The sequence below is a fragment of the Pholcus phalangioides genome, unplaced genomic scaffold, assembly GCF_987345545.1.
Source record: "Pholcus phalangioides strain wild (caught in Gottingen) unplaced genomic scaffold, Ppha-v1.0 ptg000010l_1, whole genome shotgun sequence".
NCBI lineage: Eukaryota > Metazoa > Arthropoda > Arachnida > Araneae > Pholcidae > Pholcus > Pholcus phalangioides.
The window spans coordinates 43,551,240-43,693,636 of NW_028301603.1; the positions used below are offsets into that span (position 1 = coordinate 43,551,240).

Sequence of the window (142,397 nt, forward strand, 5' to 3'; positions counted from 1 at the left end):
GGAGCCACCTCTATAAATCTTTGCTAACTTTTTCCGACGCAACTCTGCCTCTTTTGAGGTAACGGAAGTAAGGTGCTTTGCATCAGTCCAGGGTTGTGGCGGTTCTATCTATCTACTTGCACACGCTTTTTGTCACTCACTGACCTCGTCCCTCGCTCTGTAGGTCACTCGTTTGGCCATTCACGGGCTTGATCACGCTCTAAGTCACTTTTTTGCTCACGCAGGCTCTTTCAAATTCTCTAGATCACTCTTTTCGCCACTCACTGAGATAGTCCCTTGCTGTCCGAACAGAGGCAGATTTATCGAGGGTTATATAAATTTCTCCGCCATTCTTCCATTCTTCTAATTTTCTTGACTACTCATTCCTGAAATCTGCCGCCTCCTCTGAACTTGCCGCCCTGGGTCAAAACCCGCTAAGCTCTCCTGTAAATACGCCACTTTCGACACGCGTTCACTATCGTCAGTAACGCTCATCAGCTCAGGATAGAGCTCTTGAGACCCCACGGTGGCTCATCCGCCATACTTGTGCGATGTCCGACGTCAGAAGTATTGCTGTAGTCAATAGCCTATGCTTCTTTTTTTTAATGATCACACGTCACTGAACAGAAAACTGCAGGAATCTCCAAACCCCACCTTGTAAGGTTGAACGTGAAATGACTCCAATGTTAATCCAGGGCAGTGTTTCCAACCTGTGGTCCATGGACCTCCGTGAGTACTTTGTATGGGGGTTCGAGATCACATTCTCATTTTTTGCTACCATTGTATGAATTACACATTATATGCTTTGAAATTTTAATTTCTTCAATTTTGTATGGTATTCAAAATTCATTGTATTTTTATAATTTACATTTTATGGAAGGGCGGTGAAATGGAGTGGGTCCGTGGCATCAAAAAGGTTGAGAAACACTGATGGGTATGGTCCTTTCTCTCACAGTCGTACACCTCGCAGTGCGACGTCATAGTAGAAACTAGGTAGTTGATGACAGGGCCGCAACTAGGGTCCAGGTTCGATGCAGCCTGGGTTTCGTTTCCCGGTGGAGAGAACAATACTTTTTCCCAAGTTCACTTCGGCATATATCCAGATAGCGTATTGATTTCATGTATCTTGGTCGAGCAAAAATCCTCATCCATCTCTATTTCCGCCACCTGGAGGCGATTAGCTGAAGTTAAGAGAGTCTGCAATGCCTCTACTCAGCAAGGCACGCTACTGTGCGTGTTTTAAGGGGGAAAAAAAGATCGTCCCTCTGTGGTATAATGGTCAGTGTGCAAGAGGTCCGGCAGGGTCCGATTCCCGGTGGAAAAAATGACACTTCGTTCCCCCAAATTCACCTCGGCATAATATCCGTATAGCTTATTAATTTCATGTGTCTTTGGCACATCATCACCATCCGTCTCTAATTCCAGAGTTGATGAAAGAAATAATTCTCCAGACAATCAATTCGAAGTTAATGAAGAAAACACAATTCCGGAATTGATTGAAAATTAATGAAAGAAATATTTCCGGCTTCCATAACAATTCAGAATTTATGAATTGGATTGGATTTTGGGTTTATTGGCGCAAGGACCAATTTGGTCAAACTGCGCCAAAACAAATATAAAAATTAAAAAAATGTCCTTTTGTCATGTCAAAACAAAAACTGTGCATGATAAAAAAGCAACGTGAAACATAAAACAATGACATGAATTGTAAAAACTATAATTTGTCATAAAAACCAATGGCTTTGATGAATTTAAAAATGCGAGATGCATCGCAATGGTCAGATAAAATGTCACGAAGTGAGAGATGACTCTGACCAAAAGCGGTCGTAAAATGATGACGATGATGTGAACAAGTAAAAGCATGAGCAATGGTAAATGGACTTTGACAATGAGGGCACTGCGGTTGACTCTCTCGTAGTAAAAGATACGATTGTGTGATGCGACTGTGTCCTATGCGTAACCGGGCAAGCAGAACTTCCTCCTTTCGGTTAGTTCTGCAGCTCGAACGCCAGTGGTCAAGTGTGGGCTTGATGGCATGAAGTTTATTATTAGTTTGATTGTTCCAATGATCCTGCCAGCGGCGATGCATCATTTCCCGGAGGATTGAGAAGTGGTCACTGGCAGGTACCAGAAGGCTATTATCAATGTTAGTTGTTGTTGTTGTTCGAGCTGCGTTGTCTGCTTTTTCGTTGTCCGGTATTCCTACATGACTTGGTACCCAGTAAAATTTTACTGTGGTACCGTGATGAATGAGGTGATGCAGCTCATGAAAAATGGCATGAATGAATGGATGAATGTGAAAAGTGAAGGAACACAGTGCTTGCAATGCGCTGAGAGAGTCGCTATAAATGATGCATCGTCGGTGGCGTTTGCGTCGTATATGACGTAGAGCCTGAAGGATTGCGTACAGTTCTGCCGAATAAATAGAGAATGTGTCGTGAAGTTTGAAAGATGTCTCCTCACAGCAGATGTAGGCACAACCGACATGGCCAGGGCTCTTGGAGCCATCGGTATATATGGGGAAGTACCTATTGTACCTACCCCTGTGCCTGAAGAATATCTGTCGATATATAACATCTGTGGTGGCTCTGGGGTATAACGATAATGAAAGAGAGACATCTGGTAGAGACTGCTTGGCAACTGGCACCACACGACTGATGTCTATTTGTATTTCTTCTACAAGTGCCCTCATACGAAGACCGTAAGATGGAACACATGAAGGTCGAGCAGCAAAAAGTCTATGAAATGACGGATTAAAAATGACACGATGAAGTGGATGACCTGGTAAAGACTTCATTTTGATATAATATTTCAAAGAAAGTTGTTGGCGTCTTGATGTCAGTGATGGCTCGTTGCATTCGACATAGAGGCTTTCCATGGGAGAAGTTCGGAAAGCTCCAGAGCAAATGCGGAGAGCGAGATGATGAATTGGGTCGAGCACACTCAGATAGCTCCGAGGGGCTGACCCGTATACAATGGAACCGTAGTCGAGCTTTGATCGTATTAGAGCTTTATATAAGTGGAGGAGCGACTTACGGTCTGCTCCCCATGATGTAGAACAGATGACCTTCAAGAGGTTCATCGTCTTCATGCAACGAGCTCTCAACTGTGAAATATGAGGTTTAAATGTAAGTTTCTTGTCAAATGTAATGCCGAGGAATTTTGTGTTCTCTACAATAGGTATTTGACTATTATTTAAAAATAATTGTGGGTCATCATGAATCTCACGACGCCGGCAAAAATGCACAGCGACGGTTTCAGAATTTATGAAGGAAATGATTGATAAAAATTTCAGATTAAATGAAAGAATTATCTTCAGAACTAATGGGAAAAATATAGTCTCAGAATTAATAAACATTTTTTTTAAAAATTTCTTCCCATAAAAATTTTATGAAGGAAGGGATAATTCCAGAATTTCGGTGAAAGCCTCTAGTATGGGTGTTTCCCCGGTTTGCGGAAAATTCCCCACCAACAATTCACCGCCATCCAATTTATCGACAGAAAATTCACAGACAACAGTTCAACACGAGTCAGTAAGCCAGTAAGTGAGCGAGAAATGACTGAGTGAGTGAGCAAACTAGTGAGCGGGCGACCTAGAGATAGATTAAGTGAGTGAGTGGGTGACCTAGAGATAGATTAAGTGAGTGAGTGGGTGACCTTGTGAATGAGTGTCATGATGAGCGACCCAGTATTAGACTGAGGGGATCTGGCGAGTGAGCAAGTGACACAATGAGTGACTTGGTGAGTAAGTGCATGACCTGGTAAGTGAGCAAACGATTGAAATTGAGCGACCTAGTTAGTAAGTAAGCGAGTGAGAGTGAGCGACAGAATATATGACCAGGTGATTGAGTATATAACAGAGTGAGAAACCCAGTGAGTTGATGATAGAATGAGTGACCTAGAGATCAAGTGAGTGACCGGCCTACTGAGAGAGTGATAGAAGATAGAGTGACAGTGAGCGACATCGAGGTAGTGGCCTATGAAGTGAGTGACCGGCCTACCGATAGAGTAATCGAATGACAGTGAGTGACATCGAGTCAGGGGCCTATGAAGTGAATGGCCTAGTGAGTGTGTGATATAATGATTATTAGTGATTGACTGAGTGACCTTGTGAGTGAGTGAGAGAGAGCGAGCTAGCGTAGTGACAGGCCGGTTTCACTCGTTCATTCTCGCGTATTGACTCACGCGTTCACTTGCTCACTCGATCATTCATTCACTCATGTCGAACTGATATGGATGAATTTTCCCAGCGATGTATTTTCCTGGAGATGAATTGTTGTCGGTGAATTTTCCGGGCACGCTCTCTCCCCCCGTTTAGTTTTAGGCCACCGATCACTTCTTCGATTCATATAACACGCATTCACATCATTGAGTTATCCACTATAAAATCCAGCCATTTAATAACTTTGTTTTCCTTCACTTTATCAAATTATCGAAACCAAATGTTTCAAGGGTTTCCTCGAAAACCCATAAAAATAAAACCAATAATGATAATACTCGATGCGCCTCCATAATACATTCATTTATTTATTTCTCACTTGATAAAACACTGTGACTTCCCTTCATGTTATGATTATTACTTGAAGGATAAGGTTCTTTTTTTGTGCGTTTGTGTAAAATAAACATAGTGTTCAGCTTATCATCGCTTAATTCACTCTCAGCTTCAAGTGTGTAAGAAGGGCCTTGTGCTTGCGAGAGATGACAAAGAGTCTGGGCGCTATTATCAGTCTCTGGGTCGGGTCCACCACGCGCGATTCGCTGCCCAGATTAGCGGTTTTATCAGCTTAGTAAGCAAGCGCGGGGCAGTCTCTCGAGCGAGTTGTGTTTTGTTCAGTGGCGTCGTGGACCGCCACTGTCCGGTTCCGCACTGGTTTGTTCCAGATGAACCGCCCTTTTAAATGAAAAAGAGATAGATGATACACGTGATCTAGTTTCTGTCACTGTAGCAGTTATGGTGTCGATCATCACCCAAAGGTCAATCCCGGTGATCGTGATTGTGGTTAGACACCAATAAAACTGTCGGTGATTTTTCTTAAATCGCCGATAAGAACCCCGTTCGATAATGAATTTTCAAATGGGAATCCGTACTTTTATGATGTCGAACATGAGTGATGACGTGATCGATCCCTTGTCGACAGCTTGTCTGGACACATACACACACACATCAAAATATCAGGGTTCATTGCTGTTATCTCCTTATTAATTTCTTTTTTTAGAGATGCCTTCATTCGCATAATTATTATTTCTCCAGGTTGGAAATTAGATGGTGATAATTTATCTCGAGATTCCAAGTTCCACTGAACCCACCTTAATCAGTTGTAATCCGATCGCAACGGTGAGGTTCTCTCTCTCTCTTGAAGCACCTCGTTATTTTTATCTTGAATTATAGGTCGGAAGTGTGTTGGGTGTCACAGGTCTTTGAGCTGTTGAGGGCCACCAAACTCGAGCTGTCAAGAGGGATCATCAATCTCGTGATGTGAAAGGTCGCGTAACTTCTTTTGTGTGTGAGATGCGAGAGGCTCACCTTAAAACTTCTGAGCCATCTAAAGGGAATTTTACCTTCGATGCAGGAGGCGCGAATGCCTATATGTCAGTGGTTCTCAAATTTTTTTCACCTGCGGCTTCCTAGAATTGTATGGTAGATATTTTCACACACACACACACACTCAAAGAACCACTCAAAAGAATAAATAGGCCCACAAATCAATGTCTCCAGCTCGTCGCGACGTCTCTAGGAGCCGCGACGCACACTTTGAGAAACACTGCAAAATTTATATAGGAACCATGACTGAAGTGGACATGGAAAGCGCTTGTATAACCTTGAAATGATGTTTCGGCTCGTTGTAATTTGGCATTTGAACGTGCTCATTGCTCTTTCGATATTTGATTCAATATATGATTTGGCAACTTAATATACACTCATGTCCATAAATTAAGGACAATGCCAGCTCCGGCAAATAAAGGTTCAGAAACAAAACAAACGTTACTTATTCATAAAGCCCATTTATTAAACAAAAGATAAAGAACAAAAACGATGGTGCATGTATGATACCATTCATAAAAACTACGATTTTTGCTCCCTGGAGCAATTGTAAAAAATATCTCCTTTACAAAAACTTACTATTACATGGTTGGTATGATGGTTAATACATTGTATGTCTCCCATGCGATGAAATACAGTCCGTACAACGCCTAGGCATGCTGAGTATCAAATTATCGATCTGATCTTGGAGAAGATCACTCCACTCAGCAAGCAATGCTCTCCGAAGTTCTGGTACACATGTAGGAGGTGGTTGACGGGCTGCAACTCATCGGCCAAACACGTCCCACACATGCTCTATCGGATTCAAGTCAGGTGAGAATGCTGGCCATTCCATACGGGTTATATCCTCAGATTCAAGGCATTCGTTTACGATGTTTGCTCGGTGAGGACGGGCGTTGTCATCCATAAACACAAATTCTGCGCCCATGGCACCCCTAAACAAACGTACATGTTGTTCCAGAATGATGTCCCGATAAATTTGGGCTTTCATGGTTCCGGTTTGAACATGCAGATCTATTCTGGAACCCAGTATAATTCCACTCCAAACGAGCAATGCTGCACCACCGTAACGGTGTCGTTCAATGATGTTGTCTTGGTGGTAACGGGTACCTGGCGTTCTGCATATGAAAGCCCGACGTGAATCAGACTGCAAGCTAAACCTGGACTCGTCGGAAAACATCACACAAGCCCACTGTGACGATGTCCACATTGCATGTTCTCTACTCCAGGCTAATCGCTGCCGACAGTGAATTGCCGTGAGCGGAACACATCTGACAGGCCTGCGAGCATATAGACCAATATCTCCCAAATGTCTGTACACGGTTTGCCTTGAAACTGTGGTACCCGTGGCTGCAGATAGTTGACGAGACAGGTCGGATGCTGTGCTCCGTCTGCTTCTTTTGGCAGTTACTGCCAAATACTGGTCTTCATTCGGCGTTGTAACTCGGGGGCGACCTGTACTGTATCGTCTACTGACATTTCCGTTATCTTGGAATCGTTGCCAAAGCCTAGAGATGGCACTTTGGGCAATTCCAAGTTCCTCGGATACTTCCATCTGAGTACGCCCACATTCCAGGTGGCCGATAATTCTACCACGTAAAAAATCATCCACATGCGTCCTCTGTGTCATAACTATTCGCTTATGGCACTGAGCGCCTTACAGAACTCTTGTGAACAATTTCACTTCTTTGCCACCATTCCTTATATACCCCCCCTCTTACACTCTCGTCATTTGACGTACTATTGGCATCATCTGGTGGCTTCCTGAAATTTGCATATCATTCTTGCAGATGTGTGTGATAATTCTACAGGTGAAATTTTTACTTTAGATTTCGATTTCCGTGTGATTCTGAATTATCCTTAATTTATGGACATGAGTGTATATATATATATACAGAATGATTCAGAAAAATATAGCCAAACTGTGAAATAGAAATTCAGGCATACCATAACAATTAAACACCACATAGAAGCATAGGTGTGCAAACGCCATCCGGAGTCACACTTTTAAAGCAATCCTGAACTTAGCAAGCATGAAGTTGCAATTCTGACAACATAAACGCGTTAGGAGGGTCACACATACACTCAGAACACTCATTCCGGCATGTACCGATTTGTTAGAAATTCCGCATGGAGTCTATGCTTGCTACTACTACAGTCGAATCTCGTTTTAACGAATACCGTTATAGCGAAAAATCTCGTTTTAACGAACACTTTTCTAATCCCTCAGATAAGTGTACATAGGAACAATGCAAAAACTCGGAATTCGTTTATAGCGAAATTCTGTTATAACGAAATGATTTCTCCGGTCTCTTGGAGTTCGTTATAACGGGATTCGATTGTACTTAACCGTTCATTAAACTCGTGCACATTCATGTGCGGAATTTGGGGCCGTTCAAGTATTACGTCATCAGCGATGTGGGGGAGGGGGTTTCCGATGTGCTGACTTTTGATGACAAGGGGAGAAGGAGGGGATTTGGATAATGCTTACGTCATCAACCACCCTTTATGAAAATATGAGTTAGGATTCAGAGCGGCAGAGCTGATGACGAAATTTTGCTGACGAGGGGGGAGGGGTCAAAAATGGCTAAAAATCTGCTTACGTAATACTTGAACGGCCCCTTTCTAACGAATCGGTGCATGCCGGAATGTGTGTTCTGAGTGTATGTGTGATCCTTAACGTGTTTATGTTGTCAGAATTGCAATTTTGTGCTTGCTGAGTTCGGGATTGCTTTAAAAGTGTGTGACGCAAGAACTCTCAGTAGCAACTCCGGATGGCGTTTGTGCACTTATGTTCCTATGTGATTTTGGATTTTTATCGCATGCCTGAATCGCCCTTTCAGTTTGGCGATATTTTTCTGAATCACCCTGTATAATTTATGTTTATACCTCCAAATCGATGGTTTCCAACCTTTCATGCTTCACGTACCGCTTTGGAAATGCGTAAGAGAAGTGCGTGGGCGCCATTAGAAATGCTTGAAAGGCATGTGTTACGCTTCCGGAGAAAACATGGGAATCACTAAATATGCATGGGAAGCAAGCGTTCCCGCTTGAAATGCTTAGTTGAGATGTGAATCCCTAGAAATGTGTGAGAAACGTGTGTTTTTTTCTTGAAATGACGGAGCTGCGTATCCTTGGAAATTCGTAGGAGCGTGCGTGTATTCCCGCTTGAAATGCGTAGTGGGCTTGCGAATCCCTAGAAATGTGTGAGGAACGCGTTTTGTTCCTCTTGAAATGAGGGAGCTGTGTATTCCCTGGAAATTCATAGGGAGCATGTGTTTCCGCTTGAAATGCGTAGTAGGCTTACGAATCCCTAGAAATGTGAAGAACACGTTTTGTTTCCCCTTGAAATGAGGGAGCTGTGTATTCCCTGGAAATTCATAGGGAGCGTGTGCTTCCGCTTGAAATGCGTAGTAGGCTTGCGAATATCCCTAGAAATGTGTGAGGAACACGTTTTGATCCCCCTGAAATGAGGGAGCTGTGTATTCCCTGGAAATTCATAGGGAGCATGTGTTTCCGCTTGAAATGCGTAGTAGGCTTACGAATCCCTAGAAATGAGATGAACACGTTTTGTTTCCCCTTGAAATGAGGGAGCTGTGTATTCCCTGGAAATTCATAGGGAGCGTGTGCTTCCGCTTGAAATGCGTAGTAGGCTTGCGAATATCCCTAGAAATGTGTGAGGAACACGATTTTTCCCCTTTGAAATGAGGGAGCTGTGTATTCCCTGGAAATTCATAGGGAGCGTGCGTTTCCGCTTGAAATGCGTAGTAAGCTTGCGAATTCCTAGAATTTCGTTGAAGACGTGTGTACTCTCCTGGTGTATTATGCCGTATCAGCCACAATCGTCAGTCTGTTACTGCGGTTGCTATCGTCAAATCACTATGCATTAAACAGGAAACCCCTGCTTTAGTTTACAGACAAAAATCCTGGGTGGGTGACCCCTAGTACCCGTAGGCTTGCGCTCTAGCCCTCTTGACTCAATGATGAGAACGATCCACGAAAGGTTAATTGACTTAAAATGTGTCTTAAGGGATAAGCGATGTTCTGAAAAGAAAGGGTCCCGATTATTTCTGAGTATGCACACAGTGGCTTTGGGCACCTGTCGCTTACCCCTTTAGAGATACGGCGTCTCTTATCTTATCTGCCTTCAAAGGTTCTGCTGGTAAACAAGGCAAAACCGGAGAGAAGTGGATGCAACGCATCTCTCGTGATGTTGGTCATGAACCATGAGATGTTTTCATCGAAGCTGCACCAAAACATAAGCGTTATCGAGTGAAACCGAAACTAAATTATACAATGTTTTCAATTTTGTATTAGTATTAAAGTCTGACCTCGGTACAACGAGGTGACTTGATAACGAGTGAGTAATTTTCAGTTTTTGCAGCCGGTGACTTTTATGAATTGACGTTCTGAATGATAGACGTTATACCAACTTCTAACTATATAAATGCATTACAGAGGTCCAACTTTGACCTTCTAGGGTGGAAGCTACGACTGGGGTCAAAGATGTTTGGTTATTTGGTGAATATTATTTTTTTTACATATTTTAATTAAGAGGGGGACCCTTAAAGCCTGGTACCCTCGTCTTCAGCCCTATTTACCCAGATGGAAATCACTTTCAGAATATATTCACAACATACTCAGATACTTTACTTCTATAGCTTCTAACTGAATAATACGCATTTTCGAACTACTTCAACCAATAACTTAACAATTTCCGTGGCTCACAGCAGGAATCACTAAAACCAAAATGTCACTATTTTTTTAAATAATGTAGGCTTTTCCCCGATTTTTTTAGCAAGGAGGGGGGGGGGGGATTTCCCATTGAAAAATCATCTTCACAAAATATCTGGACTTGACCAATGGTAAAATAAGAGGCTTTCAAAAGGCGAGATATCTCGTCAATGCCTCTGAGATGGTTAAGGTAGAATATGCGCCATCTATCAGAAAGAAAATATTTACTTTGAATTTTTTAATGTGGGTTTAGTCAAGGAAGAATAAACTTCTTAACAAAGTTGATTAAAAAACCAATTAGTTTTACAGATTTTCGCATTTTTACTTTTTAAAGAGGTAATTTTGTATATGATATATAAAATGAGTGTTGAGAGAGAGAGCACTTATGTTGAGGATACAAAACCGGAACACAAGGTCTTCATTATTCCCGACCTACATTGAGCTTTGAATTATTAAGCATCTAAAAAAGAAGATGGCACCTGGTCAGGACACCATTACTAACAATACACTGAAGAACCTACTTAATAATATGGTTTAGTATCTTGTTACGGTCTTCAATTAACTTCTCCGTTTGAACCATTTCCCGGAGAGCTGGAAATTAGCCAATATTTAGGTACTCCGAAAATTTGGGCAAGACCTTCACTGCCCTCAGAATTAGTGCTCAATCTCACTTCTTAGCTCGCTGGGGAAGTTGTTTAAGAGAATTGTGGCTGCCCGGATTCATAAATATACTGAAGATCACAACATTATTGGTCCAGAACAACACGTCTTCCGCAGCAAGCACTCGACCACAACCCAACTGCTTCGATTCGTTGAATGCATTTAGGAAGCAAAAATTTATAAAGACACTGCGACAGTAGCCTTTTTCGATCTACAAAAAGCATTTGATAAAGTTTGGCATGAAGGAGCTTCTGCACAAGATGATTCTCACATGAATTCTCGACTCGCGTTCCTTCTGACTACAGATAAATGACACAACATCAAATTCTAGACCTGTTTGCTATTCGATTGCTCAAGAAAGTGTGCTGGGTCCTATTCTGCACAACTTCCACGTGAATGATTTTCCGTTTGCCCCTAAAGGCATTACAGCTCTTCACGCTCATGATAGTGGCCCTCTGCTGTACGGATAGGAAGCCATGGAAAGCTCTTTCAAACTTATAAGAGCTAGTGGACTGGTCGAGCGCGATGGTGCGTCAGAGCCCGTGTTGAGTTAAATGCTGCCAAGACAGTATTCATGTGGTTTACTAATAAGATTGATCTACCATTCAATGCTCACATTATGGTTCAAATCGCATCCATCTACCCTGCCACGCACGCAAAACATCTCGGTATTGTAGTGGATAAGAAGTTCAGTTTCTCCCGGCAATATAATGAAGCCATTCGAAAGGCAACTGTGGCCTCATCCGTGTTTGGATGATGCTACAAACATTCCATCTTATCAATACGTAAGGGGCCGTTCAAGTATTACGTAAGCAAATTTTTAGTCATTTTTGACCCCCCCCCCCCCCTTGTCAGCAAAATCTCGTCATCAGCTCTGCCTTTCTGAATCCTAACTCATATTTTCATAAAGGGTGGTTGCTAACGTAAACATTGTACAACCCCCCCCCCTCCCCCTTGTCATCAAAAGTCAGCAAATCGGAAACCCCCCCCCCCCATCGATGATGACGTAATACTTGAACGGCCCCTAATACACTCATCCTTTATCAGATGGTCATCAGGCCGGTGTTGACTGTACGCTGCTCCTGTGTGGCTGTTTGCTCGACGTCCGAACGTAATCGCATTGAACAGGATTTCAGAATAAAATTCTCAGACGATACATTGGTCTTCCTTGGTCCCCAGGGAATTATTTTCTTGGTACTTTCGCAAGATAGTAGCTCTGTACATGAAAATTAGAGAGGGGGACGACGAACTTATGTACAGGGGATGGATTTCGGGCTCTTTCCCTTATCTCAACCGTGTCGATTAACACTATTGTACGGTTGCTTGGATGGCGCAATAACCACACGAATCGCGAAGCGCAGAGATGATGGGAATAAATTTTTTTTTATGTTAGAAAGAGACGAAAGGGTCAAGGTTACAAACGGGTCCATTTTATGGCCGACGGGACCTTGAAAAACACGGAAATTTATTTATTTTTTTTTCCCGAACGAGACACGTTGCGCAACCACGCGCCGAACCTTTTAATCAGGCCTATACTCGAGAGCGAAACAGAGCACGTGGAAAATTCAGCAGCCGCGTGGAATAAGTTCAGCTGAACCTCTTTTTTTTTTTTTTTGTTCAGCTTTCAGCCAAACATCATCATGTCTGACGAATTTATACGTCATCTACTGACTTGGTAGTATTATAATTGGGCTTTTTCTGAGAAAAAAAATACCCTTTATTTTTGTAATATCTTCTTATCGGTTTCTGTAGTCATACTTTTGGCTTAGAAAGAGAAGAAAAATCAGGTCTTTAAATCATTCACCAGGTCTTATCTTCAAAGATTTATATTTTATTTTTGGCAATTAAAGAATTAATTTTTTGCTTATTATTCAATGAATTGTTTTTTATTTTTTTTCGATTCCTTTCGTACCTACGAATTCTATTAACGTTTCAAAGTTATAATTAATCTTATTTTTGGATAGTTATTAATTACTAGGGCTCGGATTTCCATGATTTTGCATGTTTCGCTCTATTCTCACGCGATAGAGCATTTTTTCATGATTTTTCATGAATTTTTGGAAATTTTGGATTTGCAGAATTTAACCCCATTGCGATCAGGGACGTAATGTTGCGTCCAAATGTCAGCGAAATAAATTTGAGCCAGCTGACTGTGTCTGCAATATATTTTTTTTGTCATCGCGAAGCTTTATTGTAACGCTATGAAACAAAGTTGTGTGTGTGTTTTCCCACTCTGTTCTCCTGAGCTTCCCCCCCCTCGTTCTTCACGGCATCCCGTCCCCCATATAATGTATCTTTCTCAGAACTAATCCTTCTATTATATTCTGTACATGGAAGTGAGAAAGAGAACACTTAGGTGAAGGTGAAAAGCAAGAAGTACCATACACATCTGTTATCTCTCTGTAACTCTCTAATCCTATTATCTATTGTCTGTACTATACCTCCCCACCCTTATCACTTTTATTTCTTTTTTTCTCTTCCTTACTTTTTTAACGTGCGAACAAAGTACCATATTTATCACCTGTACGTTTAATGCAGAAAAATCGTTTGAATTTATCGCCAACAGCTTGTGCGCGAAGGGATTAATGCGAATTTTATATATATATATGTATATATATATATATATATATATTTATTTATTTTTTAAACTTTATTTTTCATATTACAGCAGAACTATGAACAGGGATTTTTTTGCCCAAGCTCATCACTCTTCACTTGTTTAATTTCGCACGTTGACAAATGTTCGACCATAATTAGCAATAATTGACAATTTCACTTAACTCTCGCATCGTTTTGGTCAATGATTGGCGATATTAGCATCACTTGGCAATTTAATTTGTGCTTTTACCATCATTTCCGGCAATGATTGGCGATTTCCCGTAACTTCCTCGAGAAAATATGGTCAGCCTAGTTATGAAGGCATATTTCAAGTTTTTACTGCATATTTTATGTTTTTTAGGACATAAATGCATATTTATGTCGGCTTGAGAGTTTTGTATTATATAAATACAAATACAACGCCACAACAGGTAAAATGCCCAACGAGGTGGCTGAGAAAAAGATGCCCATAAAAATATGGATGCCATATATTTCAAAAACACAGCAACCCTATTAAAAATGCAATTAACAAAAATTGTAAACAATATATACACGTGATAGAATATTATACAACGCCCATAAAGAATACTTATGGTTGTCTTATTCTAAGAATGGATAGCTTCTCGATTTACCCCAACATGTTTATCGTAATTTTTTTTGAACGTGTCAATTGTGTTACAATTTACTACCTCCGGGGGTAAGCTACTCCATTTGTTAACAACCCTATTAGAGAAAAATTCCCTGCGACACCATAACCTTGCATTTTCCCTCAACAATCGATACTGGTGTCCCCCTTGTAAAAGCAGTCGATTTGCGGTGTACTAAAAGTTCATGGTCCATTCTCTCCATCCCATTGAAAATTTTGAACACTTCGATCATATCTCCTCGACACCTGCGTTCATCCAATGTGAACATATTCAAAAAATGAAGTCTTTCTTCATAACTCAAGCCCTGTGTGCCAATAAGGACACGTGTAGCTCTTCTCTGCACCCCTTCAACCAAGTCTATATCCCTCTGTAGGTATGGTCTCCAAAACCTTACAGCATAGTCCAGTCCAGGACGAACTAAGTCTCGAAAAAGCGGAAGAATGACTTTAGGAGAACGCGAAGAGACCTTTCTGAAAATGAGACTGAGCATTCTATTCGATTTTTTGACCACCGCTGAAGAATGTTCAGAAAACCTAAGTCGCTCGTCAATGAGAATTTCCAAATCGGTGACCCTAGTTGCATCCGGGATGGTGACACCATTCAACTCGTAAGAAAACCGTGGGTTGTTCGAACCAAAATGAGTGACCATGCACTTATCAACGCTAAACGTCCTGCTCCATTCATTTGCCCATGCTGTTTAAGTTGGTCTGGAGCAACTTCCTATCGCTTTGATTCCCGATTACCCCCATTAGCTTCACATCTGCGAATTTGCTAGTAATTCCATCGATACCCTGATCGAGTTTGTCGATAAAAAGTGAAAAAAGTATGGGGCCAAGGACACTTCCCTGAGGAACTCCACTTGTGACGTCTGTCCAACCAGAGAATTCCCCGTTCACCATAACTCGTTGCGACCTATCTCTTAACCACGATTCTATCCAATTCAGCAAGTTGCCCCCAATTCCAATCTCGTGCAAACGCTTCAACAGTTTACCATGTTAGACCCGATCGAATGCCTTCTGGAAATCAAGGCAAACAACATCTACATTTTTGCTCTTACCCAAAGCCTTAGTCACGTGATCATAGAAGCAAAAGAGGCTAGTTACACATGACTTCCCCTTCCTGAACCCATGCTGATTATCCGACTATGCATTATTCTCGTCTATGCACTTCACAAACTGCCTTTTGATGATAATTTCCAAAATTTTCTAGAGGGAGCTTATAATAGGTTAATATTAACCTATTATATAAAGTACACTGGCTTCCAAAAGTTAAGCACACGATGGCCTAGACGTATAACGACGCCACTTTGATGGCCTAGACGTATAACATAACGGCACCACTTTGATGGCCTAGAGCCCTAGACGTATAACATAACGACGTCACTTTAATCTTGCAACTCTGGATGGAATGGTTAGTGGAACACAGATACGTGGCACTCGGGCGTACAGTCCGTCCCTTCAAGAGGAGCCTTCGGCGCACTGTACTGGCAAATATTGTCTCACCATGTAACGCTGCAACCATGGATGTAACAGTTGGCAGTCCTACCAAGATTTCCGGGGGCCCACGACTAAAAGGGAGGGTTCCGTGGCAGGACACCAAAATTTCTGGGGACCCCCGACTGAAATCATTTGGGTACCGCTGGTCTAACCTAGGCCTTGCATTAAAAAAAGAAATCTCATTGGACGAGACAAACTAATTTATTCACCCATTCTAAGAAAAATTAATTCAAACATTCGATCGAGGTCTCGGGAGACTCGTGGAGCACCTCCACCCACTTCCCAGTCACTATTATAATAACGGATCGCTTAACGTCATTTAAAAGTCTTTCTACGCATTACTCACACACGTGGAGCCATTTTTGCTTTTTATATTTAGTAAAAAAAAAGGCAAAAACTCACTGAGAAAAGCTTCTTGATCAGCATCAAATGGCGTCAGTTATCCTCTGAATTATCGCGATCAAGTCGTCGACGATAAGAAGAACATTAGTAAAGGAAATCGTAACGTTAATTACGTTTATCTCGATCATATTCTGTTCTTACTTTTCTTATTGTTTCTTACAATTTTCTTGTTTTATTTCTTCAAACCACAGAGTTTCAGACATTTTTTTTTTCTCGTTTAAATAAATCGAAGACACGTCGTGAATGAGAAAGAGGCAATCCTTGAAGGCCACGAGGAAATCCCGCCATTTAAAAATCTCATTTCTTTTTTGACTGTTCACTGTATTTTATTGTTTCTTTCTTGTGAAAGATCTGGACATTCTAGACATGCTTGGATTCCTTGGAATTCGGATTGCATCAGCAGAAAAGTCATATTGGAGACGAAACATACTGGAATAGTATAGCGCACGGGTACATAACCCCCGGCCTGCGGGTCGAATTCGGGCCACCAAGTGTTTTCATCCGGCCCCTGAAAGGTACTCCGGTAGGGAAGTATCAATCCACACAACACGATAAACGCCTAGGCTTCATAAACATACGAGAAATCGGCTACAACCAATTATGGCCAAAAAAAATTGCCAAATGCAAATGAAGTTGCCAATTACACTCAAAACACATTGTCATATGCTAGTAAAATTAACAGTTACAGCAAAAATGTTGTTAAAGGTTAGTAAAGTTGCTACCTATCGCTAAAATTGCTGGAAAATCGCCAATCGTAGAAAATGATGGGTATTGCAAGCCAAAGTGCAATTCGCCAAAAAATCGTATGTTTTTGGCAAATACGAGGGATGAATACATTTATTTGACTATAATTGATTGTGATAGAGTCGTAATTATCTTTATACAGTTTATAAGTCATAAAAATAATCTTAATTCTTGTTTCGCTTAAGGCTTGTTGAAAGTAAGGGATGAAACGGGACATTTCATAAAAAAAATTGGGACGGCCAAAATTACGGGAATATTCCGTAAAATACTGGTCACATATGATAAATCTTTATATTTTGGCTTCCCTTCACGTACAAGCTTTTGGCAACAAATTTGGATGTCGACGAATCGGTGATTAATCTGGTAACCCTGTGCCCTAAACTAACCGCACGTTAGGAAAAAGAAAAAAAGAAGAAACAAAAAAAATAGAAAAATAATAGAAAAACAGAGTATAAAAGATAAGCAGATAAGAGAGAGTATATACAGTAGATTTCTCTTCTCACCATCACCCTACGTGTTCTCTTTTGCGCTTACATGGTACAGGACTCCTACTGGAAAAATTATAAAAAGTAGGAGGAAGGAGGGCCGTAGGCCCCCCCCCTATCAAACAACATAACCACAATAAAAAAAATCACTAAACATTTTATCTGTTGTTATTTTTAAAAATTATTGTTATTTTCATAGCACTATTTCAGTATCCTATAATATTGTCTAGAACCAAAGCAAATGACTTGGTGAGATAAACATTTTTGGGCCCAAATAGCGTACAATACCAGCAACCACAGATAACTCTTTTTTTGTTTCTCCTCACAATATACAGGGTGCAGGGCCGGATCTAGGGGGAAACGGGGGGCAACTGCCCCTGTCATCAAAACTTAGGGGCTGCAATTTTAGGTGGGAACAAAGAGCACCGTGATATAAAATTATCGAATTTTGAATTTGTGGGGAGTGGCAAAATAATGTTTGCTCCGGACGGCAAAAATCCTAGTTACGGCCTTGACAGGGTGTCCTGTAAATTCTAATCCGTCCGTCGTAGAGGTATGATTCTAGTTTAAAAAATGCTCAAAAAGCGTTCAAAAGTTACCCTGTACCAGTTTTAAGATTGAGAATACAGTGTGTCACAAAATGGAAAAAAAAATCTAAATTTTTATATTATCCCCTTGTTCTCTAACTTCCAATTAGAAAGTTGTTGCCCTGTTTTTTTTCGTTTTTTTTGGGCCCCCACAAAAAACCATGTTTTTAATTGCAATGTTTACTGAGATATTTTAGTTCAAAAAAGTTGGGAAATAGCAGCGAAAAAAAAAAACTAACGGCAACGCTTCTTTCTCTCATTTATGCTGTCTTTTCATAACTTTTCTCCGATTTTTGAATTCGAATATCTCTGTGCAGTTGAAAACAGAGGCTCTCTTTTGTTGGACTCAGAAAAGACAAGACATAAATTTCCTAATTGGAAGTTAGAGGATGGGGGGACCGTATAAGAATTTAATTTTTTTTGGACACACTGTATTTTCACTCTTGAAACTGGTACAATTGAACATATTAATTTTGAGCATTTCTTTAAAATTGAAACCATACCTCTACGCCAAACTATTGATGAGATATAGGCCGCATTAGCACTCACAAGACACCCTGTATATTACATTAATTGTTTTCGATGAGTCTTCTAAAGTACAGAGAGAGAGGGAGGGTCTGTCAACTCTCTCCCTCGATGCACAGCAAATTACGAAGACACGTTAGTAGAAGATCATTTTAAGAATGATGCTGCTTCGAGACCACTTCCAAAACTACGGGGCAAAATGCTTAAATTATTAACAAAGCGTAACCATGCGTAAAATATTAACAAAGTCCAATGTAAACAAGTCGAGATGAACTGAATGGTTTTACTGAATCGTCCATTCATTTTTAAAGGGATTTGTTTACATTTTACTGTTCAATGCAGGTGTCACAGTTTTTTGATAAATGAATTACTTTTATTTCTATCTCTTTGCAGAGCAATGTAAGCATTGTTTGTGCCATTGTAGCCGCCTGGCAGTCGAGTGGTTAGGGAACTAGCTTCTCACTGTGCAGGTCTGGGTTCGAATCCCGGTTTGGGCATGGATATTTACTAATACTAACAAACACCCTGGACGGATCATGCTGATCCCTTGGGAATACGTGAGGATTACGTTATTATTATTATGACGTGGTAAATAAACTAGAATAAAATCTTGAAAGTAGGGCATTTTGCGTAGGACAAGTGGGAGCCCTGCATGTATATATATTACTAGGGGGGGCCCTGCCACCAACCCCCCCCCCCCACTTCTCTTCCCAACATATCTTGTTTATTTCGTCCCACTTCATCAGCGTGCTATGGAAAGGGGGAAAGGGACGTGTGAAAGCACCAGCCTACTGAAGAAGCGAATTTTAATGAAAATAATAATAAAGCAACAAAAAACAAATGAGATTCATCAAGTATCCCCAGAAAACTTCCCCATGGGGGTCCCCAGATTCAATTCGCTGAATTTCAGTGGGGCCCCACGCTGGATATATCTGGGCTACCGATGTGTTGCAAATTTTACAATGTTAAACCACAAAAATCAATGAGATACATCCAGGGGCACCGAATTACAACCTGCCACCATTTCCATGGAGCCCTGACCTGGAAGCTTGTCGGACACCCCCCCTGTGAGAATTTTTCATTCTTATCAATTTTACAACGAATAGAATCCCCACATCCAGTAGCGGGGACACAATACGCAGATTTTTAGTGGGGCCCCAGACTGGCTATATCTCGGGCTTCGGCTGTTGCAAATTCTACAACAGAAAAGAATGAGATTCATCCAGGGCCTCCAAAATCAAACCTGTAAACATGGGGCCCCCGACTTGGAAGCTTGTCGGTCATCCCCCGGTGCAAGTGCTATGAAAAATTTTCATTTGTATTCGTTTTACCAACAAATAAAATCCAGGGCCCCCAAAATGAAACCTGTAAACATGGGGGGCCCCCGACTTGGAAGCTTGTCGGTCATCCCCCGGAGCGAGTGCCATGAAAAATTTTCCATTTGTATTCGTTTTACCAACGAATAAAATCCAGGGCCGCCAAGCAATTACCCGGGACACCAATTCGCATACTTTTGGTGGGGCCCGAGACTGGCTTTATCTCGGGCTTCCGCTGTTGCAAATTGAAACCTGTAAACATGGGGCCCCCGACTTGGAAGCTTGTCGGTCATCCCCCGGTGTGAGTGCCATGAAAAATTTTCATTTGTAGTCGTTTTGCCAACAAATAAAATCCAGGGCCCCCAAAATGAAACCTGTAAACATGGGGCCCCCGACTTGTAAGCTTGTCGGTCATCCCCCGGTGCGAGTGCCATGAAAAATTTTCATTTGTATTCGTTTTACAAACGAATAAAATCCAGGGCCTCCAAAATCAAACCTGTAAACATGGGGACCCCCGACTTGGAAGTTTGTCGGTCATCCCCCGGTGTGAGTGCCATGAAAAATTTTCATTTGTATTTGTTTTACCAACGAATAACATCCAGGGCCCCCCAACCAATTACCCGGGACACAAATTCGCATACTTTTGGTGGGGCCCGAGACTGGCTTTATCTCGGGCTTCCGCTGTTGCAAATTGAAACCTGTAAACATGGGGGCCCCCGACTTGGAAGTTTGTCGGTCATCCCCCGGTGTGAGTGCCATGAAAAATTTTCATTTGTATTTGTTTTACCAACGAATAACATCCAGGGCCCCCCAACCAATTACCCGGGACACAAATTCGCATACTTTTGGTGGGGCCCGAGACTGGCTTTATCTCGGGCTTCCGCTGTTGCAAATTGAAACCTGTAAACATGGGGGCCCCCGACTTGGAAGCTTGTCGGTCATCCCCCGGTGTGAGTGCCATGAAAAATTTTCATTTGTATTTGTTTTACCAACGAATAAAATCCAGGGCCTCCAACCAATTACCCGGGACACCAATTCGCATACTTTTGGTGGGGCCCCAGACTGGATATATCTTTTGCTTCCGCTATCGCAAATTTTTCAACGTTAAAGCAGCGAGAAAACAATGATATCCATCAAGGGCTCCTGGAAATGAAAACTTTTTACTTATACGTGAAATCTCCCCCGGGTACCCCGACCCTGTGTTGGGAGCACTGCTGGTGTGTGTATATTATACATATACATACCTCTCGGCATGGAACCCCCCCCCCCCCACAAGAGCAGGGCTGACAGGGGCCACAACGATTCTTATCACTTTTTGATTTTTCACACTATAAATTAATCACAGAGGGGCCCCTGTAAAGCTGGTTTGGGGGCTCGAAATCTAAATTCCAGCCTAAGGGCTCTGCTGTAGGATGTAGGATCCTCTCGGTACATGCACATAACATGGTCCCGATGGGTCAAATGGGTCCCAATATGTGCTAGAGTTAAATGAATACTTGACCCAAAATCGTAACCGACTTCCGTAACACAAAAACGTAACAGATTTCCGTCACTCAAAAACTTCACCCACTTCCGTCACTCGGTTGCTTAGCAACAGGCCCTTTTCGAGTTTGTGATTTTATATTATAGAGTAGATATGGGGGGTGGGGGTGGAACGATCACCAACAGGAGTAAAAGAAAAACACGGGGAGGGAGAAAAACAACTTCGATTCATAGGGCTACGATAAAGCTTCGCGATGGTGAGGAAAGAAAACAAAAAAAGTTAGACTGAATTTATTCCACTTGTGTTTGGACGAAATATTTCGTCCGTGATCATATAGGGGTTAAACTTGAAGTTTCTGGCCCTCGAACTGCAGAAATGCCGCATATCTGGCCCAGGGACTGAAAAAAAAGTTGTGCCTCCCCCTCCCCCAATCTGGGCATTCTAGACATTCCTAGGTTTCTTGGGATTCGGATTGCATCACCCGAATAGTAATGTAACGGACACTAGCACGTTACAGACAAGAAACATCTTTTCGTAATCGAAATGTTTTCGAACCCAATGTACTGTAAATTGTGACTCGCCGATGTATGAAACAATATTAATTGGGAAAATTACATAAAAAATGTTTTAATTGGAAATTATCTTTAGGTTTTGCCCAAATCGGTTCAAATTGTTCAAAATTGAGAGAGAAAATTTATAATTATGCAATAGTTTGTATTTTTCCCGTTAGGGGACTACTTTAAAATCACGTTAGGAGATTGCCCGTCAATTTTTATCCTCCGGCTCATGAAAAGTATGAGTATGAAAACGATGGCGATATTTTCATGATAAAAATATGAGAAATCTGGATCCATTTGCCTAAAATGGCCAATTATCGCCAAAAAAAATTGACAAATTAGAGCCGAAAAAATTGTCAAAAGTAAGTGGAAACATTACTGACGGCGGCAGCAATCAACTAATAGCTCGCGAATGACATAGGACACCAGATGTTGACAATGCAGATAATGGACTGTGTCATTCACGAGCTATTAGTTGATCAATGTCGCCGTCCATGTACAAGGAGCCATTAAACGTATACATAAGCTCCAAGGAAGAAATATTTTGTCTGTTTCCATAGCTTAGGGGTAGAGCACTCGTCCGGCAAATGAGAGACCGGGGTTCGAGTCCCCGTGAGGACAGAGTTGAATTTCGTTTCTAAAATCATCATCGTCTTCAAATACAATCGTTCGAGGAATCTCCTATTAACAAGTGGAGAGGACATATTTCTCTACAATATAGGCATCTTACGCATTCCACGCAATACGGAAATATCCTAGAAATTCCACAGTAGACGCCCAAACATCCTACACATTCCAAGGGATACGAGAGCGACCCACACATTATAATTCACTACACAAGCATTCTAAGCTTTAAAAGGGATACACAAGCATCCTAAGCACGCAAGCGCACTACGAATGATGCGAATATATACTCAAACACCCTAAACTTTTTAAAGTATACGTAATTATTCTACGCATTTCAGGGGATAGACCAGCACCCTACGTAATTTTTAAGGGCGCAAGCAAGGATCCTACACATTTCAAGGGATACACAAAGCATCCTAAAAATTTCAGTGGATGTGTAAACCTCCTGCACTTTCCACGGGATACCAGCATCCTATACATTTCAAGGAATGCACAAGCATCTCCCACTCATTCCAAGGGATGCGCACAACCTTCCGAGAAATACGGAAGCGTCCTACGCATTTCAATAGGTACGGAAGGCACCGTACGCAAATGCTCACACGTACATCGGTCTAAAGCCCGTTACACACTACTCTGACGTGGCGTGGTCCCACGTGTTCCCGTGCGTCACAGAATTTCCATCAGTCAGAATTCCCAACTTCTCTGACGTGACGTGGGGAGCATGTAACATCAAAGTAGCGTGTAGTGGCCTTTAGTCGGTGGTTTCCAACCTTTAGGTGCCTAGGAGCGTACGTGCGGTTCTTCACGAGAGCTGCGAGCACCAAAAAATTACTACTTCCCGGGCACAACAACACATCATCGTGATCACGGGCACCGGTTCCTTCGAGAGACCACTGCCGTAGACGATCTGGGAGATTGGGTGCCCGGACAATGAACAATCCTTGTCTTTTGTTTCCCCCCCCCCCCCAACTCCCTCATTTGACGCAATTACGCAGCATCGATAACGCTAATGAAGTATTTACGGCCAAAAAATGAAATAAATCCACGTGTTATCATTAAAAAAACGCAAACAGCGAGTTATAACTTCGACTCATTGAAATGATTGTTGACCTCTAAAAGGGTTAACGAAAAAAAAAAAAGATGAAAATGGCCTTTTTTTTGCTGAATAATGGCGAAGGATTAATGGTCATTCGATGATGGCTGCGGTCAATTCACGAGGTTCAAACACGTGAGGCTATCTATGGGAACTGTCATGGTTTCGAAAAACTGCCGATACACAGCGTACATACTCACGGATGTATCGGCAGTTTTTCGAAACGCATGGCGGGGGGGAGGGGCTGACAGGGCTCCTGTGGCCCGAGGCAGTTACCATTACTTTTTGTTTTTTCAAACTATAAATTTACTATACAACGGTTAGTAAAATGTCTGGCTCGGGGAGGGGGCTCCTAAGATTCCAGCCTAGAAGACCCGTTCCAGGATGTGGAGGTCATGTGCTCAACCCATGGTTCGCGGAACAAATTTTGGCCCTCGGAGTTATCTGATGTGTTCCGCGGTACGTTTTCAGATCACTCAAGTGGCTCGTGGTACATTTGCCGATCATTTGGTTGCGCGGTGCGTTACCAGATCATTTGAGGTACACTCGCAGCACGCTTGAAGCTCACTTAAGCGACCCGAAACACATTAATCGTTCACTAAACTGGCCCGCGTCATTTTTATTGATGACTTAAGTGTGTCTTGATCACATTTACAGGTCACTAAAGTGGCTCGGAGTGCAAGTAGAGATGATTTAAATCTCCTGTGGCACATCTTGTGATCACTTAAGTGGCCCACGGCACACTTCATGTTCACTCGAGTGACTCTCGGGATACTTACGGATCACTTTAGACATTCGTTTAGATCGCTTTTTGCCGCGACACATTTACAATTCACTTCAGCGGGCCGCGGCATATATTATGGATCACTTAAGTGGCTCGAGACACATTTCTAGACCATTTAAGTGACCCGAAGCGCATTTACAGATCACTTATATTGCCCGCGGCACATTTCCGGATCATTCGAGCGATCCGCAGCACACTTTCAGATCACCCGAGTGACGTGAGACATTTTCACGGATCACCCGAGTGACTTGAAGCAAATTTCCTGATAACTCCAGTGGCACGCGACACGTATCCAAACCAATGAAGTGGCCGGCACTCCCCGAAAGGTTGAGCACCCTTGATATACAGGTCGATTCTGACCGCATGGTACAAACTCTGAGGAGGTGATGTGAGATACTAAAACAAATAATTTTTATGTGACACGTTTAGTCTCATGATCGGAAGGGTTGGGGGCTCTTAACCTTTTGTGACCCACCGACCCCTTTATCCGTTTAGATGTGAATGCCACGGACATCTTCGCATACTGATATTCATTTACACAATAGTGTAAAAACACAATAAGTAAATTGTTATCTCATTCTAGCTCACGAACCCTCTGAAAACTCTCCAAGGACCCCAAAAAACATTGAATTCTAGTTACGAACTCCTCCTGTAGACAGAGTTCCTAGAAATATCTCTGTAGACGCCTTAGTTCTGGAGACCTATTTATGCACCATGGAAACAAATTAATGCATTTTATTTACCGATAGAGGGCAATGTTTGACTTGGCAATGCTTAAAATATGCTTCATTGATGAAACGTTCATCGTGGTAACCTTAAGAGCCGGATCACTAGGGGATACCGAAGTCTCTTACGACTCATAGGACACTCGGTATCCAGAGAATTGAACACGCATATTTCTATGGAGCTCCTCACGCGAGGATATTGGCATATTGGCGACGAAATATCCGACGCGACGGAGTCACTGGCGACTTGGCGTGATAGTCGAAAGAAATATTTGTAGCGCACGACTCCATAGTATTTCTTCGTGTTTTCGTCGATCTAGGCCAGTGTTTCCCAAAGTGGGCGATGGAATGGTCCAAGGGGGCGATAGAACCTACTGATTTAACATAGGATCCTATGGGTTTACGTGAGTTCGGGGACGATGAGAGGAAAAAATTTCTGATGAAGGGGGCGATGGAACAAAAAGTTTGGGAGACTATGATTTAGGTTGTACTATCGGGTGACAACGCGTTGAATTTAACTTGTATTTTAAAAGAAATGTCAACCCCCCCACTGATGCTGACCCCTATAATGTTCCTCGACTGGAATGCTTGTAATATAAACATAGGTCACGTGCGTGGGAGGATATATAGCGAAAACCCCATACCCCCCTCCATGATATAAGCACAGTTATATTATTTTCTCTTGGTACGGTAACAACGTGGTTTGCTATAATCGAAATTAAGCTCTTCTCCATCTTATAGAACTACCACTCCCTCAAAAATGGATATTTGCAACGCGTGTGTGTGTGCGCGTGCGTGTGAATTTGACTAGCCTTAGGGGCCATTCAAGTATTACGTAAGCAGATTTTTAGCCTTTATTGACCCCCCCCCCCCCGTCAGCAGCTTGGAATATTTCATATCTTCAAAAAAGGGGTGGTTGATGACGTAAGCAACCTTCAAACCCCCCCCCCCCCCCTTGTCATCAAAAGTCAACAAATCCGAAACTCCCTCCCTCGATGCTGACGTAATACTTGAATGACCCCTTATGGATTATTAGCAGTCACTCATCCGGACTCACAGGCAAACTTTATACGTAGGATCTTCAGAGATGGGTCAAACAAATTCACTTACAGTCAAGGATTCTTGAGAAATTTGGCGACTACTGTAGTTGGCAACTTTATTCGCCATTGACAATTTTTTGGCTAAAATTAACAACTTTACTTCCCTTCAGCAATTTTTTTTTTCTGGCTATAATAAGTAACTTCAATTTTCCTTGAAAAATTTTTTTGACTTCAATTAGCAACTTTACTTCGAATTGATTGTTTTTTCAGCTGAAATTGACAACTTTCCCTTGATAGTATTTTTCGGCTATAATTATCGCCTACTTTACTTTCCTTTGACAATTTTTCCGGCTATAATTGGCAAACACTTACTAAAATTTAACAATTTATTTGGCTATAATTAGCAACATTATTTCCCTTCAGCAATTTATTATGTCTGTAATTAGTAACTCTACTTTCCCTTGACAATTATTTTGGTTATAATCAGCAACTTTTTCTCCCTTTGACAATTTTTTTGGCTATAATTAGCAACATTATTTCCCTTCAGCAATTTATTATGTCTGTAATTAGTAACTCTACTTTCCCTTGACAATTATTTTAGTTATAATCAGCAACTTTACCTCCCTTTGACAATTTTGTTGGATATAATTATCATTATATCTATTCACTTTTTTTTTGGACAATTTTTCTAGATATAATTGGCAAACACTTACTAAAATTTAACAATTTATTTGGCTATAATTAGCAACATTATTTCCCTTCAGCAATTTATTATGTCTGTAATTAGTAACTCTACTTTCCCTTGACAATTATTTTGGTTATAATCAGCAACTTTTTCTCCCTTTGACAATTTTTTTGGCTATAATTAGCAACATTATTTCCCTTCAGCAATTTATTATGTCTGTAATTAGTAACTCTACTTTCCCTTGACAATTATTTTGGTTATAATCAGCAACTTTTTCTCCCTTTGACAATTTTTTTGGCTATAATTAGCAACATTATTTCCCTTCAGCAATTTATTATGTCTGTAATTAGTAACTCTACTTTCCCTTGACAATTATTTTAGTTATAATCAGCAACTTTACCTCCCTTTGACAATTTTGTTGGATATAATTATCATTTATCTCACTTTTTTTTTGGACAATTTTTCTAGATATAATTGGCAAACACTTACTAAAATTTAACAATTTATTTGGCTATAATTAGCAACATTATTTCCCTTCAGCAATTTATTATGTCTGTAATTAGTAACTCTACTTTCCCTTGACAATTATTTTAGTTATAATCAGCAACTTTACCTCCCTTTGACAATTTTGTTGGATATAATTATCATTTATCTCACTTTTTTTTTGGACAATTTTTCTAGATATAATTGGCAAACACTTACTAAAATTTAACAATTTATTTGGCTATAATTAGCAACATTATTTCCCTTCAGCAATTTATTATGTCTGTAATTAGTAACTCTACTTTCCCTTGACAATTATTTTGGTTATAATCAGCAACTTTTTCTCCCTTTGACAATTTTTTTGGCTATAATTAGCAACATTATTTCCCTTCAGCAATTTATTATGTCTGTAATTAGTAACTCTACTTTCCCTTGACAATTATTTTAGTTATAATCAGCAACTTTACCTCCCTTTGACAATTTTGTTGGATATAATTATCATTTATCTCACTTTTTTTTTGGACAATTTTTCTAGATATAATTGGCAAACACTTACTAAAATTTAACAATTTATTTGGCTATAATTAGCAACATTATTTCCCTTCAGCAATTTATTATGTCTGTAATTAGTAACTCTACTTTCCCTTGACAATTATTTTGGTTATAATCAGCAACTTTTTCTCCCTTTGACAATTTTTTTGGCTATAATTAGCAACATTATTTCCCTTCAGCAATTTATTATGTCTGTAATTAGTAACTCTACTTTCCCTTGACAATTATTTTAGTTATAATCAGCAACTTTACCTCCCTTTGACAATTTTGTTGGATATAATTATCATTTATCTCACTTTTTTTTTGGACAATTTTTCTAGATATAATTGGCAAACACTTACTAAAATTTAACAATTTATTTGGCTATAATTAGCAACATTATTTCCCTTCAGCAATTTATTATGTCTGTAATTAGTAACTCTACTTTCCCTTGACAATTATTTTGGTTATAATCAGCAACTTTTTCTCCCTTTGACAATTTTTTTGGCTATAATTAGCAACATTATTTCCCTTCAGCAATTTATTATGTCTGTAATTAGTAACTCTACTTTCCCTTGACAATTATTTTAGTTATAATCAGCAACTTTACCTCCCTTTGACAATTTTGTTGGATATAATTATCATTATATCTATTCACTTTTTTTTTGGACAATTTTTCTAGATATAATTGGCAAACACTTACTAAAATTTAACAATTTATTTGGCTATAATTAGCAACATTATTTCCCTTCAGCAATTTATTATGTCTGTAATTAGTAACTCTACTTTCCCTTGACAATTATTTTGGTTATAATCAGCAACTTTACCTTCCTTTGACAATTTTTTTATCTATAATTATCATTTACCTCACTTTTTTTTGGACAATGTTTCCGGCTATAATTATTATCTACTTTACTTCCCTTTGACAATTTATTCCGGCTATAACTGACAATCTTACTAGTATTGGACAATTTCTTTGGCTATAATTAGCAACTTCACTTTCCCCCCCCTTGAAAATGTCTTCGGTTATGACTAACAACTTTACTTAAATTTGACAATTTCTTTGGGCGATGGGAAAATACGGGCGCACATCCCAGTATCCCGCCCGTATTTTCATATGAAGGAAAGTCATCTTCTTAGTACTAATAGTTTTTTCGCAGTCCTAATGAAGTCAGCCCCTTGGCGGACTGCATTGGGCCCGCGAGCGGGATGCTGAACACGAAACGAGTTCTTCCCTACAAAAAAAAAAACCGCACACATCCTTTATCTAATTTGTGTGTATTTACATTTCATTAACAAGTTTTTCGTTAACAAGATAATTCTCAGAATTCACACACCATTTTGTTTTTTTTTTCCAGTTCTGTATTATCACATGATAATCATAATCGGGATTGAAACGTCTAAAAAAAACTTGTTGTTTTAAGGACAGCATTATCTCACAAGTGAAAACATGATGCAACATTACAGTCAACACAAAATGTCCAACCAATCAACACTTAATCGGATATTTAACCTCTAAACTAAAAAAAGAAAACCCCGTGTAATTTACTTTGTGTACACACTAACGTACACACGAATGCAAAAAAAAAAAGCGGTGTAGATATAAATAATAAATAAATATGGAAGAGCAAAAGCCAATTATTATAATAAATAGAAAATCTAGCCTAGTCTGCTATGTTCCGGTTTGGACGAGCGCCGCCAGTTTCGGTTTCGTCTTCGAGGTGGCGCTGCTATCGCCAGCGTATAAGGGACGCCGCTCTAGCGTCGGCAAGGGTAAAAGTGAACAAGACGTCTATCGAGCCTGTCACGTCTCAGCGCTGTTGGTTTTCATTAATTTCTTGTTTTGAGTTTTTTTAATTAATTCTTCGGTAGGTTCAATTTTTTTTTTGTCGGTCAAGAGCGGTCGGTGGTCATGCCGAGCGGTAAATCGGCGATGGCTAGCAGCTTGTCCAGCGAATTTGTGAGGTTCCGCAAGGGCGGCAAACAGCTCAGGAAAATTCTTACAGAGACTAAAAACGTGCACGAGTGCATCAAGCGAGAGGGATGCTTCAGCAAAGGTAAATCTCACTCATTATTTCACGAAATTCATGTTAATTTTAAATAATTCAGTTGAAGTTTTCTTTGCGATACCCCCGTTTGAATGTTTTCTTTCAAGGGAACCGATATTTTTGAAATCGATGAAATGTTTAATGAATTTATTTCATGAATGTAATTTTTTTTTCCGGTAATTGGTTTCATGAAATTTCTATTGTTAAAATCTATTTCGAGAAATTTCGGTTATTGATAAAATCGGTTTCATGAAATTTCTTTAATTATGTCGCTGATATGAAATTTTTAGTAACTGGCTTGAGTAAATCGGTTTGTGAAATTTTTTCAGTAAAATTGGCTAAATGAGTTTCATGAACTTTTTATTTCATGAAATTTTTGGCACATGTTTCCTCTTGAAATTGATCAAATCGTCCCAAGAAATTTTTCATTAATTCGAATTCTAAATTTATTGAAATCGGTTTTCGCGAATAATTTCATTTCATGAAATTTTTGGTTTTGTTGAAATCGGGCGAAATTCGCGTATGATATTGGTAAAAATCGCGACATTTTTGGTAATTGGTTTCACGAAATTTTTTTTTTTTGTATTCGAAATTGAACTCGGTTTGCATGAAACTTTCGGTAATTGGTGATGCATGTGTTTCATGAATCTTTTTCCATGCTATTAGAATTTTCCCGTAAAATTGCTAAAATTGGTTAGTGAAATTTTTGGAAAATGATAGACTCGATTTCATGAATTTTTTTTCCATGCAATTGATGAAATCGGTTACATAAAACTCTTGGTAGGTAATTGATGAAATTGGTTTCATATAAAAATTTTTGTATTCGAAATCGGTAAAATCACTTTGCTTTCAATGAAAATGAGTAAAATCATTTTTTCATTATTTCTATTAAAAATTGGTGAAGTGTGTTTCATTAAAAGTTCAGTAATTGAAATTGAAAAAATAGGGTTTCACATGAAACTTTTTGGATATTTAAAAAATCGGTTTCGTGACATTTTTCCCTTAAAATTGGTGGAATCGGTGGAAAGTAGGAAAATACTGAATCAAATTGGTGGCCCGCGGCACATTTACAGATCACTTGAGTGGCCCGAGACACATTTTAACGTCAATGAAGTGGCCCGCACTCTCCTAAATGTTGAGCACCCCCTTGGGCTAAAGTAATTTTAAAAAACGTATCTCTGCGTAATATTTTTAGTTAGTAATCGCGTTCGTTTGTTTGTCGCAAATGTCCGATTACGAGTACGTAGGTGATCGTCCAAGCTCAATAACAGTTATCGTTTGTTAGTAGAATAGATAATTCAGTAAATATTATCGATTCTGGTGCGGATAAACATGAGGTCATGTTGAGCGTACATGCGGTCCCCTGTGATGTGTTGCCGAGAAATCTCGTAGAGCTTCGCGATACTATGCGTGAGGCAAGAAAAGTGTTAAGCAAATAGAATTCCAGGAATTTTCCGCCGATAGTGCTGGGCTTTTCTAGAAATTGGAAGGGTCATCTTAGCGTGGACCCATCCAGATCTGTGGGACCCCCCCCCCTTCCGCCTTGATGATGAGATCTGGTACTATGATTTTCGAGGAGCAGAGAGCATGTAAATTTTTAAGATGGTTCTAGGCAGGCCCCATCATTTTAACTTTTCCCGGGGGGAGGGGTGCAAAGAACACCACGGTGGCCCCTCCAGTATTTTTTTTTGGGGGGGAACCAAAAGAAATTGTGTGGATATGTGAGTGAAGTTTTCTCAGACATGATCACCCCCCCCCCCCCCAAACGTAGGCAAAGACTATTCTTGCTACATACTACTACTTAACTGTACATATTGTTTCTAGAGCTCCTTAAAGCTTTGATATTGCTTCCAGGGATCCCTTGAGCATTCGTATTACTTTCGGAGTTTCCCGAAATCTTGATAGGGCTTTCAGGTCCCCCGGAGCACTGATATCACTTCAAACGGCTCCAAGAACACGGGTATCCTCTAGACCAGTGATTCCCAACGTGAGCGTTAACACCCCCTTGCGAGCGATGGAAAGTTCCAGGGGGCGGTAGAAGCTACGGGTATAACATAGGATCTTATAGGTTAGATTGCGATGGGAGAAAACAATTTCTGGAGAAGGGGCGATGGGACAAAGAGTTGGGAAACTATGCCTCAGACCAGCGGTTCTCAACCGGTGCTTCGCGGAGCGCTTGGGGCTCCGTGTGCACTTCCCAGGGGCTCCGCGGCCACTCGAGAATAATAAAATAAATCAATAAATTTGATAAACAAACAAAAAAAGAGGCCTAAAGGGTATCGCCATATAAATAATGCAGTACTAAAAAGGCCTCCGCCATAGAAAGTATTCACTGAAAAGGCGAGTCAGAAAAGGTTGAGAACCGCTGCTCTAGACCATACATGCTCAACCCATCACCCGGGGCGGAAATTTGGCCCTCGGATTTATCTGATGTACCCCTTTAAACCTAATTTTGTGAAAATGAACTAAGCGGCACAGTTCCAGATCACTTAAGGAACCCACAGCACTTTTCCTACACATGTATTCCTGCTTCCAGAGTTGATTTGCATTGACGGATATTACTCAGTGGGTTCTTCTACAGAAAAGGTTCTCAACCTTTAGAAGCCCGCTTGATGACTTTTTTTTGAGTGAAAGGCTCGGTTATATACTCATGACTAATGAAATTTAATGAGGAAAAATTAAACAGTAAATCACTCACACCACCCGGTTTGACTGATTTCAGGGCCGCGGCCTGTCGGTTGAGAAGCACTGCTCTAAGTGAAAAGGTTAAGCATTTATATACGGGCCCAGATACGCACCAGCTTCCACCGACTGTACGGTAGGTCTAGATTTCTGAATCCTGGGATTTTCATGGAAAAGATGGCTCTTTTCGAAATTAGCGTCAGAGCCAAATGCAGGGCCGCAGCTAGAACACCCCCCCCCCGTTTCCCTCGCTGGCGCAGACCTATATTTTGTCTTTTCCCCCCATAAATGTTGAAGGACCGGTCCTTTAAGATAAATAATGGACTGAAGCGGCCTGGGCAACAAACACACCCACACATGCTAGTGCCCCTTAGCACCTACAGTCAAGGCCACAAACTGATTCGAATGCATAAAATCGCGATTGAAAATCTGGTACAGCGTCCAGAGCCTGGCAGGCAAAGGATCCATTCATTTGCATTAGTTTTAGTATGTAGACTCTATGATGAATATTTCGCGACTCATTGCATCATTTCACACTGGTTCGATTCCAGGCCTGACCGTTTTTACAATTTTGCGTCATACATTCGAAAAAAAATATCATTATTCCCTCCTCGTATCAAAAGGAGCGTTTTTCTGCTGAGAAAGCGCGGGCAAATTTCGGGCCGTATCAGCAAATATCCGCTGATAATCGCGGCCCTTACGATTCCAGAAACCTCGCGATTATTACGGAGAAGAAAAGACTTATTACTGCAACAAATTCCAAACTTTCGCTGTTTTTTCTTAAATTTTTCGATTCGGTTTGCGGGACATTCCCGTAATTTTTGCTGTCCCCACTTTTTAATAAAACGTCCCGTTTTATCATTTCGTTTCAGTCAACCCTTAGTTGAATTTTTGAAATCAAGAATTGACTGTCTTTATGACGTGGAATCTCATAATTATCATAATATAAGTGAGAAATCATAATTACAGTCGAATACATAATTTTCGTTTCACATTTTTGGTGAATTACTTTTCACTTGTAACTACCATTTTTCGCCAACTTTACTAGCCTTCGACAATGATTTTGACTGAATGAAATGAACGAACGCCACAACTCTGCCACCAGACCTAACCCGTTACCGAGACGCCTTCCAGCCTAGCTTCGTGGCAGAAAAAACCGCAGCTTTGGGCGCAAACGTTTGGGGCCTGCTAAAGATTCCAGCCTAAGAGCCCTGCTCCAGCATGTGGGGGGGGGGGGTTGCATGGGTCTACTTTACTCATAAAATTTTTCTTCAACATCAAATCGCTCAAAAAAATAGAGGGGGTGGGCCTCTGATGGGGGGGGGGAAGCGCACCAGAAAACAATATAGACAAAAGAAAGGCCATGGGTGAAAAAAATGTTAAGGAGCACTGTCCTATACAACCATGGTGCTGCTATCCGTCATGTATAAACGGGAAGAAAAACAATACTTTCATTCCTCGGAAATGTTCGATGCACTCCGGAAATAAGAGTTTGAAGAGGTGCGTGAGGATTTATGTAAAGTGTGGTGCTGCCATTTATTCATAAATCATAGAAGGCGCGGTAGCCCAGGTTGATGAGGTACTCGCCTAAAGTACCAAAGAATGTTTAGAGATGTCGTGAGTTCATTACCTGGCTCGTCCTTGTCAAAAATTCCTGACACGGGTACAACAAAAACGGTGACATGACCGCAGAAAAAGATTGGTACCGCAGCGTTAGCGCGCCAACCTCTCGGTGAGTAAAAAAAGCTGCCGTTTGGAATCGGCAATAAATTGCAGGTCCCGGTCTGATTAAACCTCATATGCAGAAGTGGTGCGACAAAAATGGTCAAATGATCGTGGCAGAGTGGAACATAATGATTTTGGCTTTTTTCTCTTTGAAAGCGAACGCAACTCGGGTCTATCGCCATCTATGGGCAATTTACTACCTAGTGAGTTGTGTCGGAAGTGTAAGTACCTAACAGTCTGAGTGCGTATATTGTGTTTTCTGATTTTTCAGTGCTGCCATCTATGCTTCAGGAGTGAAGTGTAATGACTGAATATTGGTACCGTTGTAGGCCTGTTGCTCTCTGTGACGAGACTTTTTTGACGGGTAGATCGGCTCGCATTCGCGCCTTGAAGTTGGGAACCGCAGGAAACCAACCTCAGCCGACCACCGCCGTGGCGCCGGTGGGGTTCGAACCTGGGAAATCGCGATGCGAATCCGTCACTATGACCACTCGACCATCACAGCGGCGAACGATTTTGGCTGTAATTGGCGACTTCGCTTGCCTTTGTTTATCATAATTATTCCCTGTAATTGGACTTGTTATTCTGTTATACAAATTTATATTGATATATATACATATTAAATAAAATTCCGGATGCACCCATCTTTCGGGAACGCTTCGATATCTCCTTGAGATGGGAAGCGGGCTGTGTCCGGTCCTTCAATGTTCAATGCCTTTGAAAAAATTTTTTTGGCTGTAGAGCTGGCGTTGTTACTCGCCTTTGACAACTTTTTTTTTTGGCTTCAACTAGCAACTTCACTTGTGCCTTTGGCAATTTTTTCCGCAGAATGAATAAACGTTAGGACTAACTTGCGAAGCTGGGCTGGAAGTCCAGTGGCAATTTTTTTTTTTTCGGCCGTTACTGGCAACTTCAAAAAATTGCCGTAGGCAAGTAAAGTTGTTCATTTCAGACAAAATCATTATCAAAGGCTTTAATTGTCTTCGACAAGTGCCTATGGCACTTTTTTTTTTTGTTTGACTGTCACACAAATACAACGCCACAACAGGCAAAATTCCCAACGAGGTGGCTGATAAAAAGATGCCCATAAAAATATCCGCAACTTACTTGATTTTGACAATTTCTTTGACTGAAACTGTCAATTTTACTAGCGTTTTTCATTTTTTTTCAGCTTTAAATGACTTTACTTGCCTTTGATAATAGTTCTGTCGAAATCAACACTCCGTATTTTTTATGAAATAAATATGGTCAGCCTTGGTATTTATCGTGCTGTAGTTATCGATACATTTCTATCGGAACAACTTTCGCTATCCAGATGGAACCCCTTGACAGGCGGGAGGTTTTTTGAACATCACCCCCGTGTTACACCAATAAATTCCGCAATTTTGATTGTCTTTAAAATTTTTCGATCGTCGGGCTTTTTCAATGCGAGTTTTTGTAATATTATATCGATAGATTCGGCTCCTAATGAATTAAATCTTCCCTATTTATCAAGGGCAGGAGTTTGTTTATCGAGTCACAGAAACTAATTAAGTTCCGACCGGAGAGAAGTTTTAATTAGTTTTGTCGATACAAGGACGTGCACACGCTATCGGTTTCAATGTCAAACTAGACATAACACCTTGTCGGGTTTTGTTTTGTTTTTACTCACGCTCGTGAACCATTTTGAGTTTTCTTTCATGAGGTTCATGACCGCCATTTTCAGTCCCTATTTTCAACGGGGCTCGAACTTGTTTAAACGAGGCCTAATCTATTTAATCATTGGTTTCGGATGATATCGATTAAGAGTGCAATTAAGTCTTTGGTTTAAACCTGGGGCCCCCGAGAAAAAAAAACTAATTTTCTCGAGTGTTACATTGGAACGTAAATGTCAGTCAACTATAATTTGCTTTAATCGGCATAGCGGAAATCTCTAAACCAGGGGTGCGCAACCTCCGGACCGTGGGGTCAAGCCGAGAAGAGCAGACGTGTTCCGGGATCTGGCCGGGACACAGTAGAAGGCTTACTAGACCCACCAGGCCGAGAGTGGAGATGTTAAAAAACAAAAACCGCAAAATTCGATCACTTTTGTAGATACGCTGTAACAATATAAATATCATGCTTCATACATTTAGATACTCGTAGGGACACTTCCCTGTGAGAACTTGAGCTCCCTAAATTGAGTTTCAATGAAATTTATGGCAATAATATTTTCAAAATAATTTTTTTAGATTAACTTGAAAGTTAAAAACCGGGTATTTGGGGCTCTAGGCTAAAAGCTCTGTTGACTAAGGAAATTTAATAGGGCTGTCAATTGGCAGTATTTCCATTACGGGCCGGCTAATTGCCTAAGCCCGCCCAAAAAATATAAGTTTTAATCATTTCCGCTCATCATAACTAATGTTAATAGAAACTAGCAGCGTCATCTGTTGAGGTCATTTATCAATTGCATTGTATAATTGTAGGAAATATTAAAATTATGTTTTTGGTCTATAAAGTACGTGAATACTAATAATTTCATCATAAATAATTATTTAAGAAAAAATTCTGAGGCTCTGCCTTGAAAATATTAGTTGATGCACCGTTTCATTAAATTTTGATGTTTTATTTTGATTTTGATAAATTATTTATACTATTCCTAAATTGTTCACATCGAATATCGCGAGAGTCTGATTTGAACAAGGGACTTCGCTATTCTCTTTGGAATCAAAAGCTTGTGAAGCCTACGGTAGGCCCAGAAGCGTATTTACGATGGGGGGGGGGGGGCACGCGGCAAGTTTAAGAAATTAGTCTTTGATTAGTAAGAAGAAGGATTAAAGAAGGGCGGCAAATTTCGTACAGCTCATAGCCGGTAAAACTATAAATTCGCCTCTGTGGTTGAGCGAGGGACCAGGTCAGTGAATGACCTATAGAGTTTGCAAGCGTATGAGTGATCAAAAGAGTGACATATAGAGCAGGAGAACCATATCGATGAATGACCAGAAAAGTAACCCAGAGAGCTTGCAATCCTGTGAGCGACCTATAGAACAAGCGACCCAATCAATGGGTGACCGAAAGATTTTATAACCATGATCTAGAGCAGTGGTTCTGTTCTCAACCGGTGCACTCTCCACGGGTTCCGCGGCCACTCGAGGAAAATATTAAAACAAAAACAGTAAATTTCAAAAAATATATATATAAATATTAAATAAAAATCAGTAACTGATGAATGAATAAAAAATAGGCCCCGCCATAGATAGAACTTTTTCCACCAAAAATCGAGTCAAAAAAGGTTGAGAACCGCTGACCAAGAGCATGTGCAAGACCAAAAGAGTGAGGGACCTCCTCCTAACCAGAACATAGCCCGCCGCTCTCTCTGAACGAAGAGAGGGCGCACACACTCGGAGTGTGAGGGTGGTCAGTGAGTGATCGGAAGAGTGACCACGAAAATGTGCAAGCATGTCAGTGAGTGAAAGAGTGACTTGAAGGCGGCTTATAAGCTGGCTATAACCACGGGCAATTCAATGTGTTGAGTCGGCCTTGCTATAGCTCGGTGGCAAATTCGTGTAATGATTGGTCGAAAAAGAATTGGACTAGAATGTGGAACAAGGTGGCAAATTTCGTGCAGTCCCACGACGGAAGGATTTTAAATCTGCGTCTGGGTATACCCTACTTAGGCTGACCATATTTCCTCGACAAAAATACGGGATGTGGAGTCTCCAAAATGGGAAATGAAGCACTATAAAGCAAATCGCCGTGAATTAAAAATTGTTGCGAACGAAACGTTCAACACGACAAAAATGTGAGATAAAAAGATAATTTTTTTTTATTGAAATAAAAAGATGAAAATTATGTCGGGGGTCGTTAAAAACGTGACATTTTCATGTAAAAATTCGATGGTTAAAAATTACTCGAAAATAATGGAATGTCCCGGAAAATATGGAACGTATGGTCACCCTAACCCTGCTAAGCAGCTGTTTTTAATCAATGAGACACTCGCCAACCAAGAAAAAAAACTAAACATTCCAAGAATAGTGTTACCTTACCGTTAGCTCATGAAATATTTCTCGAAAAGTCCTTGCAGAAGAACCCTCTCCAGTTCAAGTCACGTTTTTACCGTACCAAATCAACGTTGTATCGTATTTCGAGAACAGGCCCGGTCAGTCTTTGAGGTCGAATCAAGCCCCGTTTTCAATTGTTTCTTTTTATTCATATTATAACAGGAGATTGGAAACCAAAACCTCTATTCGGACACCCACAACTAATTCGGACAAAAGAACCTGAACAACTCGAGGCCTACCCTATATGTAAAGTACAGGGTTGATTGACCTGGTGGATAAAGGAAAGACTAGTGTGTAGATATATATATTGTACTGACCACCACCGACTCCACACGAATGGCCGGATAGCTTAACCAGCCGGCCTACATATGTAATTTAGGCCTTTTTATTTATCGAAGGATCACTAGCTATTATATGGAAAGCTAATTTGCAAGTCAAGGATTCCTTCGAGAGGTTGTTTTTTTTTTGTGTATGTTTTACCCCAAAAATCCGGTTTTTTCACCAAAAATTCACACCGAAATTAAGGCGCATGTTTTTGTTCTGGTTGACATTTTTTTCGAAATATTACACAATATTGTCTTTGTTATGTAGATATCGAGGGGTTTTTTGGATTTCTCTATGGGATGTGATTTTTGGATGGCTTTTAGTACTTATTTCAGCTAATGAGAATGACCCGTGGGAAAATTCTACTGGGTCTTGAAGTTCAATGACCAGATCACTCGGATGCTAGTTGACCATAATTAATACATGTTCGACCCAAAGGCCTGCAGGTCAAATGTGGCCCTTGGGGCCATCTGATGTTGACCGCGGCCAAAAAGGTAATTTTGTAAAAATGATGTAGAGCCACATTTATGGATCACTTAAGGAACCCGTGGTACGATTCCACAAACACTTCAGTGGCCGCGGCACATTTTTAGAGCACTTAAGTGATCTACGACTGCGCAGCGAGTCACCTATGAGAACGCGACATATTTACAGATCACTTGAGTGATCCCCCCCCCCCGCAAATTCTGCAGCCGGGCCCTTGCACTGATCTATGCCGGGCTCCCTATAATTGAATTTATAGTGTGAAAGAACAAAAAAAGGGTAATATTCGCCCCGGGGCTAGAGCCTTGTCAGCCCTGCCCTTATCAGGGCCATACCCCTGATCACTTGAGCGGCCAGCTGTACATCTTCAGATCACTTACGTGGCTAGCGGCATATTTACATGGTGATTAAATAGGTGACTCGCAGCACGGTCCAAAGCCCTGAAGTGCCCCCGTACTTTTGAAAAGGTGGAGCCCCCCTTTGGACTATAGGCTTGTTTCCATGACCGAGAACAAGCAAAACAGATTCCCAGAGTGTTTCAAATGACAGCTTTATGATTGTCTAGATTTAGCCATCGCAGACAGAAAGGCAGACCCTTTAGAAGTTTCCCACATTGAAATCCGGTTGAGGTTGGCGTCTTTGACTCTTGGCACGTGCGGCGATTTCTTGTGTCACCGGCGATAAGTGAGATGTCATTTTATTTTTCTAGTTGAAATCGTTCGTTAACCCTGATTGGACAGCGGCCAATTGATCGTTCATTTGAAAGTAGACTCAGAAATTATACGGCAAGCACTTCAACCTTTTTCCCTCGTCAAGCCGAAAATGCCTGCTTCACAGAAGCACCCAAAGGTGCTCAATGTCCGTGCCCGGTTTTGTCCCCGAGATCCGATTCTCTGATTAAACCTCATTCAAGGATTAACATCATATTGATTTAAGTATGGGTGTAAATCTCAGAGTTGCGCTGCATGTGGGTGTTCTTGTGATAGGCACAGGCGTAGGTTCTCACGAATTAAGAGGATTGATTGAAAGACACCTGTTGTATGAGCAGTGGTTTTTCAACCAAGGGTGCGAGAAAAAATCTTTAATGTTGTATCATGGAATATTTTTCATGTGATGAAGTCGTCGATTCCATGTGAATTGGTTACTCGAGGGGTTAAAGAATTCGAATCGATGGTCACGTTGGTCAAGTAGAAAGGGTCAAGAATCCCTGTCCTTGGACCGCGAGATATTCTGTAGGACGGGTGCGCAACCTTTTCAGTCCACAGGCGAGATATGCGGTAATTTCGTCGTTCGCGGGCCAGACATTGTATATATATATATAGGGTGACTACATGACCAGTATTTTACGGGATGTTCCCATAATTTTGACCGTTCCAAACTTTCCGTGAAATGTCCAGTTTTTCTTATTTTCAACGAGGCTTACACGAATTTTTAAAATGAAGGATGGAGACATAATTAACGACGAGTGCGAATGAATTACAGGTGATGAAAATAAAAATCCATTAAGGCATCCGTAGTATCTCTGTTCAAGGCGAAATCTGGGTTACTGATGGCGTCCCCCCCCCCACCCCATTTTGCTATGAATATCCTAGATGAATCTAGAAACCACCTGTCACTTTTTGTCATCAATACCCACACATAGATCTCAGAACATCTGTCGCGTATCGGTGCACCCTATAGAAGCATCTGATGCTTTTTGCCATCAATATACACGGATGAGTTTAAAAACACTCGTCTCGTTTTGCCATCAATAATACGCAGATTAATCTAAAAACACCTGTCGCGTGTTTAATCATCAGCTGAATGTAAAACACTTTACGTATTCTGCCATCAATATCCACAAATGAATGAAAAAGAAATGTCGCATTATGCGATTAATATCCTAGATGAATTTAAAAATGCCTATCGGCATTAACATCCTTAGAAACATCTGACGCATTTTCCCATGAATATATTCAGTTTACTCGAGAAAAAAATGGCGCATTTTGCCATCAGTAACCTAGATGAATCTGAAAACACCTGTTGCGTATTGGCACTAATATCCTTAGAAACATCTGGCGCATTTTGCCATCAATATACACAGATAAATCAAGGAAAAATGTTGCATTTTGCCACGAATACACTAAATGAATGTAAAAACACCTTTTTTTCACTAATGTCCACAGATAAATCTGACATCTGTCGCGGATTGACATTCATATCCCTACAAACAACCGACGCATTTTGTTATCAATATGCACAGATTAAAATTTGGTCAGAAATGTGTGTGATCAGCCTTTTATGACATACTTTTCTACCGAAACACCGTTCGCGGATGGAACCCCTTGGCGGGCCGGAAATTGTACACCCCTGGTCAAGAGCGTCCATAAAATCACCTTTCGTATGTGAACACGTGATTCCACCAATCGGAAACTCGGACCTCTCCTACGATATTAATGAAAACAATATTTATATGACTCGTTTCGACGGGTGTGCATCGATTCCAGGCCATGAAAATAAAAAAAAAATCTATTACGGCTTCCGTATCTGTTCAAGGCGAATTCTGGGTTACTGGCTGCGTGTGATTTCTCCCCCCTCCTCCCCAAAACAAAAGGCTCTAATCCATCATTCCGAAAATAAAATGAAGGAAGCGTATAAATAGCTGTTGTTGAATACATTATTTGGTCACTACGAGGAAAAGAAAGAGAGAAAACGTTCTTTATTTTTCCTCAATGGTGGCGCTCCCCATTTGTTGTGTATCAGGCAGTAAATCTTGTATCTACACATTCAAGGTGGCTCGTCCCGTACGGAAGGTAATAGTAGTGATAATAATAATAAACATGAAAAATTAGTCATCTTTTTCTCTGCGCGGAAGCGAGTTCTCACTCGTTGACCCCTTAATTTGCATAAATAGTGTTTAGTCGGGTAATTAATTGACTTTTTTTTATTTGTCCGATTTCTTTTCCTTATATTTGCAAGTCCATGGGATATAGGGATGCGAAATGGCAGTGGCCTTGTGTCTGATGGCCTGCCTTGCTATCAGTCAACGCGACACGTCGCCACTTTCTTTTTGAATGTCGGCAGGTGACAATGTTTTTTTTTTCCTCCTTGCTAGTAATCAATGCTGAAGACATTTCTAGTGTCTAATCGAATCACAAGCGCGAATCCAGAGGTGAGCTGATGGGGGCGATCGCCAGTCCTAAGTGCCACAATGGAAAATAACAATTCTGTCCCGTAAAATACAGGACATGTAATGGTCGTGCGTGCGATGAACACTCGCACTAATTAATCCTGGATCGAGTGCGTGTTTTGTGGATCCTACACCCCTTTAGAAGGGCTATTCCAGAGACCTAGTCAGCGACCAAATGAATAAGTGATCGAGTGAGTTGGTGATAAAGTGAACGAGCAATTGAGTTAGTGACAAAATGAATGAGTGACCACGTAAGCGAGTGACAGTAAAACGAGCTAGCGAGCTGGTCAATGCTCATTCGCTAGTTCACTAACTGTTGAATTTTGCGGACATACATCTTGGTACTTCGAGGAATGACCAACTGCGATTGCAATGAACCCCTAATCTTTGAATGATCACATTTCAGTGATTCAATATGTTTTTAACCCCCCAAAGCACTAGTGTTTCAAACTTTTTATTAGTGTTTGTTTTGAAAATTCATTCATTGATAGTTTTTTTTTTTTTTTTTGCTAAAATGGCTCCCTCTCCGAAAACGACAAACAAAAATTATTTTTCGATCTTGTTTATAATCGGGTGTAAAAACTGTTATGCTTTTATATCGTTCAATACGCAACAAAATTCGAAGCTAAATCGAGATACGGTTGATTCGAGATCTGATCATCTTCGAAGACGTCTTTCATCTTATTGCCCGATAACCCCCTTTCCAGCCTCCCCTTTCTCCACTGGTCAGTTTCCGGTCATAACAAGTCTCCAACTTCAAACTATAAACATGCGTACATCTATATTTTTTTTGCTTATAGTAGTGCGTGAGTTGCAGATATATATCGGTGTTCTCGGCGCTGTTTTTCTGAACGACGTGGCGATTCTGCACCGACAACCGATTCATTTGAATAAGACTAACGTTGTTTATACTTGTCTGAATTTATGGCACAATACGAAAAATAACTCACTTATTCATTATCCAGAATATATTCCAACTTGAAAAAATTCTAATTCACCTTTACACTAATGATAAAAACGAAATTGAAAACGCCTCAATACAAGATGTTCACAAAAACTGAAAGAAAATGAGGTTCGGCAGTAAATATTCAGACATAGGATCACACTCCGTCTAGGAAAGGTGGTCATTAATTGAAGAATAGGGTTGGGAGAGGGATAAGCTTCCAAACTAAACCAACGAACCTCCAACCTATCGCTGTAGAATAAAACACTTGGTCCGTCCCCACTACAGTTCATCTAGCAGCAGCACAAAAACCACTGCACTCTTAAACATTCACAGAAAAATCTAAAAACATTTGACTTTCCGGCACTAACAGAAACGTCTAAAAAACCTAATTTTACCATCAGTAATCACAGATATATCTAAAAATACCTGAAGTGTCTTGACGATCGAATTCACAGAAGGAAAAAAAAAACACCTGTTGCCTTTCGGAACTAATATTTGCAAGCACTAGACATATTCTGACATCGATCCAAAAACAGCGATCGCTTTTAGCCATCAATATCCATAGATGAAATCGAAGAAAACACCCGCCGCGTATCGTCACTAATATTCAGAAACATCTAACGTGTTTTGCCATCGATATCCCCCAGATGAATCTTAAAACATCTATCGCTTTTTGTCATCAATACCCACAGATAAATCTAGAAACACCTGTCGTATATCGGCACTAATTATATCCCCAGAAACATCTGACGCATTTTGCTACATCAATGCACACAGATGAGTGTAAATACACTCGTCGCGTTTTGTCATCAATCTGCACAAATTAATCTGAAAACACCTGACGCATTTTGCCATCAATATACCCCAGATGAATCTAAAAACACCTGACGAATTTTGCCATCAATATCCCCAGATGAATCTAAAAACACCTGACGCATTTTGCCATCAATATCCCCAGATGAATCTAAAAACACTTGTTGAGTATTGGCACTAATATTTCTAAAAGCATCTGTGTGTCTAGCTTTGTCATCAATATTTACTGACAAACCTAAAAACACCTAACGTGTTTTGGCAATGATGTTCACAGAAGAAAAAAAGAAAGCACCTATGATCTTCCATCATTAAATATCTACATCCACACACAGACATCGGCACCAATCCTTTTGAGAAAAAAATTAAATATTTAAAACTCATTTCTCATCAGTAATAATCACAGGATGTTGTTAAACATTTGACACTTTGCACAGAACAAAATTCACAACAAAAAAACCCTGGTACGTTTCGGCAATGAATCAAATATTTGGCCAAATAAAAAAATATATTTATTTGCATTCTTTTCTCATTCACTTTTCGCAACAGTGCCGCCTAGGAGGGCAGGAATGCTTCAGGTCTTTTTTTTTTTGGTTTTTCTGTGAATATTTGTCTTTTGGAGTGTGCCCTTAGTGCCTGTAGCCACAGAATTGATTTTGACAGCCATAACTAATGTTGGATCCTCAGCTCTGTGCACAAGCAGGACAGTCAAAAGTGTAAATTACCTTGACGTAAAAGGACGTTTTTCAGATATCTTCAATGGAGGGTTTTCTACATCGAGATTGTTGGTTCATAGTCCAACGACCTATCCGGTCATTTCTCGAATTCGCAATTTCCTGATTACATTCGTACTATGCGTTGGGTTAGAGCATGTGACTGTTACAGAACCCTCAAGATTCGATACCGTATCGAATGGACCCAACGGGCCTCTAGGGAAGACGAGGGGTGAGGCCTTTTTCCGGGAACCAAAATTCTCGTAGGTCGTTTCCCAACCATTCTTCTTCCCTACAATGAATTCACATATCTTCCATTGTCAGTTTCAGAACTTTGACACCCGCACGTTTCCTTACCTTCGGCTTTTTTTTTTTTCAACCTTCACCCACAACTGCGACTAGTCGAGAACCCAGACGTGAGACATCCTTCAAACGAGATAAAAAAAAAAGAAAGCCATTGCTCGGAATCCTGTCAGGAACCGAATCTTTGATCTTCAATCTTACTCGATGTCATTCAAGATTACCGACGGACGGAATCAGAACACGTATGTCTTCATAGGAGAGGGGGAGAAGATGGCACAACTGTGTGTGACATGCCAACATCAATTTCATCAAGGCAGAAAGAAAAACGTTTTTCTTGGGTTCTTGTAGAGAAATTTTTTCGCAATAGATATCGTTGCTCATTAACGATGATTTTTGAACGATATAATCTAGGTCTGTTTGCGGCTTATTGATCGATTTTTCTTGATTCCGGTATCGAATTACATTGATGCATCGCTCTTAATGGCATTGAGTGGACTTTGACTCCCCGAATCTATACGCGTGACCAGAAAATCACATGCCAATAGTGATGGGTTATCCCTTTTTCCCCGTCCGATTGGACAACCGAATAAAATGAATAGGCATTTCCTAATTGACTGCGTATGGTGTGAATCAGCGTTCTTCAGTCGTTAGTCCGCGTACCGGCGCCGGTCCGTGGGGATTTTCTGCCTATCCGCAAAACAATTTGCCCAATCTATATTGCTGCTATATAATTTTTCAGATTTAAAAAATTCAAATATGTACTGTCTCTATTTTGGTTTTTGTCGTTAGCCGGTCTGAAAATTTTCATGTTTATTTTCTTTTTACCGGTCCGCAAATTATTTTTCATACTTATTCGTTTTTGATCGTAGCCCGCAAATTCTCTTTTCTATTTATCTGTTGCTGGTCCGCAAATTATTTCCCTTATTCTCTTTATCTTTTGCTGGCTCATAAGTTATTCCTATTATTTTTTGCCTGTCTGCAAACAGTGCCGTCTTAACGCATGGGCAGAATCAGGCACGGCCCGGGGGCGGGGGAACCTCAGAGAAGGTCTCACAAAAATGAGAACTAGTTGAAATTTTTGAGAATTGGCCTAGCAGGGCCTCAGAATAACCACTTGGCCCGGGGGCACCATAATTCTATTGGCCCTGTCCGCAAATTGTTTTTCCTATCTATTTTTTGCCTGTCCGAATGTTTATTCATACTATTTTGTTTAGGAGTTCGCAATTTTTTTAATGTTATTTTTCGCCAGCAGAGACATAACATGAAAGTAAAGTTCAAGCATTTACCATCTTCAATACAAAATATGGAAGATAGATGATGACAGCACCAGAGTAAGATCACGCGAATCAAGAACAACTCTAACGCAAGTACGTACACACATACTCAGATACACACACATTCCTTCATATACCGCTTCGTTAGAAATTCCGCAGGAGAATGTGTACGAGGTGCATGTGCGGTTAAGCAGTTTTTTGCCGGTCCGCAAATTATTCCTCTTATCTTTCACTAGTCCGCATTCTGTTCATCTTATTTACCTTTAGTCAGTTCGCAAATTATTTTTTCCGCTTCTCCACTTATTCCTCCCATTTACGTCTGTCCAGTCCGCAAATTATTTTTCCTATTCGTGTATTTTTTTCTGTCCCGGAAATTATTTTTTGTTAATTAATCTTCCACCGGTCCATTTTGTTTTTTGTTGCTCATCCAATCAAGCCAAATCATTTTTTCTCGTTTCTGCCGGTCCGCGAAGTTCTTTTACTATCTTCGCAGGTTTGATTGAAAGAGGTTGAACGCTGGTCTAAATTGATTGAAAAGCCATACAGGGCGGAACTTTATTCCCCTAGATGGCAGGATTCCATCACGTATCCATACCATACTCGTCGACGACTTCTTTTTAAATTGATGATCTCTCGAAAAAATGATACGTCCGTCCCGAAGATTGACGTTTTAACTCGATGATTGCATTCGTTTAAGGAGTGGTGGTGGCTCTCGTTTAGACAATTAGCCGATCAGTCTTGGTTTTGGACAAGGATTTTGGGCGTATTTTTCAGACATTCGTGTTTCGATTCCAAGGGCCTCGCAGTGTGGCGTTTGTCTGCGTTGAGGGCATTATGTCCGGAAAGGCCATTCAACCTGTTCTCGCCCACATTGTTCATGTTAGGGGCAAATTTGTCACCACGTTGATGGAGATTTGATCTCGGTGGCTTTTGTGTGTGTGTGTGTTTGCGGGATCTCCTCGCGATCGATCTTCATCTTTCGATCGCGGTGAAATCCTACAAAAACTGATCGATATCCTCCCAAATTTCTTGCGTTCTGTTTTTATAACGTGGGAAGATAACAAGGGGAAACTGCTGGTGCATTTACATATGCATGTATGCGATTTCATATCCATCATCTCACGTGCTTGTTATCTGTCAGTTTTGTGAAACTGAAAAAAAAATTTGCAAGCTCTACCTTCTTGAAAATAATATAACCAGTTTCTTATTTCTGGGCAGGGTCATAGCATCTCTGTGATCTCTCTCTGGGACACCTTTGTCGCTCTTGTTTGGGATTTTTCGACCTAGAATTTCAATGAGTTTTCGAGTCCTCATCGTAACCTCAGCTGAGAATATAATAAAGTTGATTTTGCCAACTACTCGTCTCTAAAAATCCAGCTGCTGCTACCAATCTCTTGTTTTGTCAGTCTAATGCTGATAGTGAGATGCTATGTGCCTGAATGATTTCGCCTTTGCATAGACCGATATGTGTCATACTTCCTGGGGCATCGCACCTATTTGGTCATGGTAAGCACACACTGGGTTGGAATTAGACTTTACCTAACTATTTGCATTAACTGTCACTGTTGATGTCATAAGTAAGAAACCAAACGACTTTTTTTTCTCAAAATACACGCAAATAGGCATCAAACGGCTGTTTCGAGGTTAATATAGCTTCGTCTTCAGTGGAAAAGGTCTGTTATAGAGCGCAGACCACTCGCTTGAACAAAACACGTGGCTGATAGAAGCTGACGCGTGGTGATCACGGTGTCCCTAGCTTTGACCACCAATGCTGAAGTAGTCGCTAACTTTGGCCATCAATGACTACGTTGCCGCTAACTTTTGAACATCACTATCGACGTATTTGTTGCATTGGGCCGTCGCTGCTTGACGTGGTCGATTTGACCATCACTGTTTGACATGGTCGATTTGACCATCACTGTTTGACATGGTCGATTTGACCATCACTGTTTGACATGGTCGCTAACTTCGATCGTCACTATTGACGTAGTCTATAACACTGACTGTCACTGCTGAGGAGGAAGCTTTGCAGTTCGATCCCATATGAACCTTTAGGTATTGAGGCAGAGTTGTCTAATTCCATAGGCAGAAGCGATAATCTCACAATGAAATTAATCGATGGAAGCCATTAGTCTCACCTATTATCTGCCAGAGGTACAGGCCAATTAAATATCGCTTTTTTCCCGCTTGATTTACGATCCGAGGCCGGTCACAAACGTCAAATATCAATTCCGGAATCGGAAACATCGAACAGACGTAACGGTAGACTTATTTGCATGCAAATTGTTCCTATTAAAAGATCCAAGAAATGTATTCTAAAAAAAATCCGTTCAATTGGTTCTCTATACAAAACGACTAAAATATTCCTTCCGAATCATTCATTGCAACCCAGAACCACATAAATATCCATTTCCCCCATTATTCCACTCGGTAGCTGGTGTCCATTAAGATTTTATTTTTTTAAAGCCAAATAAAGAACATCGGCCATTGCACCAAACGCGAAATAAAGAAAAGAGACAATTTCTCCAAAGGAAGAAAAGATGTTAATAACCGGCCAGTGTCCAAATCAAGACCTTCAAAAGCTTTTTTCGAACCGTGTTGTAATATATTTAAAAACACTGCACTGACCTAAAAACAAAAAATAAAATCGACCCTTTTTTTGCAACTCTGTTACCAATGTGAAGTGTTTTAAATATCTCTCAGCATGTGGTCGCTGCAATCGCTCAGTCACTAAATCTTACTAGTCAATATCATTTCTGAAGCGAAAAAAAAACGAGGGCCGTACATTAGAATGAGAGATAAATTAACCCTGTCACCGCCGCGCTCGTACAACATGTTTGTCCCTTGAACCCGTTTGTTGTTAGAAAGAGGGGGGGAGTTGAACCCGCCCCTGTGGTGAAGAAAGGGTTAACATTGGGTAAAAACTGCCTTTCTTACCATTAGTCGCCACGAAGTCTCGACTTTTTTGCATACGTGAAAAAAGAGGGACTTGAGAAAAGCTCATTTAAGAATTGAGCAAACTAAATCTTTCACTAATTCGTTTAGAGTGCATTTCAGCAGTGTTACAAGAAAGAAACAATGTGTTTTTTGCCTCTCTCTCTGCTGCCGAGTGATTGAGAAACTCTGTGAGTGAGTCCTCAACCTAGAAAAACTGTCAGTCAACAAAAGTCCATGACCTCCGGGATAGAAAATTGACATGGCACGTTGTTTTTCCCTACGCGCATAAATTAATTTCTATTTCTTTTCCCCCCTTTTTAAATGAAATCTGGACGTTGCTTTTTTGTTAGGACGTGAATATGATGGATGCCGTTTCACTGACTGAATTTTAAATTATTTCACTCTAGTTGGAATGTGGGGAATTTTTCTTTTTCTAAAGTATTTTAATGTTTGGTTTGATCTGAAAATTCGACTGGAATCGAGAGCGTCTTCGCCATTTTGATTTCGTATTTCCGCTTCCGGTCTTCTGGGCGGGTTGTTAAGAGGACTAGGGATGGGGGAAGTTTACTTTCAATGTGTGCAAGTGTTTTGTAACACTGTTTTGCGGTGTCTCCAGCTCTGTCCCTCGTTTTTCCACTCTCACTAGTTCCATTCCCTGCACTGCCTCTGATCTGTCCTGCATTTTCTCACTCTGTGTACTAGTTCATTTTCCCTTTTTACTTTATTTTTTTAGCATTGCCTCTACTTCACATTTTGCGCTTTATCTTTTCGCTCTGTCTTCCATTTTCATTCTTTCTGGCCTGTCCCTGTTCCGCGTTCTTTCCGGCTCTATTCCGGTTTCGCATTTTGCATTCTTGCTAGCTATGCCCCTCGATTCTACAATTTTTCACTATCTCCAACTCTGTAACAGTTCTCGTTTTGCATTCTGTAGGTCCCTGTTTCTCGTTTTGCATTTTTTTTTCTGCCCCTGTCGTCCCTATTCTGTAATTTGGATCCTCTCTCTGTTCCTGTTTTTCACTCTGCACATCTTTCTTGTACTCGGGTTCTGTTTCTTTTTTGTAGCACTGTATCTACATGTATCCAGTTTAACGTTTAAACCTTGTCTTGTTACCTCCAGACTAACCATGGCCCCCCGCTCTGTCCCCCTAAAAATATATACTTGTCTTGTTACCCGTTTTACACCCTCTGTCGGGCTCTGCTGTCCCCCTCCCAGCTCTCAGGTGCTGTTCTCCGTTTTGCACACTCCGGCTCTGTTCCTCTTTCTGCATTCTCTGCCGAGCTTTGTTTCCCGATTTACACGATCTGCCCAGTCCCTATTGGCCACTTTGCCAAACTCTCGCCTTGTTTTTCCTTGTGAATTCTCTGAGACTGTCGCTGCTTCCTGTTTGGAGCTCTTTTCCTGTCCCTCCCCTTGAATTTTTCTTACTACAGCATGGCCCCTATTTTGCACTCTCTCTCTCGGGTTTTTTCTATCTTCATTTTTACTCTTAGGTCTTAGCTCCATTTATGCTCCCCATTTTATATTCTCTCTAGCTGTATCCCTATTATTCGCCTTCTACGCAGTTTACCTTTATTCTCACTTCTCGTCTTGAACTCTGAGGTACCTATCTGCAGTGGCGGATTAAAGTCGGTCGAGGACCCGGGCGCAAAAGAAAATATTGGGCTCTTGAATTAGAAGAAAGCGTGAAGTTTGTGTTTGTCGGGGCTCGGTGCGCCCACCATTAAATCCACCTCTGCCTATCTGTCCTTTCTCTTCCTGTCAAGCTAAAGCTATCCAACTTTGTCCATAGTCGTGGTCCTGAAGCTCTCTGAAAAGATCTACCTTTCCTTCTCATCTTGTTCCCTTCGAATCTAGCTTTATTCCCTCGGTACAGTCTTCACGGAAATAACTTCGTTACCGAATGATTTTGAAGTAAAATTTTTGTTCCGTTAATGCTTCTATAAATCATCAAGCTGTAAGTTCGTCGTTTGCTTCCGTATCTATCAGTCCAATAGAACTTGAAAGATAGGAAAATATCATGGCCTCGTAAGAAACAATAGGCAATAACTTGAGGTTATTGCATCGATTTCAGATTCACGCGCAAGGAGAAGTTTACACTTAATCCACTTAGTAACTTGCATCCAGATTAAACAACCCTTTAGATAAAATCCAAATAAATAAAGTGTAAAACACTCAAGTTTTTTCTACCGCTCCATTTCATCGCGCTCATTTCTCTTCTGCCTGGAAAAAATTTGTTAAATTTATTTATTCTTTAAATTTGCGGATTGCTTGCACCAATTCCGAAATCTATCTTCAACTCGTTATTTTAAATCGTTGTATCCGAGATAAAACATGGAAAGGATTGATTTCTTCACTTGAGAATCTATTATCTCTTAAACTGAAAGGGCGAAAAGGACCAGATTAAATCGAGAAGCTTCTACCTTCAAACTCCATGACGTCACGTTTTTAACCCCTTGGCTGATGGGTGGCAGCAGTGATTCATCATACGTCACACGGGAGATAAGTTATGAGTGGCCCCACCCCTAGCACGTGGCTAGTGCTGACTCCTTAAGATGATAAGCCACAGAATATTTTTCGAGCTTGTTAAAGAGAAGTCCATAGTCATCAGAGTTCAACTCTGCGTGTGATGTTTTTGATTGTTTTTTTTCAATGTCTAACCTTGAAATTTGATTGTGCTTATCCCAATTTACTCATTTATGTCTGGGGGGCACCTTGTTCGCAGCCGGCACCTTGACTAAAATAATGGCTATGACTGAAATAACCCCCAAGACGTTTAGTCTAAAAATTTGGCTCGTACTGCTACGTAAAGTATATTCCGCACGTTGTATCAGTTGCATGTAAAATGACAGTTGGCTCACTATGGCTCGTATGATGGCACGATTGGCCTATTTATCCTGCCTTCGAATGAGAACTTTCTTGTGCGGAAATGACAAGACTCTAATCTACTGTCAGTTTACCGGTTGTATCGTAACCACTGTTTACACCGTTAGCGAGAGGTAAATGGATGCGTGTGGTAATAACACCAATATATAACATGTTGGTAACGTTATAACAACCAGTAGAGAGCGAACGGATCGTTGTTCTCTCATTTGTATGCATCGTATAAAAATGTTATTTTTTGGGCTCAACCAGCGATGGCCCAGTTCATCCGAAAACCCATTTGTCATCGTGTAATACACACACAAAAAAAACCCGAATTGACGCCGTGGGCGTTTATAACAATAAAAAATACAGAAATTTTCCTTGTATATTTTCGGTATTTTGACTAAGATAATGATTGGTAGAACGATACTCTGATTACTCGAGATTTCCCCCTCCCCTCAAGCCATTCACTGACGTCAAAACAGTCATCCAACTGATCTTTTAGGCCCGTGGCATTCACCCGGATGCCGTATGGTCCCTCTTATGGCACTGGAATATTTTAAGGGGGCCAACGGAGAAAATAAAATGGAAGAGGGCCCTACATGAGAAGATGGTATTGTATTATCTCCGAGGGTAAGCATACAAATATGTTTAATAAACTACCATATACATTGCTGGATCAAATTCCAGCTATGTATGGGCTTCCTGAACATCATTTTTCCCGTACACCAACGATGTTGAGACAGCCCGGCATAAACCTCAACAAGAGAGGAACGCACTGAACTCTTGCTCGCGGTAGGCGTGAACGGAGGGAAGGGGAGCATACGTTCGCCCCTCAAATGCATTATAAGCATACGGAAAGGTGGAGGTGGGAAAACACACCTTCGGTGATCCCTTCTCTCCCCCCTCCCCCCCATTCGAAGATCTGGTATACGCTTATGGGCGCGAATCCAGAGTGATATGCATGGCGGGGGGGGGGGGGATTTATTGCGTAGGTACATTGGATCGTCCCGACAGACCAGTGTTTCTCACGTAAATTCGTCTTTTGGGGGAGGAGTGCTCCCCCTCGCTCACCTCTGAATTTCGTGTAGCCTAGGGCTCGATAAATTCATTTAATTGAGAAGGGTTTTCTTCCTGGATGAGAATTAGGGCCTTGGATAAGACAGGTGGGAGGGGGTACGAGAAGAAAACATGGTTCCTAAAGGGGCTAAAAAAGGTGAAGAAACGCGTGTTGTAGGTTATCTTCATTATTAACGAGGAAAAGACGACCCATGGTCTGTGGTCATAATGTCGAGTCTGTTTAGGACTATTTAAGACGGAATATTGTTTCTCAAAGTGTGTGTGTCAAGAGCGTCGCTTCGAGCCATTCTACGTTCGATATCATCAGTAGGAATCAATGTACCCGACTATTTGCACAGTTATGGACCTACGGGTATGTGGCCATAACGGCAAGCAACTTCAGGATTAAGGTAAGACACCGTGGGACCATAAGGGCAAGGGACCCGCTATTTTGAGGGTAAATTTAAACAACCGCCAGTGTACGACCATATTGGCAAGCGATTCGCGGTTTTTTGAGGGCAAAGGTAAGACAGTCACAGATATTTTACGATTTTCTTTGGGTAATAGCAAGGGAGGTATTGATGGCAAAGATAAGACACAGCCATGGATATATGACCAAAAGGGCAAGGAACCCGTGAGTTTTTTTCATTAAGACAGCCGCTGGAATAAGAATAACGTCAAGGGACCCCCTCGGGTTATTGAGGGCTAATGTTAGACATTCACGGTTACCTGATCATAAGGCAATAGTTTTCAATCAGGGACCAATTGGGGGTAGAGGTTCCTATAAAGAGGGTCGGTGAGCTTGGTAGAAAAAGGCAACTCATTTTACGTAATAGACTGAATATAATTCGAGACGGAGTCTGGATCACAATTTCCAAAACAATCAGTGCCACAAGGTCAAATGACCCACGGGATATTGAGAGCTAAAGAAAAACATGGCGTTTGAACTCTAGGCTAAGGCAAGAGACCAACAAGTAAATGAAGGCGTATATATAGGATCATTATTCAAGGGAACCGAGGGTAAATTAAGGAAAGCGTTGAAAAGTAAATTATTTATGGGACAAGGTGGCCGCGGGTCGCAAAATTTTGACAGCCATTGCATTCGATATTGTGTGCGATCTTCGTAATATTCATTAAAATTTCTCGTAAATACTATCAACGTCACGCATATGCGTATGCAGAATTTCTCGGGGGGGAGGGGGGTTTCTCTGCAAAATAACACTATGATCTTGGCTCAAGGGGGAGGGGTTAGAAACCCAAATCCCCCCCCCTTGCGCACGCCAATGACGTCACGCGGATGTTTGCTTCCTTTCGGGTGCCATGGAGCCTAGCGGATCCAATGAAAAATTCACGTAAGCTTGTTTTCGACCGTATTTCAGATCATTTTAAGCGTATTTCGGAAAGCGTAAACACATTCGCAACGTACTATCGTATTTCGCGTATATTATAATAGGCTACTTAAGAGCTTGGTAGTTATGCAATGCGCGTCAATGTGTGTGTGTGGAAAAGATCTCTGCTAAATACCTGTAATTATAATCACCGATAATTTGACGTATAATTCGCAGTTTAATCGAGCATTTATAATCGGAAACAACTCCCGTATTATAATGTGACGTGCCGTGAATATTATTCGAGTGACTATGACGTCAATTGTTGCGTCACGTACCAGCCATAATATGGTGGATCTTGTTTTTTCTGAAGGACGTCTCGGGGCCCCGTCGCCGAATCTCGCCACATTTTTTTTTCTCGTCTTTGAAAATTTCTCCTGGGCGCCGGCGCCACGAGTTCTTAAATTATTTTTTTTTTTGTGCGGTGAATATCCCAGTATCGAGAATTAATAATCTGTTTATTACATCGTAAAAAAAACGTGAGAAAAGAGTTTTAATTCACCCCGTAATCTAGCCTGTGTGGACCCCATTGCACAACTGGCTATCTATCTACCCGGTGCATACGTGTTTGGTATGCGTATGATGTGCGTATGTATGTTTTATGAGTTCTTGTTGCTATGGTGGATGAAGATTCTCCGACGTTTTATGTTGTCTCGACATTTGACATGTTCTACGCACTTGTATTAAATTTACTTATTTTGGAAACATCCCCGGGTGAGTTCACGCGCACTGGAACATGGTCGATGTACGCACTGTATTGAGATATCGGTATTTGAAAATATAACGTGATTGAATCGATTTATCGAAGATTCACCACTGGATAATTCACTGTCGGAAAGTTCACCGACAATTCGCAGCCGAGAAATTCGTTGACAATTTACATCCGGAAAATTAACCGACAACAATTTACCGATGGAAAATTCACCGACAATAGTTCGGTACCATCAGCAAATCAGTGAATGTATGAGCAAGTGACTGACTGACTGAATGAGTTGGTAAATGAGCTAGTGAGTCAGTAACCGTATGAGTGACTGACCGTATGAATGGCCGAGTGAGCCACTAAGTAAGCGACCGAGTGAGTGGATGTGGCTCACCAGACCACTCACTCATTTGCTATCTCACCAACTTCTTGACTCGATTAATCATTCGATTGCTCAGTAGCTCGTTCACTTGCTCACTCACTCCCTCACTGCCGATGAATATTCAATGGTGAATTTGAACATCAGAACATCACTTTGCCCGGGGGAGGGGGGGGGGTCCCTGATTCTGAGATGGCCCTGAATAGAAGAACCTTCAGAAGAGGAAAGTTCGCTGGATCCTATCCCAGGGTCCCGAAGACCGACATTGTAAAGTTATTGTTCGTTATAAATTTGCCGAAAAGGAAGGAAGTCTCCTAGTTTTATGAAAGTCCTGGATAAGGAAGGGACCATTCATTCATTCAAATCGAGCGCAACTCCGGTCTATCGCCATGGGGAATTTACTACCGATTGATTTGTACAGGAAGTATGTGCGTATAGGTACCTAACAGTCTGAGTGCGTATCTAGTATAGTGTTTTGAATTTTCAGCGCTGCCACCATCTATGAGGGAAGTGTAATGATTGGATATTTATGCTGTTGTTGGCGTGAGAAATTGGCTCGCATTTGCGCCGAAAAGTTCAGAACCACAGAAAACCAACTCAAACCGACCACAACTGTGGTGCCAGTGGGGTTCGAACCTGGGACCACGCGATGCGAGCTTTCACTATGACACTCGACCACCTAAGGGGCCAGATAAGATGGGGGGGGGGGCCACAAGAAAAAAAAAGTGGTCCGAAGGGGTTCCTCCATGAACGAAATAAAAGGTCAAGTTGTGTAACTGATCTGCTCTAATAAACAATTTTTTTTTCAAAAAAAGAACATTTTTGAAGAATTTTCTTGTTTGCCAGACCGTACAAAATAAGGGCAAATCTCAAAGATGGTAAATTGCCATTAAAAATTCTCAGCCAAAATCACGGTAAAACAGGAATAATACAATTCCTTGGTAATTTAAATGGCTTTCAATGCTTGGAATATACGAATTTTCAACTTTAAATACATATAGAAATGTAATGTAATACTAAATTCACAAAAATGTTTTTAGTCTTTTTAGTTTTTAATTAATTTAATTTTAGCATTAGTTTTTTTGTTGTTGCGAATTAGATTTTATTATACCTAATTAAATGAATTCAGGTAAGACAAATACATCTTTTATATTGCCGCTAGATGGCTCTGTTCAATCAAGTAATTACCAATGTAATTTCTCGAATTTGGTTTTGGTACGTGGATAAGAAGCTCTCTCATATTTTATGGACCTCCATTTTCAAAATCGTAGATTTGGTCTAAGCCAGTGATTCCCAACGTGGGCGTTAAGGCCCCCGGGGGGGGGGGGGCGGTAGAAGCTACGAGTACAGCGTAGGATTCTATAAGTTAGATTGCGTTGGGGGGGCGCTGGGAGAAAAAAATTTCTGAAGAAGGGGGCGATGGGACAAAAAAGGTTAGGTTAGTGTATTAGCTAATGTTTTTAGACCGTATTAGATGGCGATTATAAACGATTAGAACTGATAAAGCTCCTTTTCATAAGAAATCGTCCAGCCCCTGGTGGATAACTTTCTTGCAATTCTGTGTATTATGCGGCGAAGCTATAATACAGGATTATGAAATATTCTTTATACTTATGAACAGAGCCTGGAAGTTCAGGCAAAATGCCATAAAGGCCTATATTTGCATGTTTTTGAATGTTTCAAGTAAAAATTCCCTTTTTTAAATTTTCCCTGCCATGAATTCTTTTTCATAATTGTGTTTTTATCTGCGAATATTAGTCTCTGCCCACCGAAAACCGATATGAATCTGGCATAAAATTGAACTTGATGACTAAACAACGGAAGTTGAGGCAAAAATGCCATTTGAATGCTTTTATTTTTTGCCTATTCTCAAACTTTTTTGTGAAAATGCCTTTTTTTTTAATTTTTCCTGCCATAAATGCTTATTTTCACATAGTTTTGGATTTATTCGTGAATTTGAAAGGGCATATTTTGTCGAACTTTGATATTTTGAGCACTGAGAACTTCAAAAGAATTGATCTTTTTTTTAAAAAAAATCTCCAACTATATACAGTATACTATATAGCCATGTCATGAAACTTTTACGAATTTCTAGAAAATATTAGATGCATTGTTTTTTGAAGTTCTGGTCACGTAAACCCTATGCGTATACTCACAATTTCCAGTACGCCAGTTCCAATTTCTAGTCACGAGTTCATTTAAGGAATAGACGAAAAATTAAGAGCTTTAGCGTTGTCACATTTTCTGTAAGTTTCGTAACACTCGGTTGAAAACTTCCCTTTTGTTAAGCAAATAATGTGCGATGATAATTAAAATTTTTAGAAGAAAAATTCACTTTGTGTTTGCAAAAATACGCGCAAATTTCATGAAAACACAAATATTGTAAAAAGCAGGTAAAACATTTTGTCGCAGTTACAAATCATTTGCAACTTTTAGTGATACAGGCTTGATCTTTTTCTCTTATTTAAGGGGGTTGGTGCACGCAAATTTTCCAAAAAAATTTTTCCATTTTGGAAAAAATTCTGAAGAGGGCGATGGAACAAAAAGTTTGGAAAACTATGTTCTAGAACATTGTTCAAGCTTTTTGCAGTTGCAGACCGCGGGATGACAAATGAAAGGAAAATTTGTAGGCGGGGAAACAATTTTCGGGCCGGCAAAAAAACGAATAAAATTAGAGAAATTATTTTCCCCCTTTTAACCAACTCCATAAATTATAATTTGTAGGCAGGCAAAAAGGGGGGAAATTTTGCGGATTAGGAAAAAATAAATGAATAGGCGAAATAAATAAATGGGGAAATAATGTGCGACCGACAAAAAATGAATAAATTGGAGAAATAATTTGTAGATAGAGGGAAAAAAAACGAGAGGAACAATTGGTAGAAAGGAGTGGGGGGGGGGAGATAATTTACGGACCGAAAAAAAATAGAAACAATATGCGGACAGGCAAAAAAGAGCGGGAAATTATTTGCAGACCGGCAGACAATTTTGCTGACATCATCTTTGGTGATGTGTTTATGATCACAATTTCCCACATTTATTTCCAATATGGTCATTCCCATCGTAATGAAGTTTTGCGATCAACTTCATATATATATATATATATATATATATATATATCGTATCCGATTTATGTTTTTTTCGTATTTTAATGTCTGGAAAGGTCAACCTCGATTATAGTGACACGTCGGTTATAAAGGCAAAATTTTGCAGAATCTTCGATGTCGTTATAACCGAATATGACCAAAAAACGAACAGAAATAGCACTAGGAAAAAATCTTGTCTCGTGTTGGAAACAGTTGAAAATAGAAACCACGTGGAAAATGTGTCGAAAAACATTTATCACCAATAGATGACGCAACTAAATTTCAAAACACCAAAAATTTAAATTAATTTCATTAATTTTTTTTTTTTTTGGATGACTGACCGTCCCTGACATTTGACCGAAGTGAGTTTTCAGTCACATTTATATTACAAAAAGAAATCAAAATTTTCAATTCCAAAAATAAAATCCCCATATCTTTGAAAACACCCAAGGCTCTCAAAATAATATTTCCAAGAAAATTAAAAATTTAAATATTAAAAGAACATTCAACATCCGAAACGAATATATAATTTGATTCGAGAGAAAAAAAAAACCAATATAAATAGCAATTTTCCGATTAGAGGCCGCAAACGAAGGCCACCGGTCAAGAATATGATTAGAAATTTCAATACTTTCGGGTGTATTTCGATTGTTTAATTTCCTAAAGCGAAATTTGGAGGCCGTAGAAATTCCATGAATAATCAAAATTACGGGACAGTAACGGGAAAGACTTAATAATATTAAGGAAGATTCCTCGCGCAACATGTAAGAGATGATTTTTTTCATGACCATGACCCGTTTTTTCAAGGGTCATGGGTTAATCTAAGGGATACGTAGAGAGAAAACAGAACCGAATCTATCTCTCTCAGCTGGTGAAAACCAGATTGAACTGCTTTTTTCTCTCTCTCTTATAACGATAGGTAAAGACGGCGGCTCGATGGCGGCTGGCCCTGAGGTGATTTGAAGTTGTTCACTTCTGGATTCCCAAAGTATTAAAAAAAAAAATAATCGCAGCAATAACACTGTGTTTGGACAAGGAAACGAGGCGAGACACCTTTTCGATAGCGGAGAAAACACCCCGTGAAATGAATGGTGTCATTCAAAGAAGGTGGAGCGAAATTATTAACATCTTAAAACTTAATAATCGTATACGAAAGAATATAACCATAAATTATCATCATAAAATCGACGCCTGTGTTTTTAATTGGGAATGATTACAGCGAGAGAGAGAGAGAGAGACGTTGACGTGTTTATGGAGAGGTTAATAGTGTGTATTCGTTTTTTTATGACGTGAATATACGTCAATACATCGTAATCGTATTTCAGCCCCACGGACAGAAAATCAAGCGTCTTAATGACTTCTAGACCAGTGTTCTTCAACTAGTGGTTCGCGGACCGATGCCGGCCCGTTGGAAATTTCTACCGGTTCGCGAGAAATTTCGACTAATCCATATAAATGCTAGATAGTATATTATGTAATGAATCTAAAATTGTCTCTACGTTTATTTATTTTTTCTCATTTTAATTGGAAAATTTTTAATCGTTTACAAAAAATGCATTGCTCGATATCGCATCAACGCATGATAAAATAGCGTAACATTAATGTAGTTGAATAAAAATTGATTTAAAAAAAAATTAACCAATCCGTTTCGATCTTCAATCATTTCACCTGCGATTGCAGTTTAAACACTGCAATTACTAAACTTAAAAATTTTCATTCCATCAAATAATGGTTTGAACCCACATTCCGTGGCGGGTCGTTCAGAGGGTATGTCAAAAAATATTCGACAGTGGCGGAAAAAAATTTACTGATAATAGAACATTGAGGGCCGCAACTAGGGGGCTACAAGCGGGTCTGGTGTCCCGGGCGCCGGACTGGGGGAGGCGCAAATTTCACTCTGTAACTTCTCCTTCAACATTATGGGTGCGCCAAAATGCGTGCTGGTCCCGGTTGACTAAGCATCTAGTTGTGGCCCTGAGAACATTATTTGCGATGCCCACAGCGTGGGTATCTTACTCAACCTCTCGGTGAGAGTATGGAAAGGAATGCCGTTCGGAATCGGCAATAAATTGTACGCCCTCGTGTGCAGAAAAACCGTGGTGCGAAAAAAAAAAATTTCAAATATTTTTGCAGTACAAGAGAGTAGTTGTGCAAACGTCGTCTGCAAGTATTTGGGGTAAGCAAGCCGCATATGATGGGAGGGTTGTCAAACTTTCCGTGCATTTTTGGGAGTAAAGACACCTACCAAACAATGTTAGGATTGTCACTTTAGGCTAGTGCTCACCTGAGGACCTTAGGTGGCCATCAATTCCACTGGAATTTGATCTGAATCATTAGTTCCATTCGAATTTGACACCATAATTTGCATCATAGCAAAATTTTGGCAATATAGCGACCAGTGTTTTGACAACTCCAGCGGATCCCCCTTCATCAATTTCTTTCAAACTCGTTGGATTCCGTGGACCACATATTGGAAACAGCTGTTCTAGGGATTCAACCGTTTTGTATATATATAGAGACATTCGGAGGGAGAAGGGGGGTGCGCTAAGCAGGATATAGTCTCATGGGAAGCAAATTCAAGGAATGGGTGTTTTTTTTAAAACGAAAGCAACGGGCGACCAAAACCATAAATCCACCACCCCTAACGAAGATCTAGGGCAGTGTTTCCGAAAGTGGGCAATATCGCACCCTGGTGGGTGATGGAATGGTTCAGGAGGGGCGATAAAAGCTACGGGTATAACGTTAGGTATGGGTTCGCTTGAGTTGGGGGTGAGATGAGAGAAAAAAAAATGTCTGAAGAAGGTGGCGATGTTTTTGAACAAAAAGTTTGGGAAACTGATCCTAGAGAGGATGGGGATGCTAAATAAGCCGCTTACCCATTTGCAGGTTGTAACCCACGATCAACTTCCATTATAAAATGTCCATGTAACAACGCCCATTTTTAAACAAGCTCCCAACTATCACCAGACAATGACCAATTAATTACGTTTTGATAACTCCATATCAAATTAATATAAAAATTTAAATCGATTCAATCTTTTATCTACACATAGGGCAGGATGTTATCTTAATTAAAAACCTGATCGTCCATTTAAAAATAAGAACCGCATCAATGTTAATAATGTCACGTATTTGGTCATTAACATAAACACTGTGACAGTTCGCGACGACTTTTTCAAGAAGACCGTTAATGGCATTGACTCCATTAAAAAGTAAAGTAACAATTTTTAATGCAAATTAATTAAAGCTGCTTTTTTTTACTATTTTAGAGGACGCCCATGTTGAGAACAAGGAAGAGCAGCTTTTTCGGGCCATTTTTTTTTAGTATTAGGCTGTAACTGTATTTTTTTTTTCGTTTAGCACTCTAATTACAGGTATTTTTAACAGGTTTGAGTTTCAACGCGGTTATTAGTTTTCTATTTAATAACCTTCCCGCGAGCGCGACAAAAAGAAAATAGTTTTCCTTAGCCCGTGGCCCTTGAGGGCTATTATTCTGTAATGAATGAACAACGGGATCGTATTATTGGCCTCTTTTTATTCTATTTCTCATTAATCGGCGACAATTTCTCGTTTCGACAGCCTTTACTTTCAAGAATTCCTCTCGGGGGTTTTTTTTCTTTCGATGATAATTAACATTTTCACGGTTCTTTTGGAAAGAGAAATTTCGATTAATCTGATCGATTGGAAATACAGTGCACGCCGCTTATTGAAATCACTTTTGTCTTGACAATTTTGATTTCATTAAGTGGTGGATTTTTATAACTGGTGAATCAAAAGCTAAAATTTTCAAAATGTATACACCATAGGTTCTCAACCGTAACAATAAGATCAACTTTGCGACCCATGGGACTTTTGTTTTTCGAAATTAGAGAAACCAGTGACGCAATAAGTGTACTTATAACCGACTGTAAGTGGATTTGTACGATTCGTCTAGGAAGCCCCTGTGAATCAAGTTTGGGTGGTGACCTCGTAGGTCAAGAATCCCCGACTCTATTAGTGGATTTATGACCCATCTCGGAAGCCCTTACGTTTCTTTGTGTCCGGACCTGTAGCTTAACAATCCTGTAGGTTAACCGGACCTGTAGCTTAACAATCCTGTAGGTTAACCGGACCTGTAGCTTAACAGATATTTTGAAATCTAATTTCAGGCCATGTTTCCCTGATGCATAAAGCAGTCGTTCTCAAACTTTTGTCACCCGCGGCTCCCCAGAATAGTTTGATAGAGATTTTCACTTTAAAATAGCTGCTTCTAAGCATAAATAGGCACACAAATCTTAAGATCCGCCGCGACGCACACTTTGAGAAACACTGGCTTAAAGAGTTGTGATGCCACTCCATGGTGCCGTGAAAGCTCCCGAAGATCGGATAGATCAGGGGTTTCTTGAACCCATTGCCGAAATAACTCAAAATTCACATAATTTCTATTACTCGGGTATTATCCAAATTTTATTTCATAATTAGTGAATTTTTTTTTCACTATTAATGAAAAAAAAATGGAAGAAATTTCGGTATATATATTTAAAAAATAGCCAAAAATATTTTCACAATTGGTCAAAGTAAACGATTTCATAATAAATAACTTGTATCGTTAGTATAAATTTTCATTTCAGAATCAATCAAAAATTCATATCTAATGAAAAGTGATTTCAGAATAAAAATTGATATTAAATGATTTACAAATTAATGAAAATTCGCATTTTATGAAAGAAATGGTTCCAGAATAAATTAATATTATAAAATTTCTTCAAAATTTAGGAATAGAATTTCGGAATTAATAAAAATTCACATTTAATGAAAAGGATTTCAGAATCGCTGTAAATTCTTATTTAAATGGAAGAGATGATTTCGGAATTTGGAATTTCATATTAATGCAGGAAATGATTTGAAAATTCATATTTAGTAAAATCTTTTTGGAATCGATGGGAATTCATATTAAATGAAAGATTCATAAATTCATATTAAATAAGGTCCAAATTAAAAAATATTGATATTTGATGAGCACTTTCAGAATCTAATGAAAGTTCCTATAAAATTTAAGAATTAATGAAAATTAATTTTAAAAAAGAAGTGATTTTTTAGAATATCAGAAATTCATTTTCAATCGAAATAGATAATTTCAGGATGAATAAAAGTCCTTAATAATCTGGAGCTCCCTGTTCGTTTCGGGGTCCCGTTGACTCACTCGTTTGGACACCACTGTAAATTGCATTAAGTATCAATTATGAACAATATCTAAGGCCGAGATTACACTATGAAAGTTTCATAAAAGTTCATTTATAAAACTTGAAAAATTCAACCAATAAGCTGATCGATTACATTCGAGCAAATGCAACCGATCTGTTTACTGGTGGTATTTTTCAAGTTTTACAAAACTTATAGTGTAACCCTGGCCTGAGAGACCCCTGGGTTTTTCTGACAGACTCTAGATGTTTGAAAGCCCCTGAAGTAAATTTTAGGGACTCCCCTGGATTAAAAAAACCCAATCGATTATATTCTCAGGCCAGGATTACAATATAAAATTTTGATAAAAGTTATTTTATCGAACTCAAAAAATTCAACCAATAAGCGCATCGCTGGAACGTAATCGATGCCCACGTATTGGTTCCATTTTTGAAGTTTTATAGCAGAACTTTTCTAAAACTTTTATTTTTTATTTAAAGTTTGATAAATATCTTTTATCAAACTTTTACACTGTAATACCGACCTTGTACGCCATTTTCCGATCGAAATAATTCGATGCATATTCTCAGTTTTGAATTCGTTTTTTCGTATTAGATTCATGTTTAACATTGTATTCGATGGATACAAAAAAGCAATTACATGGCACGATAGGGGGTTCCAATCACGTTATAACAAAAACAAAAAAATCCATGATTCGAGAAAACATTGCCCTCGACATGGCAAACATTGGTTTATCTCGAAGCCCATTGCGAAACGTGATTTTTTAAAAAATGATGATGGCGTCTAATTTGGCGAAATCAACCTCCCGTAGAGTCCTATTTGTTTAGTTTTGATGGTTTGGTCTTGTGTGTGTTGTTGCTTTGGCTCGAAACTTGCCCAAAGTGAAAGGGGTCAAGCAACTCACTCTCTCTCGGGATGTTGAAACCCGTGTCAATACGCATGCGCCGTGAACCATATGCAAATTTCTTTTACCTCTTTTTCCATTCACGTATTTCAAACTTGTATGAATTGCAAACGATATTGTGTTCCGTTTATAACTGACTATTAAGCAGACGTTCCCAAGAGTTTTACTTCATGTGGGCACCCTTGAGAACGCGAAACCCCTACTGGATCTTGGGTACCCTAAAATGCCGTGGCAAAACGCGCAGTAGTTGGGAATAAAAACCGTGTTGCTTTGTTATAATTCATACTTGCGGTAACCTAGAACAGTGTTCCGTTTATAATCGACTTTTAAGGTAGGGATTCCCAAGTTTTTTACGTCTGTGAAACCCTGGAGAGAATCTGTCTTGTGACACCCCTGTGCTGTATTTTGGGTATCCTAAATTGGCGCGGCGAAAACCACATCGGTTGGAAATCACAGTCGTATTGCTTTGTTTTAATTTATACTTGTAATAACTAGAGCTGTGGTTCTCGCCCGGAGTCCATGTGGTCCTGGGATATCCTAAGGCGGCCGTGTGTAAAAATGTATATAGTACAAACGCACGTTAAGCACATACAGTCGAATCCCGTTTTAACGAATACCGCTATAGCGAAAATCTCGTTTTAACAAACACTTTTCTAATCCCCCAAATAAGTTTACATAGGAATAATGCTAAAACCTGGGATTTCTTTACAACGAAATCTCGTTATAACGAAGTGATTACTCCGGTCTCTTGGAGTTCATTATAACGGGATCCGACTCGTATATACGTCGTGACATCGAATTCGCAGGACCACCCCCCCCCCCCTCGTTGTCATTAATCTTATAGATCCCTAAGATGGAAATCCTGCCGAGATTATAAAGTTATTTTGCCGGAAAAAACGTAACCTTTCCCCCCCCGAGAAAATTCTGCGCACGCTTATGGCTGTCGTCATCAATCCTTTAGATCCCCAAGATGACGTGGACCCAAGAAATTTAGGCAATTTCCTAACTAAAAATTATTATTTTCGAAAATTTTTTGTCTACTATTACCGTAAACAGCGTTCAATTGATAAAAAAAATTGATAGAAATTGATAATTATATGTATTTCAATTGAGCAGTTTGTTATAAAAGTCTACCGGTTACAGTTTATTCAGTTCCTTTGATGTATCTGAACACTGTAATTATGTATACTCGCGCACAATAATGGCTGTAATTATAATTATTGAAGCATTTTTCCCTCCCAGAAACTTTCAGCCGGACCAGCCGTTATGCAATAAAATACAAACTACAGTGTTATCGTGATTATGATCCTCACAATCACTATTATTACGCTCCACCGTCGATTAGTGTTGCTTTCGTTTCATTCACTCAACAGATAGCGCTGCGAAATTTTCAATTTTTTCCCCCAACTCTTCTAAAATGTCTTTATGGGACCTCGACAGCGTGCAGAAACTCTTCGACTTACGAACATTTTTGAATTACGAACCGAAATATCTGGCACACTTCGTGAAAATTAGATCGACCTTCCCCTGACTTTAAAGAAATAATGTTTTAATCAGAATTTTTTCCCTATTTACCCATTTTTCGTTCCAGGACCGCGCTTTTTTTTTTAAATACATGCGATTCCCCCACCTGAGGAATTTCGTAATAAAACGTCACTGGAACGGAAACAAAAGTGACAAAAAATTTATCGTTATATCCGAGGTGGTTGCTTTTCATCTACGTTATAAGCATGGGTGCCGAAATATAACATTGAGGTGGCTAAAAGTTACCGGTTGCCCCCGGAAATCACGGGACTCGAACCCCCGGGGAATTTGCGTTGCAGAGGTGTATTTACGGGGGGAGGGGGAGAATTAGCAGGCTATAACCCAGGGTGGCAAGTTCGGCGGGGCAGCGAATTTGAGTTAAGAAAATTAGTTTAGACTGGGAGAAAGGTGATAATTTCTATAACAGCCCACCATGCGGTAAAAACCATTAATACGCGTCAGTGAGTGACAAAACGAGTGACCTACGAAGTTACGAAAATGGAAGTAACTAAAATCGAGGAAGCCAGTTCGGTTGAGCGATTTAAAAAAAAAAAAAGATCTAGTGTTTGCGAGTGAGTGACCAAGAGTGCGAAGGGAACAGGTCGGTGATTGGTCAAAATACCGTTCAATGAAGTGTACAGGCATGGAGTAATGAAAAGGGGGAAAAAAACCTAGTGTTTGAGCATGGAAGAGTGACCAAGAACGCGAGGAAACCGGTCAGTGAGTGCCAAAACAGTGACCTAGAGAGGGAGATACGATGTCGGTGAGTGACCAAAAAAGTTATTTAGAGTGTTCAAACGTGCGAATGGCCAAAACAGTGTGCGAGCATGTTAATGGTCAAAAGAGTGACAGAGATAAAGGCGTATTTACTGGAAGCTTAGGGTGAAAAATTTGAAGAATGAGTGATCAAGAAAACTAGACAAGAATGGTAAAAGTGAGGCAAGATTTCTGTAGCTCATACATTGTATATTCATTAATTATTCGGAGGGGGGGGCGGTGGCTCAAACATCCTCAGCTACAGGTCCTGGCGTCTATGGTTAAAAGCGAGGTTCATTAACATTATTCTCAGTCTGAATCCGTCGGGGTCGCCAATTACTGACGTTATAGGTGTAGTTACAACCGAGGTCGTTATGATTTTGGCTGCATTTGGTATCTCAAAAACTCTGTATATAGGCATATATCACACGTTGGCGATGAAAAACATTTATGGTGCCTACCGGAACGTCGTACCTCAGCACATCGGATGTGCAGGGTTTGCAGGATGTGCACATCTGTTTTGTCCAGGGGTCTCCAGCCAGTTCGCAAATTATCCGGCCAAATCCCGAATCATCTCTGTAAATCTGGCTGGCCAAGCCGCTCGGCCATTTCGCGAATTGACTGCACTTCGGGCTTTAAACATACACTATGACCGTTATACAATTCGGTAATAAATCAAACTGTTGGAGGCGGAGTTTTCACACACACACGCCAAATATTCAAATTAACGCTTCAAACAAGAAGGAAAAAAATGAAATCCATTAGATGTTAATCGGGTGTCGGGCAATTTGAAGAGGAAGCCGCGAGATATAAACGCGCATTCACTAGCATGTTAATTACGCATTCGTGATTCGTCCTTCCAAGGTCGGATCGGTTTTGACTTCGATTATTTCCGATCCTTTTTCGCGAAAAAGTCTCCGAACCGCCGGGGAAAATTCAGACGCACTTTTGGATCCAGTTTCATCCGGATCCACAAAATATTCGCGTTATTTCTTTTTTGGTTCTTGAAAGTTAAATTGGTCTTTCTCTCAATCTATCTTGATTGATTGAGTTATTGAACGGAAGATGGCGCTTTCATTTTTTTTTTTATACTACACCTTTTACTGTATTATACTGTGATAACGGCGGTGGTGGCGCCTAATGGCGTTTGATATTTCGCATAGTTAAATAACTAAGAAAAAATTGTGTTGACGTAGGTCTTTTGTATTTGTTATTTATTAGCCTCGACGGCGACTCGATGACTGGTTATTATTATTATTTCTTTGCGGTATTGACTGTTACGTTATATTCATCGAATGTGAGTTAATGGATGGCGGTCTCTCATTGGTCGTTGTTGGGGAAAACATTTTAATATACAAGGTCGATTTTTAATTTATAGGTTAAATATTTGCCTTTTTTTGCTGGTATATAAGAGCAATTTTATTTGTGTTTCGTCATCTTCCCGTGCGTATGTTTGAAACTAGAGATGTTTTTTTAGAATGAAAATGGCGCCACGAGATGCGGAATTTTCTTTATATTTGTTTTGATAAGTCTTGCGAAACGTTGTTTACGTAATAAAATTGCTATTTTTTTTAACGGGTAATTTTTGTGAAATGTAATTTTAAATAACCGTGTACGCGCGCAAAAATTTAACGCGCGAATTATTGTCGATATGACGCTTAGCTAAGGTGTCCCAGAAATCTTTTGAAACTGGGACAGTTCGGTTTTGTGCTAATTCATGCATTTCCCCGATAAAGTGCTTTCAGGACTCCTATTTGTTTCGGTTTTAAATTCGCGTGATCAGGGAATAAAATCAAATTATTTTTCAATATTTATACGCGGAATTTCTAATGGACTGTCATCATCACCGCCGCAAGTTGGGACGGAATGCTTAGGTTTCGCATCGTAACGGTATACAGAGCGACAACTTGGTATTCTAACTACGGACTGTGCACTTACCGGACACGGTGCAAAAAAGGAGTGCCAGCGGTTTTCTTTGGATCAATTACAATCAATGTTCGAAGATCATCAATAAACACTGATTGATCTCTTCTGAATTGAGATTCAATCGACTTCGAAGTATGTGAGACAAATCAAAATAGTTGGCGACTCGAATCATGTATCGATTTTTTTTCCCCATATTAGATTCGGTTAATCGAGTTGGATTAATTCCGGCACTGTCTACAGCATAGTTTTCCAACTTGTTTTGTCCTATCGCCCCCCAACGCAATTTAACCCATAGGATCCTATGTTATATCCGTAGCTTCTACCACCCCACCTGGAGCTTTCCATCGCCCCCAAGGAGGCGTTAACGCCCACGTTGGGAATCGCTGGTCTACAGCATACATGCCTAACTCGTGGCCCTCAGATTCAGCACCACCTCAAACCTAATTTTGTATTTTAAAAAATGCAAAACTAAGCGGCACATTTCTAGATCACTTAAGCGGCCCGCGGTGCAGTTCCACATCACTGGAGGGATCCACGGTACAGTTCCAGATCACTCAAGCAGTTAGCGACACACTTGCGAATCATTTAAATAAAGTGCGGCTCATTTTCGGATTTAAGTTGTCCCTCGATGTAGATATCGTCACTGGCTTTCTGTATCGCTTAATGTTACCCGTGGCAGAGTTCTGGATCATTTAAGCGGCCCGCGGCACATTTGGAATCACGTAAGTGACCTGCGGTGCAGTTCCAGGTAACTCAAATGGTCACGCGTTACGTCTCAAACCAATGAAGTGACCTGCAGTCTACTGAAGGTTGAGCACCCTTGGTCTACAGCTCAGTGCCCCAATAAACAACCAACATGAGTCAACTAAAAAAAAATAATGGCTTGAATCACGTTAAATACACCAAGACTTATATTGTATGTTACTGCCAAAGCCCGAAGTGTGGCCATTTCACGAATTGGCCAAAGTCCGAATTGCAGAAATGATTTTGACTTTGGCCGGCCATTCGTGAAGTGGCCGGAGATCCCTAGCCAAAGCTGTCGTCGTGTGACGAGAGAAAAAAAAGTGAAATAAATATATAATAAAATAATTTTGTTATCGGACTTTGGCCAGGGATCACCGGCCACTTCGCGAACTGACCGGGTCAATATTTAACGAAATTGCCTAATTCGCGAAATAGCCGGCCCCATCGCAAATTGGCCAATTTCCGGCTTTGACAGCAACGTATACATATATAAATCGAATGAATTCCACAGGAGCCGAACATCAGATACACTCGGTATCTTTGAAACAAAGAAGTCAGTCATCTGCCAAATTTCGATGATGGACGGATCTTGTTCAAGGATGTGCATCACGTCCGCACAATTGGCGTGTCCTTTTATTTTACCTCCCGTTCACAAAAGCGCGAACTGCGCACATTATTTATGGCACTTCAAGTGATGGCAGTTGTAGCGATTTATATCTACCGGTTTTTCCCATACATGCGGCGGATGACATCCAATAATAGTCTCTGATCCTGTATCGGGTTACTTTGTTCGCAAAATCAGATTCCGGTACATGCTCTTTCTGGCTTGTGTTGGGTCTTCCCACCCTCTGAATCTTCAGGTGTGGCTCAGCGTGACACTTGCTTCCTTCACCGATTCAGAAAAAAACTATTCGTTTTCTTTTCTGTTTCTCAGACATTAGTATTCGTCTGAAGTATCACCGGTGAACATTCATCTTTTAACACACGCTACTACGGCTGGAAGGGCTCCAAAACCCTAAATAGACGGGCTTAATATTTGCTATTTTGGAAATAGATTCGATACAGATTTTACGAGCAAATCACCATTTCGCTATGGATTCTCTTATAGATTTATCGAGCAATACATAATTTGTCATGGGTTTAGATATAGATTTTGCGAGCAACAAAAATTTTGGCACAGATTCCGTTATAGAAATGGCGAGTAATAAGTATTTTGGCGCGGAATTTCCTTATAGGTTTATCGAGCAATAAAAAAAAAATTATGAATTCTATCAGATTTTGCAATAAAAATTTTTAATTGAATTCCGTTATAGTTTTGTCGAGCTCTAAACATTTTGGCATGTGTTCCGTTGTTGGTTTTTCGACGTATAAATATTTTGCTATGGATTCCGATATAGATTTAGCGAGCTAAAGGATTTTGGCACGGATTCCGTTATGGAAATGGCGAGCTATAATAAAAATATTGGCATGAATTCCGTTATAGATTTATCGAGCAATAGAAAATTTATCATGAATTCTGATAGATTTCGCGAGCTATAAACATTTTGTTGCAGATACCGCGTTATAGATTTTTCGATTATCAAACATTTCGGCATGGATTCCGTTGTAGGTTTCTGCAGCTGTAAAAATCTTGCAATGGATTCCACTTTAGATAACTGGAGCAACAAAAATCTCGGCATGGATTCAGTTACAGATTTTGCGAGCGACAACACTTTTGGCGGGGGATTCCTTTTTAATTTTGCGAGCCATAACAAGTTTTATATGGATTCTAACCTACAATTCTTAAACAATCAATTTCAATTTTCTTGTACGTGGACAAACGATCTCAACCTTGGATTCCAAGATGAATTTTCGCGATTGTCATGTAACTCCAAAACAGATTTTGCGATCGAAAAACAATTTTGCCAATCTATCAGACACTCTAAATCTAAATACATAATGTCAAATATCTAGTAAAAAAACCCCGCTGCAGTAGTAAATGAGGACACAGATAATCACACGATGTCACCGAACAGATGATGGAATCATGAAACTTTGATCGGTTCGTACAAGTAGTATCGATTAATCGTTTGAAAAATCTATTCTTATGTTGCGATTTTTTTTCGTTCACAACACACAATCGGGGTTTTGAACTGGACGTAAACAAAAATGGCCGGTGATTATTTTCCTAGAAGAAATGTTATCGGTAATGAAGCCAAGAAGGAAATGGACACAGAGAAATATACTTAATCTCGATCTTTTTTCTTTGGACAAAGGTCAGTTATTGATTTCCCGATTGGCGAGAACCCGACCTCCTTCCTCGTCGATCCAGACCGATCCGGTATTTGACGGAACTTTATTTTCTTTCGAATAATCGTTGCTGGGATCGCGGACATAATTACCATCACAAAGAAAAAACCCCAAGAAGAGCCCAAGGGCAATACCATGCTAAATCAATGGCTTATATCGCTGTTATCGTGGTATCTTATCGACGACTTTGGCCTGAGATAACGCTTTAGTTATCTTGCTGGAAGACCAAATGTGGTCAGTTGACTTCAAGCATGTCCTGTAGATAGTCACGATCCATCAAATGGAGAATTCCCGTCGAAAAATCACTTCACAGTGAATTAAAGTGGAGCAAATCAGGCGTGGATCCGGAACTAAAGATACGATGACCATATGTCCCGTATTTTAAGGTATAATTATGACAATGTCCCATAGATTTCGCCATGGATTCCGGTACAGATATCACACCGACAAGAACAATATTTTCATCCACTCGTCATGGATGGGGGGGAACATTTTTTTTTTCATTGCGGTCCTAGGTTCTTGAAGGAGATCCGCGCTTGTAATGAATGGCCAAATACTTTCGGTCATCGCAGCGTTTCTTTTGAAATCGACCAGCGAGGTCAATGATGTAATATACAAAAACGATCTTCGAGAGAAGTAATATGCCAAGCTATTCACAGAGAAAAAAAGATGTTTTTTTGATAATTACTATTCAATGGTGCTCTTTCTCGGTCTGGATTTACGAGGTGACGGTAACATGGAAACGTGATTGGGATGGTGTATAATAAAATTATTTTCCCTTCACATTTTAAAAAAGGCTTGGAACATCCTTCTTCCCTCGCCCTCCAGAGAATTATTTACCGGGCTTATGGCCAGGTATATGAGAGATAAGTTCCAAAGTCCAGAAGGGAAAAGAAACAAAACAAGAACCGCTCTGATCCGGATCCCACTGCCGTAATGAGAGATACATTTCAAATGCGACGGTTTTTTTTTCAGTTCATTGCACTTCGTTGTTTTTTTTTAGCCCGAGTTACGCACATATCATGGAGATCGTGTCGAGATTCCAGATGAAAAAGAGGCGCGTGAATTAGAAATTCTGTTAGTAAAGGTATCCTCCTATAATGTGGACAGAACGATTCCAATGCGGCATTTAGATTCGATCCCGAGGATGGATCAGAGTTGCCCTTAGGGCAGTGTTTCTCAAAACTTTTGCGGCTCCCTTGTCTCCTCATGGTTCTTGTGCGGTTCCCCAGATTAGTTTCGTAGATATTTTCCCACATAAAAGAACCACTCCAAAGCGTAAATAGGCTCAAAAATCAATATCTCCATCTCGCCGCGACGCTGCTTTAGGGTATGTATGTATGCTACAGGTGCCGTCGCGAGCGGACACTGCGTTTTCGGGGGGGGGGGGGGCAGCCCTGCACTTACAATAAAAATTTCATTTATTCTGAATTTCTTTTAATTCCTGGGATTATTTCTTCCATTTACTCTGAATTTTGATGGGTGCTGAGAATTATTTCTTTCATTTATTCTCGATTTTCATGAATTATGGAATTATCTATTCAATTATTTTTTTCTTATTTTCGGTTCATCGATTTTGAATTTTCTCATTAGCCCTCATACAATTTCCTTCATTAGGTCCCAATTTTAATTGGTTTTAGCATTATTATATGAATATTTTTCAGCATTCCTGTATACTTTATAAGGGGGTCATTCAAGTATTACGTCAGCATCGATGGAGGGGGGGGGGGGGTTCCGATTTGCTGACTTTTGATGACAAGGAGGGAGGGGGGGTTGAATGATGCTTACGTCATCAACCTCCCCTTATGAAGATATGAAATGTTCTTAAATGGCATCTTATTCGGTTCGCCAAAAACGGAAAAAAAAACCCCTTTCCGATAGTTATTGGGCACCTGAACTAAAATTTTCCCTATTGATAATTCCCCTACACAGCCACTTTAGTGATCTCTAAATGTTTCACGGATCCTTCAAGTGCTCTGGAACTGTCACGTATCATTCAAGTGATCCGTAATAATGCCACAGATCACTTAAGTAATCTGGGAATGTTCCGCTGGTAACTTGAGTGATGTAGAGCCGCTTAAGTGCTCTAAACCTGTGCCACATGTCACTCAAGGGATCGCGAAATGTACCACGGCTCGTTTAAGTGTTCTGGAACTGGGTCGGGTTACTTAAGTGATCTTTGAGGCCACCTTCAGTGATCAGAAAATGTGCCACGGGTCATTTAAGCGATTTGTAAATGTGCCACTTAGCTCATTTTTACAAAATCAGGTTTTAGGGCAAGCCACATAAGGTAACCTTCAGGGCCACGTTTGGTCTGCAGGTCAAGGGTTTACCATATATGGCTTATATGGCGGGTCGCAATGAATTTCTTAAGAGAAATTTTGAGTTCTTACCCTTCAAATAGCATTGAAATTAACAGAAATTCATTATAATAACATATAAAGGTATTTTCTTTTGAAATTTTGATTTTTTTTTTTTTGCATTAAAAAAATTTCTTCGTCTGGGGGGGGAGGGGGCCCACGTGCCCCCATATGCCCCCTCCCGCGTACGTTTCTGATTTCACCAATATGCGTTAGGAGGTAGGGGGCCAGTGCTAACAATTTTTCCAGCGGGGGGCGGGAGGGGGTCAATTTTGCAGACATTTGCTGACAGGGGGGGGGGGGGGAGGGTAAAAAACGGCAAAAATTTTGCTGACTTAATACTTGAACGTCCCCACATGTATGAAGTGTGTGTTGGTTGCCGATTTCCCTCTCCCGCAAAATATAGGAGGTCGGGGCTAATAAGTGGCCCTCGAAATTACTCGGGCTGCTCTTGCCCACGTGTAGCCCTGGGATGGATTTAAAAGAATTCGCGATATATCTCACTTAACCCCCTTTCCCTTCGATAAAAAGGAAAAAAAGCCATTGTCGGTCGACAACCCTTTTTTTCACACGTCATTTCCGTGTATTTATTGAATTACATGATTTGTGTGTGATGTCATTGATTCGATATCTTGCTAAACATTCTTGTCATGGAAGATAGATGCATGCCTCTCATCGCCTCTGTCCCGAGGGTTCAATATTCGCATTTAAAATGCAAAAAAAAAAAAAGTAATCATTTTAATAATCAGTTAAATAATTGCCATTAGATAAAAATGGCACAGTTCCATATCTCCTTGTATATGTAATTAATTATTCCCCAAACAATTCAAGGGACCGTAGACTCATTTCGGAATCGGAATTTTGGTGATACAGATTCTCACTTGGAGGATGTACGACATGCATATGCTCAACCCAAAGGCGTACGAAGCCCCCCCCCCCTTTTCCAAAGCAACGGAAAATTAGAAAAAAAAAATTGAAATATCAGTGAAAAAACTAAAATATTATGGAAAACGCCTTTCTATATGCTTTTTTAACTCATTTCTGTTAATTTAAATGCTTTTTGAAGGGTAGCAACAAAAAATTTTTGTGCCCCTCTCCTCCTCCTTGTGCCCTCTCCAAAGGTTGATCTCGCTTATATGCTCCTGGCTCAACCCATGTCCCGCGGCGTGGTGGCACCACGCCCGGTCCCACGCACTTACAGTAACAATTTCTTTCATTTAATCGGAATTTTCATCAATTATTTCAGCAGCAGTTATTCTGAATTTTCATTACTTAAAAACTGGCAGATATCGCTAAAATTTCTGAAAAATTTTTCAGTTATCGCTAAAAGTGCTTGAAAATTGCCAGTAATCGCAAAAGGTGCTAGAAAATCGCTTAAAAAATTGCCAGTGATCGCGGGAAGTGTTCAAAAATTGCCAGATTTCACTGAAATTGATTAAAAATTTCCAGTTACAGCTGAATGTGCTTAACAACTGCCAATAAAAAATTTTCAAAAATTTCCAGTTAATGTGGAAAGTTCTCGAAAATTGGCAATGGCAAGGAAGTACAGCTGGTGCAAATCTGATGTGGATTAGAATATATCTCACGGGGAAAACGTTTCCCTGAACATGGATATGGTTTGTAACAACTGTTGAGAATTGTGAACGACCCCTGAAATCGCTATCGATACTATATCTTCAGCGTCCAAACTGCAATACGAGACTGAAGAAGGGTAAAGTATGTTGCGTAATACCGCGATGTAGATTTTTTTTTTCTCCTGTTCATGACAGGACGGAATGAAACATTTCCAGAGGGTCAAGTGCGGTTATCAAAATAGTAGCTGGACTTACAACCTCTGCCGTGTGTCAGCCATTTGTGTCTTACGTAATGGCCATAGTATCACTACGCAGTTAATAATTTTTACCTCGTTGATGACGGCATAAACACGGTGATAACGATGAGCCGTGGATTAATAATTATCATTTTCTGTTTTGGCTTCGTGTAAGAGGATTGTGGTCAGATCTCACTTATCTGATAACTACATGACATGACAGCGTTTGTTCTAGCTTTCTTTTTAATCGATTCTTGGACATCGTAACGTAGATGGGAATCGAACCTGGTTCTTCAACCCTTCGAAATGTACGCGTATTTTTTACTGGATTGTTATCGTTGACCAATAGAAGCTCTCATCGGAAGTCCAATTTGCGTATCCTCCATGAGGAAATGTCAACATCAGAGCTGTCGGAAATTATTTTCAGTTGGATAATGGCACATTATCGAAACATGAAGCTGAATGAACGAACATGAAGCAACATAGTGTCCTTAAATTGCCGGAACCCGTTCGGAAAATGAACGTTAATCGATAGAAATGCACCGTCTGCTGCATTTGTTGCTTGGAAAATACTTGAAATTTTCGGACATAATTTCAAAATTAGTTACGAAGTTGATAAAAATTCAGTGGTGTTTGTTGTAAACTCGGCAACAGCGCCATCTTCTATCGTATTTTATAACTAATTTAGAATTTCTGTTTGAGCTCGATTCATGCCACCCTGACTGGTGTTTTCGCGGGGGGGTTTTTTTTTTGGGAATTCTATCCAGAGACGAAATTTTGTTTCAAATCGTTAATACAGAGTGGGCAAAAAGTCCGCAGAAACTTTGAAAATTCATAAAAACCGAAAAAATAACCGATATAAAACGGTGTGCAGGGTTAACATCGCTTGGTCACGGGAATTTTTTTAAGACAGGAAAAAAAATAACTGAAACATCCGATAGGTGACGCTGACGTAATAAAGTGTAAAAATCGGGGCATTCCTTTAATTTTGTTTGGACCAGCAAAAAGTCAAACAAATTGACAGACTAAGTATCGTAATACGGGGATATAAGTAATAAGCAGTCAATCTGTTTCAGACTTTTTGCTGGTCCCTGGGTTCAGAGAAACACTGTTCTAGATTAATCGATCTTTTTACGTGTAATTCGGCGTTCCGGCATAAGTGCAGGAAGGCCAATTATGGCTCACCACGTATATCTGATTCTTGTCGGTAAAGGAACGGTAGCAATACTTCCATATGAGGTCTACAGATTCTCTAATTTTAGGTTCTCGATGGGATTTTTACTGGGCCTACATAAATAAAACCGACCTGTTAAAAAAAAAAAAATCATTGTCAGTAAAGAAGTGTCCAAAAGCTATATTTGAATCTTTTTTTGTCCTGTAGATCAAGTCGCGAAATTCAGCTTGACGCCAGAGGACGAATCTACAGTTTGGAACATCATCGAGCAGCCTATCGGCTTCGTCGTGTTGGGCAGCTCTTGCTGGGCTAGGGCATGCGTGGTTAATGCCCTGCTGGGGAGACAGATACTGCCTGTCGTTCCTCACGAGGACGAGGAGGACCTGCATCAGTGGAGGATGGTGAGTACTAGTGGTGCCTCTTGGGCACAAATGAGGTGCACTTCGTATTCATCTTTATAAGTTGATTACTTATATTCCATCATATCATCCAGTACATTATAGTCATGTCTCATTTCGCAGGTCAGATTCACGCACGGTAAATTACCCAGGGCGAAACTCGTCCTCCAGAACAACTTCGAAATCATCAGCCACCTCAAGTTCAATGAACAAAAACCACATACAGTTCCTTTAGATGACTTACAGCTCAAGGTGAGATATCATGAAGGCAGAGACACGAATTCGTTGTGGTGTGAACCTGTGTTTTTTTTTCGTACAGCCATTAATTGATCTCGATGGTGAGTGTTTGTTATCATTGGGAAATTCTAACGACGTTCTTTTTAATTTCTCCTCGAATCAGAAAGAGGACGAATCTCCGGAAGACCAGGCGATGAACAGTGGTATCCTCGAAGTCAACCTCCTACACCCTCTGCTGCATGACAATGCTCAGGTCATATTCTCATCCGGTGGGAGAGCGTTCCCGTTCGGCAAGGAGTTGGCAATGTGCACGGAGGGAGTGATACCTATCTTAATTTATGCTGTTGGTCACAACGTTACGGAAAGGGTGAGTCCATCGGAATCGCAGATATTCGATTCTTGACCAGTATTTCCATGTGTCGAAAATTCACCGACAAATTTCATCGACAAAGTGGCACAGCGAGTGAGTGATTGTTCGAGACGGGCTTGGTGAGGGACTGATCAAATGAGCCAGGAAGTTTGTGAGTGAGAAAATGAACACGAAAGAGAGTGTCACTCAATCAAACGGTCACTTACGTGGTTACTCATTCGCTCACTAGCTCATTCGCTAACTCATTCACTCAGTAGCTTATTCACTAACTCATTCACTCACTTTTAGGCCAGGCATGGCTCAGGCTCTGTCCCTTAGGGGATATAAGCCATTTACCCCAAGAGGTTGAGCCACTAGCTCATTCACTCAGTAGCTTATTCGCTAACTCATTCACCAACTCACTCATTCACCAACTCATTCGGTCACTCACCCATTCACTCCTACAGTTACTCTCTCAATCACTCATGTGGTTACTAACTCATTCGGCCGCTCACTCGCTGAATCACTGTCATTGGTAACGAACCGTTGTCGGTGAATTTTCCCATCAGTGAATTGCGTGGCTGTCAATTTTCCGTCAGTATTTTACCTTCAATTCTTTGTTCGTGCCCCAGTTCTCATAATCCGATTTCTCTTTTGGAAACAGGACGACGCCAGTCTCAAAGAACTTCAAGATCTATCAAGGAACTCGCCGGTTTTCTTCGTGAACGTCCGACACCCTTCCATGGTAGATCTCACGGAATCTGGTCAGCACGCGGGGGCGGCAGCATCAGCACCATCGTGTCCACCGTCCCCATCGTCACAGACGTCGAGTCCGAGGGGCTCGTCGCACTTCAGCTATTCGAGGCACCACCTAGAGCAACTGGCGCTCATACGCCACTACGCGGAGTTCCAGGCGGCCGAGCAGTACCAAGTCAGCGACGTGCACCGATGTCTCAGCGAGCTGGGGTTCTTGCCGAAACCCGGCACCAAACTCGAATATAAGGGATCCCTTCACGTCGGGAACGAGCTAGTCGAAGATTGCAATTTCTTGCAGAGGTGAGCATTACATTGCGTACTATTTCGTCTTTTTCGGGAATTCGTGCTTCAGGAATAAGCGCTGGGTTTTCCTTTTCAGCCATTTTTTTCCAACGTACAGGGTGTCCCATAAATTTGTAAATAGTTTGAAAATTCATGGAAATTAAAGAAATTGGCATATTGAATGCTGTTTGCGAAAAAGTTGCTCTCACGATGGACCTTGAGTTTTTTTCTGCACAAAAAAAAAAAAAAATTGTCGACAGAGGGCACTGCACGGAAATCCGGCTGGAGTGATTGGACTCGAACCTTTCTCCAATCTTTTCTGTGTTGTAAAGCTTTGGCAGGTGATTAGTTGGCTGAGGTAAAACAACTTCACCAATAGTGTTTTATCCTCATAATGAGAACCTTATGTAGGTGCCATTGACAGGAAAAGTCAGAAAGCAGTTATTCGTACATCCTGCATTTTATACGAACTCTGATTTGCATATTTCCAGCATTTGTGCTGCACGAAAGCAAATCGCAAACCTATGGAATGCAGGGCGTACAATATGGCACCTACATATGGTTTGCAATATATACACCAATAATCATTCAAATATACCAATCCCTTTTCGATTCTATGAATTTCCAGAATATTTGCGAATTTATGGAACACCCTGTATTTCAAAGTAATGAAATTAAGAGCGGAAATAACGAGCGAAACGCTAAACAAAACAAAAAATATTTAAAGTGACTTCGAAGATTTTCATTGCTATATCTTCAGCCTCAGGTATTGATTGCATTGCCTTCACGATTTGGGTGCGTGAAAATTTACAGAAAGGTGTTTACATTACAGTCAAAAAAAAAAGGTAAATGATATTTGTGCATGTATCGCTTGTTTTAAATACTAACTAGTGGTAGACGCTGTTCAAATTGCATGGCTTTGTTGCTTGACTGCGTACAAGTAACTACATTAATATGGTGACTTTTTGATGATTGATGTAAATTTGTAAATTTTCTTGTGCATGTATACAATTATATACATAATTAGTGTTGTGTGAAACCTGAAATATGATTCTGAAACGGGACCAGATTCGTATGGTCTTCCTTATTTCAACACGTTTGCAACCTTAGGCGGAATAATGTGGGAATGGTGAGTATGCCTTACCGCCGAGAGAAGAATAATCAGCAACTTTGATTCATTTCTTTAAAGTAAAAAACATTAATAACCAACGCTATTGGCGAAAACCCTTTCAGCCCTAATTTGTGGAGGTCAAGCATACATTGTAAAGGAAAACAAATTGCCCAAAATCAGCTCAGTTTAAATCGTTTCCATTGTTTCCTCGTGCTGATTGTTCTTCCAACAATCTTAATGATCTTTCAACATCTTGATTTAATTCTTATAGTTGATCTCATTCTGATCTCTTCAAGCATTTGTCAACACATAGTCTGGTAGGATGATAACGGGCTTTATAGTTATTTTACTCTTCTTTTTTTCCTCTTGCAGCCTCCTGCTGTTCATCAGCCACGTCCTACAGTCCAAACTGCTGCTGGCCGCGATGCTGTTGCAAGAGACCCACACGAGAAGTCTCCACAACTTCATCCTGGCAGCGTTCGAGCTTTCGAGGGAGATCATGATCACTCCGAAGAGGATACATTACGCGAGGCAGAGGGAGGAATGCCTCTACAGGTCTCTACTCGACCTGACGAACAACAAGCAGATGGAGATAAGGAACCTCATTAGTCAGACGATTGTCGATGTCAGGGATGAGGTTCTAACCAAAGCTGCCGAATACCAGTTCCAAGGTGAGTTTTTTTTTTAAACACCCTTCACTGGGGTGTAGGGGCTTCAGAAGACTCCTTATAAGACACTCTCTCGCAAATACGATAGATATAACCCCAGTAGATGTCCTAGGTCTCACAAATACGATAGAGAAATTTCCCCGTTTATGCCTTAGCTCGCTCAAACATGATGTCCTAGGACTCGTGTAAACGTTAGAAGGCAATCTCCGTGGATGTCCTAGCTTTCGCAAATATGATGAAAGAATTCCACCTTGGATGTCTTAGTTCTCGCAAGTACGATAGAAGTACCTGTGGATGATGCCCTACTTCTAACAAATACGATAGAGGAAATCCCCGTGGATGTCTTAGCTCTTGCAAATACGCATAGGAAATCTCCCCCCCCCATCCCCCGTGGTTGTCCTTTTTCTCCCAAATGCAGTGGTGTAGAAATTTCTCATGAATGTCTGGATGTCCTAGCTCTCGCAAATACAGTAGAGGAAATTTTTGTGGATGTCTTGGAGATTGGATCCCCGTGGATTTCAATACAAATTTCACTAACTAAAAAATAAAATACCATGTTCCCAAAGGTTGTCCTAACTCATTCTGAGACTGATATCATTACAGTAGAGATAAATTCTAGCGTTGATTTTGCACAATGTGGGAATAAATGCCATAATTCAGAAGAATGATAAGAGATTGTTAATTTAGATTCTTGTTTTTCACAGAAGTCATAATGGACGCACATTTCCAAGAGCCAGTCACGAGCAGATCAGTACGGATGTGCACGCAGGAGATACGAGACATGGTGGTCGAGCACGTCAACAGGGCGGTTTCGAGCCGGTTAGCAATCTCCATCGAATGGCTACAGGAACACTTCACAGGTAGGTGGAACTGCATTTCCCATTCTAACATATAAGTGTTCGGGTGAATACACAACCCGTTCAAGACACGACCGCCTCACCTTCCCCCCCCCCCTCCCAATAGGCCCTCAGGCAAAGTGATGTTCCTGGGTCCCTGCCTAGCTGGAAGTACCTCTCTAACAATGTATATGATTTCTCTCGAAACTTATGGTCCCAGTTGGCCTATGCGTTTAAACGGTCCCGCTGCCAACTTTTTTCCTCATAATGCGCAAAATGGTTATTTTTTAACACAGGATCATGGAATAGTATTAAATATAGAATCATGTCCTTCCAGGAACACTGGAACGATGCCTGACAAGCTTAGAGCAAGCATGTTCAGACGGTGACGACAAGGCCAAACAAGCAAGCGCTGCCTTGAAGCACATTCTCACGGCAGCGTATCAGGTGAGAATCGGTCCATTCATGTACACGTCATCTAGTCATTTTCTAAAACTTTTCTAACATGAAATATAGAGTCATATGACAATTGCATTGACACGTGATGCGTTTCATTACAGGTGGAAATATCATTCAGAAACAGCGCGTCGTTATTCTGGTTCTTCATGCAGAAAATGAAACAGGTTTGTATAGGCATTTATATTCCCAATTTTGAATTTATGAATTAAATATTAAAGAACTATTAGAGTATCTAATTGTGACCAATTTTCTCGTCACAGCTTGCGGAGTTTCTGCCTTGGAAGCTTCCATCGCGCATCGACGTCGATTGGAAGAAAGAAGTAGCTAGTCGAATGCTCAAGAGTCTGGTCGAGTCGAACCTGGCTCGATCCATATGCCATCAGCTGCAACAGAGAGTCAGGGTCTCGCACGAGAGGTTCGTCGCTTCCCTGACGCAGCTCGAAGAGATCCACATCGACCGACTGGAACAGAGGGAGAATGAACGTCGCAATGTAAGAGCCAAATTCCCACTGTCAAATACTTACTTTCATTATTGCAATGCATGAATTTTGCTTTCCGGTGAATTGGATGTAGTCTTTCCCCTACTCTTACTGGAATATTTTTTTTCCTCTCTAATTTGCAGGTTAGATGTCTTTACGCACCGAAAGTCGCAAAGTTGTCCCTTGAGAGCTGTTCTGTTCAAGACATGATTCAATATGGTAAGTAATCTGGCAGCAAAATTGCACATGCCATTGTAAACCAACGCTCCGTTGAATAAGAAATTATCCCTTAGGCAGTATTTAAACTTTACCTTACAACTGCTTGGCAGCCAAAAATTACTCTCCAAACGTTAGGTCTGTTTGAATCTTGCGTGGTGGGGAATAAGAAAAATAGCCATTCCCAATCATAGGCGTACGCAGAATTTTCTCGGGGGGTTTAAGTTTTTTCCTGCAAAATAACATTATAATCTCGGCTTGGAGATAAGAACCCCCAAAACCCTCCTTTGCGTACGCCAACGTTCACAATTGAACTAGCCAAAGTTTATCTCTGCATCTTATCTAGTCGTTTATACTCTGTGTGAACAGAAAAATATGAGTGTGACATCTCTCTGCGTCACCATTTAGGGCATCGTTTCCCAAACCTTCCATCGCCCCTTTCTCCAGAATTTTTTTCTCTCATCGCCCCCAACTCAAGTGAACCCATAGGATCCTATGTCATGCCCGTAACTTCTATCGCCCCCTGGACCATTCCATCGCCCACTTTGGGAAACACTGATCTTGGGGGAAATTGTCTTCATGAATATTTATCTGGGTTAAGGCCTGCAAGATTTTCTTTCCTCTTCTACAGATCGTAGCCAGTCATCAAAATCTAATGTCCACAACTTTGCATCTCAAACTGGACAAAACTCATTTCCCCCAATGGGTAATATTAATGTTTGCCAAATGAGCTCTGACTGTTGCTCCCATTTGAATTGACACCGTATGTGTCAAATGACCCTTTTTAAATTTCTAATTCGTTCTATCCAAGAGTAATTTAAAAATCATTAACAAGGCTTTGCATTCAAGGTAATTGACACGAGCTTCCCCCATTTCTTTTATTTGAATCCAATAGGCATGCCAACATTGGGACAAGAACTCGGTAGAGGACATTACGGGGTTGTTTACTCCTGTAAATCTTGGGCAGGTTACAACCACTTGGCCATCAAAACAGTCTGTTTACCGTCCGACAAACACTGGTATAGCCTGGCGATGGAGTTCTTTTACCACAGGTATTTGATGAATCTTGTTTCAAATTGTAAGTTCGTATATGAATTATAGAATGCAGAGTTTTTTTCCATGAAAATACGGAATTTCGATGGCACTCAATTCATATGTCTTTACAGGAACTTACCAGAACACGAAAGGATTGTGCAGCTCAGGGGCACCGTCATAGATTACAAACACGACAGAAAACCCAGGGTGTTCCTGATCATGGACCGTATGGAAAGAGACTTATACTCGGCACTGTGGAATGGTTTGGCATGGATACCCAGGCTACAGGTAAAAACAGAACGGTCACAGTAGTAGACATTTCCATTTCATGATACATTTTCGATGAAACGCCGATAACATGCAGATCAATGTGTTCAACATTTCGGACGATTTTTTTCCAGGTTGCTTTGGATGTCATACAAGGTATCAGGTTCCTGCACAGTCAAGGTTTGGTACACCGAGATGTCAAGCTACACAATGTTTTGGTAAGCACTGCATACGCATATAAACGATATTTCAACTTGCTTGAAATTGCAAAAAACTCTCCGGTTTCAGAATTATTCAAAAAATGTAAATCTGGTCTATCTTTTTCTCAAACAGCTTGACAAAGATAACAGGGCAAAGATATCAGATCTCGGTTTCTGCAAAGCTGAAGCGATGATGTCCGGCAGCGTGGTGGGAACGCCGATCTTGATGGCACCAGAACTCTTGACTGGGCATTACGATGCGAGCGTCGACATCTACGCTTTCGGAATCCTCTTCTGGTACATATGTTCCGGACAGCCGAGGTTACCATACGTCTACGAGCAGTGTTCTCACAGGGAGGATCTCTTTGCCCTGATCAAAAGAGGTTTGTAAACTTTAGCGATATCATAGGATTAACGTAAAGCAGCGTTTTTTGACTCGCGGAGCCCTTTTCAGTACATAATTTCTATGGCGGAGCCCTGTTTAACTCGGAGTCCTTTTTGTGCATAATTTTTATGGCAGACCTTGTAGGCCTCTCTTATTTACTTATCTATCAAATCTACTGATTCATTTTATTTTCCTCGAGTCACCGCGGAGCCCCTGGAAGGTGCACACGGAGCACCAGTTGAGAACCGCTGACGTAAAGGATTACTGAGTATAGTGGAACTCCTTCACGCATGATAAACACTCCCCGTCAGCGGACACGTTTTTGAATCACGTTCACTAGCTTCAACGTCTTTTACTATCCATTAAAGGACACGCCTCTCTAACGGACAAAACTTTCGGTCCTATGGGTGTCCGTAATCGAGAGGTTCAATTGTGTATTAACTGGTAATAATGTACAAAAAAAAGTTCCGCGGGGAATCTAACCTCAATCCCCTCGCAATCCGAATTGAGAGTGCGCTAGACCACTGGTTCTCAACCTGAGCCATGTGGCGCCCTTGTGGTCCTGGGATGATATTATGGGTAGTCGAAATGAAAATCTAGAGCTGTGGGAAAAAATTACGGATGTAAAGAAATAAAGCTTTTAACCACTTTACGATCAAGGACGTAATATTGCGTCCAAACGACCGTGGAATAAATTCAAACAAGCTGTTTGTTTTCCTCTCTTCATCGCGAGGCTTCGTAGGGTTACAACAAAGTTGTTTTTCATTTCATTTCCATGCAATTATTAATTTTTTTCCCACATGATGTATCCTTTTATTATATAAGAGAACGGGTAGGATGAATTGTGGAAAGAGATCTACTTCGTATACCTACTCTCTTATCTGTACTTACCTATTATACTGTTTTCCTTTAATTGGTTTTTTTTCTCTTCACCTTCTTTCCCTTTCTCTAACGTACTGTTACGTTAGGACAAGGTTACGATATTTATTGCTCATTTCGTCAAATAGAGATCATCCGAATTTCTTGCCAATAGCTTGTAAGGGAGAGGAGTCAAAGGTGTGCAAGCCAAGGGTGGACCAAAGTTAACACTGCACCAGGCCCCTACGCTACCAAAACACTACTACTTAACAATACAATCGCACCTCGTAAACATTTATTCGGGAATTTCTAACGAATTGGTGACACAAAAGCAATGACATTTTCCTGCCATAGAGCATATGTGTACGCTAATGTTACTGTGCAACAATCTAGTGATTCGGTAATGGCTCATGATGACAGTCTCCAGGTGGCGACGAACAAAGATATATGTCGCTCCAGGCTATTCATACGAAGTATAGATAAATTAAATGTGGTTCCATTATCCACTGAGGCCCGTAGAACTCTCTTCCCAAGAAATTTATCTCCGCATTGCATCTAGTTATCCGTACTTTGCAATTCTATGTTAGCTTTTCTCTCAAATGCACGTTTCTCTATTGCTTAGGAATGAGGCCAGAGAGGCTTCCGTACTTCGACGACGAGTGCTGGAAACTGATGTGCGACTGCTGGAACGGCAACCCGAACAACAGGCCTCTACCCGGCGACGTCGAGGCTCGCGTCACGTCCATCTTCGAGAGGTTCAAGACACAGAAAGTCATGGTGGTCACGGAATCGGACCTCAGCCAATCTCAGACGTCCGACTGCTGGTCCACCTTCTGCGAATCGTCCAACGCGTCGAGGTCGTACCTCATCATGACCGATTCTGCCTCGCGGTAGCCCTTTCCGGAGAAATGCGCGAGAAACTATATCCGATGACCATATTTGAAAACGGGACATCTTTTCTTACGGCCAAACGAATATCGTACAGCGAGGACGGAAGAATTTCATTTTTGAACGATATTTTTTCCTAACTTTTGAAATGTTTCCTCTCTTTTGAAAGAAGAAGAAAACAATGCTAGTCGTTAATTTGTGGAGAAACGGCCATTTTTTTCTTGCGCGTTTGAAATTCAGGGGTTGTATAAGCCTGAAGACTTTCACAGTATTAGTGAATCTCTCGTCTCTCAAAATAGAGACCAAGACTTAGAGACTAAGACTCAAAATAGACAATAAGAAACGAGACAAAAGCACTCTCGAGACAATAAAAAAAAAGCAGAATGGGTGCATCACACCTATATTGCATACATAGAAATCACTATTACATATATTTCTTGAATCATTTGTGCGAACAGTATTTCTGTTTTATTTTCCCATTTTTTTTTAGCGCTTTCTCGAATCACAGAAATAATGTTTCAAATTTTTTTAGTGCTATTTTTTGGTGTTTTTTTTTCGTTTCGTTTTGATGTTTTTGAGTTATTTTGCCTTTTAAATTGTTCAGTTTTAAATTTTTTCCCCCATTTTTTTTTTTTTTTTTAATGTTCCTCAGTTTCTTTTTGTTCTTTGTGAATGGACGGACAGGAATCTTAATGAGCTGTTTACGCTGAGAGATGCGAAAATGTTTTTATAGAACGATAAAGAAAAGAAAAAAAATCATGTTGAGTAATTTACTGTTAGAAAAATAGGGCTATACATGAGCTATACGGAATGAAATGCTGCAGTGAAAAATAATCGATTTTTAAATCGAAATTACTCTTGAACATTTTAAAATACCGACGAATCAGAATTAGTCACCCCTTAGACGACTATCGGGCCCTGATTTGTGGTTGGGCTGGAGTAATTGCGTCGTCCCTCATTTTACGGGACACAGACCGATCTTCCCAATGTTATCGGGCTCTCGGGAAGGGCCATCGTCTCCGGATCAGCACCTGGTGACGATACCACTTTGTTGCAGTGCTCGTGTGCATTGTGCAAGTAATCTTTTACTGAACTTTGTGATTTTTTTTTAGTTTCCACTGATTAAACAAAGCCTGCAATACTTTATTTCGTACCACCAGGAAGCAGTAAAAGGAATTACTGCCGGAACCCTTCTTAATAACGCATCGGCCCACCCGGAAAACTCTCAAATACATAAACCTCCTGGTAATGTGATCTAATTCTATGATTTTTTTTAGACTCAATGGGTAGAGATTATAGATAGGTAGAGTATAATTGGTAGAGACTCCGGTATATCTCCTTTGTCTCGAAGGGAAGGAGTCCTGCTTACGGCCAGTTGCCTATGACTGCTACTAGAAGCTATACGAGTGCTGGAGAATATAAAAGAATATGGTAACCCTAAGGCAGAAACACTGCCTTAGGGTTACTGCCTCAGTGTTTCTCAAAGTATGAGTCGCGGCTCCTAGAAGCGAGAACAATCTCAGAAGCTTCGCGATGAACTAGCGACGTTAATGTGTGCCTGTCCAGTGCATTCATATGGCACTCTCCATACCGTTTTGGGGTATCGTGGTTAAACGATAACTGGGTGAGGAAGCCGGGACTGAAAAAAAGGTTGAGAACCGCTGTCCTATGGGGATTATTTTGAAGGTGCGTCGATATTTTAATTTGTTCAAGGTACATCATTTTGCGCCAAGTCTTTAAACCAAGCCAAAATTTTAAACCTGCCAAGCTTGGCGAAAAATGGCTTATTTTGATCAGCAGTTAAGAAATTTATCATTATATAAAAACCCAATCACACGATAAACGTCTCGGAATAACTTCGATATCTTTCAGAATAAAGTTGTTACAAAAATTACTGCTCTTTCGAGATTGGCTGGAACAATCGAGAAATGTCCGAAACCACTGTACATATAGGAACTGTTACCGGATGAACAGGGCCCTCTTGATAAATGAAAGACCCATGATGGCCTCACACATAACCTCCTACAATTTACGTTAATGCTCTGCCCAGATGAGGGACACTATTCTTAGCGCTTTATCAGAACTTCAACAGTTTGACCTGCTGGTCAGTTTAAACTGGTGAAAGAGATTGTAGTACTATTCCAATTCACATCTACGGGGGGGGGGGGGGTTTATTACGGAAAGATCATCTCATCTACGAATCTAATTAGTTAATGTTGAATACGGAAAATTGAACTATCGGAATAGCTGAAATACCAAAAACAGTAGCTCTTAGTTCTCGAATTTCATTGAGAAATATTGGACTCGTGCAGACATTATTGCAGTCGTTATTACAGACTTGATTTCACGTTGATAATTATTGTCTCTCGTGAATTATCGTGTGCGTTATCATAAGCATTTCCTGCGACATTTTTGTAAATATATTCTTTGCTTTATTATCATATTTGCATTTTGTTGAGTTTTTTACGTGTGAATATATATATATTTTTTTCCTATTGCCAAATTTTTATATACATATATATGTATTCATTTATAAAGAACGAAACCTGAGCTGGACTATGCTTCTTTTTTTCTATTTTTTGGACGACACTGACCTGCTGCGCAGAGCCCGTGTTTTATAAATAAATGTTGCAAAATGAAAACAAAAACGGAAGTTCTCTGTCATTTATTTTTTTTTCCCCCCTTGGTGGTTCCCAAGCTGTGGTATGCGTACCCAGTGGCGTATTTATAGGGGGGTAGGGATTTGAGGATGAATGGCAAAGAAAATAAGTGGAATGGGAGAAGGGTGGCAAAATTTGTGTAACCCTCAATGAATTCGCCTCTGTTTAGATAGCAAGGGACTAAGCCAGTGAGTGACCTAGAGTTTGCAAGCGCATGAGTGAGCCAAAGAGTGACTTAGAGCGTGAGCAAACGTGAATAACCTAGAGCATGTACAAAAACATAAATGATCAAAAGAGTGACGTATAAAGCAAGGTACCATGACAAATTTGCGTGCGAGCTCATGTGAATGACTAAAAGAATGACTTGGAGAGAGTGCGTGAGCGACTTAGAAACATGGGTGTACTTGCAGGAGGGTTATAGCACAGGGTGGTGAATTAGAGGAAAGAGTAGTCAAGAAAATTAGACTTGAATGGGAGAAGGGAAGCAAAAATTTGTCCAAAGGAAGTGAAGTTTCACCTCTATCCTGGCTTTAGTCAGGAAATTCAATCTGGAAGTGGTGAAAGAAAAAGGCTGGGATTGTGTGCTTTAGTGTGCAAAAAATCAGTTTGATTTATAAATCAAATGAATCTCGAAACTTCAATTTGATTTATAGATTTTGTTTTTTATAAACTTCAAGGGCATTCCTTGCCCTTTGAGTTATGGTATCCGACTGCCTTTCCATCCACTTTTCATGCGGACTCGGGTCCGGAAGAAGTTTTAACAATTGGTATATACACCGAGCCTTTCAGACGAGTCGAAATTCACTCGCACCTTCGAAGTGTTCATGCGGGTCCGGACGTCGCACAGTGGTGCGTTCTACGGAAAAACGTGATCAAAACTCTTTACTCGCTTTGAAATTCGTCGCATATTTTTGAAAACTCTTTGGAACAATAAATATTATGCTTTTTTAACTGCAGGGCGCAGATTAAAGGGATTTTAAGGATATGAAATGGATAAAAAAAATGTATTATGGCTATTGATAGAATTGCGATAAAAAAAGCATAGCATGGATTTGTTCATGATATCTCATCATATATGACATTTGAATTACAGTAACGTGTAAGAATATTGCTGAAATGCATTAAAAACTTATAAAAAGGCTCATAAAAAAATTGATTAAGAATTCAAAAAGTAAAAACAGGAAGAAAGCATAAAACGTAATTTAAACACAGAAATTTATAATAAAAAGTTCGTAATGAATGGGAAAAATGTTTCTGGGCTGGGTGTGAAACCTTATGGTCACAACGATATATCAATATGTATCATAATATGATTTGTTAATAACTAGCTGTAATACCCTGCGTTGCCCAGGTTTTCTCGACATACTGGGAGCACTGAAGTGGTGAAAAACCATTGTAAAGGATTAAACATGTCTGAGGTGCATTGTTAGGGAACCGCGGTGAACAAAGTAAGCATTCCGGAAGTCATTGTTGAGGCCCAAGAACCATTGTGACCCGACAATTTCGGCCATTTGACCTGTTTTGACGAACTTTTAGAGTAGCCTATCGTTCAAGTCGGGTCCTGTTTTCGTTTACGAGTATATGTAAAATTGTGGATTTGTAGAGACCACATATACATACACAGAAAATCAATTATATATATATTGATGAGAAATAGTCAAAACTAGTTTTGGATTATTGAAGACGTTTTGCGGCAATTTTAAATTTTTTCTTCGTTGTTTCCTTATGCTAAATGCATTTATGAATGGATCATAAAAAATTATTAATTGATGCATATCTTGATAATTTTTGCAAGAATTTTTTCGACTAAGTTTTTGATGTATTTGCTGTTTCCCTAATAAATCAGTTATTTTCCTTCTTTTTATTCTGTTATTCGTCCCATTAAATTCTGATGTGTGTTCGCCACCGATTATTTCTGTGTACAGTACTTCGCAAAAAATGTGAACGTTTGTTAAGGCCAGTCAAGTCTTGCAATTTATTCTTTTTGCGTTTTCTCTTACACCCTTCAAATTTTACTTAATTTAAAACTTCATTCTGCGTTCATTTCTTTAAGCGATTTGCTCAATTGCCATTGCTGCTTAAAATTTGAGCTATGATCCTTTATAAGTATTTCGTTAAAAATCTTATTTTTTTTTTTTTTTTTTAGTGAAGCACCTTGTGTTTGAAACTAAAAAAAGACAAAAAAAATCTGAGGCATGTTTTTCATTTTTCAGTGTTAAAGCTCAAATAATCTGCCATTTTTAAAGAAATTTTCTCAAATTCAAATCTACACTGCTCAAAACAATTAGGGGAGCAAGCAAAAAAGTGAAGAAAACCGTGCGAGACAGCCACGTATTGGCATACAATGGATAGTACACGCATATCAATGCGCAATACAGAAAAAAGACGTAAAAAAATTTGTAATTAAGCTTTAATTCTTTGAAAATATGGAAAAAACATGAAAAGATGATTTAGGGCAACAATTTGGTTACATGTAAACGATAAAAAAAAAAAAGTACTGTTTAGACAGGATGCATGAGTTTTAATAGGGCGTGTGGTCTCCTCGAACAGCTAAGACTGCTGCAAAACCTGTTTGCCATGGATGCGATGAGGTTATCGATCAGACTCTGGGCAATACTGTTCCACTCCTCAAGAAGTGCAATCTGCAAGTCTCGGACAGTAACTGGCGGCCTTGGTCGCGCAGCAATGCGTCGTCCATTGGATTCAGGTCAGGAGAGCACGCTGGCCATTCCATACGCTGTATTGTTTCAGCTTCAAGCATGTTCTCCACCAGACGAGCTCTATGCGGTCGGGCATTATCATCCTGGAAAACAAAGGAATCTCCAATGGCTCCAGCGTAAGGGATGACATGAGGTCGCAGTATCTCGTCTGTATACCTTCGGGCCGTCAAAGTGCCATTCCGAATGATATGCAGGTCCGTACGTCCGCCTATGCTGATTCCACCCCATACCATCCAACCAGCTCGTCTGTATTGTGACCTTTCACGAACGAATGTGGAGTTATTTCGAGTGCCCCTGTCCCTCCATACCAGAACACGTCGGGTGTCACACTCCAGACTGAATCGGGACTCGTCTGTAAACAGCACTTGGCTCCAATCATGTTGCTCCCAATCTCGATGATCAGCAGCCCATCTTCTTCGGGCCGCACGGTGGCGTGGGGTCAACGGAATGCAGACCATTGGCCTACGTGCATAGAGCCCTCCCTCATGAAGCCGATTACGTACTGTTTGGCTGGACACCCTTCATCTTGTTGCCAAGAGCAACCGTCTTTGCAGCTGCGTAGCATTCTCTGTTCTGTTTCGACGGGCTGTTAACCGTACATACCGGTCATCAGTTGCTGTAGTGGCGCATGGCCGACCTTGCCCTGGTCGACGTCTAACATTTCCTGTTTCTTGGAATCGATTCCACAGCCTTGCAACAACACTTCTGGCGACTCCAACAACGTCCGCGACACTACGTTGTGTTTGCCCGGATTCCAGTCTGCCTGTAACACGCCATGCCATGGATTCCGGTAAATCACGTTGTTGAGACATCCCCAAGTCACCTTGTCTCAAAAAAAAATACTGCGCAATCGAATTTCACAGTTACGGCAGTAAAACAGACGTTTCTGCAACATCCCGATTTCTGCCCTTATCTCCTTTTTGACGTCATGAACTTTGATTTGCATATGAAGTTTTCTTCTTCCGTTTCCTGCTAGGCTTTAAATTATGGATGATTCATTTTATGTTACTTATCGGTATACATCTTTGCGTAATTTTGTTAAAACCATGTGCTCCCCTAATTGTTTTGAGCAGTGTATTTCGCCTTTGTATAGGCAAGCCTCAGCTATGGCAGGTTGAAGAAAAGTCACTGAGGTCAGCGGAGTAGCAGATATTAACAGCTAATTTCACCTTTTCATAAACTAAACATGTCAAAGTATGTTGAGAAATGAATTTCAGGAGGTCACATCAGGTCATTTTTTTTTACCGCCACTGACAAAAATGAACTTTTCTAAAAAATGACTTGGTATTAACAGTAATTTATTTTTTAATAGAAATACCAAAAACGAAATTCCAAATGTATTTCTAAATAACAAGCACATTCGAAAGAAAAAACAGATAACTGCCTAAATTCCCCGGAGAGCTACGAAATCTCTGAACGAGAGCGGCTTTGTAAAAGGTTTAGATTGATGTGCGGTATACTGCTTGCTGCTACTTGAATCACCACATTGGAGCTCCTTCTGGGCGAAAACTAAGAGATGATGAACGAACATACGTCGAGAAGCCGGGGTTTATTCACTCTTCATCTGTGAAAAAATCAGGGTCGAAGGGCAAAACTTTTTTTTTTGGGGGGGGGGGGGTTGGCCACGATTTTCGCAAAATGCACCACTGTGCGTCGTCGCATGTGTCAAAACCTGCGGGTTCCGCATCCGCACATACAAGTTTTGACAATTGGGTTATTCGGAGCTATTCACACGATGCGGGTCGAATTCGTCCGCATCTTTGGCTACTTTTTAAAATGATTTTGCACGGAATTTTTTTTTAACTATTTTTGCCATGAATACCCTTAAAAACACCATATGATGTACCCACATACGTCTATCCCTCCGTTTCCTTCTGAGATGGAGATATAGCAACTTCAACTGCCTTTTGCCCATACTTTACAATTTTATACGATTAAACATGCCAGCAACGGGAGGTTTATTGTATAAAACTGTAAAGTAAATGTCATGTTTATGTCGAGTTTTAAGCAAAATTCATGTGATATTCTAAACACGATTGCGCAAAAAACGGAATGTTTTGTTATTTTCACAGTACATTCAGCTAGTAATGGTACAGGGTATAAACTAAAATTTAAAGGATTGTATGATATGCTCATGTGTGTGTGTTACTCAAATATATTAATGTACGTGTGAATTTTTTGAAATTTCGTCTATAAAACTAAAAAATAGTGTTTTATTGATGGATACAGTGTTTGTGTTAGACAAATATATGAGATAGACCTTAGATTTTGGTTTAAAACCTCAATACATAGCGGAATGTCGTGCTAAAATTCCGTAAATGATGCAATGATTAGATTTTTAGAAATCACGTTTTAACTCGAGTAAAATGTCAGAAATAACCTTCGTAAAACGCGTTTAAAGTTTACATTTGTGGATGTACGTAAAAGCGCAACCACTAATAGGGCCTCCTCACGCGGGGATACTGAAGTCTCGCGACTGAATAGGAGACTCGATATCCAAATGTTCCAACACTGCGATGCTGCACACGCGAGAATATTGGCGACGAAATTTCCTACGCGACGGAGTCACTGGCGACTTGGCGTGCAAGTCGATCGCCACATTTGCTGCGCGACCAGATATTAGTGCTTAACTCAATCTGGACCCAGTTATGATCAGTTGAATACTAATGTTGTTGATATTTTCGTCATTTGAGGTGTTACGATGATGGGCGACCCGCCGTTTAATTTAAAATTTGCTCCGGACGTAGGAAAACATCCGGAATCGTCAATGGAATTACAATTTGAAAGGGCACTCAAGCAAAGGCGTCACGGAAAAGGCATCCAGTGAAATTGCTAAAGAATCTCGGGTAAATACAATTACTTTATTCAAATCGATATCATTTTGTAAACACAGTGCGGTCTTAACGCATGGGCCCACCCGGGCGTTTCAAAAGAAAAGGGCGCTCACGAAAATTAGATGTGGCAAATTAGAAATAATTCCAGGAGTAAGCAAGTGAATTTGCCAGGTAGGGACCTCAGAAAAAAAAATACGTGGCCCGCGGTACACACCTCTAGGAATTTTCAAAATACGGTTTACTTTTACATGTATATTCTATAGGAATTTTTCTCGATGCAATCCCCATTTCCCCATTTCTGGAATGTTTGTAATTTAGGTCACACGCACGTCTGTGTGTGGGAGTACAGCGAAACCCCCCCCCCCCTTAACAGACAACCCTCTTTTACGGCTAAATAACAATTTCCCCTTGTATAATAGACGTATTCGTTTCAAAACCCTGATTAACGGTCACCTCTCTTTTACGGACAATTTCTCTTCGCCCCGCCGGTGACCTCCAAAGAGGAATTTTACTGCATTCGGGATGGAAATAATTCCACGAAACATGAACCAGTTATTTTTTGCCTCTCGGGACCGCAGCTTTCGCCGTTTCATCTCATGTGATGAAAGTCCCCCTCGACATTTTATTGCGAATTTTTTTTTTCCATTGAAACCACTCAAAACAAATGAAATTATAATTTTTGCCTATTTCTTTGTAACGATTATGATTTTTTTCTATCCCGGTTCGCAACATAAGGAGGAGCCGTTCATAATTCAGTTTCTCGGGCTTTGAAAAAATACGGTCATCCCCCCCCCCTCTTTTACCACCAAATAATAATTTCCCGTCGTATAATAAATGTATGCATTTCAAACCCCTGATTAACGGTCACCCCCTCCCCTCTCTTACGGCCGAATTATTTTTGTCCTGCCGGTGTGACCACAAAACATAGATCTTACTGTATTTTTTTTTAGTGGCATCATGTGAGGGAGAACGGGCAACTCGACTCTCAAGTTGAGGATACTCGAGTTCCATTTGAGTATCCCCGTGTGGGATGGGGGCGCCCTGAATGCAGGGCCGCAACTAAGGGTTGCCGGCGGGTTTGGTGCGCCGGACTAGAGGGAGCGCAAATTTCCCTCTTTAATCTATTCTTCAACATTATGAGGGGGCGCCAAAATGCATGCTTGCTCCGGCTGACCAAGCATCTAGTTGCGGCTCTGCCTAAATGATCTGCAAAGTTGCCGTGGATCGTTCAAGTGCTCTGAAACGGCACTGCGGTGATTTTTAAATATGCCGCTGGTCGTAACTCGAGTAATCTGGAAATGTGCCACGGGCCACTTAAGTGACCTGGAACTGCACCGTGGATCGTTTAAGTGATTTGTAGAGGTGCCGTGCTTCACTGGAAAGATATGGGAATGTGTCACGGGACACGCAAGTGATTTGAGAATGTGCCGCAGGTCACTCAACTGCCCTGCGATTTTTAGTTACATATGTCGTGGGCTGCGCTGCACAATTAGAGATTACTTGAGTGATCAGTAAATCACGGCAAGGAAGTGTCTTCCCCTGCGTACGCCACTGCCATTTTAAATACGTCTAATCTATATGAAAGTAAAATTTATAATACATAGTATTTCTTTCATGTAACATCAAGGAATAAATTCAATGAATTAACGCGACAGAGAGTTCAACTTGAACTTCTCTTCGGCCGTCGCCGCGATAACTTTGGCGATGGCCAGCGAGGACGTCGCAGCCGGCGACGGCGCGTTCCTGACGTGCAGCACCTTCTCCGACAGCCGGCTCCCGGAACCGCAGTCGAATATAAAGTCATCGACGAGTTGCCCGTCGTTGTCCAACGCCTGCGCCCTCACGCCGGTCGGTCCCCTCGAAACGTCCTCGACCCTCAGTTCGGGGACGTACGCCCGCAGGCTCTGGACGGTCGCTGCGAGGCTCGAACTCTCATACAACTGCCGCATCCCGTAGGACACGTTCTTCAAGAAGAGTCTCCAGAACCCCGGGTACGACACCATGTCCCACAGTTCCGCGACGTCGACGGACTTCGCGCTGTATCCTTCCCTGCACAGGGCCGGGACCGCGTTAGGTCCTAGCAGGACGACGCCGTCGACGCGCGGAGTGAAGTGCACTCCAAGAAACGGGAGTTTCGGATCGGGGACGGGATAGATGTTGGTCTGGATCGCGTACGGGCCGTTGTTCAGCTGTAGATACTCTCCCCGGATCGGGACTATCTTGGGAAGACTTGAGCAACCGGTGAGGACGGCGATTTTGTCGGAGTACAGTCCGGCGCAGGTGATGACGTACTTACTCTGGAGGCTTGTATTTTTGCCTTGGACCAAGACATTCGATGTAGAACCATCATTCTCGACCTCGGTGAGTCCCTCGACGTTGAAACCGAAATACACGGAAGCGGACATGTCCCGGCACTCTTCACCGAGGGATTTCGTCACCCGTGCCCAGTCGACGATGCCGGTCTCCGGTGACCAGATGGCTTCTAGACCGCGGCATCCCGGCTGGATGCGTCCGATCTCGCCCGGGTCAACGATGGACAGTCCTCGGACGCCGTTCCGTTCACCCCTCTCGTACAGGGCTCGGAGGTTCGGGAGCTCCTCCCTCTTGACGGCCACGATCAACTTACCGCATTTCTTGTAAGGTATGGATCTCTCGGAGCAGTACGCGTAAGCTAAGCGGGATCCTTCGACGCAGAGCTTGGCTTTGAGGGTTCCGGGCTGGTAGTATATCCCGCAGTGGATGACGCCGCTGTTGTGTCCACTCTGGTGGGCGGCGAAGGACTCCTCCTTTTCGACGAGAGCCAATCTCAGCGACGGGTGGCGTTTCAGCAGCTCTCTGGCTGTCGCTGTCCCTAAAATGCCTCCGCCGACAACTACGACGTCGAAAATCTGTCTGTGCATCGATGATCGAGGCTCCAACTGCTCGGACCTAACACCGATAATTCAGTGAAATCGCTTATCAGCCACTGGCCGAGGCTGAAATGCTTGAATTCAACACCTCTAGCTTAATAAAATCGCTTATCAACATCGCTCGCGAAAATTTGTAAATTTGGCCGGCTTTGACTGAACATCTGTGGTTGCTGGGAATTCCAGCAGACGACCGTTACTCTACTATCATATTTGTCAACATATCAAATAACTGACCATATTTTTTCACAAAATTTAGTAAATTAGGATTTAAAATATGGGACATTGCCAATCATTGAATGAAAACAAAGAAAGAAAATGTTCAAAACAGGAATATAATATATGAGTTGAGAAGATAACTAACCATTGATTTCAATGAAGAATAAAAAATTTAAGTTTAGAATACAGTAATGTTCGGGGAAATGCGGGATATATGGTCACATTATGTTTTACGCTTTCAACGCAGTATTCTTGAATATTTATTCTTTTTGAAATTTTCACAATCTATAAATTATATTGTCATAATTATGACGATAAATATGAATATTCATTTCACATATTTTCGTGGTTCTTTTCACATTTCTTCAAAAAATAATTTTGATTCACCGCAATTCGCAGTAGTATTTCATCTGCTACAATCACTGAGATATAACCTTATAGCTCAATGGCTACAATTCAGGATTTTTCGCTGTTTTTTTAGCAACAATTAGCAACTTTGCTTATCTTTGGCAATAATTTTCAGTATTTTGTTTCGGGGAAGTATGGTCAGCTTAGTCCTATGTTTCAGTATCGTCTGCATTAGGATAGATCGTATGATGCTATCACGTGACAAAATGAAAATAATAACAATGGTGGTGGTAGACGTCAGATTTTCAGCTCCCCACTTTGTTTTTGTGTGACAAATAATTGGTGGAGCCGTCAGCGCTGAAAATCTCAAGATCGACGAACGACCGATCTGTCAAACGATCACAATTTCCGATGGGGCAGTCAGTGGCAAAAGAATTCGATCTTGAAAACGTGAAAGATGAGTTTTTGAAAGAGGCTCACATCGTGGGAGGATTGGCCGTTTTGACTTATCCCCGGTTCTTGGAGATGCTCAAGGAACTCAATGCACTGTGAGTTTTGACAGTTAAATTTTTTTTTTACACCCCATTTGTAATGGCATATAGCTTACGGGCCATGGCTGTTGAGCCAACACCTCCTACAGATAGAAGGCCTCCGCACCTGCTTGTGAAGTCAGTAAGTAGCCCATTTCGCTCAGAATATTCAGAGAAAAAAATTCCCTGTGCTCGTGTCAGTCACATCGTTGTGCGGAAAAGAAATGATCGGGCTCAGAATTGGCGATTTCTATGCCCCACATCCAATCACTATGCAATATTTGTAAGCCAATCAAGAAAATTCGACGCCAAAATAAGAAGAAACGAAATAGGATGCAGTTTTGCAAACTTGCTAGGTAGTTTGGATGGCGTTTGTGATAACCCGTCCGGAGGCCTTCTATCTCTAGGATGTGCTGGTTGAGCCGAGACTGGGCACCTCAAGTTAAAGGCACACAGGGCAATGAGATCTGATAGGATGATTCCTATATTGATGATAGGTCAAGTCCAGGGCTGGCTTTGCAACGCCGTGGACCCTCGGGTGATCTGAGGCCCGCTACCAGATTTGAAGTATCGCCAATTTACGTACTTATTCTCGAAAATTTGTACTAGATTTCATGACAGAGTTTCCTATGCATCCAGACACCTGGGCAGTTGGCGAATACTACTACTTCACCGTACATGCATTTCAAACACATTCCTCTTCTGAATTTCTAAATTAATGTAAATTTACTATAGAGGGGAGCCGATAAAAGAAAGTCCTGGCCCCAGCTACTACTAAACTACACATGCGCTTCGTCCACATTCCTCCCCGGAACTTGCCTAAGGACCAGCTGCAAGATTAGGGCCGTGGGGGGAACCCATGGCAATGAGATCTGATTTGATGATTTTCGATAATGAGGGCTTGTACTTCGTCAGCTAGAAAGGTGCAGCAACAGGAGTTCATGATGCTGTGTGTTAAGATTTTCCTTCTTATCAGTATAATTTTGCTGTAAGTGCTTAATTCATATGAAGGATAGGTCCAGGTCCATATTTACAGCAGTGTGCACCCCAGTGAAAAATCGTACCCCAATCCAAATTGGAGTACCACCTAACAATTTGCATGTTTTTTTTTCTAGAAAATTGAATGTTGGATCTAATTGTTGTAGAGAATATTATGCACATAAGGCTTCACCTAAGTGAGAGTTGTAGGGGGGGGGGGCTTACCTTAGGAGTTATAGGAGTTTCTTAAACATATGGTCCAACAATTTAGTATTTTGATTGCTAGATACATTCTCATGTTACGCACAATAAAGGTATTGTTTCAAGTATCAGTGTTAGATAATTTAATAACAACAAAAATCAATGTTATATTTTTGGCATAAAAGAACTTTTCAGCACCTATATGTTATGAAAAGAGTACAGCAGATGGTTTGTACAGGTGCACTAAGAGTCGCCAAAAATCTTCAATCTCTGGATTATACAGCACCTGTTCTCAAATATCTTGTTCAAAATAATTCTGTAGACAGCAGAATATTATTTATTATTCAAGTATTTATTATTTGTATAACACTTGTAGCCACTTTAAACATTACATGCAATCAAAATCACGGGAATTTTCAAATTGAAAAGCAATATTTGAGGTTTTTGACAAAGATTTTTGATGTGACAGTTTAAACCACGGTTGAAACCGTCAAAAACCACCATGCATCAGAAACCTGCCAACCCTTCTTCAAGAGAATAATTCGAGAATATTCTCTGTTCCCTTCTCTCTTCCCGTCAAAAAGACTGGAATATTGAAGTTATTGTAGCTCACAATATTAAAGCTTGAAATAAAGGGAATGAAACCAACGTGGCTGAATTGCACAACTTTTAAAGAAATACGAGTAACACAGAATTTAAGTGTATGTTCATTGAAGAAAACAACGGTTCTGTATCTTCTTAGAATGAAGGTGAATATATAAGAATAGCTTCCTTTGTCAATCAACTTTGATTTAATTTTTCGTTTTGAACTTATTTCTGAAAATTTATCTCATTTTAAAATAGTTTTTTTTAAGGTTTCGAAACAGTTTTTTGTCTCAAATTAAATTTTTCATTTTTTTTCTTCATAATTGGTCGAGGAAAATGCCTAACTGCTTGAGAACGAAACAAAATTGATGAATTACAGTGAAATAAGCTGCTATTTTGAGCGATTGCAAAGTAAATTTTGGCAATTTTGAAAAACCCCCTTCTTAGTTGGTCATGAAATAAAACTATAGAACAAATTTGATGAATGCTACTTTTGAACCCTCTTATGAACCTCTTTCGAATCGAATTTCGAAAAAAAAAAACTTTCTTCATTATGAAATAAAACTTCTGTCCAAATTTAATGAATTTCAGCAGATTCGGTTCCACTTGATTTCTCTATGTTATATTTGAACTTTCTTATGATCCCTTAGAGATCGGATTTCTAAAAATCTCTTCTTAGTCGGTTTTTACGTCATGAATTAAACTACAGAACACATTTCACAAATGCCACCTTTGAACCCTTTTATGACCCCCTTAGGGGTCTAAAAAAACCTTTCTTAGTTATTTTTTACGTCATGCAACAAAACTTCTGACTGAACTTCTGAATACAGATTCAACGGTTTCTGGTCAGTCTGATTTCTCTGTTATCTTTGAATCACTTTTGGACTCCCTTAGGAGTTGAATTCGGAAAAACCCTTTCTTAGTGAGTCTTTACACTTTACATCATGAAATAATACTATTGGCCAAATTCAATATTTACAACTTAGTGGTTTCGGCTGGGCGATGATGAATCAGTCAGTCAGGACATGCTATTTCATATATATAGATAACCAGCTCTATTTCACTTAGTTAATTGAACACAGGTAATCAGTAGTGTAGATAAAATGAACCATAAAATTGCATGTTATCGGTTCTAGACTCTTTGCATGTTGCAGAAAAATTAATAATTGCAAATTATAATTAATATTTTGTTTTAATTATTGTGTAATAAATTAATGTTTAAAAATAAAAGTAAGTTTCTCACCATGTTATATACCTATTCTGTGTTCAAAACATTATTCAAAAGCATTCATTTAGGTTTGTGACTGTTCTTGAGTTTTTGTGATTCCCACGTTTCAAACCAGTTTTTGCCAGTCTGATTTGGACATCAAAAAACTCAACCCTGACCAATACCATAAAATATTGTGCTGTCCACATGTTTAGATTTCAGTAAAAAAAAATAAAGTTACTTTAAGTTTGCACTCTGTCTTGTCTCGACAAGTAAAGAATGGCGTGACCATCTGAAGAAAAAATGTCAATTTCGACAGAATTTGATAAAAATGTTGAATGTATCAAACAAACTTCTATCAAGCAATTTTATCATGCATCTTGACTTTATTGTTAAGTTTATGTTGTTTTTCAATTGTTGTTAGAAATAAGTTGTAACTGCAACCCACGAAAGTGAGCAGCTTTTAAAAATTTGTCGTTTCGAGTATTTATGCCCCAATTTAACGATTTCCTTGATTTAATGAATAAAGTTGTCAATTTCTCGTAATTCATTAAATTGGAAGAACATTCATGAAACATTGGTTTGAGTAGCTTTATCATTTTGGGGCATGTTTTGATTCCATTATTTGATCATTTTCTTTTTTTCTTTCTCGGCACAAGAAATGCAGGCATTAAATTACTATCGTGTTAATCCTATGCAGTCTGGTATTTCCAGTGAAAAAAGAATTTTTCACTTCCAGGCAATAAGTTATATTTAGAATATTGTATGTGGCTTTTTATCATTTTGAGACGCACTTTAGTTGATGCAAAATTCATATTACGTGATACTTGTGTGTTTTGGGGATTGAATCAGTGCCAAATCTCAATTTGTTTGGCAGCATTGGTGTGAGAAATTTGGTGCTAAAGTGCAAAACACCACATTTCAACTGTTCCAATGGTATATGCTTTGGAATTAATGGCCATGAATCTTACACGAATCTGAACAGAAAGATATTCGAACATATTTTGACTGGTGTGTTGCATAGCCTTCTTTATCAGACAGTCCTCCCATCCAATACTAGGTGTAAAGTATTGACGGGAATTTGCAGGACGATTGATGTTGGTGTTTGTTGTTTTTGGCGCAATCCCAAATGAGCCAGTTTGATTTTGGTAGAGGAGGAAAGTACATGTAGTAAGATTCAAATGGAAACCATTTATATCGAGCTAAATCATAGTATGGGTAGTTCTACTTGCTTGCAATAACCTGTCCCATGCGCTTTACTCAATATATAGATAGTGATGAAATTGTGTCTGTTGCGGAAAAGTTTTTGGCTGCTTGACCATATAGCTTAAAATTTGTTTATTAATTAGGAAAAGTATAGTTTCATGACTTATATTTCATTTATTTATTTTTTAACAGATTTCTCTCAAACAAAGATGCCAACAAGAAGACTCTGGTTTTTGTGAAAAAGGGTGGCAGCGATTCTACTATATTCTGGAAGGCTACTGTTCGGATAGTCTGTGTCAGGGTATGTGTACCATATTGGTATTACAGTTGAACCCCTTGATAGCGAACCGAAGTTTGTCCATTGTTTGGATATTTAACAAATTACATTGAAGCCCTGTTCTCGTGGGCTTCAAAAGTGTCTGTTATTAGATGTTTTGCTGTAATAATAATAACAGTGTAAATCATTAAAAACTGTTTCCTTGATATGCTGGGCTGAGAAAATGCTGCCTATCTCTGTCGTTTCACCTGTGGAGGGGGTCATTTGCTGCAGTTAAGAGACAACAACAAATGTTTCCATTTCAGCACCTCAATGCCACAGTGCGTAAACTAAGAAAGGTGGGGTCGTGTCTCCAGTAGTGTCGATGCTTGCCCAGTATGCAAGACTACCTGAGTTCAAGTTCCGGAGACCAGATGACTTTCCTTTCCGAGTTCACCTCAGCATAAAATCCAGAAAATATGTTATTTCCCCCCCCCCTCCCCAAAAATGATGTTACATGCATAATATTACTTGTTTGCCACTGTGCTAAATTATGTCAGTTTCATTTGTGTGAGGGGAAAAAAATGAAATTTTCCAAAAAGTCTGTATCTTGGGGCTTGAGGGTTAATCGATGCCATCTGGCGTTTGAATAGATGTTTTCTAATTTGCTTACTTCAGCTATTTTATTTACGAAATTTTTTTTTTCTGTATGTGGTCACAGATTCAGGAAGGCAGCGATGACGTTGAAGAATGCAAGTTTCTTAATCTAAAGCAATTCATCCAGATTTATAACGTCATTATGTACCATTTGAAACCGATGATGGAAAGCAAGGACAAATCGATGGGCAATGAGGGAGATGAAGCCGAGACTTCTTGCAAGGTGCCCTGTCGACAACTCCAGAGAAATCCTCTGTCGATGTCTATGATCTTGAACAAGTAAGACACTTTGATGTTGTCTATGCTCTTGAATAAACATGGGTTAGATACATAGAGTTGAAGAAGTGACATTCCCTCCCCCCAACATCAAACATGTACGCGGATCTCTTGATATATATGCATGTATTGCAGGGCTGGACAGGTGCCAGGTCACAAAAAAATTGGTACGGCGACTAAAAAATTGATATTGGCACCTAAAATTTTCTTTGTGTAGTTACTAAATTACAGGCTGAAAGGAGCATAAAATATTTGGAATTCATAGCAGCATATTTGCCAACATGAAAGAGGGTCGCTATGCTTGAAAAACATTGCTTTGGACTTTTTTCTTCGGGTAAAAATTTTTCTGGCACCTAGATTTTTTTGTGGTTTGTCCAGCCCCTGATGTATATGTATTGACACACACATCATCATCATGCACCCTCATACCTTCCAAGTCTATCTCAGCTTAGGTTTCGTTAAATCGTCAATGCCACCAAATGAGTTCAGGGGGTGAACTATCTCTGCGGTCCTTAGCCGAAAAAAAGTAGTTAAGCCCCGATTTGTCCTTAGATGGCCAGTAGTTCGACTTTTCGATACTATCTCTAAGCTAAGGACTTTTTTTTAGTAGTTACTTAGGACCGCTGCTAAGGACTGCCTAGCACTAGTCCTAAAGCAGCAAGAAAAGTAGTTCACGGCGGCCATCTTGGAAAAGAGGAAATTTTGCCTCTGGCCGCGAGCTCTCGCTGTGATATTTAGCGATGAAATATGCTGTTTTTTTTCGAATTGAAAATTTTTTTACGATAATAATGACAGATAAAACTTGGATTATATCTTCGGTGTCATCAAAGTTGAAGTGATTCATCGTTATATCCTCCAAAACCTGCTGTAGTATACATACGTGTATGTTGACATCGGCGATCGAAGCCACGACGAAGTGCTAGCATGTTCATTACTGAGGTAAGAATTATTTTATTGCTATCGAACTATATAAGAAAAGTGTTAGAGATATTATTAATATTTTTTTGCTCAGTAAATGCGTTATTTAAAAATATAAATGGACATAATGTTACGCAATCAATAGGGCAGTGGGTCCCACTTGGTAATGCTGGAAAAATATCAAATAGCCCATGTATATTTTGGGTTGTATTGAAAATATTTACATGGCGAATGAAAGATGAATCTTCTATTACGATAATATCAGATTAAAATTTTACATTCTATGTTTTTTGCTACATTAATTTTTTTTAATGAAAAATTATGTCTAAATGAATTGAGCACATGCGTAAATAAATAATAACAAATACAATTCATTGATAATAAATTATAGCACCTAAATGGCAAAAATTTTAATTAATTTTTTTGTGATGAGTAATGGTGAAATTGAAATAAAGCATGGTAAAAATTGGCAGTAATGTTAAATATTAAATTTTGTAAAACTCATGCACTAAATTTAGTGTAAAGGATTAAAATATAGATTTGATATTTTGAACTGTTCAAATGAACAATATTGTAATACTTAGTGAAAGTTCAATTTTCAGAAAAAAATCATATGCTACTACTTTAAAAATTGCACTCTGTAACTCGCTCTGAGATTAATATTTAATAAGGAATCATTATATTGTTTTGTTGATATAAAAAATGAAGTTCGTACAATAGGACTAAAAAACAAAGTTTTAATTTCACGCACAGTTTTTAGTGTTGAGGTATATATATATTATAATGAAAGGAAGCAGATTAGTGTTTGAAACATATTACTACTTCAGTATTTGGGTTATGGCCTTGCTGTGTGTGTTCAAATTGAATTTTTTGCCAAAAATTGTTTTTGATTTTGTGTGTATGGGTAACAACAGAAAAAAAATTTCCATGTCGAATACTTAAGAACTTTAAAATATAACATTTTGAGATGTTGTGGAACTGAAACTTTTAACATTTAAACTTTTAACAAGCATTTATTTTTTAACGATGTTGTTAGTAAACAGCTGATATATATATATATATTGTATATACATTTGTGAGACTTTTCTAACTCTTGAAAAATTTTGTTTCCCAGGAAATTGGCTGTAGGTAGCTACGAAGTTATGTGAAGGTTTTCAAAGTTATCAAACAATTATACCAGAGCAAACAAAGGTAATTTTAATTCTTTGTATTTGACTTTGAGCAACAGTTTCCATTATTATTTTCATGTAAAATAAAATATTTCCATGCATGATTTAATGACATAAATTTTAACATTGTGTCGCTTCATTTTCACTGATTTCATTTGTATCAACAACCCTAGTGGAACAAATACAGTCGAACCCCCGATTTAATGCCACCATCCCACCCAAATAATTTTGGCGTTATATCAGATCGCAGACATAATAGCGTTTCGGAGAGGCTGTATTACATAAATTCACACGTTTATTAAGAAATGTATTTCAGTGTCTCATTTATGTTGCATGATGAATAAAATAACCTATTTTATACACATTCAATTTTAAGTTGAGAAAATTCATAAAAATTGTAAACTGTAAAATCACTTGAATATTTCTCAATATAAAACTTAACAGAAACATACTACCCTCTGAAATTATTGTAATTTCAGCGACACATTTTATATGTGCAAAAACAAAATAAGCAAGGGGGAAAGGTGGCATTGTTTTTAGTCCATACCATATTGGTTTCTCTCGAGAAATATCTTGCTATGAGTAATTATCTTTATAATAATTTTTTCAGATACTATTGAAAGAACAACTCTTTTGGACATAATTGAATTGAGCAAATTAAGATAGATTTCTTAATGGCTACCTGTACCACTCAAAATTTGACCAGTGCAAGTAAAAACATGTATACTGTTGAAAAACCTGTCTTGGCTATATAAATGAGAGGGAGGGCATTAAAAAAAACCTTTAGAAGCTTTGCTAACTGAAAAGCAATATTAATTCTTTGAAAAACGTGTTATATTTACTGATGAGCAAATTTTGTGAATGGAAATATTAAAACAATATGTTTGACGACAAATAATATTATACTTTTTAACTAGTAAGACCATACAACACTGCAAAATTTCTATGTTAATTTAAATAGGGTCCACAAGAGGTTGCTAAGGATGTGTTTTAGAGCGAAGCTGAAAGTAAAGTGAAAATTTGAAGTTAGCTGCGTGCCAATAGGTTTTTTCACTTCATCTGTCTGACCAATATTTTAGGGTAGAACCATGGCTCGAAAAATTGAAAAACATTTTAGGTGCCGGCCAAATTTCTCGGCAGCCAAGCATATTTTTAGGAGAAATAATCCAAAGTAAAAACAAATTATATTCAACTTTTTTAGCACTTGGTGATGATCTTCACATATCGGAAGATGCAGACATAAACTCCAAATATTTTGTGATCTGCATAGAAAATTTTAGGTGTCAGTATGATTTTCTTTTTTTCAATGTTGGCTCCTAAGATTTGTGAAGCCCTAGGTAAAAAGATCTAGACATGAACAAGTGCATCTGTGTGCAATGCCAGGCCTCCCTTGTAAAACACAGTTGATGCATTTTGGATCCTACTGTGATAAAATGGTGGCGAGTCAACAAAGTGCTATTGTGCACGAATTATCTCTACTTATGCAAATAAAGACTGTTATAATTTGAAATCAAATATACAGTACATTTAAAGATTGATAAGCATAATAAAGTTGTTTTTTTCTTCCTCTTTCTAATTTCAGGTAAATCAACATTTGAAGATGCAAATGAAAATTAATGAATCTCAAAAAATTATATTCTTGAAGGATGCGATTTCTAAGAAAAGTACAACAAATAAATTGTGATTATGATAACTTTCTATGAATATATGTTTGAAATAAAATGTTTTTGTATGACAAATCATGTGTGCAAGTTGTTATTCAATTCATGTTTCTATTAATCAACTTCAATCAATCATTCATCTTCTAATCAACTGAAATGAAATATACGATCAAATGAAAGTTATCAGGTGAAGTTATTTGTTGGAAGCTAAATATGAAACAGATAAATTGATGAAAGATCTTTAATATAGAAGTATATATCTTTTAAATATTGAAGTATTCACTTGCATTAACAGGTAAGTGCTCATTCATAGAGAATCATGTTCTGATAATATTTTTTAATACTGAGGAGAAACCCATAGTTTAAAATACAGAACTACAATACGCAGCAAGGCAGTTAATTCTTTTAATTATAAATTATCAATAATTTATTATTTTAATTGCTCCAGAAAGAATTTGCAATTCGTTGTTTCAATGAATTTAAAAGGAATAAAAATGGATAATAAAAAATCATTTAACAAATTGGTTTTTAAAAAAAAGTAGCACTCAATATTAAAAACAGTATTCAGCTGGGGCCTCAAGTACGGCTCCCGAGGTGAATAGGGGGCCCAAAAATCTATAATTATTTTGCATAATTACCCTTTCAAGAAGAGCCCCCCCCCCCAAAAAAAAAAGGGAAAGTCTGCCCCGAAAAGGCACATTACGGCCATAGGCTCAACTAGTGCCGGTAACCTTAATTTAAAATCTTACATTTGGTTGTAAGAATTTTTTTTCAAATTTTGATTTCATCAGTATGCGACCCGCTTATATGCAGCTGGGGTCCCATATACTCGCTTCTTCAAGCATCCAAAAGTGGGGTCCATGAGCTCGGACAAGAAAAATACTTTGACTATTATTATATACTGAATCTTATTCTAAAAAAAAAGTCCCAAGATGAAAAATGCAACGTCCTCATACGGTTACAAAATAATTAAACTAGCCAGCGATATTAGAGAAAAAAAAATTGCAAAACACGGGTGACAAAAAAATGTATGGCGAGTCCTTCGGAAAAAAAAAGTTTGTTTACAACATGTTTGTTTGTAAACATGAAATCGCTGCCACAACCCACTGCGGAAAAACGATTGTTAAATAATTAGTAGTAGTTGTAGGCTTCAAACGGCATCCCGATTGGTTAGAGATCTGTTACTCTCGAAACCAAAAATTTTCTCCCCCTCTAACTACTGTTTCACGTCACGTGACCTTAAGGACTGGTAGTACATAGTACCTCTTAACTACTAGTAGTTGAAGCGGTCCTTAGCTTCAGTCCTCCGACCGGTAGCTCATTAGGACTAGTAGTTACTAAGGACTGCAGAGATAGTTCACCCCCAGGATAAGTCACCAAATTTTCTTTTGAGTATGTGGTAGACACCCTGTAAGTGCATTTTCTGGTGGGTCTATTCTTAATACTAATACAGTAGAATCTTGCTAATCCGACACACAACAGATCAGGTTTATGTCACATTAACGAAATCGCTGGATCACTGGAAGGCAGTAATACTTTCAGTATCAACAATCATCAAAGCTTTTTGTCAAACCAGTTATTAATCAGGTGGAAAGCTTTTCCAAAAACATTCAATAATACAACTTATTATGAGTCCGTGAACGTTGCCCTGGATCACTGTATGGACGAAGTCCTAATTCACTATCAAACACATCGCTTGAGAGATCAATCAGAATGTGTCACGACATTCAGATTAGAAACCAACGGAATCATCCATGAAGGATCAACATTCAGCTTTCAGGCAATCAAGAAGAAACAATTCCTGGATTGGAGTCCAATGGAACTGTGCATAAGATATTGAATATCAACTTTCAGATAATCAGAAAGAAGCAACATCTGGATTGGAGTCTCATGGAATCATGCACGAGAGATCAAGGATCGCCAGGTCATGGCAAGGGGATGAGACTAAGAACACCTTTCAGTAGACCTTTCCCGGGAGTATCAGACAGCTTTGACTGACAATCATGAAGAACAGCATCTGGCATGATGCCAAAACACAGAGGCTAGGATATTCAGTCCCGAAAGAATCAGATGAGTCAGACTACTCAGTTCATTGTGGAGGAAATGTTGTATAGAGCGATGATCCTGTATTTATATACAGTTCTACATATCGACTGTGCAAACTGAGATATGACATACATGTGTGTCCCCCCCCCCCCCATTGACGTCAGAGTTCCAGCACAAAAAGACTATGCGAAAATCGATTAATTTTAGATTAGTCACTGATTTCAAAACTACTTTCAATCTTCATATTGTTGCTTGTTTCCTTTAGAAAATTTAGGAACTATCTGGGGGGGGGGGGGGGGTTTGCTCCCAAATAGTACTGGGGAGAGGGAAATGCTTCCCGAACTACAAAACTGATGTTCATGGTGGAGACAATATATTTTGAGCTTTACTCTTAAAACTCCAATCAAACTCCGTTTTAAACTGAAACCCTCCCCAGTTTTCATCGACTCGACTTGTGTTTCGCTATCCAAAAAAAAAAATTAGATGAAATTATTGATTCAGGCATATTTAAATATGGTCACTTATCTAAAATGTTATGAAGAGGAACATCATTCAACACATCTAATCGGTTTCATCGAGTAAATAAAGTTAATTTACATACATTTAATGAAAATTTAAATTGGATTGATCGAGTTGATTAACTCAACTGAAATTTTTAACTGCGATTAACAATAAATTAATCAGACCAGTTATATTTAACACTAAAGTTTTGGCATTTCCAAACAAGACTTGAGTAAATACTGTATCGTTGTAAAGAGATTAATCGTTATATTGAGTATCGTTGTAGCGAGGTTTCACTGCATTGGGATATCACTGTATGTGTTTATTTCAAGGGTTCTGACCAAAGTTTTTCTGATGTTTTTATTTCCTTGTGAAGTTATTGCTGCGCTGAGATTGTTGAACTCTTTTCAGATTTGAAATATGTTCTTGATTTATATGTATTTACTTATTTTCTTAAAATCCAAAGGATTAACGGGGAAGAATTGGACACAGATCTGGAAGAATGTTGCATCTGCATGGAAAGGAAGCCAGAAATTACCTTGCCTTGCGCTCACAGCTATTGCCTGTTTTGCATAGAGCAGTGGTATGTTAAGTTTTGTTCACATGCAGTGCTTGACAAATCACCCTGGTCGCAATGTCGACCAAAATCATTTGCACATTGACACCTGAAATGTTATATATATATATGATTAATTAAATTGGAGTTTGAGGACAATGTAAAAATATTTTGAAGATTATGACAATGATCCTTTTCCAGGTTAGACATGCCAAGTACCCGGAAAATAAGGGATAAAATCTCTTGAAGAAATATGATTGGCTCTTAAAAAAATCCATCTGGCGTCTGAATTATTTTTCGATTTGTCAAGCCCTTTTCATATAGGTCATTTGGTTGGAAAAAAAAACATTATGCCAGGAGCCCCAGTTGCATTCCCAAATTCTTATTTTTATCCCAGTTATCAGACAGCGAAAAGAATAGACATGGAAATCGATTTTCCACAATAAGGCAGTTATTGACATCACACGAATATCGAATATTATTATGCAATTAAAACTAGTCATCCTCAGTCAAACATAATTCAAATTAAGAATTAGTTTTCTGTAACAGTAAATTACATTATTTCGGAGTAAATTGCAGAAGAGGTCAAAGATCTCTCTGATCTGTGGTGTAGTTTGTCATCTGCTGACATCACCTTACTTTGGAAATTCAAGCCGCTAGACTATTTAGGTAATACGACACAATCACTTTGGTAGAGACAGAATCATCTTATCCCGATGTCACAAAGTTGCCAGTTGATTTGGAAGTGCTAGGCGAAGCTCTATGGATGACGCATGAGAAGCGTCAATGTAGTGCTAGCAGATTTCTCCAAACATCAATGGGGGTAGAGAGAGATGTGGCAAAGGCAAAACATATCGTACAACTAAGTATGAGGTTAGTACTGAATGAACAATTTAGAACGAAGAAATGCAATCATGCTTTTTTTTACTATCAGTATTTATAAACAACAGGAATATGTTTATTGAGAAATCGAATTTTCTGGACGTTGTCCTAAAATGGATATTTGGAAAGAATAGTGATTGGTTTCCTCTAGGAATCAAACCTAGGTCCCTTTGCGTACTGGGCAAGTGCCCTAACCAGTACACCAGAGACCCACGTTTTAATTCCTTATAACATGCATCATCAGTGTGAAGTGCTGAGTGGAGGCATTGCAGCCTCCCTAAACTAAAGTAATGTTTGCCGCAGGTGGCATTTTGTATTACAAGATGTTTTTACAGCCTGAAATATATTGAGAAATTGAATTTTCTGGATGTTATGCGGAAAAAAATAATTGGAAAGAAAAGTGGTTTGTCTCTTCTCTGGTTTAATGCCGGGGAAGACAAATCACTTTTCTTTCTAAATATTTATTTTGGCATAACATCCTGAAAATTCAATTTCTCATAATATTTCGGGCCGTAAAAACATCTTTTAAGGAATAGGTTTGTTTTCGGCCTAATTAATTGGACCACACACATCTGCCATCATGAGACGGAAAAAACTACATCTCTTTTAATTTGCATAATCATACACAATGATGAATTATCAAGCATCAATATTTCATAATGGCAACAAAAAAATAACACTGTCTGGTAAAATAGCCAGGTTTCCCCTAATATGTCAACAAATTCTATTGTGTGATGAACAGAACAATACATCTGCATCAACTGAAGTCGCAATCCTTCCGCTAACAAAACAAAGTATTTATATTATTCACATTCTCAACATAAAAGTTACAAAATACAATTCACCAACAACAATGAAAACTCGAGCTGATATTTTACCTGGTGAAAGACTAATGTAAAACTATTAAGTATAATTAAGAGAGAATTTTGATCTCTCATAAAATTTAAGATGCAGGTTAGATGATTGCAAAAGAAGAAAATCCAGTGGTCTATGTTACACTATGTGAATGAAAGTAACTTGAAATGTTTGTGAGTTTATCTCGAAGCTGTCATTTACTTGTTATATATATACACACACACTGTCATTTTCTTTCCAGGAATGTGTCTAACAAAACATGTCCTGTTTGTCGAGAAGATTTAGAAAATACAGATGATTCATGGGTCCTTCCCGAGATTCCAGAAACTTCAGAAGTCTCTAGAGAGATGGAAAAAGTTTTGAACGTCCTCATGCAGAAATGTTCAAGAGAAGGATCCTCGTAATCCGGTCATCGCCATACATATCATTGTAATATCTCTCTTCGCGAATGTATCTGCAGAATGGAAGCGATGATGCCAACATGAGTGCGTAAAAATTCATGTTTATCTATTTGCCAAATGTTACAGGGTCAGATCAATGATAATATTTATTTAAGAATTTGGGCCCTGATTTGTTGTCATTCTATATAATATGCCCATGTCATATACATCGAAGAAAATCATGTTATTGAAACCATCAGAAATTTCTATCCATAGAATAGCATAATAGGAGAGAGAGCTCTATGCATGTTTATGTTTAAATGGTCAATATTCTATGCACTGAGTAAATTCTCCCAGTAGCTATAGCGATCATTAGTAGGCATTTATATGTGTGTGTAGTTTTATTTATCAGGAAACTTTGTTTCAAATCTCTATAGAGGATTTTTATTCATTAAAACCTGAATCGAAGTAATCGGCAAGTCCACTTGATATTTGATAGATTCTTTGTATAAGTGGGAGGTGTGTGCATCTTCCAAATCTAGTACTACGTAGTGGTTTGAGTCTTACTATAAACAAGGTTACACTTGGGTAGGTGCAGAGGGTGTGATCACGCTGGGCCGCAAAATTTCAGGGGTCGTAAAAATATTCTGGCTCCCAAAAGTTAAGCATGTGGTGTAAAAATAATATTAAAAAAATCGGAAAGTAAAGCTTTTTGAGTAACACCAAATTGCAAATGCATTAAAGAAAGCAAGGATTGTGTACAAAGACGAAAACAATATTTAATTTTGATAAATTATATGGTAATGTGTGTGTGTTACATTTTGATCATTAACAAATCAATGTTTAACACTAGAGTGACGAACAGGGTCTGTGTGATCCTACGTGTTTTTTCTGCTCCCTTATCTCAAGTGAGAATGAACAAAACACTTACAGATTTCTAGACTTTTTTGAATTATCATGTTCTTATTGTATACTAAAGCTTTTTTCATAGACGTTCTTAACAACAGAGATGGAAACTGTAGTATACCTAGAAAGATGGAAGGGGTTCACACTGACCCTCCCATTCATTTTAGAACATATTTACCTTAGAACACTACCAGTATTATGTGGCAGTTGACTTTTGTACGATCAATTCTTCTCATAATCTCTTTGTTAACCTAATACTCGAGACTTGATTACTTTCATTCTTATTTGCAGATGTCGGTCAGCAGGTGTCTGAGCTTTTGTTATCTGGTATTTTTGTCATTTTGTCTGATGAGGTGTTTGTTTTGGGAAGTAAAAGTATTCACCTGCTTATGATTGCTGTAAAAATGGCAACAAAACGCAGATTCAATGAAGAAAAAATTTTCTAGAAGTTGGCAAAGATTGTTTGAGAAAAATTAGTGTTGTTGACAATGAGAATTTAGAGAAGGGTGAAAACTACTTTCAGGCAAACCATTTTCAGTGCTCCCACTTGTTCTGCTTTTCTTACTTTTGGTAAAATGTCCTACTTTCTCAGTTTTGTCCTACTAAATTCTACCAACAAAATTTGTGTAATTGACTTTAATTGAGGAGAGAGTCATTGATATGTTTGCAAATATTATAAATGTTGTAGATTGTAATTAATGACACCGCCAAAGCAGAAATTGTATTGTTTTTAAGGTTATTTGGGGAGGGGGGGGTGTAAGTAGACCATTTTGTTTATTAATTTTTCATTTGCTTAGTTTGAGGGTTTAACAAGTAGAGTATTCATTAAAAACTTTTCTCTGGATGGAAGAAATAATCTTGTATTTACTACTTCATGGTCTTGGACAGTAACTAACATTCAATAATTCAAAATTATGATGCACATTTTGTATATAGGTGAAACAACAGTTTTCATTACAAAGCAGTTGGATAAATAAGCCTATTCTAGGTTTGTAGCATTCATTTCTACAAACCTAGAATAGTCTTCTGTGTATATTTAGGGCATGCAGGGGCATAAACAGTATGTACAATGATCCACAAAGAGCTAAAAATGAAAGTGCTTCATTTATCATAAACGATTACACTGGCATTGAACAGCGTAATGTAAACAAATTCCTTTAAAGAAGAATGGGCAGTAAAACCATCTGGTTCACCTTGACTTATTTACATTGTATTTTGTAATTTATACATTTTGCACTGTGCTTTTGGAAGTGGTCTCAAAAAAAGCATCATTCGTAAAAAATTTACATGTCTTCGTAATTTGCTGTGTTCATTGTCAAAGAGATTTGACAGACTGGACTGTGGAAGACTCCAGTAAAGAATGTAATACATATTGTGAGGAGAAACAGAAAAAAAAACATATCTGTGGTTGTGCTGGTACACTGTTTTGGTCAAAAATTGTTTTTGTAAACAAGTTCTTTCTGTCATTTTGCTTTGGTTCAAGTCAATTTTATAGGATACTGAAATAGTGCTTTAAAAAAAAAGTTTTTTAATTAAGAAAGAAACATTTTTTAGGGATTTTTGTTTATTATGCTATGAATATGTTGTCTGGGGATGGTACCCTTCCCCGTTCTACTTTTTAATCATACCTTCCCTATTTTTTCTGATTTTTTTGAGTGGAAGTTATGCATTTGTAAAGCATGCAACAGCATTGACGATGAATGTGTGAATAAGAATCAAATTATACCTCCAATGATGCCTCGGCTGGTGCAAAATGAAATGCTACTGGAAACGATAAATGTAAACCACATTGAAATCACAAAAAAGAGCTTAAAACTAGACTCAAACTTTAACTCATTTCCATAAATATAACAGATTTCAATAATATCCAATCTATCGGCTGCGAAAAAACTGCTGCTGATAAAAGTGTATGAAATATCACTGGACCTTCCCCGTCAATAGGATGTCAAGGATTTTAAAATATTTTATGAGAAACTCATTTCTTACAAATACTGATTTCACATCACTAGAATTATAGGATTTTTTTTTTTCAAATCAAAATTGACAAGCTTAGCTGAATCTTTTCGGAAAAATCATTGTCAGATGCTTCCAACTGCCAAAAAGATAAATCAAGATCACACACTTACTGATCCTATGCAAAACCAGAAACTATGTAATACTAGAATCCTTTTGGGGGGAAAATCTTCCAGTCCCAGGTTCCCTCCACACTGCACACATCAAGAGAGGTCATTTCCACAGAATGGTTCAAAAACTAAATACAAATGTCAATATTTTTTTTTCCACCCTTAATTCTCTGTTATAACTCTATTCTGTTGTAAAAAGTATTATACCTCGCTTTAAAATTATAAAATATTCAAAAATTTCCGGAAAGAGCTATGGGGTGACACAGACCCCTACCACTTTCTAGGTATTGTCCCCAACCGGTCTTTCTAGTGTTAAAGGGCAAAAACCAACTAGCAAAACTTACATTGATAAGATATATGTGAGCACCCTGGATATTCACACAAACTTTACAGTAATGGCCCATTCTTTCAATTAGGTGATTCATTGTGAGATGCTAGCAATTGGGTCATTCCTCCATTAGGGCAGTTTCCAACTTTCTTAGAGTGGGTGAAGGAGGTGACACATACAGCATCCCAAATGTTTTAAATGGGATTTAAGGTCGGAAACTTACGCTAGCCACCATTAAGAAAAGCCCCCATACAAGAAATGTGTTATATCAGGTACCCTCATTGTTGACAAGTGCCTCACTCTCCAGGTACTCGTCAAAGATGTTTACTCAATGGGGGGGGGGGGGGGAATGGGCATTATCATCTATAAGAAGGAAATTAGGACAAACTGCTGCAGCATACAGTCTCATAATGGAGTCTAAGAAGTTATCTCAATGCTGTGCATCCGTCACAGAACTGCTTTAAAGATGTGCAGCTCAGTGCTGTATCCCATTGAAATTCCTGCCCACGTCATGACACTGCCACCTCTGAATGCATGATGTTTGATGCTGTTCTTGGCATATTATGTATTCCTCGTTTCCCCCTTCCAGACAGCAAGTCTAGACTCACCCATGAACAGAACCTTGCAACTACCTAAGACAGTCATGAGCAGCGTGAGCAAAAACTTTAGAAAAGGGCTGAAGGAGAAAGTAAGACTTAATTCTGCAAAGAGCAAACAGGTTATAGAATTCCAGAAATGAGCAGGTGGTGGGGGTGAGCAAAAACTAAGAAACGAACAGGGTGAATAGAAATTTAAAAAGGGCAAAAATTTACAAAATTGAAGGAAGAGAAAAGAAATTCAGAAGAAGGCAAAAAATTATCAAAAAATGGTAATTATTTGAAATGAGATTTCAACATCTTTTCATATTTTAGTGGCGAAATCTAATCCTAAAAACATGAACATAACACAGTATATCTCAAGATAACATAAAATAAATGGATAAAGGATAGTGTAATAATCCCAAGTTACAATTGCAAACGCAGTGGAGGAAAATAGCCATCTTTGTGTATTTTCTCCTTAGCTCCAGCATCCTTGTAAGCAGTGATTTATTCGACTAAGCAGTGCAGATAGGCCTCATGACATATAACAACGGACAGATCAGGTTGAATGGTAAGGTTCTGCAGTGATCTGTAGGCACTATATTTGGCATCAAATAGAAGAATAAGACATCCTGGTTGTTATCTTTATGTTAAGTTTGTGTCAAGAGTCCCTTCGTTCCCCAAATCAGCTAATCTGTTGTTGAAATTCATGTAAAAATGTACAGCATTGCTTAAACATCTGCCTGGATTTATTAAACCAGCTTTTGTACCACATTAGGGCTCGACTAATCCCAGGTTACCATCATGACTTTAAATGATTGGTATGGACGCCTATAATTTTTCTGAGTGTGATTACTAAATTGGAACTGAGAAAAACACAATAAGAGAGAGTTTTTTTTTTCTCATCCCAAGATATCAAGGAAACATATTTTCTGGATATTATGCTGGAGTGAACTTAGGAAGAAAAGTCATCTTGTCTCCATCGGGCCCACTTGCATAGCTGTCTATCTCTCTACTGTTTCACCTGGGGGCCATTTCCTAAAGTTAAGAGATTTTACTAATGCCTCTACTTCAGCGCCTCACGCCACAATGCGTGAAATAAGGAAGGCAGGGTCATGTCTCCACCGGTATGCAAGAGGGCTTTTGTTCGAGTCCCATCAGAGACAAGATGACTTCTCTTTCTGAGTTCACTTCAGCATAATATCCAGAATCGGTATCCTTAGGTACAAAAATTTTTTGGATAGCGCCTAAATTTTGTTTTCAGACTTGTCGAACCCTGATATATCCATGCATTCTCGCATATTTCAAGTTAACTTCTGTTAATAGATTGCTGCGCACATCATTGTTTTTACGTGTTATAAAAAGACGCATATAGATGTCGCTACTTTACATATTAACTAGTTCCTGTGTCAAACAAGAACTATGCCATGAATTTTTCTTTGTTTCATTTTTTAAGTGTAATCGATATCTGTTTCTTTTTGTTTGTTCTCATGTGCATTTATTATTGATGCGACGTTAAGAAATGTTATGTGTGTATATATATATTAAAAATTTTAAGTGTGTTGTATTACGTGTATAGTGTGTCATTGTTTCGATTTTTGTTTTCTCTTGATTCTTTTTTTATAGCTTGAAAGAATGAATATTTTGACTTATTAATTAGTTTGTGTGTAAATAGACAAATTCGTATCACAAATGGTATTGAATCAATGTGTGTGGCATCATATAGAATTGCGGCAAATATAATGGTGAGCCAATTTATATTGAATGACTCCTTTAACCATCAGATACCCTGTACAGGGCAGAAAACTACATAAGAGTTAAATTGAATAAATATATCTTTAATCAGCATATATATATGTTGTCTTTATAAGGATGGCATAAAGCTATACAAAAAAGTGCACTATATAAATATAACCAGAGGTGCATTTATGGTTTTGCCACCCGTGGGCTACACAAATTTTGCTGCCCCCCTTCCATTCTAGTCTAATTTTCTTGACTAATCTTTCCTTGAATTTGTCACCCTATTCTATAACCTGATTGCCCCCTTCCACTCCTTCAAATGCATTTGTGTTTCTGAGTCACTCTTTTGGTTACTCTCATGCTCACTCTCTGAATGACTTGTTTAGTTACCCACATGCTCTGGGTCACTCGTTTTATTGCTCACTGACAGGGCTGCTTGCTGCGTCACTCTTGATACACCTGCTCTAGGTCATTCACATGCTTGCACACACTCTAGATCAGTGGTTCTCAACCTTTTTTTGTCCATGGCCCCCTTTCAACCATTTCTCATTCCTGTGGCCCCCTTGCGAACATACTAATTTTCTACTCCTCCCCCTTCCCTCCCATTTCCCCATTAGAAGATAGTTATTCAAAAATTGTCTGAAGTATAAATATATTTGAATTTAATTTGATTAATTTTTAATTTATGAAAATAACTAAAGAGCAAAATAAACGTAATAGAATACAGTAAAAAAAAATAGAATAAATTATTTTCAATCCATGTAAGTTCTGCGCTTGAAGATGGTACAATGTCATCAAGTTACTGTACTGGATGAAATTTGTATATTATTTCAAATTAGTTTATTTTTGTGTAAATTGTTATGGTTTCGTTGAGATAATGTCAGTTATAGCTTCCAAAATACGCATTCTTGTAGTGATAAAAATCGCAAAAAGTGGTAGCAAGCAGTTTTATTAATTTTATTCTCTTCATGTGGATAAAAGTGGTATATAATGAGGGAGTAGCCACACAGAAATGAATCACAATTGAAAAGTTCAACCTTTCATATCATTTTCAATAATGCATCAAGGATATATGTAGGTTCATGTTGTAGCCATACTATGAACTCAAAAAAATACTATGAACTCAAACTAAAATACGTGTGAAAATTTTTTAAATATTTGTTTGAAACATTCATTCCAGAGAAATCATGTACGCAGTCACAGGGCCGGATTAACCATTAAGCAAAATAAGCACGTGCTTAGGGCATCAGTACAAAAGGGGCACCACAAAAAGGTATCATATGGTATTTCTTTTTAATGCACAATTTTTTTTTCAATATCCATCATCCGATAGAAGATCCTAAAATTGTAAGAACACTTGATTGTATAGTTGAAGATCATTATCACAAGGATGGCACAAAAGATGAGAAACTAATAAAACTGGACCACATTATTTTGCTGAGTTTTTTAATTAGCTTTTCACAATTTTCATAAAGTACGCCCAGGGCTGTCTTAACATTATCATACGCCCACATACAAAGCAATTTTTCTGAGAGAGGCACTACTACCTTGCTAAAAATTCCTACCTACCTATTTGCATATTTACTCTTGAAAATCTGAACCAGATCTAATTGACACTTGGTTGCCAGAAGTGACCAAATGGGCCCCATGCAGCACACCAAGTCCTACAGAATAAGGACATGATTTTTGTGGGTCATTAGTGGATCAACTGTGTAGTTTGATCCATAGAAGTAAAAGAAATGCTACCAGGTGTAAATTACAAACTTGAGAATGTATCTAAAAAGAAAAAGTACCCAATATATATAACGGTGAATCGTCACAAATAAGATGCCTATTATATACGCAACTGGATACTTGGTTAGCCGGAGCAACTACTCATTTAGGCACCCCCCCCCCGTAATGCTGAAGGATAGGTTGAATGGTTGAATTTGCGCCCCCTTTTGTAATGCGCCTGAAGCACCAGACTCGCCTGCTCCCCCCACCCACTAATATTGGTAATATTATGGCCATTATAAGATTCAATGGTTTCTCCTTGGATGTTGGTACAGCCTTTATCCATCAACCGTTCGTCGTAGTGGTATGGTTATAATTTTAAAAATTCACAAAATATGACCAAAAATCACCCTGAACGAGTTTTAAGGATGAAAATACAGTGTACACAAAATAAAAAAATGTTAACATTTTTCTACGATTCCCTCCCCCCCCCCTCCACCCCTCTAATTTCCAATGAGACAGTTGTTGCTCTTTCTCTTCTGAGCCCAACAAACAAATCACATGTTTTTAATTGCATTATTCTCTGAGATGAGCATTATAAATCTGAGACAGGTCCGGGCTCAGGAGAATTTCGCGGCCCAATGCCAAAAAAAAATTTTGCGGCTCCCTCTAAAAACATTTTATGTAGTTGTTCCCGACTTACAAACTTTTCGAGTTGCGAACATAAATCTTGGAGGGGAATTTTTTTTTTCAGAGAGAACGCATTTTATTACACTAATTTTTTTCATTATTTCAGGAACGCGTTGATAGTCTGGATCGTAATGGAACACGATCCATTGAGAGAGAATGACATTTAAATTAATTTTACAAAATTCGTAAATTATTAATAATAATTAGCACGTGGTCCACCTGCCGTATTGTGGCTCGAACTGTATTGAACAGACATAAATTTTTGTCATACTTTTAAAAGGCGCTTCATCATCTCTTTATCAAATATACGTTGCAATTCGATAACTGATAATTTTTCGAATTTTTTATTGCTATTTTTGAGTAATTAATGTAAATTAATAGAAGTAAAGGAATCAATTACTGGAATTCCATGACTTTCACAAGAGTAGGGCTGACAGGCAGGATCGTCGTAATAGCATCATAGGCCCCCCGAGCGAAGGGATTTTTTGGAGGCCCTACCTGGAAAATTCTCGAAAAATTCAACTACGTCTCGTTTTTCTGAGGCACCTCTTCTCTTGATGACCTTCGGGCACGGGCCGGAGTGGGGGAAACATGCGTTAAGACGGCACTACCTAAGGTTCGTTTTCAGTTTTGAATCTGGTAACCCTATCTGAAGACCACATAATCCGTATTTTCACCTATTTGTTCGATCATCCGTATTGTCCGTATGTTTTTGTGGAAAGAAATAATTATTTTTTCTACATAAAATCGATTATTGCAAATGTACGAATTTTGTTACCGAAATTTTCGTCTCATAAAAGAATTTCATGGCAAAGAACTCTCTATCTCTCTTTCATCATTTCATGAGTTGCCTGAAATTTCGAGATTAAATGGCAGCACCAACAGTATATAAATCAAGCCTCTGGAGAGAGTAGGACGTCAGCGGTCTCCGCCTCGGCACTGCTGAGAACTGCGTCCCCAAATATATTTCGTCGGAACATCACGTGACTCGGTGGAAACAAACACGAACTCTCCCCCCCCCCTTCCCCCGTTATTTTCTTATGGCATAAATAGGAGTTTAAAATAAAATAATAAATGAAAACATAATTTCAACATGGACGAGATAATTCCAAAATTAATGAAAGTTATAAGTTATTTATTATCTTTTTTTAATGCTGAATTCAGCATTAAAAAAAGATAATTTCAGCATTAATGGAAGAAAATATTCCAGAATTAATGTGAGATAATTACAGCATTGATAAAAGTGATAATTCCAAAACTAGTGAAAGAATTAATGAAAGCGATAATAATAAAATTAATGAAAGATAATTCCAGAATGAAGGAAACAGATAATTCCAAAATTAATGAAAGAGACAATTCCAAAATTAATGAAAGAGACAATTCCAGAATTAATGAAAGAGACAATTCCAGAATTAATGAGATATAATTTCAGAATCAACGACAGAAATAATTCCAGCATTAATAAAAGAAATAATTTCAGCATTAATGAAAGAAACAAATCCAGAATTGATGAAAGCAATTATTTCAGAAGTAATGAAAAAAATAATAATTAATAAAGGAAATAATTCCAGAATTAATGAAAGAATATTCAAGAAATAATGAAAGAATATTCAAGAAATAATGAAAGAATATTCAAGAAATAATGAAGGAAAATTTCAGAATTAATGAAGGAAAATCCAGAATTGATGAAAGAAAATTCAAGAAATTATGAAAGAAATGAGATTCCGGTATTAAATGAAAATAATTTAATCTTTTTTCATCTCTCTTCAGATGAGTTCTTCTCTCTCTCTCTCTCTATCCTTTTTTTAAATTTTTAAAACCCAATATTTAAAGACCGAACTGTACCTTTCTATAGAAAAATTGCCAGGCGGGAACTTTTTTGTTTTCACCAGGTCACGTAATTTCCTTGCATTTGATGTCGCTGTAGTCGCGGTGGCTGGATGCTCCCTCTAGTAATTAGTCCGACCAGTAATGTCGTCTGCTTCTCTCCAGGTTACTTGTTTTGGGCGTCTCCTTGTGTCCTGAAAAAATTACTGAACTGGTGATCTCGAACTTCCAGTTCTGTTTGTGAGCTCAGCTTCTAGGGAACCGACTTCTTCTCTGTCGTCTGCTCATTAATAAGAAGCACTTTGTTTTCGACGCCTCCTTATGCTCAAATAAAATAACCGAACTTATAGTTTAAATTTCCAGTTCAGTTCACGAGCTTTGTTTATAAGGAACTGAGCGGAATAAAGAATATAGTTTTTTTTCACTTTGAACTCCATCACCACCACATGAGTCACTTTTAAATTTAACGTTAGATGGCAGCACATTACTATAAAGTGCAGTGTGGAAAAATTCACTTTTTACGATCTAAAGCCGGGTTTTCCTCGGAATAGGTTTCTTGCGCTGCGTGAACCGAATTAGACCATTTCGCGCCGGCAGAAATGTGTTACATAATTACGCTACGCGTTGTGTTTTCCTAGAGTGGCGCATCAGATCAGGACAGCTGTATTATAGTATATGGCCCTGGCATCAGCTGCTCTGTCGTCTGCATGCTCCGGTTTGAAGGGAAAGGAAAGAAAACACACGAGTGTATCAGCAAAACCGCGGCGCACGACGCATTTGACTCCTCCAGAAGCAGTCGGCCGTCACTAAAATTTCGTCAGCAGCTTAGAATATTTCATATCTTCAAAAAGGGGTGGTTGATGACGTAAGCAACCTTCAAGCCCCCCCCCCCCTATCATCGAAAGGCAGCAAATCCGAAACCCCCTCCCTCCTCTCGATGCTGCCACGTAATACTTGAATGACCCCTAATCAGATTTTCAAATAAGAAAATTATCAGTTTGTTGACTTCAATTTCGATACGGTGAAAATCTGATATTTCATTGGATGACAAGCTACCTTCAAGTGGCTCTTTAGTTCGTAATATGGCCCCTCTCTCGCAGGCGAACGAAGCAACGTGCGAGTTGGCTTAAACACAACACAATATTTCACATACTAGTCTGTACTATATTTAATATACAAGGCGCATAGGTAACGGGGCATATGGCATTTTACTGGCGAACCATTGGTTTTAGAGACATACTTCCAGTTGGAAAAAGTACCCGAATAATGTTTAGTACTCATATATTTGATTCATGTTGCCAGGGGTTACATAGTTATTAAAATAAAAATGTTTAACTTTTCGAACTTGTTAGGGGAAAATACGTTATGTATGTCCTCCCTCGGGTTTGAACGTGGGACCGTGACAACCTTCACGGTGGTAGATGCGCATATTACCACCACGCCACTCGGTGGCGCTATGAATTAGGTCTGAATGTCCATGTACGGTCGCGGTGCATACATGCGCCAAGAAAAGAAGTCTGTTGTTTCTATAGAACAATAGCAACTCTCCCGGTAGCTTAATTACAATCCCTACTCTCTTAGTAACACAGGAAGCATTAGCACTCCGATGATTGGTTACTGCGAACAAAAAAACTAGCAAGACGTCACTAGAAATGAATCAATAAATGATAGCTCGCGTCGCGAACCGTTATTATTGTCTGCTCGATACACATGAACCGCATTTGGTTAAATCAGAACCGTGGAAACAGTGGAAACTTTTTAGTAAATCAGCAAATAAATTTGGATGGGTTTCAGACCGAATCGAACACACAACCTCCGGTACGTGAGCCTCGTACTGTAACCATTAACTCCAACGGTGGATGTTGGATTCTCGCACAATTGAATGTATCTATTGTGCGAAACGTCGCCAGCAAAAATTTCACCAGGAGTGACGTAATGGTTCATCACTCATTTTGGCCAATCACGACGCGCTAAATTTCTACAGTGTAGCTAGAAATGTAGGGATTGTTTATAAGCCTCCCGGTATATGAGAGGACGTGGGCTCGATTCCCCGAAGAGGCGGTTGAGTTTTCCTTCCTGAATACATCTTCGCATCAGCCAGACAAGAAAACCCTTCGTATGAATAGCGAAGAGTGACATCACATCTTCAGAACCGATGATGACACTGGAAAATGCTCGTGTATAGTAATTTGTTTTTATTCAGGTGTTCTAATTTTTTGTGAATTTATTCGTAGATTTTATGAATAAAACTGAAAGAAAATGTTGTACTCTATTATTTCTTATACTGGGTTTCCCGGAGCTCGACCGCCAAATTCATCGGGGTGGTAGTACAATTCAAGTCAAATAATTATTGCAGTGGTATATCCAGGCCTGGCAGTTCATCAATTCAGAAAGTACATGCATTATCCCATTTTAGAAGTCGCCAAAATATGAGAACTTTGCTCTCACGTCATGGGGAGCGATGAGAAATTTCTGCCTTCCAGTCACAGGCTGAAATGGAGGGGGGGGGGGAGGTCGTCATCCCTCTTTTTCACTCTAAAGCTATTGGGTGTGTTTGGCAGTGCCATCGTAAGGCATGGGCTCACCCGGGCACCTCAAACGAAGAGGGTCCTCACAAAAATGAGATCTGGTTGAAATTTTGAGAATTTGTTTGGTAGGGCCTCAGAAAAATTGATTGGCCCGGGGCCCATGATGCTCTTAAGACGGCCCTGGTATTCATGGGGTGGGGAGTACTTGTTGGCGCAACAGGTTTAAATTCCACGCCATTATCCGCTAAACATAAAAGTCGTTTGCGACCATGGGTCCATTAAAACATTGTTCATCTTGACGTGTACTGTCACCAAGTCCGCAACTAAGATGCTTGGTGAGAAGGGGCAATCTCGCATTTTGGCTCTCCCCACTTGTAATGTTAAAGGGGAGGTTAAGGGGAGAAATCAGTGCCCCTTCTAGTCCGGAGCAGCAGACCCCCACCTGCTTCCCCCTAGTTTGGGCTCTGACTATCATCCCCTCTAATTTTGTAAGTAGAGTTCTGGGACACCCACCGTGTAAAAATGATGTAAAACAGGAAACATACCACTCTGGAAGTATCAAACCGCAAACACTACTCTGGTTCGAACAGAAATCCTGCAGATTCGATATCCAAAACGCAACAATGGGAGGCAGTCACATACATCACGGTTTGTTGCGAATGCAAACTATTGTAATGCATCATCAACAATGAGATGCGAATGCATTGTTTGAACAGTCGGGGCTGATTCTTGTCGACCTCACGAAAGGTATAAATAGAGATTAGACGACCATACCGCACCACACATCCGCCTTCAAGGTTTCAACTGGCTCGAAAACTAACAATTAGGAAGAGTTAAGAATTAATTTTTTTTTCGTTTTCCCAGGAGTTGTCGAGTCCTGATAACGGACCACGCGAGTTGTTTTAAATGTGTACCACTCGCCTAATGTATAATTTGAAATTGTAATTGGATGATCAATTACAATTCACACAAAGATCACATTGATTAATAATAAAATTAAAACATAGATTATTGGATGTTGTTAGCATTAAGGGAATTTCGCAAGTTGGTAAGCCTCGATGTCAAAGATGGATAACCATTTTCCCAGTGAAAGGTCAATGCTTATATTCTTTGGCTTTCCTCCGTGAAAGCCTTGGAAAGTCGTTTCGATAGTTGCCGAGTGATTTCACAGCCGGCCTTCGGGAAAGATAGAAAGTCTTTCTTCTTCGGCGATATAGATCGAACCATGTTCCTTCCCGGTTTACCAACGCGGAATAAAGGGCGAAGGGTGGGCTTTCAATTTCTTCATCTATAAAAAGAGTTTATTGACAGGATCTTCTTCGAAGTTAGCTTGAAAGCTGTGGAAGCGTCGAATTAAAAGTATCCGAACGGAAGTGAAGATTTTTCGTTGTGCCATTAACAGGAAAATTAGCGCCCCAGTGGCGCCGTGGTAAAATGCTTGTCTACCACCGCGAAGGTTTCCGGCAGATCCGTGGGTTCGAACCTGGGGTGATCACCGGTAGATGGAGCCTTAATTTCCGACCCAACTCTATCGGTACTGAAAAGGATGACTGGAAAAGTCCTCCAAAGTCAATATCCCAAAACGCGAGTGAGCTACAACAATGGGAGGCAATCATAACTTCATGGTTTGTTTTAAATGCAAATTATTGAAACTCATCGCCAATAATGAGATACGAACGTATTGTTCAAACAGTCGGTGCCGATTCTCGTCGACCTCTCAAAAGATATAAATAGAAAGTTGGCGGCAATATCGTACATTCGCCTTCAAGGTTTCAACTGGCTCGAAAACTAAAAATTAGAAAGAGTTAAAAATTAATTTTTTTTTTCAGTTTTTCGGTAGTTTTTTATTCCAGATAAAGGACCACACGAACTGTTTTGTGTAGTACATACACAACGTATAATTTGAAATTGTAATTAGATGATCGGTTATAAAATTAAAATATAATTTATTGGATGTTGCTGGTATTAAGGGAATTCCGCAAGTTGGTAAGCCTCGATGTAAAAGATGGATAACCATTTTCCCAGTGAAAGGTCAATGCTTATATTCTTTGGCTTTCCTCCGTGAAAGCCTTGGAAAGTCGTTTCGATAGTTGCCGAGTGATTTCACATCCGGCCTTCGGGAAAGATAGAAAGTCTTTCTTCTTCGGCGATATAGATCGAACCATGTTCCTTCCCGGTTTACCAACGCGGAATAAAGGGCAAAGGGTGGGCTTCTATTTCGTCATTTATATACAGGATGTCTAATAAATTCGTGGATAGTTCAAAAATTCATAGAAGTTGAAGAAAGTGTGCGAAAAAATTATTTTCAGTTGAAGTTTTTGTCGATAGCGTTGCATGCAAGCAAATCACTAGAAACATTTAAAGGTGAGCATTAAAACGATAAGCCACGTTTTTACATGGGAAATGGAAAAAAAAGATTTAAATATTCAAAGATTTTCACCAAACCCGTCTACATGGACGGCACTTGAACTCTTTTACTGATTCTTGAACAATACTGGGAGGTTCGTGAAAATAACCTATTGGGCTTCGTTTAAGATACGTGAAAAAACATCGTGACAGCCAAAAAAAAACCAGGACTATTCTGGAAAATACAGGACGTATGGTCACCCTAAGTGTAAGAATCACGCTGGAATTGTCCAGATTTTTCTAGAAAGTTTCGGTTTTCGGTTGACTATGAAGTGGCTCCACTAAAGGAGAACTAGGAGCAGTTTTTGTATAATTTTATTCTGGGGGCCACTCTCTTCTCTCTCTCTCTTATTAGTAAGTCTTGTTTCAAACCGCTGCTTGTGAATACGTGTATATAGCTGTTATGTAAAATAAATTTGTATTTTCCGTGAAATTGTGCTTCGTGCGTTGCCACCTCTTTGTCAGAGGCATTATCAGCAGGGCCGTAGCGTACCTTTTCAGGGCCGCGGGGCACATTTTTTTCTGGGGCCCCTTTAAAAAGGAAAAAATTATGCAAAATAAGTGTACATTTTTTTGAGGCTCCCATTTGACTCAGGGCAACGGATCATTGCCCCGGTTGCCCCAGCCTAGTTGGCTGCTTTCATTTTTCTAGGAGCTGAGATTTTTGTGTTTTTTTTTTTTTCTTCTTTGCATCATCTACCAGTTTGTTTGATTTCTTTTTTTTTTGCCAAGACTGTTTCTTCATTGTAATTTGTTCCCCACAGTTCTGTTGTTCCTGATCATCTTCGCAACTGTTCTTGTACAAGATTGCACTCTGACGTTATGAACTAAAGCTATCCTAGAGCCCTAAGCAGGCATAGAGGACGTTAATCTATCTGTATCTTCGCTCTCGTGGCAGTCGTGTTCGAGAGTAGTTCGAACGAAGTTGTTGGGATGTCGCCCACGCGGTGTATATGTTGTCGTAAGCCGGATTTTTTTCCCCCCAGATGTAAATTTTCAGTCCCTTGAAAATAAAAATATAGTAGTTTCAACCCTACGAGGCTACAATTTGGCGCCCAACGTGAAATATGACGGTTTTTTTTCAACTCGAGGGAAATCGTCAGCGTTCAGCCTGAACGTACCTACGAATTGGTAAGTGAAACTTTCGTCGCAAATGTTCGTCCGATGTTCGTTTTCAACCTGAAAAGAATTCATCGCATCGGCTGTTTCGAAATTCGCGAAAGTGTTCGTTGAGTGTGAAAATGTTTAATGTTCGTTTTTTTATGTCGTTCCGCACGTCTCAAAAGTGTAGATTTTTTTTTAATTGTTATTGAAACATTCGTTTAAATATAGTGTGACATGACTTATTTAGCAAAAGGAAAGAAGCAAGACCTCATCGTTCTAGCTCAAGCATTGGGAGTAGCAGTGTCAACCGGCATGACAGTCATTCAGATAAAATCTGCAATAATCAACCGCGACGATTATGATGAAGACTTTATGAAAGAATTCCTGCTAACTGTCATCGATGAGAGAATTTCGGACTCTAAACGCCAAGATCAACGGGAACAAGCCACGCTTCAAGCGGAAAAGGAAATCGAAATCCGAAAGTTGGAAATGCAATTCGAACTTGAAAAACTCAAACTTCAACCCGAAGTCGCTTATAACAGTGCCAGCTCTGTGTCAACGTCACCAGAATTTAGATTTGAACTTCATAAACTGCTCCCCAGTCTCGACGTTCAAAACGATGACATATCCTTGTTTCTATCTCTCGCTGAACGGCAACTCAAATTGACGAAGGTCCCTGAAGAATTTTGGGTATCCCACCTCATCACAGTCCTGCCGAGTAGTGTAACATCGCTCATCGCACAGGAACCTGAAGATAAAGCATCTGATTATCAACATGTAAAAGGGGTCCTCCTGAAACGTTTCCGATTATCTACTGAAAAATTCCGTCAACTGTTTGCTACTCACAAGAAATCGAAAGACAGTACTTGGCGTGATTACTATTTCGAGCTCAGGTCGTTCTTCGAGAACTGGTTAACTGAATCGAACATCACAACTTTCCATGGGTTAAAGGACTTGATCATTACCGACCAGATGAAAAAGAAAGTCCCTCCTGAATGCAAAGAGCATCTAATGGATGAGTGGACAGAAGTAATCTCACCCACTGTTCTTGCCGATAAACTGGATGCCTATGACAATATCAGAAGCGTTTTCAACCGAAACAATTTTTCGAATAAACCCGAACAAGTTCGTAAAACTGTGCAACCCCAAAAATCCGTACCTTTACATGACAGATCGTCTATCGTTTGCTATGGATGTCGTATGCCAGGGTTCATCAAAGCAAAATGTCCAAATTGCTCTCCATCGACTGAGACAGCTGTGAAATCACCAAACAATGCTATTTTGTACAGCTGTCAACCCACAGACGCTCAGGTATCGCTACCGCTGATGGAAATTCAAGTATGTCAAGATCGTAGTCTCATATGTATCGACACAGGTGCGACACACTCGTTGCAGGGGAACTCTTATACAAGCTTTTCCTAAGTAAAAATATACCAATGAACAGTGCCACCACGACTATTTGTCTGGCTGACGGTACCCGGTCTATCAGCAAGGTCTATGAAGTCAAAGTACCTGTACGCGTTGGAAATCGAACTATTGATACCACCTTTTTAGTGTTTCCAGAAGCAAAGGGAAACCGATCGCTGATGGGATTAGACTTCCTGACGGCAGCAGGGGCATCGCTGTGGATCTAAAAAGGAAATTTTGGTTTTTCAGTGACACTCCCCATCACCAGTTCTCATTCCCACAGCTTCCAGCGGCTGATTGTGCAATATCAGAATCAGTGGACCTCATGCATTCATACCGATTGCGTGCTGACGAGGGAAGAGATTTGACTCCCGAGCAAAAGCGTCAACTTAGCGCCCCGCTAAGCGAACATCAGGATGTCTTCAAACCAGGGAGAGAGCCTACTCCATTCGTTCAACATCATATCAACACTGGTAATAGTTCACCAACACCTGTGTCTCAGTACCGAATGTATCCAGTGAAAACCAAGAGGGGTCGCAAGCCTGTCCCGCCTCGACTCGTGAACATCCGAAGCCAGAGAGAAAGGGGACGCAAAAAGGCCGAGGCCTTGATAGAAACAGCGGCTATGCCCGGAAAAGACGATGCAAAGAAACAAAGGGTCGCCGCGAATCCTCCGCTCGACGCCAGATATTTATTCAGATGTCACGTCTGCCAGTTCGTTCAGAAGAGTCAGTTTCAGAGACACGTTGACGAGCAACACTCAAGAAACCATTCCATGTCCACAAAGTCACCAACTTCAAACAGCTGCAAGGGTGTGTCCGCCAGTCGCTTGCAGGCTGCATACGTTTGCGAAATCTGCCAGTCCACATTCAGTCGGAAATTGCAGATGATAAAGCACGTCATGACCCACATGAACGAGGCGTACGCCGAGGAAACGACAGCGTCATTGCCAGAATCGCGACAGCCGATTCGCGTCCAGGTGATTGTCTGTCAGTACTGTGAGATGACCTTCGAGGACGAATCCGTGTTCCAGGATCACGTAGAGTTCCGCAAGACGAAAGAAAAAGACGAATACTGTAGACACTCATTGCCGAGGCGCAAAAATTCTGCGGTGTCCCAGAGATCTCCATGTAGACATGATGTGGCCAGTACATCTTCACCTCAGGTATCACTTGGAGTGAATCAGCACTTCGACCCTGCAACAACATTGCACAGACACCGGTGATGCCTATGCAACGACGAGGCCGCCCTCCGAAAAAGTCGTAGATTGATCTACTTACGAGTCATCGTTCTCGTGAAGAATGAACTATATATATATTATTTTTGAAAATATGTGTGCTTTTTAGTTTTATTTATTTTTTTTTTTTTTTTGCCCTCTATATTGAAATGTGTTCGTCAAATATTTTTGATTGTTTATATGCACCGTATTGTTTATGTTTGAAGACTCTTCCTGGTTTCATACCGAGACGGTTTCATGAAACCAGAGGGGGAGTATGCGACGGTCAAGGCCGACCGTATTCACGAATATAGGTGGCGCGCCCGAGATTCGCTCTCGTGGCAGTCGTGTTCCAGAGTAGTTCGAACGAAGTTGTGGTGATGTCGCCCACGCGGTGCTGCATATGTTGTCGTAAGCCGGATTTTTTTCCCCCAGATGTAAATTTTCAGTTCCTTGAAAATAAAAATATAGTAGTTTCAACCTTTTTACGAGGCTACAAACTTTTTTTAATATCGTATAAATATTTACTTTGTTTTTTGATGTACTTAAATGTCCCTTACGCAATAGAGAAATGTAGCGAAGTGTATGGTGCTTTCCTTATACAGGGTGATTAAGAAAGAATCATCCGATTTCAAAATGATTCTACACTTGAAATCGACCATTAACAGAAATCTTTCATAAAATGTAGGCACATTTTTCCCCGTATATATATATATAGCCAGGGTCGTAACTAGAGGGGGACAGGAGGGGCAACTGCCCCGGGCAGCTAAATTTAGGCGGCGGCAGGTTTAGGTGAGAACAAAGATCACCTTTACAAAATTATCGAATTTTATAGTAGTAGGAGCGGCAAAATAACGTTTGTGCACCGGGCGGCAAAAATACTAGTTACGCCCTGTATATAGCTGACCGGTGATTGTGCCAAGAGGTCATTAGTTAGCGTCATGGATCACCCAAGGCGGTGTAGGAGAGGACAAAGCTCTGGGGAGGGGGCATGTTGTTTTGATCAGGAGCGGCTTGAGAGAGGATGCAAGCGGTGCAGTGTTGTAAGGGGGCAACAGCCTGGACTTATGTTTAGACGCATAAATTTTTTTAAATTTTGTTATAATAAAAATTCTCAAAATACCACTCGCTGTCACTTTTTTGAGCTATACCTTGACAACGAAAACGTTGAAAAAACAGGCAGGGCCAGGGCAATATCTCAGAGACATTACGTATAAGCTATGTAGGAGGTATAGGCCTAGGGCCCGTAACAGCTGCAATGTAGGAAATGTTATCTGTAATAATTGAACGATGAAATTAAATAATTCTGGACCAAAAAGGGAAAGAAATTCCTTCAAAGGTGGGACGTATGGTCAATGGTATTTTGTCGGGTAAAGATTTGTTTGTGGCTTTGGATGAATAACAAAAATCAGGTTTATCCCAGAGTAACCTAGTCTAGAGCCTTTTTAGCCTCCCAACAGGGTCGTCTTTAGGAGCGGCACATGAAGCTTTGCACCCGTGCGGCAGATGAGCTCGAGCCGCCTCTGGTTTTGAATTTGTGTTTTGATACCATAAATGCACTGCAAAACAACCATGGCTATTTATTTTAAATACATATTTTTTGTTATTCGATTAAATTGACCCGAATTGCCTTCAGGAGTGTGCGACACAAGCACACTTGGGGGTCTGGTCCCCCTCCCCCCCCCCCGAAACGTGAGAAAATGACCGAAAAAAAGGAAAAAGATGGCCAAATCTATTGTTCTATCACTTTGTTCCCCCCCCCCCCCCCCCGAACGAAATTTCTGGCTACGTCCCTGGTGCGACAGATGCGTCACACAGGGCCCTGCGCTTGGTAAAGTAAATTTTTTTGTTGAAACAATAGAACAATGTGTAGCTATGTTTCAACTACAAAAACGATAGTGATTATTCCAAATAATGCATCAAATAGACGGGAATCATTCGCAACTCTAACGAGCCCCACAGATAATTTTATCTTCGGGCTCTGCATCTGTTAATGGTGGCCCTGGAATCGACCTGAGTGACTTTATTTTGGGCTTTTTACATAGCATAATGGCTATTTACACTGCTCACACTCACAGGCAAACAATGACACGATAAATGAGGACTTTTTACGTAATTTTCGTAACAGGAGATTACGTTTGAAATAAACTATGTGTGAGTGTGTCATTTCATTTTGTGGCCCCTGTAGCTGTATCGTTTCCATATGAATTCCCTTATATGAGTTACTTACCCCGACCCGGCGAATGTGATTCGCCTCGCCATACGGGGTTCCCCGGAGGGGCATTTATTTTCTCAATGTAAAAAAGAAACAAAAAAACATACATAAACATCCTACCCCAGGGAGCACCATTAACATCTCCTCGCGAGCAGCAATTTGGTGTCTGTCGAGCTTACAATAAGAAATCTACATTAAAGAAAAAAGATTATTAGCACATATTACATTAGCATATTGTCAGCATATTATTACATTAGCATATTGTCAGCATATTATTACATTAGCATATTGTCAGCATATTATTACATTAACATATTGTCAGCATATTATTACATTAACATATTGTCAGCATATTATTACATTAGCATATTGTCAGCATATTATTACATTAGCATATTGTCAGCATATTATTACATTAACATATTGTCAGCATATTATTACATTAACATATTGTCAGCATATTATTACATTAGCATATTGTCAACACACTACTACCAATGAACCATGTGTGTAGCTATGAATTATGCATATAGTGTTCTACACTTTTTTTCCATTATTTGCTTTATAAGAGATCCAGTCCTTTTGCTTCTTATTAGTGCCAGAATAGTGATGCTTTCATTCTTAAAATCCTCTGTTTTTTACATTCCCTTATATATTGAACATGTTTGGCGATCAAAAAACAAATCTCAAGTCGCCAATCTTGCACACTTTGAAAGGAAGGAAGGAAGAATATCTCCGATGTTTGGAAATTTTTGACAGCCCAAAGTCAAAGCGGCTCGAGATCTTTAATTGAGCTTTGTAGTTAGACGTGCAGAGCCGTTACAATCACCTGAACTGCTTCTTTACCGCTTGTTGTTTTGAGTTAGTGAGAGAGGGAGATCGAGGAATCATCGAACACCAACCATATCCGTCAAAGTATCCTGGAATTACGAATATATAATAGCGTCTCGAACGTGTTAGCTGTGGGCAACTTTTCAGCACCGATCGGGTGAAGAAGAAAACACCGGGCAGTTTATAGTCTATTTGCAATCAGTGAAGAACTAGAGACATAAACCCTCGTAGCTAAAATGATGAACCTCAACACCAACGAGCCGACGGTATTCGTGCTCAACGCCGACGAGAACCCGGACGTCAGTGGCGATTTCGTGAGGCTGCTCGGAATAACGCCCTCGTACGTGTCCATCGGGGACGGCGAACACCGCGACGTCGTCCTCACGAACGCCGGTCAGAAGGCCATCTACTTCAAGATCAAGGCGTCCAACCCTCAAATCCTGACGGTCAGGCCGAGCTACGGGGTCATCGACGCTCAGAAAGAGGTCAGTGTGTACGCTGTCCTTTATATTGATTTCTGGAGGGGGGGGATCCTCCCGCGCGGGAGTAGGGGCAGTAAAGGGAGCATAGGCGGAGATAGAGGAGGGGACCGATCCCCCTGCCTTAAAATAAATTAATTTGGATTAAGTGTAACGGATGGCTTTAGTTGTAGGCTCGGGGATCGATACCGGGTGGTGCTTAGTGCTGGTTTCCTCGGAACCTTGGTGACGGTTGCTGCTGGGCTGCTCCAGTGTGAAGGTGTCGTGTGTAAGTGCTGCTGGGAATAAATAGAGCTCTTCTAGGTCGGGTTATGCGGAACCCTGGACACCTGCGGGTATTTTTGGCCTGTCGGAATCTAAAAGGTTATCTCAGCACGGTCTACCCAACTGCTTAAATCCCCCTAGGGGGGTACAGAACGGGGACCATGCTCTGGTCTGGTGTGACATCCATCTGAACCGTCAAATTCAATCTCGATTGAGTTCCAGGGCCATCTTTAGTCCCCTGAAGTTCTGGGAGGGCCCTGACCAATTGAAAGTGCCTTCCTACCAATTCAAATACTCCCACAAATCCCGTGACCCCCTTTAAGCACATAAGGCCACCCGGGTAACAATGAGTTAGGATCATGTGTTGAAATGGGTCTAAATGGTTCACATAATTCAGGGGTTCTTAACCTTTTTTAGCGGCACAACAAAACAAGCAAAATCTACTTCTTGACCCTTGGGACTTCGGTTTTCGAAATTAAGGGAAAACCAGTGATGACGCAATAAGTGCTTTTATAACAATACTAGGGGGGCTCTGCCCCCCTGCCGCCTTTGGCGGCCAACCCCCCCCCCTTACTTCTCTCCCGGACCTATCTTGTTTATTTCGTCCCACTTCATCAGCGTTCTATGGAAAAGGGGAAAGGGACGTGGGAAAGCACCAGTCTACTGAAGAAGCGAATTTTAATGAAAATAATAATAAAGCAACAAAAAACAAATGAGATTCATCAAGTATCCCCAGAAAACTTCCCCATGGGGATCCCCAGATTCAATTCGCTGAATTTCAGTGGGGCCCCACACTGGATATATCTTGGGCTACCGATGTGTTGCAAATTTTACAATGTTAAACCACAAAAATCAATGAGATACATTCAGGGGCACCGAATTACAACCTGCCAACATTTCCATGAAGCCCTGACCTGCAAGCTTGTCGGACACACCCCTGTGAGAATTTTTCATTTTTATCAATTTTACAACGAATAAAATCCAGGGTCCCACATCCAGTAGCGGGGACACAATACGCAGATTTTTAGTGGGGCCCCAGACTGGCTATATCTCGGGTTTCGGCTGTGGCAAATTCTACAACAGAAAAGAATGAGATTCATCTAGGGCCCCCAAAATCAAACCTGTAAACATGGGGCCCCCCGACTTGGAAGCTTGTCGGTCATCCCCCGGTGCGAGTGCCATGAAAAATTTTCATTTGTATTCGTTTTACCAACGAATAAAATCCAGGGCACCCAAAATGAAACCTGTAAACATGGGGCTCCCGACTTGGAAGCTTGTCGGTCATCCCCCGGAGCGAGTGCCATGAAAAATTTTCATTTGTATTCGTTTTACCAACGAATAAAATCCAGGGCCCCCAACTAATTACCCGGGACACCAATTCGCATACTTTTGGTGGGGCCCCAGACTGGCTTTATCTCGAGCTTACGCTGTTGCGAATTCTACAACAGAAAAGAATGAGATTCGTCCAGGGCCCCAAAATGAAACCTGTAAACATGGGGCCCTCGACTTGGAAGCTTGTCGGTCATCCCCCGGTGCGAGTGCCATGAAAAATTTTCATTTGTATTCGTTTTACCAACAAATAAAATCCAGGGCACCCAAAATGAAACCTGTAAACATGGTCCCCGACTTGGAAGCTTGTCGGCCATCCCACGGAGCGAGTACCATGAAAAATTTTCATTTGTATTCATTTTACCAACGAATAAAATCCAGGGCACCCAAAATGAAACCTGTAAACATGGGGCCCCCGACTTGGAAGCTTGTCGGTCATCCCCCGGAGCGAGTGCCATGAAAAATTTTCATTTGTATTCGTTTTACCAACGAATAAAATCCAGGGCCCCCAACCAATTACCCGGGACACCAATTCGCATACTTTTGGTGGGGCCCCAGACTGGCTTTATCTCGGGCTTACGCTGTTGCGAATTCTACAACAGAAAAGAATGAGATTCGTCCAGGGCCCCAAAATGAAACCTGTAAACATGGGGCCCCCGACTTGGAAGCTTGTCGGTCATCCCCCGGTGCGAGTGCCATGAAAAATTTTCATTTGTATTCGTTTTACCAACAAATAAAATCCAGGGCACCCAAAATGAAACCTGTAAACATGGTCCCCGACTTGGAAGCTTGTCGGCCATCCCACGGAGCGAGTACCATGAAAAATTTTCATTTGTATTCATTTTACCAACGAATAAAATCCAGGGCACCCAAAATGAAACCTGTAAACATGGGGCCCCCGACTTGGAAGCTTGTCGGTCATCCCCCGGAGCGAGTGCCATGAAAAATTTTCATTTGTATTCGTTTTACCAACGAATAAAGTCCAGGGCCCCCAACCAATTACCCGGGACACCAATTCGCATACTTTTGGTGGGGCCCCAGACTGGCTTTATCTCGGGCTTACGCTGTTGCGAATTCTACAACAGAAAAGAATGAGATTCGTCCAGGGCCCCAAAATGAAACCTGTAAACATGGGGCCCCCGACTTGGAAGCTTGTCGGTCATCCCCCGGTGCGAGTGCCATGAAAAATTTTCATTTGTATTCGTTTTACCAACAAATAAAATCCAGGGCACCCAAAATGAAACCTGTAAACATGGTCCCCGACTTGGAAGCTTGTCGGCCATCCCACGGAGCGAGTACCATGAAAAATTTTCATTTGTATTCGTTTTACCAACGAATAAAATCCAGGACCCCCCAACCAATTACCCGGGACACCAATTCGCATACTTTTGGTGGGGCCCCAGACTGGATATATCTTTTGCTTCCGCTATCGAAATTTTTCAACGTTAAAGCAGCAAGAAAACAATGAGATCCATCAAGGGCCCCTGGAAATGAAAACTTTTTACTTATACGTGAAATCTTCCCCGGGTACCCCGACCCTGTGTTGGGAGCACTGCTGTTGTATGTGTATATTATACATATATATACCTCTCGGCATGGACCACCCCCCCCCCACAAAGGAAGGGCTGACAGGGGCCACAACGATTCTTATCACTTTTTGATTTTTCACACTATAAATTAATCACAGAGGGGCCCCTGAAAAGCTGGTTTGGGGGCTCGAAATCTAAATTCCAGCCTAAGGGCTCTGCTGTAGGATGTAGGAGAGTCTTGGTACATGCACATAACATGGTCCCGATGGGTCAAATGGGTCCCGATATGTGAATATCGACCCAATATCGATATATGATATATGATATCATATCGATATATGAATAATATCGATATATGAATCGAAACCGACTTCCGTAACAGATTTCCGTCACTCAAAAATTTCACCCACTTCCGTCACTCGGTTGCTTAGCAACAGGCCCTTTTCGAGTTTGTTTGTGATTTTATATTATAGAATAGATATGTGGATTTGTACCACCCATTTAAGAAGCCCCTACAAATCAAATTTGGGTCAAGACAGGGACATCTCCAGAGCATGTACGGCCCCCCGGGCCGTACCTGGGTGAACCCATGCGTTAATGCTTCACTGGGTCAAGACACATAGCTCAGTAATCTCTAGTTGATAGTGGATTTGTGCGACCCATTTCGGAAGTCCTTGCTCCAAGGTAATTTACTATAATCCTCCATGAGAACTGAGCTAAGAGACATGGTTTGTCTGGTGGAAGCCCCTGCGGATCAAGTTTGGGTCGTGATCCATATGTCAAGAAATCCTGGCTGTAAGTGGATTCGTGCGACCCATTTCAGAAGACTTTGCGAATCGAGTTTGGGTCGTGACTCATAGCTCAACAATCCCTGGCAGTTGGTGGATTTGAATGACTTATTTCGGTGGCCCCATAGGTTAAGAGCCCCTTACATAATCGATAAGCGGAAACTTGATTAATTAATCATCGAATTTTTTTTGCTCTTGTAGGTCCGGTTCACGGTGTTCCTGAAAAAGAATTCGGAGGCTATCTCGGGTCAGCACCTGAAGATCCTCGCGAGCACCTGCCCCTGTTTCCTGGAGCGATCTTCTTCGACCTTCATCGGAGGAGTAGGGAGCAGCGGCGGCCTTAGGTCCGGCCCCACAGCAATCAGACCGATCGTCAAGGTGTCCTGCCTGGCACCCACCGACTGCACCAACAACGCCGCCGTCGCCGCCAGACAGTCTTCTGTATCGTCGACGTCATGGAACGTCTCGGGTCGCAACGATCACGCATCCGTGCGGTGTCTTCAGGACGAGGTGCTCACTCTCCGCAGGCGCATCCTGGTCATGGTGGTGGTGTTCGTCTGCCTGGCGCTGTTGTTGTGCGCGATCTTCATCCAGCCGCAGAGGATCCGCGTCTTGCGCAGGAAGGCACCTAAGGGGGTCATCGAATACTTCTTCGGCTTCCTCTAATCTGAGTCCATCTATCTACGGATCTCCCGAGCGTCGCTTAAATAACGTTCTCCTGTATATTCTCGACATTATCGTATGTTGTATACAAAAAAAAAGCATTCAAAATACCGTAGATCAAGATTTGAAATATTCGTAGTGCTTTGTACAGCGAAATACATGATTGATTTTGGACACCAACCGATATGTGCATTAATTCTCATTTCATCTCAGTGTCGCAGCAAAACAAACAGAGACGGGGTTAGTGCTTCAATCTTCGGGTTACCCGTGCACCTTGTGGGGCCCCCATACGTGACGTATGCCCAAGCTTAAGCCACCATAATTCTTGATTGAATGCTTGAGTTGTTTCATTTGAGCAGTGGCTTTTCAGGATCCACGGACCCTTTTGGTGGTGGGGGGGGGGGGTCTTTGGAGAGAGCGGGCCGTTAGCTTAGAAGAGAAAACAATTCACTTATTCTCTGACCAGACCAGACTCAGAATTTAACGATGGTGTCTGGCCCTTAAGGCGGACCATTAGCCAACAAAAGGGCTGGGGCCCCTTGGGGACCCCCGGTGAAGGGACAGACAAGTAAGTTATGTATGTATTTCGTGTAATCTGTATATTTCGTGTATTTTGTATTCTCTGGATATTATGCCGAGATGAACTCGAAAAGAAAGATCATCTGGTCTTCTCCTGGGCGTGTTTTTTCATCCTATACATAGGACTTTAACATGGGGGTTACGCTCATTGGCTAAAATCTTGTTACGTCACTAAAAAGTGAGGCAAGCAGACACTCTATATAGCAGCGGTTTCCAACCGGTGCTTCCAGGGGCTCCGCGGCTACTCGAGGATAACAAAATAAATCAATAAATTTGCTAAACAAAAAAAAAAAGGCCTAAAAGGTACCACCATATAAATAAAATACTAAAAAGAGCTCCCCGAGTTAAACAGGGCTCCGCCATAGAAATTGCACACTGGAAAGGGCTCCACGAGTCAGAAAAGGTTAAGAACCGCCGCTCTATAGCAAATGGCTTCCGCGAGCAGGCTGTCGCCTGCGATATCCTTACCATTTTTTTTGCAGTGTATCCAATGATTACAGCTGAAATGAACTTCTTCAACGACGACTCTTTAGCTTCGTGCCTTCAGCCTTCTGCTATAGATGGTCTTGGGCAAGATGTGGGTTTTTGTTCATGACTATAGCGCCCACTAGATTGGCTCTCAACTGAAATCCGCTTATACTATTATAGTTATAGAGCGCAAGTTCTAGAAATATGGGTTCCGAATGTCGCATTCAAATATAGATTGAAAAATTTTGCCCAGTAAAACTCTTCTTTGCTATTTGTAAGCCAATATAACACCGGCGATTATGCGTAATCACCGGCGATTATCAAATTCACCACACAATATATATATTACACGGTAAATGTGATGAATACGGTTATTGTGCATTATAACAGGTTATTATGCATAATCACTGGCCATTTTGTTGAGTTTCATAAATTTTCTTAAATTTAACACATTTTAGCTGCGATTATGGATTATATCCAAGCGTTTTGGTAAACATGATAAATCGTTCTAAATTCATCGCATTTGATCAATTTCAAGTATTTATCAAATTAACCAGGTACGCTTGGGTATTATGCATCGCCGGTAAAAATTATGTAATTTTCTTGGTATATATCAAATTTACCAACGATGCTTGGTTACTATGCATAATCGCCGCAAAAAAAATGATAAAACTTACGAAGACGATCAGCAAATAAATCGGTTAGTTATTATGCATTATAACCGATATTTATTACATTTGCTGTTGCATATTAAATACTAAAACATTTTGAACCCATTGCTTCTTTAGCCCCGCCTCCTCCTTTTAGTGACGTAATAGTGATCTCAGTCAATGAGCGTTACCCCATGTTAAAATTCTATGAATAGGATGGAATAGCGCCGCCGAGACTAGAACCCAGACTTTCTTGCAAGCCCTTAAGCAGGCTAACGTAGGCTAGTTCCAGTCAACAAAAGTATTTTGGACAACAAAGTATTTCTCCGGACTCAGTTTCATTTTGTGCGCCGTCAGCCATTCAGTGAGAACTCGCATCCCATGGTTCGCTCGTCTTTCGACTGCGGCACGGGACTCTCCCGTGATGACCATGACCAGGTCATCGGCATACGCCTGAGAGCTGACACCCTCGGGCATAGCAAGATCCAACACCTGGGCCATCACTACGTTCCAGAGGAATGGACTTAGACACGACCCCTGGGGTGTGCCGCGGTCCGAACCCCGCGAGGTTTTGTAGCAATCCACCTCAACGGTGACGCTACGCTCAACTAGGAAGTCCCGTGGGACTCCGAATAGGTTTCTGGGCACATTTGCTGAGTATAATCCAGAGAGGATATCCTCGAAGCTGACTGTGTCGAAGGCACCGACCACGTCCACTGCTATGACGGCCGTTGACTCGCCGTTTGTCCCTCGCCTCCGTCACCA

General features: G+C 40.1%; 3 protein-coding genes and 1 long non-coding RNA gene across 5 annotated transcripts; 3 read left to right on the forward strand and 1 right to left on the reverse strand.

The window, feature by feature from the left end:
- The first annotated feature begins 29,495 nt into the window (after positions 1-29,495).
- Positions 29,496-89,355, forward strand: LOC149081548 (dual serine/threonine and tyrosine protein kinase-like). Its single transcript, XM_089238488.1, has 16 exons — positions 29,496-29,780; positions 77,504-77,697; positions 77,818-77,946; positions 78,095-78,298; positions 78,945-79,336; positions 80,802-81,100; positions 81,802-81,957; positions 82,271-82,380; positions 82,494-82,556; positions 82,653-82,883; positions 83,015-83,090; positions 83,983-84,139; positions 84,254-84,410; positions 84,524-84,607; positions 84,723-84,972; positions 86,455-89,355. The coding sequence occupies exons 1-16, from the start codon at positions 29,636-29,638 to the stop codon at positions 86,724-86,726; spliced, it is 2,919 nt and encodes a 972-aa protein (XP_089094614.1). The 5' UTR covers positions 29,496-29,635; the 3' UTR covers positions 86,727-89,355.
- A 4,408-nt stretch (positions 89,356-93,763) lies between these two features.
- Positions 93,764-97,967, reverse strand: L2HGDH (L-2-hydroxyglutarate dehydrogenase). The gene has a single exon (XM_089238489.1). It carries the CDS (start codon positions 97,832-97,834, stop codon positions 96,578-96,580), a length of 1,257 nt encoding a protein of 418 aa, XP_089094615.1. The 5' UTR covers positions 97,835-97,967; the 3' UTR covers positions 93,764-96,577.
- Positions 97,968-98,662: 695 nt separating this feature from the next.
- On the forward strand, positions 98,663-116,970 carry LOC149081550 (RING finger protein 141-like). Of its 2 annotated transcripts, XR_016193468.1 has the most exons (6): positions 98,663-98,955; positions 103,307-103,415; positions 104,092-104,306; positions 111,065-111,181; positions 113,133-113,376; positions 114,469-116,970. XR_016193468.1 is itself a non-coding variant. In XM_089238490.1 (5 exons), the coding sequence occupies exons 1-5, from the start codon at positions 98,819-98,821 to the stop codon at positions 113,293-113,295; spliced, it is 741 nt and encodes a 246-aa protein (XP_089094616.1). In that variant the 5' UTR covers positions 98,663-98,818; the 3' UTR covers positions 113,296-116,970. The 2 variants fall into 2 exon arrangements, 1 of the variants encoding a protein (XP_089094616.1); XM_089238490.1 differs by having other exon boundaries at positions 113,133-116,970.
- Positions 104,316-108,543, forward strand: LOC149081551 (uncharacterized). Its single transcript, XR_016193469.1, has 3 exons — positions 104,316-105,242; positions 106,336-106,412; positions 107,973-108,543. It is a non-coding gene; the product is annotated as an uncharacterized LOC149081551 (long non-coding RNA).
- Positions 116,971-142,397: the final 25,427 nt, after the last annotated feature.

Bases quoted from the DNA above. Each gene is read 5' to 3' on its own strand.
- LOC149081548 (XM_089238488.1), top strand. From the start codon at position 29,636: ATGCCGAGCGGTAAATCGGCGATGGCTAGCAGCTTGTCCAGCGAATTT. The intron at 78,299-78,944 runs GTGAGTCCATCG...TTTTGGAAACAG, and splicing joins GTCACAACGTTACGGAAAGG to GACGACGCCAGTCTCAAAGA. The intron at 81,958-82,270 runs GTAGGTGGAACT...ATGTCCTTCCAG, and splicing joins GCTACAGGAACACTTCACAG to GAACACTGGAACGATGCCTG.
- L2HGDH (XM_089238489.1), bottom strand. From the start codon at position 97,834: ATGCACAGACAGATTTTCGACGTCGTAGTTGTCGGCGGAGGCATTTTA.
- LOC149081550 (XM_089238490.1), top strand. From the start codon at position 98,819: ATGGGGCAGTCAGTGGCAAAAGAATTCGATCTTGAAAACGTGAAAGAT. The intron at 98,956-103,306 runs GTGAGTTTTGAC...ATTTTTTAACAG, and splicing joins CTCAAGGAACTCAATGCACT to ATTTCTCTCAAACAAAGATG. The intron at 104,307-111,064 runs GTAAGACACTTT...TAAAATCCAAAG, and splicing joins ATGTCTATGATCTTGAACAA to GATTAACGGGGAAGAATTGG.